Below are 144,179 nucleotides of genomic sequence, written 5' to 3'. Positions count from 1 at the left end.
AACATCTCTGATTCGAAAATTAAGAAGCAATTAGAGATATATTGTAAATAGTATAGTAAATATAATTTTAAAACTTATCTAAATCATCGATATAACGATGAAAAGTGCTAACATAGATTTCATTCTCCGGAATGAGCTCATTCCTAAATTAAAAGAGATCTACTACAGCACCACACAGCAACGAGCACGTCATCCAAGATCTATTGATGCGCTGTATAAACGTGTTGGAGATGTGCGAGATCTTCAGTAGTGGTATCCATAGGGTCACAATCAACACCAATCGTGAGTTTAAAAGCCTTCTTAGACGAGATATTATCACCATGAATAGCGAATCCAGACAATCATGCGAGGAGTACAGAACAGGTGTAAAACTACAGTTTTTAAGAGCGACAGTGGTGGCGGCGAGCTGATATTAAGAAGCTGAAAACGATAGACCTGCATTGTGAAACACTCACATCGAGACAAACTGAAAATATGTTTAAAGGGGATAAAGTGTTTGTCTATAAAAGACACCTGCAACAACTGCTCAAGCCAATGGCTTTTCAGGATCTTATGACACACACAGATATCATATTACACGTAAAATTTCTATCGGAAAATCTTTCTAAGTCGGAGCTCTTGCTGCAAAGTTTAGTTGGTGCAAAGACACAAGATGACAGGCTGTGGCCACGCTGTGATCGATCTCAATCGCATTGAAAAAAGAAGCATCGATAACTGAATCAGATTCAAATCCGCCATAGTTTCTCGTGGCAATAATTCAGCGAGATTCTTGACATCATCTGGTCGTGTATCCAACGCAGAAGATTATCAGGAGATAGGATCCACATGGGTCTCTTCCGGAGTCAACTTGACTTATGCCTTGTATGGACGGTGCTTTCTGCGCTTCGTCCTGCTGAGATCATGCCCATCGCATCGCGCATCTCACTATAAACCCTATTTCAAAACCATCCACACAGAACATATCCAGTTTTCAGCCAGAATTAAAGACGTTCTCACATTAGAGGCACTCAAGGGTTTCTTCATCAATGTCTTTGGTCTCGAGGAAAACAAATACACCGCCTAACTCTCCCTGATAGTACAAAGAGCATCACAAAGCAGTACCATCTTTCTTTACTATCAATCAAACGTCAGCAGGATCAAATAATTTAGTTGTCTGTGCCGATTACAATACACTAAGCATGATCAGAAAGCCTAATTTTGCTACAAACGTTTGCAATGTTTCTCAATGCAGAAAAAGCTGGACGAGCATCTAGCGATAGGTTATTGTACACAAACACAAGTCGTTCAGATGCCAAACGAGGGAAAAAAGTACTTTACATCTCGAAATCAACCACACAAAAAATACACAAAACGTTTCATATAGTCTTTTGTTCGGCAGCCATACTGAAAACAGTAGATAGACGTATTCCTGATTCTAGCTAACATTTTACCAAGGTGGAGCAAAAACACATCCAGCGCACTATCGGCTATAAAACGTGCTATTATGCAGATGAGCGCTTGTCATCGCCATATAGCCAACATCGGCGTGTAGAATGTGTGGTCTTGTTCTTTGAGTATCTCGAGTCTGATTAAACACGTATCATAGACATCAGACAAACTGCAACACCGCTGATTACACTCACGCCAGAACAACATCGACAACACAAGTCGGCACAGCGCTGTCGTATCAGTGAAGAGTAGTATTTCAAACCGTATGAAAAGAAAGTTAGAGACCACATCCATATCACAAGATGTTAGCGTGGTGCTGTTCACTTTCAATGCAACCTCCGTTTTAAAGATCCACAGTTCATTGCAGTAATCGCTCATAATGTACGTGGACATGATGTGCACTTTAACACTGCAGCATCAAACCATCAAATAACTTCTAAAACCGGTAGTAAATAAAATAACTTGCATCCCAATAACTTTGAAAAGTACCTATCGATCTCGATCGGACTTTTTCGATATATTGTTTCGTTTCAGTTTATGTCAGCATCGCTAGACGGACTCACTAAAAACTGCCTGCTCTTTACTCAACCAAAACAAAAAAGAAATCTGCTTCAACAAAAAGGAATTCATCCTCACTATTATTTTTACAGCTTGTCACGGTTTATGTAAACTTCTCTTATCGTTAAAGGCGCGTTTTATTCCTCACTCTACCAGAACACATCACCGACGACAACTACGACAGAACATTTGTGGTCTGGAAAACCTTTCTGGCTATTAGACTCTCGGCAATTACTACTACGTGCATCTGAAAACAGAAGTGCTATTATTAACAGACGTGTTTCAAAATTTCAGAAATATCTGCCAAAAACATTATCAGCTGGATCCTCTATGGTACTTTTCATCACCAGGTTGATCATAGGACGCTCTTCTTAAAACAAATCAGATGCAACGCACGCTTTTCATTGACCCAGACATTTTTATGCTTGCAGAGCAGACGGTGCTAGGGGGAATTTCCGTGGTCATCAAAAACATGCCATCGCCAACAACAAATACATGTACCACTACGTTCCGTCGAAGTCACCCGTGTACAGCTTTTATCTCAATTGAAACATTCTCTATGGTTGGACAATGTCATGGCCTCTTACCACTGGATATCCGGTAAACAATTTATGAAGGAACGTTCTGACGGCTACTTACATGATCTCCACGACGATTATTCCTTCTGCGCTGAACAACTCTTGGTCTCTTCAACGAGATGCTGCCTCCGGAACTTAGAGCACAAAAAATAAAAAACCGGTCTTAGAGATGCTAAGGTGAAAAACTATACCCAGTCTCATGTACATTATGCACTACCGTTTACTTGACCAGGTGCTGAAACACAGACTCGTACTTGAAAAAAGTTCAATGTGCACTCAAGTTTTATCAAGCACCGTGGATGAAAAGTTACACTGACTTCTATACCTCACAACAAAACAAAGATTACATGGACTTCGACAACGATTTCCTCAAACTCATGAACAATGGCGTCTTTGGAAAAGCCATCGTAAACACCAGAAAACTCAGAAAGATTAAAATCATTAAGGACGTACGACGGCTTGATAAAGTGGTCTCATCGGATACCTTCATGAACATTAAATCTTGAAAGAAGAGTTAGTAGCTATTGAGTCCAGAAAAACCAGGCTTAAGTTGGATAAAGCTCTTTACGTTGGATCAGCGATATCCTATCTTTCTAAAATACTTATGCTCAGTTTATATTATGGATTTATCAAGCAGACCTAAGGAGATTGCGCTAGTCTTCTCATGACTGGTACCGCTTCACCAATCTATAAGATTCAGACAGAAGCTGTTAACCAGGATATGTACGATCACCGATAGTACATATAATGTAATATTCTTTTAATTGAAATAGGTAAGTTTTTGACGGAGATCAGTGTCTTTTGTTTAATAACTCTTAACAAGTTCTCCACGTAGCTGGGCCTTGGTATTCAAAAGAACGTTGCCGTTATATACATTATATATATGTAGTAGAGCTATTTTAAGAATGTGGTATGTGTTAATGTAATCTCTTTATTTATAAGTGTGGTATTAATTAGAATAAAGGTTAGTACACACACTATTATACCAAATATGCTTACTTTCACTCGGTCCATATAGGTGACAATTGGATGTACAGATACACTATGTATGTATGTATGTATGTATGTATGTATGCATTCATCGTTCCATTTTTCTTCAAGCAGATTTATATATTTTGGAATTACTGTGAATTATTTTAAAGACCTTTGGGATTATATAATTGTGATAAATCAGGACTGTTATCATTTAAAATTATTCAAGACTTTTGGCACATCAGCGGCATATACTGTACTTTATTCGAAACACAACTGTAACCTATAACCACACTATAAATTATTTTTAACTTTTCACTTTTTATTCCATTGAAATAAATTATTTGCCGAATTTCGCAAAAACCTGTTGGCTTTCAGTCTTTTATATTACTTAGCTTAAAGGCCACAGAGTCGTTATAATATGGATAGTCACCTTGACTAATCGAATTTAAAGCATGTTTTCTGTACAAATCTCCTGCTTCAGTGTAACTTCACCGTTTATATTTACATTTTCTTCGATCAAGTTGACAAGACAACTTACACACTTTTTGCGCATATATATATATATATATATATATATATATATATATATATATATATATATATATATATACAACTCAATCTGTTAAATCTGCCATTATGCAAGTGGAATGATACTTACAAGGATAATGATTAAAATTATATTGCTACTCAGCAATCATAATGAAACTGTATTGATTCTGGTTTTTCTGGACTAAAGGAAACTTTACATCCTGATTGCGGTGTGCGGAGACCTGTTATGTATGTCAGTATATGGAAGTTACAATGGACACCGAATAAGACACTTAAATTTTGAACCAGATGATTATAATTGTGTTTTGCTTATAGCCCACTCTGACGGATGAAACTTTTAATATATTGCTATGATAGTATCTTCCACTTGTGACGTCCATAGTTAACGAAAATAAAACAAAACAAATCATAGAATTTGATTTACAAAACTGCTCTAAACAAAGCAAAAGAGCTATCTACTGAAGAAGTACCCGGAACGAAATTCAACCGTCGAATTCGTTGTTGCCACGATCGCCACCGATGAGACTAAAGGCAACACCGAAGGCGTGAACACTACTCTGAGCTGTTCGCATACGATGGTAGGTAGGCACACCGTCAAAGTTTAATGCAACCTACGTTGACTAGGGAGCAATAAGACGCAACATAGACGTTGCTGGCATGATATGCCGATGTGTTGACGGAACTGTCAGGGAGGATGTTCCTTGCCAACTTCAGCTTAAAGCTTTTTGACTACGAACCTATTCAGAAGCTAGAAGCGGTAAGGAGGAAAGTTGTGGAAATGGTTGCTATGGGCATAATCGAACCAGCATACTCTCCAGGCAGCTCCCCAGCTTTCCTGGTACAGGAGAATGATGGTACCCATCGTTTCTGCATTTATTATCGAAAGTTAAATCAGGTGACGAAATTTCAGGTTGAAATTCTACTAAAATCGAAGCACATTTTTCCCTCCGTGTCAAAAGCTAATATTTCTCCAATACGGATTTTGTCAAAGGGTTATTGGCAGATCCCTGTGAGGGAAGTGAACAGGTCCAAACTTGTTTACGCAACGCGAGACGGAACCTATCAATGGTTGATCATGCCCTTCAAAGTCCAGAACGCGCCGAATGTCTTCACGACAGTGATGCGGACGTTATTGGAGATCTTGTGCGAGAGAGGCGTATCCAACTTTATGGAGAATCTTCTGCTAGATACAAAATCGTAGAGTGTGCAACTATCCCTGTTAGCAGATGCTTTAGAGCGATTACATCAAACTGGAATGCTAAATCGGATTCCGTTCATTAGGCTGTTTAGGACATACGCTGAGTCAAGGCTCATTATCACTAGAAAGTTCTAAGGTGGAACAGCTGCTTAACGTCGCACGTCCAGCTATTAAAACCGATGTACGGTCGTTAGTAGCATTAGCCGGTTACTGCTGAAAAAACGTGGCAAATTTCAGCGAGTTTGCAGGTCCGTTGTCTGATCTTAGCATGAAGAGTGCCCTGATAAATTTTGTCGGGACGGATGAGTGTGAGCAAGACTTCCAAACCTTGAAGGATAGACTGATATCCAATGATGTTGTCCGTTTACCGGACTTGACAAAAGAAAATTCGTCCTACGATACCTTAAAGGCACCGATAATGTGGGTGAAGATTTCATGAGTAGGAGGGTTTAAAGTTGTAAAGCAGATTTATAGAATCGCTGAGTACCGAGCTGACGTGATCATGTCCAAAAATTAGTGTGTGGTCATTGGGATTTCGTTACATATATTCCGATTTTTTGCGGAAAAAAAAGATTTACTAACAAATGGTGGTTACAAATATGTTAAATATTTCGTAAAACATTATAATCTTTATAAACTATCCTTTCATGAAGGACACTTGCATGTCGTTAGATGTTCTGAGGACCTTAGTGATTTCCCTACAGTTATATTGTAGACTGAGTAGCTGATAATGCAAGTTTAAATATATCGGATGAAAAGAAACATTCAGCAAACGATCCTCATAACTGCGAATGGTATTTATGATGAGTAATTACAGTGACAATGAATACTAATTGAAGGTCATTTATTATGTATCTAGATTCTAAAGATTGTTATGTGTAGAATAGAAGCCAACAAATTTCGCTAAAGGCGGCAGATGGTCAAGAGAAGTACACATTTTAGGGGTAGATGAATCACTGCTGGATGAACATGCGTTGTGGGAAGCCGGCAAAAACAATATCCTATACATTCACGTGGGAATGGAACGCATATCTACCGTCACCCTTGTATAACCATATAGGGCCATGTAACAATTATACAAGAGAGCTGAACCAGTCGCGGCCAGAGATAACGACTTCGTCGAGGGTGACCCTGTTGGAGCCAACTATCTCACGGTTGTACCACCTAATTGCTTGCGGCGGCGACATTTAAGCGCGGCACTTAACATGTTAGACATTGACTACAATGGTATCAAATTATTCCCAGAGGCGACACGAACATACATGCGCTTTTCAATCCCGCGTCAAGCGCGTCATTGCAGAACACGTATGGAAACAAAAGAAATACAGTCGCAGATAAACAATAGTGGATGTAGTTACTTATGGGATATATGCATATGTATTTGGCTAATCAAAAATGCTTTATGTCTCTCAGTGCCACATGAATCTCATCGTTGGTGTGACCGTTAACATTAGCGTGGCTGTCGCGCCAGTGGTTAATGTGGTGACGAAGAAAGCATCACACTAGTTAGTCAAGAGAACGGCTGAACTTAATATCATGCCAAAATTGGAAACACGCACACACGCATGCACATTTGACAAAGGCGAGTTTTATGGCACTGTCAGACAACAAAGTGTCGGATGATGAATATGCGTGAATCATAGACATCTATACTAATTTAAATACAGACATCCACCTTGCCATATTGATGGTTTATCATGGGAATCGGTTTCATGTGGCAGATGAAGAATAACGCCCGTGTTGTCACGCCCGTGTTGTCAACCCAATGAGGTTAACTGTTGTTACAATCATAGGTGATTTTGATTAAAATATATTGTATGAGGTGTCTCGAAACATATGTGGATGCTGTAATTAAATGAAATTGCCGATCGGAGACTTTTGTCATAAAAGCCAAAAAATTCAAGTAGCACTCACGACTATGTTAATGGTGGAGAGAGAGAGAGAGAGAGAGAGAGAGAGAGAGAGAGAGAGAATTACTATATTGGAATAAAAATCTACCAACAATCCAAATCTCATCTGAACAATCGACATTTTAATAACTGCATGAAATCAAATGTGTTCGTTATGCAGGTTAACATAACCAGTGTATGAACTTGTTTGCAGGACGTCAGCGGTCTTCTTAAATACTCACTATTGCGGTAATAGGACCTTGTAGACTATAGCATCTACTGAATTATTTATTAAAAAAAACAATGTCCGAAGCAGTGAACATTGGCCAGTATCAACAATTTAAATTAGGACTTAACTAATTTACATTGTCACTCTAGTCTCCTGGTTAAATAGTACAATGAAGTAATACGGTTATTCGTGCATTGTTACTTTTAAAGCAGGAATATTCTTCTTTTTTTCCTACCTTAGAGCGTAAACCATTACTGGAAAATAATCGGGTATATTTGATGTAATTTTATTGTCTCCCCCTTCTTTGATATCTACAGTCATTAACAGAGCACCCTACGCGTTATATATTCATTTGCCTTCATTGCATTCACCTTTTTAAATGCACTTCTGCCAGGTACTCTAGTTGTACTTATTCGGGTCATCCCTGCCTGATGCAGTCTCACCATAAAGATGGAGAACTGACCTTACAGAGAAAATGCCTCGATAAAATATTAAAAGACTACATCTATTAAGAAGCTTCTCAGTTTTATTGCAACCATGAATTTACTGCCGAGTACGAGACACTTTCAAACTGCATGCACTAAAGAAAAGAAGCTGTCAAATCAAAGTCACAATGTAAGATATACTTTTGAGGTACGAAATTCAATCCCGTTCAAGTAATATAGCTTTTAGTGAAACACTCCATCCCGAACCCTGCTGGACTGCATGTCCATCAACTGCGTGTGGTCTATATTCATATATCGAGCCATTTACAGACGTGCTTATCTGTCGTTCTATCTACACCTCTCCCTGTTGACAGGTTTGTAATATAGCTCTTTTGTTTCTTTTTGCGTGTAAGGGTGTGTTTTATAGGCGCCCTAAGAACAAGATCTTTCTGCACATGTTAAGTTTATTTTGATAGGATGTTATTTGTCTTTCATATTTTTTTAAAATCATGTCACATGCGTCAGTAATATGTTTGTATTTGTAAGTATATATACAACATTCTGTAGCAAATACCTTCGCAGCCAATGGTAAATTTCATCCAAAAGCTTCTTGGAGATTCTTACCTTATCAAAAGATTTATTCTTTTATGTCTTTTTACCAAAGCAAATATTAGTTTAATCCTATTTATAAGCGATATTCGTTATAAAAATTCCACTAGAATGCACTAATGCTAAAGACCGCGAATGTGAAATATAGTAAACGGAGCAAGTAGAAATGAGAGATAATTACAACTGTGGAGGTGGATTCGAGGAAGAGAATGCAGTCTGAATGCTATTCTAAACGATAACTGTTATTAAAACAAATCATCCAGTTTGGAATTTATCTACATTTAATTTGTCGTGTATATGATGATAGTACTACTTTCCTGTGTGTTCCTTGTCATCAAGTTTTACCGTACTTTTACTTCATGGCTTGTTAGTACAGAGATACTAAGCGAATATGATCAGTTGTTTGTTTTGGGAAGATGTAACGTACCGTATTTATCAGAGCATGAAATTAGGAAGCCTGTGAAATACGACTGGTGGACCCAACAGGAAAGGCACTGATATATATTGTAAGTCTTTCCTCTCATACGAGAAAGAACGACAGCCCATGAGACCGACTATTTTAAATCCGAATTCACCTAAAGGTTTGTGTTCAAATAAATGACTAAAGGTAGACAACAATTGTCTTCCTCAAATAAACAGAATAGTTTTCACCGTGCTGAAGAAATGAACGAAGGCACCAATATCTTTAATATCGAAGCGAAATAGCAAGTGGAAAGATTTCTCAGAGAGAAGAGCAAGTATTCACTTTTTATTACTGGTTTTCATTACGACTCGGGTGGCACATAATTAAACGTGCCACAAAGCGTTGAATTGTTGGTCAAACGCATAAAGGAAATGTTATTTGTTGAACATGGGCTGGATGACATTTTCAATAATTCGTGTTTGGTAAACATCATATATATTTTTCAGGCAAACAATTTATCTAGTCTATTCGAGTCTAAATGTAGAATAATTAGCTTCAAGTGTAATTTCAAAACGATAGTGATATGAACACAACATGGCTGACTATCTTCTTGTTTCCTCTATGAATTGGTTAGGCCTGGTCTATTCTGTTTCATTATTTTCATCGCGGTGACCGAAAGAAAGAAATATATACAGTTTAATATAATGTAGATAAGTCAAATTAACAGAGCGAACTAAATTACAAAATAATGCTATGTATTTATTGTTATATAATGTATTCAAAGACTGGACTAGTTTGGTCTTGCTGTATGTTAATCTGACTGTTAGACAGAAATATATACAGTTTAATTGAATGTGGATAAGCCAAACTAACAGAGCGAACTCAAGATGAGTGAACCACGTTTATTTGTATATCATAGTTACAATAGGTGGTGGTACCTATTCCAAATAGTTACACTAGCAAACGATCAACGTACCAGACGGAGAAAATGTTTTGCACTGTCTTTTACATTCAAGTTGATGTTGGTTGGTTGATGGTTTCGATTTCTGCATTGGTCTTCTCGAACCAGGAAACACTCTGCACGAAATTTTATCTATGGACGAGTAAGTGAGGTCTTTTCAGAGCCATTCATAAATTACAAGATAATGCTATAAATTTATTGTTATATACTGTATTCAAAGATTGGACTATTTTGGATCTGCCTGTATGTTAATCTGACTGTTAGTCAATGTTTCACGTACCTTGTTAGGATACTATTGTTTATATATTTGTATTGAATTCTTCCTGAGTTGAAGATAACTTGATATTTTACTCAATGTTCCCTTGTTTTTGGTACTACAGTTTCATAACATATACTGTAAAGGAAAACTACTCCGTTATTAGTATTCTCTCTCACAAAAACTAACACACACACACACACACACACACACACACACACATACACACAATAAAATCTGTAACTACGCAGTTATAAAAGAGTATACCAACGTTTAGAGGTAATCAGCATTCAAGTGACGGGCAGAAAAGTAAAATATATTAACAGTATACAGAACATTAAAAGAAATTTTAAATACCAATGAAAACTATTATCATACAGGACAGAGAGCTTTCCATTTGTACTTTATCTAGATTCAAACCTTGGTCCACGGGTAACGGTACCCATTGCCTTGCCTGCATCATTTGACTATTTTCATGGCTGAGTGTTTTGACTTCTCCCATCAAGTTTCCCTTGAAGACCTGACATTGTCTACAACGTAGTGACATTTTCCATTAAAAATTAGCAGTTTTATAAATAACAATATTTTTGCGTAATTGGTCAGGTGACAGCAAGGTTTTAAAGGACAACAGGTAACAGTTATTCACTCATATGTTCAATTTAGTCTGAGGAATCAGTTACTGTTGTGCTCAGATATAATTTTTAGGAATTGTTTTCTTAATTATTCATTAGTATTACCAAGTGCTCTTTACCGGAAATATAATAGTCATTGTGCTTTTCTAATTCAACGCCACAATCGGCTAATTTCTGCTTAGTCCACAATACGAAGTTATGTTGGTCTCGCATTCGATTATGTCCCTCCTAAAAGGGATAGGTGAAATGTCTTTTTAACGAATCATATCAATTTGTTTTAATCAACTTGTTTTAAAGATGTCCAATCTTCAGCAAATATAGTCGTATTATGTTTTTGCGGATGTGATTTCAATCACAATATATGGGCATGGGTTTCAAACAAGTACGATAACACAATAAACTAAGATGACAGCGAAACCGTTGGGATAAATTCAACAGATTATAATAAACTGTTTAACTTGTATGGTATATGGCATTCAAATACATTTTGTATTTAAGCATCCTCTGGGTTAGGAACGGGATGCCCTTTAAAATCTACAAATTCAGCACTCATTGGAGTTGCCATGATAATTGTAGTACAGAAACCTATGCTTTTTAAGATAGTCACTTAACTAAATCTATGGGTTCAACGAATATGCTGAGTCCCGTTAATATATGAGAATACTGATTTTATTTCAAGCTCAATGCATGTTTGTTTTTCATAACGTCGTTCAAACATGAAGTTTAGTTTCGCAGTTGTTATAGACTTTTCAATTGCAAAAGTAAAGAGAGGTACGTAATTGTGGCGAATTTATCAACTTGTGATGTAGAGTACATTTTATGCTGTTTTAAGGCTTAAAGGAGCATTGCAATTAACGTGTTGTTAATATATTTTATGTTGGAGAATTTATCAAAGCAAATACATCGAAATTTACCACCACAAGAAGCGGTACATGATCAATATTTGGTCAATAAAAATGTCTGCAATTGTTTTACATATAGTGGTATATGTAGGACTAAGTAAGTGCCACGAGAACAACAGAAGATTTATAAGTGATGGAGGTGCATGTTTTGGTCAGATTCAGGAATACAGTTTGTTGGTCAGTCTCAAAATGTTTATACAGTTAAACCTATCTAGACAGATACCTTTATACACCATATAATGATCGTTTGGTTTCAGTGGTCACTCTGATCCCATTCGTAAATTTAATGTATAAAAATACTGCATTTTGTTGTAAGCAGCCACGTGTTGTCTAATCTAACAGTATATGCAACTTAAACTGTTGTTTAATGAGGAAGACATTTTTGTAATAAAAGTATATGTATTGAATGGAGCTGTAAACATCAATGATTTCACTTGCACTAATTGAACTCCACTCACACTGTCAGAGTAACAACTATCAGTATGTCAAATTTGAAGGCATGATTATTTTAATCAGTAGGGCCAAGGGGAAAAGATGTTCATGTACTAGATGTTGGAAAAAGCAGTTGTGTTTTTATAACAGAAATGAGTTTCCTTTTGTGCTATTGTGACGAGTATAATTCAGCCTCTATGCCTGTCTCAGATGAAAAATGTTTATTTTTTATTAAAATGATACGCCCTTTTCATTAGGGTCAGGGGTCATTCATTATTTAAACTCTTGTCTGTAGGGGCAGTTTTGGTTCTTATGGTGCTATCAATGGCCATATACGACTTATTTTAATTTCCTTATGAATAACAGGCATTTATAGGGCCAAGGGGAAGAGAAGTTCATGTACTTGATGTTGGGAAAAGCAGTTGTGTTGTCATAACAGAAATGAGAATTGCCTTTTGTGCCAGATTGTCAAGTATAATTCATTCTCTATGTGTGTGAATAGATGAAATTCAGTCTCTATGCCTGTCCTAGATGAACAATGTTCATCCTTGAGGAAAATAAGAGAATCCCTTTCCATTAGAGTCAGGGGTCATTCATTATTTAAACTCTTGTCTGTAAAGACAGTTTTGGTTCATGTGCTACTAACAACAGCCGTATATGGCTTTTTTAATTTCCTAATACATGATATGCAGCTGTAAGCTGTTAAATAGTGTATTAGTGTTTTGTCATGATGCAGGAACAAACTTGAGTGATTTCTTGTAAGAATGAGTGAAGATTTAATTTGTAGGAAGGATTTAAGTGAATAGGAAACGGTAAATTGCTTAGAATGTATGTTTGCGAGAAAGCAACATATACATGGAGTATATGAGTTTGTTGAAGCCTTCAAAAAATAAATCAATTGATAATGTTGTTGTTGTTGTTTGCTAGAATTTAAGCGGTGTGCGTCCAACTAGGGACATTTACCACTGGTTAATGCCACCACAGGTGGCTTTTTGATTACTCCTGGGGGGAGGAAAGGTGCCGCTTCCCCCAGGCTTTAATGTGTTCAGGGAACACTTATTAATTGGGCCGTCAGATCGAGACATCATTTGTGCCTGTCGGTCTGAGTGTAGGGCCTGAATTGAGTGGGATTGGACCCAGCACACACTCGGTTTTCAGTTGCAATGATAGCGATTATACTAAGGTCGCTTTATGTTTCGTGCACTGCACATTTAGATTTGGTGTCTGGCCGTGGCGAACGAGGTGAGGTTCGGGTTCGGGCGGAGGTAGCGCTGGTCTGTAGTGCTTTCGACATCCAGGTATCCGTGGTCTAAAACCGTCTCTTGAATTTGGAATAAAGATTAACTCTGTGCTGTTGTTATTATAGAGTTGTGGTTAGAGAGGGTGTGAAGAATTTAGATGGCTATGATAGTTGCCTTATGTTGGGGCAGACCCATTAAGTGTTGGGTCCTTTGTCCACCTTGCTCATGGTGGTTGATGTTGATTGGTAGGTTAGGGTTCTAGTTCCTAATTGGTGTTTTTATTTGCAGCCTTGTGCTGCCGGCCCTGATAGTCTTTGGGTTTTTAGACTACCTTATATGTAGTTAATTTGGGGTCATTGTTGTCTAGGATAAGGTTTTGTACAGCATTGTGCTGTTGGACCTGATAGTCTTTGGGTTTTGAGACTACCTTATATGTTCTAGGTTTGGGGTCCTATGGCCTAATTCGAGTTTGTTTATTGCAGCCTTGTGCTGCCGGGCCTGATAGTCTTTGGACTTGGAGACTACCTTATATAATCTAATTTTGGGTCCTGACGATAGTTATTATGAGGTTGATTCTTAGGTTGTGGAGTTGGTTATCAGACATTGTTAGTGGCTGGATGTTGTTAGGAGTGTTATGATTTAGGAGGGAATATGGCTGGGTAGGTGAGTAGAATAGAAAGAAATAAAAAATATAATTAATTTTTTTATATTATCCCCAAGTTCTAAATTTATCAGCTTAGTTTGCGTGTTTTAATGGATATTTTTGTCTCTTTCTGCGCTAAGGTCCTATGAGCTAGGGTGAAGTTTAAATTGGATATTTGTCTCTTTCTACGCTAATGTCCTATGGGTTGTTATTAATTTGATTGTTTATTCCCGGTTTAGTTGTCCTTGTCGATTACTCGTTTCTCCGTAGTGCTAGGAGAAGTTAAGGTCTTCTATTCCGGTTTTTGTTCTGGTTATCGTTTCCTATATTTCCCTAATTATGGCGTGTTTTTATTATTGGTCCTCTTTGGTTTACTCCTATTAATTAGTAAATTATCTTTTCCTACTTTTGGGAGCTACAGGTTGCTATTTATTGATTGTATTTGTCCGGCTTGATTGTCCTTGTCGATTACTCGGTTCTCCATTAGGCTTTGGAGAAGTCAAGGATTCTTAATCCGGATTTGTCCCTAGTGGGTTCCAACCTTTATAGTTTTTTATCTAGGCCTGTCTTACGTAAGAAGTTTATAATATTTTTATATGTGTTATTTGGGTTTGGGTTCGATTTCATTAGGAATTCGGGGAATGTGCTTGGGGAGCCTATTTTATTTTGTTCTGTTTGAAATATCTCCCTTTCTTTTTTGATTCTATGGCATGTATTGAAAATATGCGGTAGGTCTTCTGGGACCCGGCAATAGTAGCAATTTGGGTTATGGGGAAAGGGTCCTATGTGCTTTCCATGGCTGTTAGCCAGTTTAGTTTTCCCTGTATATATTCTATTGATTATTTTTTGGTCTTTTCCTTGGAGTGTAGGTGGTTTTCTATTTCTGCTGACTTCACTGAGGAGGTGGTATAGTTTCCTACCTTGGGGGCTGTTATTCCATTTTTCTTGCCATTTCTTGTTAATTAGTGAGGTGGCTAGGCTGTATAGCTCGTTGACGGAGTATTCCAATTGGATGTGGTTGGGTTCATTGAGTTTTTCTTTAGCTGTTTGGTCTGCTAATTCGTTGCCTGGGATATTTATGTGGGATGGTATCCACAGGAATTCTACGTGCTGTTTTTGTTTTTTTAGGCTTTTTATCGTTAGGTAGGTTTGTTTAAGGAGGTTTTCGCCATATTTGGCATTGTTATTAAGGATTGAGGAGAGGACGCTGAGTGAATCGCTTATGATAACTGTTTTAGGTATCTTGTTTGTTTCAACCCAGTTGAGTGCTTCTTTAATAGCCCAGAATTCTGCTGTGAATATTGAGCAGTGGTCGGGTAGTCTGTGTCCTATTTTGATGTTAATTTCTGGTATTACGAAGGCGGCTGCTGTTTTCGCCGGCTCTGTTGTTTTGGATCCATCAGTATTTATTTTGAGGAAGTTCGGATAGTTGATGTTAATTTCTTCCTTTACTATGGTGTGTAACTGAAGTTATTGGTCCTTCTCATTGTCATATTTGGTAAGGGAGATATTTATTTTTGGCTCTTCGGTGTTCCAAGGTTCAGTGTCGAATAGTTTGTTGGTGTCCTGTTGGAGGTTGCCTACGTGGAGTTGTTCAATGAGCTCGTGTATTAGTTTCCCTGTTGGTATTAGGTGTTGTAGTTTTGTGATAAATAGTTTGTCACAATTATTTATTGCTTTTTTGGTGGGGTGGGAGTTTGGGTGTGGTGTTAACCTAGCTGCATATTTTAGTATTAATTCTTGGCGTCGGAGGTGGAGCGGGAGTTTTCCAGTTAGCACTTGTAGTTCAGCTAGTGATGTAGATGGTAGCGGGCCAGTAATTGTAATAAGGGCTTTTCTTTGTATTTGATCTAGTTTGTTTAAATGCTGCCTGGGTGCAGAGTTGTATATTTGGCAGCCATAGTCTAGTTTGGATCTAATCAGTGCCCTGTATAGTGTTAGTAGTGTTTCTTGGTTAGATCCCCAATCAGTACCTTTGAGGTTTTTTATAAGGTTAAAAGGTCCCTGTTGCAGCTTTTTGCTTGTTCATTTATATGATGTCCCCAATTCCCAGAAATCGTGCTATTTTTTCATATTTGATTTCGTGATTTTGGATGGTTAGTTTGGGGCGATATTGTTTTATTTTACGTTTAGGGGTGAAAATTACTGCTATGGTTTTTTCGTGTGATAGTTTAAATCCCCATTTGTCAGCCCACTTTCCTATGTTATTTAAGCTGTCTTGTATATCGTTAATTAGTTTGTGGTTGGAGGGGTTTCATGCTCTCCAGATTCCACTATCATCCGCAAATTGCGATATTTCAATTAGGTTGGATGCCAGGGTCTTGTCTAGGTCGTTGATCATTAGGTTGAACTGGGTGGGACTGAGTACACTCCCCTGTGGAGTTCCGTTTTCTAGGGGATGTAACTCAGAGTGTGCGTCACCGATTCGGGCTATAATCTTGCGGTCTGTTAAGAAATTTTAAATGAACTTGTACATTCTCCCAGTTATGCCGTAGTGGTTTAATTTGGCTAATAAGCCTTTTGTCCATACTAGGTCGAATGCCTTTTCGAAGTCTATGAATACCGCTATGAGGTTTCTCTCAGATTTCTTTCTGGAGTTAAAGGCCAATTTAATTGCAGTTTCGAGTCTTATTAGTTGATCCGTAGTGGATCTTTTGTTCCTGAATCCGCATTGGTTTTCTGTTATTAGATTACTTTGTTCAAGGTGATTTTTAAGTCGGTTTGTAATTATAGTTTCCATCATTTTGCAGAGATTGTTGGTTAATGATATTGGTCTATATGAGCTGACGTTATGACGGTCTTTGGTTGGTTTTAATATAGGGATTACTACAGCTTGTTTCCATTTGTTAGGTAATTTTCCTGTTGTCCAAATTTGATTAAGTAGTTTAACTGCAGTTTGCTCTACATTTGTTGGTATGTTTTTATACATAATTAAACCTATCTGATCTTCCCCAGGTGATGTTTCCTTTTTTGCTTTTACTGCTTGGTCCCATTCATATGTTGTTATTTCTTTGTTTAGGTAAGATACTTTGGGGCCCAGGTCACTAAATAGGCGTTGGTGTGCTAGTTCTACTTTTGATCTATACTGTTGGAATGAGATGGTATGATTTTGGTCACTGCTCATTTCTGAGAAATATTTTGCTAATTGATCTGCATTTTCCTTATTGGTATTTGCCCCTATTATTTTGGGCGTAAAGTTGGTTGTTTTGCCTTTAATCGCTTTAATTCTTTCCCATACTTGTTTAGTGCTAGTTTTGATGTTTATGTTGGTACATTATTCTCTCCAGCTATTCTCTTGGCTTGTTTAATGGTTTGTTTTAGTACCTTTCTCTGTTTTTGTAGTTGTTAAAATCTAGGGAGTTGCCTGAGTGTCGAAATTTATTTAGTGCTTTTTTCTTTTCCTTGTGTGCCAGTAAGCATGTTTCATTCCACCAAGGGACAGTTTGTTTACTTGGTTTGCCGTTAGTTCTAGGTATGCTGTTGGTAGCTGCTTGTTGGATAATAGTAATTAGATTGTTGCAGTAGGTATTGACATCTTCATTCTCAATATCCTTTGTGTTTACTTTACTTAGTTGTTCCGTAAATAGTTCCCAATCTGCTTTTTTACAATTTCATCGGGGTTGGGTCAGTAGCGGGTTATATTGGTCCGTCATTTGTAGGGTGATGATCAGTGGAAAGTGGTCGCTTCCTATCGAGTCGGTCTGATCCACTCTCCATTCGGCCACCTGTGCTAAGTTTGGGGAGCATATGGTGAGGTCAAGGGCAGTTAAAGTTCCATTCTCTGGGTTAAGGCGTATTCTCGTGCCATCGTTTAAGATGGTCAGGTCGGTTTCGGCAATCCATGCCTCAACCAACCTGCCTCTTATATATGTTCGTTCACCTCCCCATAGCTCATTGTGTGCGTTAAAATCTCCACAAATGACAATCCGATCCACCCGTCTATGACTGTTAATCTGTTTATAGGTGTTGGGGTTTCATTCCTTGGTGGTGCCCCCTGGGTCGTATAGGTTATATATTTGTGTCAGTTTTCCATGTATGTATTATTAGAGATTACATTTCTATTGTTTGTGTAGTATTTAGTAGTGGGTTGATGAGGACCGGGGTTATGTTTTGTATGTTGTTACTGATATATGTTACAAGACCTCCCCCTTGTCCTTTAGTCCTATTTTGAAAGTAGCCTGGGGCATATCCTTGAATTTTTGGTAGTTGCTTAATTTTATTGGTTATTTTAGTTTCTTGGATGCAGATTATGTCAGGTTTTGTGATTAGGTTAAGAATTTTTAATCTTAGTTCATCAATATTTGCTGACAGTCCCCTAGCATTCCACTGCCAAATTGTTATGTTTTTGCTTGAGTTGGTCATGGTAATGTTGGGCATTGCCGATTGATTGATGGGTCATAGTGACCTCATTTTTGGTTCAGTATTTGATGCCATGTCTCCACTATTAAGTCTATTTTATTTTTAGATATTAGGAGGTTGTTCATCAGCAGGAGTTTGAAATGGTCAGGTAGTTTGACCATATCTGCTTGGTGTTCTAGTTAGGAATTTTCTTTGCTGCTGTTATCCCAGTCCTGTGGGGTTTGTGTGGCTCGGTCAACTGTGTATTTTATTGTTTTTGATGGATCCTGGGTTTTTGAGGAATATGTTATGATATTGGCTGTGGCTGGTTTTAATGAGGCTTTATTTAGGTGCACTTCTTTTTTTACTTTCTGATATGTGAGGTTTTTTTGTGTTCATTAGTTGGATTATCTGGTTTTCTCTTATTGTGTGTGGGCATTCTAGTGACTGTGGCATGTGGGGACCTCTGCAGTTGGCGCATTTGGGAGTTGTTAGCTTACATTGGCCCCTATGGCGCCCCCCCCCCCTCCCATTGTTTGCAGAGAGTTTGATACTTACATTTGGAGGCATAGTGACCCCAATGCTGGCAGTTGGTGCATAATCTCGGTGTATTGATATATGGTTCGATACGGCATCTTATTCCTGTAGGGGATACACGTACTGGTGATTTGAGCGGTAGTTGTGATTCCAATACTGCCTTGTTATTTTCTTTCTCTTTGTAGTTTCTGAGTTTAAATGCCCTGTTGATAGGTGTCCCTCCCTCTTTGAGTTGAGAGGTGAGTTGGTCATTATTTAGTTTTTGGAGAGTTGGCGTAAGCTTTAAGATTGCTTTGAAGTTGGTTTGGTGTGGTTGAGTTGTGGTTCGATTGGCTAGGGGTGGTGTTAATTTTGATTTTTGGGTTTTATCTGTATTTCTTGTCTGGTTGTATTTCTTGGTTTTATAATGTTTTTCAGTAAGTATTGGTATGTTATTTATGTTGGTTAGTTCTAGGAATTTTGCCATCTGGTTTTGAGTGCTGCAGTGCACTATTATGTATTCCGTTTTTGGTCGTATGATTCGGAATTGTCCTGAGTGTACCCTGTAGAGGGCCCCTACTATACTATTTGTAGTCAGGTTGAGTAAGCGTGCTGAGTGGCTTTTTATAAACAAGGTGAGTTCTTCAGGGTGAAACTTGTTTTTTGTTTTAGGTAATTTGGAGTGGGTGTGGGTTGTTTTGTCATATTGGGGGTGGGGGTTTGTTTTGAAGTTGCCATTTGTTTTCAGTGTGGTAGTTGTGGTCTAAGGTTGACATTGTCCGGGGTGGGAGTGGGAGACAAGCGCCCCAATCCTTCAAAATGCCCCATACGGCCTGCGTCTCTTACTGCCTCTGTCAACTAAAATCCAGCTCCTGGCCTTCGCGAGTGGCTTAGATTTGAAGCCCGGCAGACCATGTTTTCTACTAACAGGAGAAGGGGTGAAGGCGGCCCACTGGCGCCTTAAAACCAGTTGCTTCAGGTAGATGGGACTCGTAAACCTTGGATGGTAGCTCATCTAGGAGAAGGAAAACTCCGATTCCAAACCTCTGCTGCCTTGTGGCTATACCCACTCATGGGAAAGGCTAAGGGAGTAAACCCCGACAGAAAATCCGGAGATGGAGTCCCTAAGGCGGTATGACATTGACTTCAACGTCATTCCGGCAACTCCTGCGACGCCGTTGGTGCCAAGCTGTATCGGCATTCGTCGTTCCCTTGGGCACACCAGCTGCATGGAGAGGGGGGATCTGCTGCATGGGCAACAGCTGATTCTCCATACCACCCTGCCCAGGCTTCATAGCTCCACTGGAGAGGACACTCCAGCGTCGTCGTACGGCGTCGGCACAACACGAGAAGTAGCAGTTTACCGGTTCTAAGTCAAAGCTCGATTGGCGTAGAGCTTGGTGCCAGGGGTTACATCTGACGGTGGGAGAGATCATCAGGTCTCACTGGACAGCTACCGCCCGACTCAAGCTGGGCAGCCCCCAGTCAGTAAGGTGCTGCCCGCCATGGCCTGCCTGCTTCACTGGGTGCGTGAAGCTTAGAGAACCATCTCGACAAGTGGGCCACAAAACTCTGCACCAGGAAAGACTAAAAGAAGAAATAAAAAACTCCAACTCTTCGTTTTGCAACCTGGAACATCAGGACCATGTGTCCTGGATTGACCACTGACCTACAGCAGATCGACGATGCACGGAAGACTGCCGTCATTGACAGAGAACTCTCCCGACTGAACATCGACATTGCCTGCCTCCAGGAGACCCGACTGGCTGACAGCGCCACCATCAGGGAAGCCAATTACACATTCTTTTGGCAGGGGAAGCCCTTGGATGAACCTAGGCAGCATGGTGTAGGCTTTGCCGTCAAGAACACGCTAATCGCCTTCATTGAACCTCCATCATCAAGTACTGAGAGAATCCTTGCCCTCGGGCTGTCAACATCCTTAGGCCCGGTCAACATCTTCAGTGTGTACGCCCCAACCCTCTGCTCCACCTATGAGGAGAAAGACAAGTTTTATGAGGCTGTGGATCAGGCAATATCCAGTATCCCCAACAATGAAAGCCTTTACTTACTGGGAGACTTCAATGCTAGAGTGGGAGCTGACCATGAGGCCTGGTCCACCTGTCTCGGCTTTTACGGAAGGGGCAAGATCAACGAGAATGGTCAGCGACTGCTGGAGATGTGCTGCTCCCACAGCCTATGTGTGACCAACACTTTCTTCAAATGCAAGGAGATCCACCAGGTGTCGTGGAGACACCCACGTTCACGCCACTGGCACCAGCTAGACCTCGTCATCACCAGGCGTGCAGAACTGGCCAGTGTCCTCCTTACCCGCAGCTACCACAGTGCCGATTGTGACACGGACCATTCCATCGTGGCCATCAAGGTGCGAATATTACCCAAGAAGCTGCACCACGCCAAGAAGAAGGGTCACCCAAGTATCAACACCTGCCGTGCAAGCAACCCAGAGAAAACACAGCAGTTCATCAGCAAACTGAAGGAAGCCCTCACCAAAGTGACACCTGATGACACCATTGACTCCAAGTGGTCCCATATCCGTGACTCTGTGTGCAATTCAGCCATCACAGCTTATGGGAAGAGGGAGCGAAAGAATGTCGACTGGTATGAGGCAAACTGGGAGGAGATGGAGCCCGTGACTGAGGCAAAGAGGAAAGCCCTCCTGGCATACAAGGCTGCACCTAGCCCCAGAACACTACAAGCCCTCAGGATTGCAAGGAATAACGCCCAGAAGACCGCCCGCCGCTGTGCCAACACCTACTGGCTGAACCTTTGCAACAGTATACAGACAGCTGCTGACACCGGGGATACAAGAGGAATGTATGAAGGTATCAAAAAGGCGACAGGACCCCCCCTCAGCTACAAGACCGCCCCCCTCAAGTCTAAGACGGGAGAAGGCATCCCAGACCAGAGGAAACAACTGCATCGATGGGTTGAGCACTATCTCGAGCTATATGCAACCCAAAACAATGTCACTGGAACTGCCCTGGACGCCATTCCAGACCTGCCTGTCATGGAGGAGCTAGACACACAGCCCACCCTGGAAGAGCTCGGAAAAGCCATCGATTGGCTTGCCTGTGGGAAGACTCCTGGAAGCGACGGCATTCCGCCTGAAGTCCTCAAGAGCGGAAAACCAGCATTGCTCCAGCCCCTACACACACTCCTCTGCCTTTGCTGGGAACAGGGATACATCCCACAGGACATGCGTGACGCCAACATCGTCACTTTGTACAAAAACAAAGGAGACCGTAGCGACTGCAACAACTATCGGGGCATCTCCCTCCTCAGCATCGTCGGAAAGGCTTTCGACCGTGTTGCCTTGGCGCGCTTGCAGATCCTAGCCTCCCGCGTCTACCCAGAGTCCCAGTGTGGATTTCGAGCCGGCAGGTCAACTGTAGACATGATCTTCTCACTACGTCAGCTGCAGGAGAAGTGTCGCGAGCAGCAGATGCCCCTCTACATTGCCTTCATAGACCTGACGAAGGCGTTTGACATGGTTAGTTGGAGTGGACTCTTCAGACTCCTGCAGAAGATCGGCTGCCCCCCACGTCTGCTTGCTGTCATTATGTCGTTCCACGAGAACATGCACAGCACAGTGTGCTTCAATGGCGCAACATCTGAAGCATTCCCAGTCATTAGCGGAGTCAAACAAGGCTGTGTCCTTGCACCGACGCTCTTTGCCATCTTCTTCTCCATGCTTCTCCAGTACGCATTCAAGGACTTCAGCGAGGGAGTGTACATCCATACTAGGGCTGACGGCAAGCTGTTCAACATCGCCCGTCTCCGTGCTAAGACTAAAGTCACAGAGGTACTCATCCGTGAATTGCTCTTTGCCGACGATGCAGCCTTGACATCACACACGGAAGATGGACTTCAGCAGCTGGTATGCTGCCTCTCCCATGCATGTAAGGAATTTGGACTGACCATCAGTTTGAAGAAAACGAATGTCATGGCACAGGACACAGACTCCCCTCCCTCTGTCTCCATCGATGGGTACAATTTGGAAGTTGTCGAGAACTTCACATACCTCGGGTCTAACATCTCCAGCTCACTCTCCATTGATTTTGAGGTGAGCGGCAGGATTGCCAAGGCAGCAGCAGTGATGGCCAGACTTAACCAGAGGGTCTGGAACAACCCCAACCTCACAGAGAAGACCAAACTGCGTGTCTACCAAGCCTGCGTGCTCAGCTCACTTCTCTACAGCAGTGAAACATGGACCACCTATGCAAGACACGAGAGGTAACTCAACAGCTTGCACCTGAGATGTCTGCGGCGCATTCTGCACATCCAGTGGCAGGACAAAGTACCCAACACAGAGGTTCTAGAACGCGCCAACATGAACAGCATGTTCTCCATACTCAGCGAGAGGCGCCTTCGCTTTCTCGGCCATGTCAAGAGAATGGACCCAGGTCGCATTCTCAAGGACCTGTTATATGGGGAGTTAGCAGAAGGTGCACGATCAACTGGACGACCACATCTGCGCTACAAAGATGTTTGCAAGAAGGATATGAAGACAGCAAACATCAATGTCAACAACTGCGAGAGCTGTGCAAACAACCGTTCCAGCTGGCGTCTAGCTGTCAGGCAGGGAGTTCAAAACGCAGAGGAAAAGAGAAGAATAAAACAAGCTGAAAAGAGAGCTAAAAAGAAGGATAAGCAAAAGCGTACTTTGGAGCTACGATATCGTCTCCCGTAGACGGACGGATGCCAAAGTAGTTTGCTTATAATCAGGTGGGTTTTTGGGTGCTGTTTCTAATTTTGTCTGGTTTGGGGGATGTCTATGAGTTTTTCCTGAGCGGGTTCATTTTTGGCAATTTGGGGGTGGGTGTTTAAAAATTTTTTGTTTTTGGTTTTGGGTGAGGTTGCTTTTTTGTTTTCAAATGGGGGGGGTAGTTTTTCCCTTTTGGGATTTTGGTAGGGTTTCTTTAATTGTATTTGTTTTTCCATGTTTTAGGGGGCCTTTACCTTTGCCTTTCCGTCCCAAGTAATGTTTTCAGGTTTGGGGGTGGGGGTTGGTTCACTAGTCAACCTCCTGTGTTTATCCTTATCAGTTTGACTGTATATGAGGTCATTTTCGGTTAATGGCTTGGATGGCCCCGGGGTTTGACTGTTATGGTATTTGGTTCCACTGCTAGAGCTCTTTGTTTTATGGTCGTGTATGGTTGTTCCCTTAGGCAGTTTAGAAGTTGCGCTTTTGTCTACCTGGTTTTTCTCAGTACGTGCATGATTCAGGGAGTCCCGCCCCCTCCCCCTCCCCCCGCTGTTTGCTGCTATCCCAATTTGTCTGGACTCAGTTATGATTGATAAAGGTTTATGTTTAGGCGATAGTGCCAGTGTTAGGTAATTGGGGGTGGGTGATTCATTTGGTGAAGCTATTTGTTGTTGTTTAGCGACGGTTGCATCCAATTCTTCTTCCCCAAGTGTTTTATCGAAAAGGTTGAAAGTTATTGGCGAGTTTGGGTTCAAGTGTTTGGCCTGTTCACCAATAAGATCAAAATCTGGGGTAGAAAAAGTGAAAGGCAACTTAATAGCTCGGACTTCTTTGTTGTTTGAATTGGGCTTTAGATTCAGTTTCCTTATGTTAATTGGGGTAGTAGTGGTTTTTGTGTTTGAGTTACTGATGCTTGCCATTTGTTTACGTAGCCTATTTACCCTATAGATCTGGGCGCTTCTTTCCCTGATAGCTTTCTTGTTTAGTAGTTGGGTTGCCATTTTCCCATCTTGGGTGTTTATTAGGGGTGAGTGAATTGTTAGTGGAGATAGAAGTTGCTGTTGTTTTCCTTTTGACAGAGAAACTCACAATATTACTTGGTGCTTGTAATTGCAAGGAGTCTGTCCAGGCGTATACTAGTATGGGTCCTAGTGCCTGTTTTAAGGATAGGTGCTAACAGCTAGAATTGTTATCTGTTACTTAGAAGTAGAGTAAAGTGCAATTTGCCGTATTTATTTTCTCTGATTGAAAATCGCACCACGACTTTGGAGCTATATCGTGTACGGATTCAATCCAGGATAATCTAGTCTGAGTCCTAGAACCTGTTTAAGAAAATAGGCGGCAAATTGTGAAGTTATAGATTGTTAGGTAAGAAAACAGTTATTATCTTATGATAACAGCACAGAGTATCTTGTTGCCCGCAGGCTTAGTAAAATTCCTACCTTGCTATTATGAACTTATTGAAATATGAGGCGGTGGAAACAAAACGGCTGCTGGGCGGGCTGCTCTGCTAGGATTCCTTTGTTCTCCCTTAGAATATGGCGGCTAGTGGCTGCTGGCGGTCAGTTGTAGTTTCTCCCCAGGTGATTTTCAGTTTTTCTGCTTCCTTCCGTGGTTTTAGTAGTAAACGGCAGGATTTGGCGGTTAAAACATCTCAACATCAGAAGAAACCCAACCATCCACCTAGGCTAAGAGCGTGCCTAGGTAGGTATAGCGTTAGTCGTTCTGTCGATCTGCTCCCTTGGGCGGTCTTGAGTGGAAATCGTCTGATGTGGAGATTTGATAATGTAATGATACAATAATAACAATAACAGTAGTATAGAGTACATGGTATTCAGAAGCAAAATTGGAAAAGTGAACTTACCTGCAAAAGTCTCTTGTGTACAAAAGCCAGTTTGGCTTTCTCCCATATGTGGCCACTTATTGACCAGTTTCACTATGTGTATGCTACAAATGGGCATTGGCAAGTTTGCTACGATATGCGATGGATATCATGAAAAATGAAAACAAACCATGTGTTACGGAACTGTATAAATCTATCGTTTTATTTATATTTAATATATTTAATCGTGTTTTGTTTACAGCGCTACCCGAGGGTGATTTATGTATATCACATATTTTGAAACAGCGAGTTCAGTTCCTCCTATGCTGCACGAGCGAAGTGCTTGCGACGGGAAAACATTTCGGAATGTCTTGTCAGTGAGACATATAATAATGTTAATTACGGAATACAACACAAACGGACTACAACACAAACAGACAATTTGCCAGACAAAATGAGCCACCAATTCACCAAAAGGAACGAATACGGATTCTGATTTAAGACACAGGACTTAATATCTTACTTAATCATGAAATGGAAAGAATACGGACTTAAGAGTAAAAACAATGCTTACAATATAATTTATGGTAAAATCACAATAATGAACTACAAAATCGTATAATTAAGAAATGGATTACAAAATCGTTTGATTACGAAATGGTTACAAGTTAGGGACTACACATTGATATTTTTTATTACGGAATACAAAACAAATGCACTACACCATAAACAGGAAATTTGCCAGAATGTTTACTATTTCTCTACTAATCAAAAGCACGCAAACTCCAAACAAACATACACACTATTAGTTACATTATTTATTTATTTATTTGTACTAAATAATTATTCCCAAATCTGCCCGAATTAATTATACTTGTCTATAAATTGCTCCTGAAATATATATTTGTTACTCCAGTTTCACCAGATTTACTGTTAATTGCTATAAGTCGAATTTCCTGAATTAATACCAACATACGGTTTACAAAACATTAATCCAAATTAATAAATCTGTCAAAATAATTTTTAATTTACCGCACTGCATATACTATAGGGGCAACAAAACACATACAATCATTCAAATTTCGGCACTAGGGGGTCCTCTCTATGATGTAATATGAGAGGGACCACATCAATAAATTTAAGAACTCGCTTATGTAGATAGATGTTTGTGAAGTCTATACTAGTTTCCTATTTGTGTTATAGGACATAATTATTACACTACCACGTGTATTTGTAGTTTTGGTAACTCCGACTTTTTCGTATACTGCAATGTAGCAACAGGGAAGGCGAACATACATTTTTGCTGGAAGGTCCAGTTTTGAAAAGTAAAGCTTCCTACGAAAACGAAAAAGAATAAATAAGGTGAATAACGTCAAACCGAAGCCTCTAAATGACCGAGAGTTTCTCTAATTGGGTTAGTTTTTTATTTGTTTGTGTTTTTCAAAATTTATGTTTACCTCTCGTGACAATTATCTGTGGTCGCACCCTCTCTGCTGCTATAATGTGTAAGTAATTAAATCATTAATATATCAATAATGGACTCTTACACTGGTAGACTAGCTCGAGAAAGATTCGAAGCAATTAAGACATATCTTCCTGCTCGTGACGCTCTTAAAAAAACCTGCAAGAACGTCAAGAAGCACAAGTTGAATGTGCAGAAGAAAAAGAAGGATCTCTTAAACATTTTACAAAGGCTACTGAGCAAGTTGGGGAAATTACTGAGAGTCTTCTTCCAGCATTACAACAAACTGCTAAGCAAACTGAAAAGATAGCAAGAAGAACTAACCAGACAAAGAAGATTTTAAGAGATCTTCTAGCTGAAATGGCTGCGGCTTAACAACAACCTTCCCCTCAACTACATCCAGAACGTGAAGATGAAGAAATACCGAAGCTGCTCCTGGTGAAGAATCAGAATCTAAATCAAAAAAAGGATAGAACTAATATAAGTGAAAGATTTAATCCAGAAATTATTGATAAAATAAAAAACTTAATGACATTGAATTAGCTAAATTAGATTATAATCTTATAATTACAGACAAAAATACTTATAAACCGGGTATGAAAATATAGATACAAAAAAATGGGAAAAATGGATATATTGAGCACATAATGGTATTAGCCAGGCTACAGATAATAATCCTGAATTTATAAAAAAATGTAATTAATATAGATGAAATCGAAAGAAATATGCGAGGATTTTCAGTGCAGAAACAAACTCAGATAGCATCAAAGTTTTTAAGAAAATTTGATGGTCAACCAGGTCCTTTTACTTAGGATGTCTAAACCTGAAATTATTGAAAGATTTAAAGACCCCAATAAATTATTTGATATAGCTGCATATGGATATGACGAAAAAGAAAAATATATAATGCCTCAATTTCTTCAAAAACGAATCCCAGGAAAATATTCTAGTGAGTTATATGGAGCTTTACGTGACTCGCATACAATTAATTGGAATGACCCAAATCGAATACAATTTCAAAAAGCAATAAAAGAATATAAAGAAAAGTGAGACGAACAAAGACGACAACAAAGGGAAGAAGAAAAAGAAGATGAAAATGTTCTTACTGAACTGTTTGGAAAGCCTGAACCAAAAACCGGAAGTGGATTAGTAATATATCCTGACAGTGTTCTTGCCGATGTTGACCGACTAGAAGTCCTGTTAGGAGGAAAACGCGCAGGAAATAATTCTCCAAAAATTATTAATGAAATATCTGATATTTGTCGGAGATTGTTTACAGGCGATGTTATTGATCGTAATATTTATCATTCTCTCATTAATGAAATCGCTGATGATTATCACAGCGACTGAAATCAATTTATTAATCAACATGTAATTCAAAAATGATTATGCACGATGCTCAACGTGGGCCTGTAATACTTACGATAGTAACTCACGATTGCCTAAGTACAAAATGATTTACGGAGATGGACTTGGTGATGTTGTTCAAGGTTTATTTATGAGAACAGCTTCAAAAGGAATACCGATTACAAAACAAATAAGAATGAAAGCTATTGACGCTATTCGCGATAGAGTTATCGGTGCTGTTGGTTATGTTGCTGGTAAACCATTTTCATCAATCAAAGAAGGATTTGCTCGATTAGTACGAAGGAAAGGACAGTCAGTAAAATTTCCCAGCACTGAAGTTATGCCTGCAAACATCATTAAAATGATAAATCAAGCTGCAAATCAAAACCTAGAAGAGTTGGCTGATAATGAAAATCTAGCAAAGTTGACTAATGAAATTATGCCGACAACTGCAAGTTTTATCTCAGGAAGTGATCTTCGTGTTAGACGAAGATAATTATAATAAAATGTTTACGCGTATATCCGATCCAGCGTTTGATTTAGACGCACCAATTCTCAAAGATGAATCTGTTCGCAATTATCAATAGTATTCCTATGACGCACGTATACTAAATTAGCGTGGTCGAATAAAGCTATAAGTTCACGATACAATCAGATATGTTTTGCCTGCTGAAGCATTTATTGAAGTAGAAGGAGAGTTGGTTTGTTAACAATGGTATTATGGCGTTGGTTGATAGCGCTACATACATAATTGACGGAAGAAATATGGAAACAATTTAAAAAGACGTCGATGTTGCTACAACGATAATACATTTAGCAAGATATTCAGATAATTATACAAGATCAGCTGGTCCGTCAATGATGTTTGCCAAGGATAACACTGATCAGCCTGAAAGTGACCATTATAATATAAGATGACAAAGAAACAAATATAGGCGCTGCTGATTCTGATATTGAAAATATGATTATTAACACCAAACAAAATTATAACCTAGGATTTACTACACGTAAATCAATGTTGAAATATCAGATAAAAACCTTTTGGTGGATTGCCAGCAAATAATTCACTGGTATTTGCACACAAAAAATATGTTGAAACCCCCGATAATCAAGTTGTCGGAATTCCCACAGGTAATTATCAAATGGAACAAATCAATGATGTATTCAAGCGCAGAAACGAATCTATAAAAAAGAATCACAAATATATATCACCTTTCATGAACAAACTTTATCATCTGCGATAGCAATAAACTCTCTAGATTATGTTGTAGATTTTTATCAATCATCGATCAGAAGTGTGTTAGGGTGGCCTGAAAGAGCACCAGAGTATAAAAGCCACCAGAACCTCAACGAGATGTTTTCTCTATTAATGAAATTGTTTTTATTAATCCTCCAGATTATCGAAAAAAAGAATCTCTATTATACCGTGATCTTCAGTATCTCTGTCCTACTTCTTTAGTCAGATATGATAAAAACGATGTGTATTTTGTTAATGAAAAAATATTCAAATCATTATCGAGTAAAATTAAAGATGAATATGCAATTATATCAGCAGCACTAGAATGGTTATTTACAAAATTATATTCTGGAGTATTCTAATGACAATCTAAAAAGAAACATCGTTGAAACAATACAATCAAATTACATCAAACCTTGAGTATTTTAATTAAGCAACCGTTGATATTATGAAGAAACATACAATAAATTTATCACAAGATAATAAAATAATATATATTAAGCAACTATTTCTCAATCATTATAAAATAGCTGAAGCAGAAGTAATAACATTTATAATATCATAATTTGAAACTGGCGAACTAAAAATACGGGTAAATGATACTATCAATGAAAATGTTCCACAAATCGTTGATGCATGGAGAAAAACAACCCCATCATCAAATATTCCCAAAATAATAATGATCCGTACGGTGGCCGAAGAAATATTTCGCCAGGAATTGTAAATATAGCATCAACATTCGCAATCAATCTTGTATGTGATGCAATTGATGGCAGCTATCAAATATATCTTCAAAATACCTAGTCAGGCTCAGCAATGATATATTTTGTATACATTTACACCTCAAGTACATCCTGGATATTTGATCGTACAAGAACCAATTAATCCTGTTTATCTACGTTGTCAAAATCCCCTTTATTATTTTCATCAATAAATTTGTCATTGTTATCTGACATAAACTTTTTCAACTGTCTCACATGCGTGTTAATAATCTTTTTCGTTTCGTATTCCTAAACTAATTCTGGTCTAATTTTCTCAATCATGCTTGAGAGAGATACGAATATTTTACTTTCTGTATATTCTACAGGGGCCAAAGATTGGAACAAACATTGTTGGATGAGCTTAATAAATCTGTACTCTGCTGGTAGTGTGTATCTATCTTCAAATTTACGTGCCTCTAATAATTCAAAATCACAAATAATTTTTCAGGATCAAGTTGAATTTTTTATTTTAAAATCCCAAACAGAAATACGTATTAACACGAGATATTTTGGAAATCCCCAGGTCATTCCAGAATGTTCTGCGTCGACTATAAAAGGTACAGAATCCCCCCCCCCCCCGCAGTCAGTCTGGAACTGTGGAGTGAGCAGAGGTAAGTGAAATATGTTCTTGAACTACGTTGTGTTAATTATCACGCAGATAGTTAATTTAGGGTATATTTGTATAATTAGATAACGATAATGTCGCGGAATGTTCATTTCTTACCAAATATCATCTATCTTAACTGATACTAATCACAATACAGATGTTTAATTATTGTATATAATTAATTAGTGAATAATGACACCAAATTTTTATAAAATAAATAGTAATATATTAGTTTCAACAGATAGATATCTTAGCTTGACAGAGCTAGAACCTTCAAAAATAATGAAAAGTTACCTTTTGTTTATAAATTTTCGAAAACACCGACTTAGTAATATTTTGTGCGACAGAATGTATTGAAGCAGAATAAATATCGAAATATTTAGCAGCTGCATATGTCAGTGGAAACATTATTTCTTCACCTGTCTTTATAATTACAGATTTAACAACTTTTGCGCTTTAATCATTACAGCCAGTTTTACCGAATTTACATTTTTGACTTTGTGTGATAGTTCGCAAATTAAACAAATCATTATTTTTCTTATCTGAAGCAATGAAATCGATCACCAGACCCTTCTCGGTTACTCCGTTGAAACACTCGTATATGAATTTATGATAGTAATACGTTATATTCCCAACACAATATTTGAGATACCCTTTATTATTGACATCACCGACTTTTTTTTAGTCGACAGCTCCTGATTACACCATCACGAAGTGCATCGTAATCCTTGATGATAGGATGTTTCACATATTCTTTTTGCTCCATATATAAATATCATTTGTTGAAGTCATTATTTTGAAAATCTAACTAGATCATAGGTGGGTAAACCTTCCAGTGCAAGTGCCGCATACACAAATTTGCACCTTGTCGCGGTCTTCGTAGTTCATTAAGTAAAATAATTAATATTTGAAAAGCAAAAACAAAAGGTTTCTATAAATCACATCAAAAATAATTTTCAGTTGTTAATATGTTATTAATACTTGAAAACTTAAACTTAAACTTCAAAAGAAGCATATTTATTTGATAAACAGAGTAACATAAACATAATCAGTGCGAATAATGACTTGTTCCTAGGCCGCATGAAAACCTTGCGGGCCGCATGAAAGCCCTTGGCGGGCCACATGCGGCCCGAGGGCCGTAGTTTGCCCACCCCTGATCTAGATAGTCATCTTCATTTCTTAAAACTTTATCATTATTATTAATATTATTTTTTATCATAATATCATTTGAGGTCTCTGTATTTCTTGCCTAGACATTGCACACACAACTGCGTATTTTCTTTACTTTAAAACCACACATCAAACACTGTTTAGATCCTAAACTCCCTCTTCGTATACTTTGTAAATGATATCCGCAGAATTCGTTTACGTAAGCTTTGTTACATGGTGTTGTAGAACCTATCATAAACCATCTGCATTTATACTTTGTTTGAATATATATATATATATATATATATATATATATATATATATATATATATACATATATATATATATATATATATATATATATATATATATATATATATATATATATATATATATATATATATATATATATATATATATATATATATATACATATATACATATATACATATATATATATAATGAGAGTGAAGTTTATTAAGGAAGTAGATGATACTTGGATTTTCAGTGACATACGTGATCCTGTCCTTCATAATGAAACAATCCCCGTGATATGTAAGAATTCCAAACCAGGAATGTTGACTGGCATTGACAAACCGTATTATAAAAGAGTATATCGTGTAACCGCGGTTATTTTTTTTAATTTATCAGCTGAATAAGAAACCCAGCTTTCATGATCTAAAACCGATGAAATTTTCAAAAGTAAATAGTATAGCCGAACAATTAACGGAACATTTTCAAAAGCGATACGTGAAAATAAACTTATAGATAAGTGAAAACATAAATGAATGGGCTAAATCAATCAAGGATAAAGGAGCCACAATAAACGGTGTTGCTGAACTAGGAAAGAAATTAAAATTCTCAATAAGAGTACAAACAATAACCAGAGAGATTTTATACGAATCAAAGCATAAATCGAAAGGAGCTTCGATCGAAATTATTGATCAATATGCACTAATGCAGTATCAATATTTCCACGAAATCGAATAGTTAAATTTTATACCGGTAACATATTTGGTTTAATTAATCAGGTCAGTAAAAGTGATCCTGTATCCGTGTGGTTGTTTCAAAGCTCTTAAGATGATAGTGATATGATAAGGCCTGAAAGTATCTGCATCGGCGAAAAAAACAGATTTGATCATTTTGTAAAACCTAGTGAGATTTATCGAACTGTCTTGCGTCAAAATATACCCATGACGATGTCATACATGAAAAGTCACTCGGTAATTGTTTCATGATTCTATCACTCACGGCTCATTTTGCTAGAGGTAAAAATTCGTGGAGGCCTACAAGGTTTGATTTTCTGAATGATATAAGATAAGATCGAGTTGTGTCGAATACGGACACGGTGGGTTACGGAATGCTAGATACGATTATAGAGATCTTATTTTGGTTGGTATGATTACATGTGATCCGGGACGTTTTCTTGGATGGGAGAGTGTTCTAAGTATTTTTTTTAGCGATTTGGACATCCCACACACGAGATGACCAGAGTGTCGATACACGGACCATTAACAGATTTTGATTTGACTGGATTCTCATGTATCGAGTCATTTAAGTTTGCTGAAAATCTTCATCTGATTTGTTATGTCTGGTTTGGCAAACATTTTTCAGAAAAAATGTGGGCACCAACAGTATTTTTACGATATATGCTCGATGTAAAAATATTGATATAGTTGATTGTAAGTGAAGCAATTATATCATATCGTCCGCAGAAAACAATTTGGTTACCATAACAAAGGAATACTCGGATGATGAAAATCCTGCTATAAATAATTTTGGGAATAAAATCGCAAATTATCTCTTCAGAAAAATACTCGGTAAATTTACCCAAGGAGGATAATATGATCATAAACGACAATCTGCAATATTGAGTATGGATGATGCTGAAATAGATTGTATAGTTGCTTATACAACTAATAGAAATGCGTTTATAACTCGAGAAATAGTTTTCATCTCAAATGGAACTAAATTTGGTACATTTGTGAGTTATATTGATGGTGAGTCACCGAAGTTTACTCATTTTAGCTCCTCAGTGCTTGCGTACGTCTCGATAAATCTATTATCGATGATAAACATATTTTCTGATACCGCGGTAGAGTCGCTACGGATTCGTTTTATACCAATAGATAAATACAGGTTTGCTAGAACAGCTACATATCGGCACTTATGCATCATGGGGTGAATGGATAATAAAGCAAGAAGATATACTTAATTATTCTAAATCCGCTGACCTTGAAATTAAGGATATTTATTACCAAAAAAAAAATCAAATATCAAAATTGTCAACTGCACCATATGAATATGATCCTGTAGTTAGACATAAAACAGTGTATCTTAATGGACCCAAAGGTTCTGGTAACACAACTCGTGTGATCGAATTATTTCGGAATTTCGATACATTTGTATTAACACCAACATACAGACTAGCAAGAGAAATGAAAGAAAGAAATATTAAATCATGCACTTATCATAACTTCTTTCGATGGAAGGGGGATAAATGGACTTCTGAACGAAAGGGAGAGAAATATATTCCAAGGTCTATTGGTTGGGATGAAATATGCACCGTTTCATTAGAAACGTTAAAAATATTTCTTGATTGGTTATTGACAAAAAGTACGGCTGTGATAATGTGTGGCTATCATGGTCAACCACCGCCTTTTGTTGGATTGTCTCCACACAATAGTTAAAAGATTTTGTAGATTATTATGAAGAAATAACTGATGATCACAGAACGCTTGATCCAGAACTAAGAGAGTTTGAGAAATTAATGAGACTACAATTGAATAAAATTTAATGTGAAATAATGCGTGAAATAATTTCAGAAACTCCTATTTAACAGTTTTTGGAATTTATGGAGACCAAATGATTTGATAGTGGCAAGTAGAAAGATAGTTCGTGATACAATTCAACAGCAATTAATTATGTTACATAAAGAAAACATTTCGAATCTACCCGTACCATTGTGTTATCGACCAGCAGATTCGCGACGACAGAATATCGACGTTGATATACCAGGATCATCAGAAAAACAAAACTTGTATTAAATGATACTATTTTAGTTCCTGTCAGTGTTGTTGAGAGCGCGTTAACTTAGGAAAAAACTCTGTGGACGCTAGGATGCACAATGGCCATTCAATCATCACAAGGATTAACCATCTCTGAAAATGTTCGGATCGTCGATGATCGTATCGAATGGTCAAACTTAGTTCATCTCGCAGTGTCTCGAATCAGAAGAATCTCTCAGCTGCGTAGAATTGTCATAGACTTCACAGAAAATAATAATCTAATTCCGGAAACCATTAGTAAGAAAAAATATTTAATTATAAACAATGTGACCAAAACAAATAAGCGCGACTTTGATCTCGATGCTGAATATATATTGACATTAAAACAATGACATAATAATCATTGTGCGAGCTGTAACACAGTAATGTTGTGGCCGTATTCAAAAAATAATCCAAGACAATTTACCGTATACAGAATTAATAGCAGTCTTGGTTATACACGCCAAAATGTAATGCTGACCTGTCTTGAATGTAATCGTCTTCGAGGTGCTAGTTTACAAAAGTGAATGTGTGGGTAATTATGTGTCTTCAGGAATTAATTGTAATTATTCACGTACAAATCCACGTTAAGGAGCAGTTGAATATAACCTGTCTATTGAAGGTCTACCCGTGGATCTTACCACGGTAGATATTGTATGTGTCGTAATACTCCAAATAAGATCATTCGCTCTTTTTTAGCACCTTCAAGTTCACCGCGTTCATATAAATATCTTACAGTAACCTTACCTAATACTGGTTGTTTTGAAAATTCATGTCGTTGTATTTTTGTAATTTTTTATGTTTTTGATTTTTGTTGTTGTTGTAATTGCATTAATAGGTTTCATGGCAGTTGTTCGAGTAATTTCATTATTTAATGCAGCTATCACACTTGGAAATCTTGCAATCCATTCGCGATATCTCTTTCTTAATCATTTCCTTCTCAGATTGATACCCAAATAACCGCTCAGCAAGTGTCCGATTAAATCATTCAACAATTGTATTGCGGTATGTACTCGCCTGTTTTTGACATTATGTTTTTTCATAAGAGATGACAGTGCACCAAAAAATTCCTTACCAGGATCAACATGTAGCAAATGTGGCCATCACAAGGGTCCTCGCTGATAAATTCGTTCAAAAGCAGGTACAATTTCAGTTGCTGTTTTAGTTGATAACGTCTCTGCCTCTTTATATTTACTTGCAACGTCAAAGACTGTCAACGCTTATTTATACGTACGTGATTGACGTCTGCCAACTTTAATAGTATCGTTAGGTAAAAAATATGTCTGCTGGATGAACTTCATTAGGAGTGCTGACATCAAAATGTGCATGCTGAATTTGTTCAGGTAGTGGTAGCTAATTTGCCATATTGCCTGTCATGCTAACCAATTTGCAGCAACATAACGAGTAACATTTCTGCATAAGCTAGTTTATTAATCACTGCTCAACCAATACAATATCCTCTTGGGCTATAATAAATCGATTCCATTATTTTAATAATCGGTTGATTAATTACAGGCTCCTAATACTAGTTTACCTTTCATCGCAGGTCTTATCAACCAAGTAGCTAATGATTCTCTAAAATATTTTTTTAATGGAATTTAATGAGTGGATCAGCTTCACATCTGCAATATGTCGTTATTGTAAATCTGGATTTTTATTAGCCACATCATGAACGTGGCATGCTTGATCAATAGCATTTATTGGATACTCTCCACGTCTTAGTTGATCTCGCTTGTCAAGTCGGATATCAAGTTGAGTTCTAGGATCACAATAATTATATCCTGGAAGATGTTTATCTCCTGGGTATTTAGCTCATTGAGTTCCTGGTAATTTCCCTAATGAACCAGCGATATCACCACCGATTTTATTACTAGAAATAAATGTGTATTTGTTGTACTACATTTTTTGTTATTACTGTTGTTAATCCACTTGTGGAGGCGGATGCTCTACATCGAACACAATATAGATCCATAGTATTTATTATATTTTGTTTAACATGGATGTCATTGGTTTCTCAGAGACATGAAAGCAAGAGACAGTCAAACATATTTCAGCATTACTAAATTGTATCAGAATAACAATAATATGTCCATCTGGGTGTGGTAAAACGCAATTATTTCTTAATTTGATAATGAGATGGCTCAAGTCGGATAATTTGTATTTAGTAGCTCCGTTACCTGATGATCAGAGGAGTTATGATGTACTTAAAGATTTTAATGAAAACGCTAAATTGCTGGAAGAAGATGGTAATGATATTATTAATTTTATAATCGATATTGATGAAGCCCCATCGATAGATGACCACGATGGATTTATTAATAATCTCATAGTATACGATGATGTAATGCGCGACAAACAATCAAATCCAGCTTGAATATTTTCTCGAGGCAGAGGTACAAATACTGAAGCGATATATACAAATACCTAAAGTGATCAGAGATAACTGCCATATGTTAGTTTTCTTTAATGGAGTCGATACACATATGCTGCGAAATATTCATCAGACTTGGTGTAGTGGAGATGTGGATATGATTAGGTTCAAAAGCATCTTTTCAAAAGCACATCTGCACCACACGGATTTATGACAATCATCGATCACGATATCGTATAGGTCTTGATAAATTATTTGGTTGAGAGGGTGATTTAATTACTCATATATTTATAGCAGCAGAGGAGGTGCTACCTCAATGAAAAGGCAGGCGGGTAGACGAACGCACATAAAGATTTAGAACAACACGAACGACAACGATAAAGAAGCAAACAAACTAACACAATTCGAAAAACGGGCGGTAAGTTAGAGGCTTCGGTTTCACGTTAGTGGCCTTATTTTTGTTTTTTTTTCATATGAAGCTTAATTTTTCTAAATTGATCTTCCAGCAGAAAAGTCTGTTTGCTCTTGCATTATATTGAGTGGGCTTTTTACCTTTCTAAAGACTGTATTTCTGTTCCAGTTTTGATCCCAGTGACAATGTAGGTTGATTATTATCTTTATTTCGGACGATTTCACTAATGAATGAGACAAATAAATATTTATAAATTGATTTTGAATCCAATCGGCTAGGTTTATTAACACTTGATTTTACATCTTTGATCCAATATTGTTAAAGTGATTATATTCTCAAAATCTGAGATAAATTTGATAAAAAGGAAGAACCGTATATATATATATATATATATATATATATATATATATATATATATATATATATATATATATATATATATATATATATATATATTATTAGATCTTGTTACAAATCTGAAGTCCTTTTTAGACCGCACAGGTGGACTAATGGTTTGAGTGTCCTCCTCGGATGCAGGAGGTCTCGGGATCGAACCCAGTCTAATCATACCAAAGACTTATAAAAATGGTACTAACAGCTGTCTCGCTAGGCACTCAGCATTAAGAGCTTAGTGTTAGAACTGGTCCGCCTGGTATCATGGTAAAGTGACTGGGTGATACCTGATGCTACATGTCTGTGACATGATGCCCCAGTAGTAGACATCTCTATAAACTGCCACACTGCAGACATCGTAGCGATATGACTGAACTTTTGATAGCTATGTTAAAAATAGACACACAACGTAGTCTTTTCTGTTCTGAGGTCTGGATTATATGACTACCATAACAAAGCAAGAGTAAGGTCACCATACTGAAGTCACTTCTCCCTCTGAAAAGCACGTGGTCTGAGTTGATAGACAATTTCCTATATATTCTGTATTTCAACTCTGAATGTCTGAAAACATGCATGTATGCCTGTAAATGCGTGACTAGAAAAATAATAAAGAAAGGAATTGTTCAGTGTGTCATGCTTGATGATTTAATCGTGTATTATGTCCATGTGATTGATTTGTGACACTCAGAATATTGAGGACATTTTTATACGGCTTGTTAAAAGAAATTACTTAATGCAGGAGAAGTAGATGGATATAGTAGATATATTGGATAAATCCAGTAAGGACAATATTACAGTATAGCTAAATGTATGCATCGCATAGTGGTATTGATGACAAAAATGGTAATATTTATTTATTTTATTCTAAAGCTGTAAACATCTGCATTATAAGCATACAGTGAAAAAAATAATATAGACATGGACACTCCCAAAACATGTAAAAATAACATTGAGAATGATGACAATTATTTTTCATCATGGCAATTGTCTCTTGTTCACTTGCATAAGTGATAATTTTACTAGCACATTTACACAATGAGCAATGCATAAATCCCTTACTATTCTGAATATACCAAACCTTTTTCGTCATTCATCCCAAATTAAGACGTGGGGGGGGAATAACTTCCTTAATTGGATCGAAGAATCAGCAAACTTGTCCTTTTCATGTCCGTACATCTCTGCTCTACCTCAACCTCACAGTTGATGTCAGAATTATTTGAAAATGAAAACAGATTTATGTGGTACAGGGTGGCATAGAACAGAAATCCTAAATATTATGAAAATAAAGCTTATTACTTTGTCATCAAAGGGAGTCTAAAGCGCTCACCGTTACTGTTCACTGCCGTCTCACCTCTGTCATCATGTGTTTGAGTCTTGGGCTCTGCCAATGTGGGTACTGAGAAGCGTTAAACCCTACACCAACATTTTCAGCAAAGAGACTATATTGGACAGCATATATTTTGTTGCATATAGTAAACATTTTAGCTAACCTCGCTTTTAAATTAAGCAAGTTTGTGATATAGTCATGTATCCATCATGTTTTCTAACGAGCTTTGTCGGCTTCAATTGCAAACGTTAAGTGACTTAACAAAAATAGAACTTGCCTAAGTTGACAGAAAATGTGGCATGAAAGGTTTCAGCTGTGTACAAATGATGTACATCTAATCTAAAAAAGTCGCCGATACTAAAAACGCAGTAAAAGAATTGAAATGAGTTTTTCGCGAAATGTGTACAACAGAACGTCAACAGATTTGACAGAAAGCATGCTGCCCTAATGCCTTTAAAAATTAGCTGATTATGCACCAAATATGGCAGCTGTGTCTGAAAATAGAACCACGTAGAAATAACTTCTCAAAAGGTACTCATCATAATTTGACTTGATCTGCATGAGTTCTTCTTGGCATGGAGACCTTTAAGGTATACCATTCAGATGGTGGCTATCCGCAATGAAATCTAGTAAAAAGTACTAGGCACAAGAAACCTGTACCCATTTTTTTTAAAAGGAAGAAAACATTACCATAATTTAACCAAATTTGTCAGAAAACATCCTCTAATTTAAGTTCACTGTTTCTAAAAATATTTTAATGTTTGTAAAAATGATGCCAATCTGCCACTGAATATCGATTGTGGTACAAAATTTATGAAGAGAAAAAAATTACACGACCTCTCATAATCGCTAAACGTAACTAAGCCAAATTTGCCCAAAACATCCTGAAACGATGAGGCGATCTCTGAGACCTTCAGACTTGATAACTTGTGTGAAGATGAGAATCTTTCAACTTGCCTACGTCTGTATCAAAAGGTCATCTAAATTACAAAAAGGAGAATTGTATTGTATTCAACGAAATAGCCATCCAGACCATTCATAAACCTGTAAAAGGCTTGAATACAGATGTCACTGCCAATCACGTTTTCGTATGTATTCTTTAATGACTGGCTCACAAAGTGTTTCCCATGAAATGGCTGGCAGCTTTGTATAAAAAAGTAGACAAAAATTACTTGTATTTTCGAACGCTCTTTTGGCCTAAGTGAATAGAGCAGCCTCCTCGGGTGAGGGAGTTCACCAGTTCAAACCCCAGTTGAGTCATGTCAAAGAATAATAAAAATCGTACTATCAGCTGCCTTTCTAGACGCTCGGCATTGAGTGTAGTGTTAGGACTGGTCGACCTGGTGTCAGGACAATATGACTGGATGGGACATGATTCTAGATGTATGTGGTACGATGCCCAAGTGATAGACATCACTATGAACTACCACACTGCAGGCATAGTAGCAATATGACTGAAAAATTGTTAAAGCTACATTAAGATTCCAAATCACAAACACACACGCTTGCATTTTCTGTTAGACATTTGAATATACACATATCAAATATATCACTCACAAATATTTTTTTTGTGTAACGATCAATTTGTTATGTGTACCTAGATAGGGTGTTTGTGACCTTTTATGTGTATAGATTGTACGGGTCATTTAGTAGACAGCATATTAAATAACTAATTTTGTCCTTTGTGGGTTTGAGTTTTATGATACGGTCATATTATTTGATTACCATAATATTGTGAATTTTGACCTTGGAAGCTGTAGAAGTAATCTTGCTGATACATTTGATGGGATTTGAGTTCTGGTCATTGGTCCCCACCCAAGGAAATTCTGTCTGACCTGATTTATGATTGGCTATTTGTTAAAGGACCAAACCTTTAAGTAAAAAAGGTTATTTGTTAAATTGTTACAAAATTTGTTGGTTATCACACTTTTCTTTCACTTAGTTTAAGACTATAGAATCGTATCAATACGTCTGGATTAGTATTTCTTTAAAATATTTCAGAGATGTTACAGTTACTTTCTAAATTTAAATTCGAGAACCTTAGCTTGTATCCAACCCAGGAGGGGTTAAAACCTTTAGAAACAAATAGATGGAATTAGAGTTAAGAAAGTTTCAGATTTAGATTAAACAAATGTCTAAATGCAGAGAGAGAGAGAGAGAGAGAGAGAGAGAGAAGCAGATACGAGTTTAAAAGAAATGCAAAAAAAAAATGTCAAAATTGACAAAAGATATTTCAATGGCACTGTCAAACAACGAAGTGTCCAATGATGAATATGATTGAATATAGACATCTATCATAAGTTAAATACGGACATCCACGACGGCATGGTGACGATTAATCATGGGAATCGGTTTAATGTGGCAGATAAACAATAACGTGTTTTGGAGGTTGTCATGCAACAACTACGGTTTGTTTAAACAAATTCTGTGAGGTGTCTCGAGATATAGTGGATGGTGTAATTAAATAAAATTGTCGATCGGAGACGTTTCGGAGATCGAGACGAGAATTCAATTTGCAATTGCGCCACAGTTAATGGTGGCCGACCATAACCTGCTTTTCTCTAGTAGTGTCATAATCTTCTCAAACAGCCAGATTGTATACCAGTCAGATTTATCAGCCAGTTAACATTTTATCTGAAGGAATTGCCTTCTAAATAGCCCAGTGCTGGCACGGAAATTATAACCCAACTGGTCAAAGGCTGCAACTACTTTGTGGGAACGTCAATGTGTGAAATACTTGCCGCGAGTGACAGAAACAACAGTGGGCATGAAAGGGAAATATGGACCTAAACAAGTTGAGAGAGAGAGAGAGAGATTCGGATTTTGATTCGGGCTTTTTAAACTTATTTTTAACAATGTGTTCAGTCATATCGCTAGGATGTCTGCAATGTGACAGTTTATAGCGATGTCTAGCTCTAAGGCATCATACAGCAAACGTGTATCATGATGTCCCACCCAGTCACATTATCCTGACACCAGACCGACCAGTCCTAGCACTAACCTCCTAATGCTGACTTGGCCGGGAATCGAACCCACGACCTCCCGCTTCCGAGGCGGACGCTCTTACCACTAGGCCACCCGAGCGGTGGTTGAGAGAGAGAGAGAGAGAGAGAGAGAGAGAGGGTATGGATGTATCACTTTGAAATAGAAATCTACCAACATAATGCAAATGTCATCTGCTCAAAGGAAATTTTAATAACTGCATGAAATTTAGTTTTTTTATGCAGGGAAAGAGACGTTGTATAATGTAGCATCTACTGAATTATTTACGGACACTGTTTGACCATTTGAAGTATCACAACATTAAATTAGAACTGAACTATTGTAGACTGTTAATCTAGTCTCCTTGTTTTATCTTGCAATGAGGTAGAAAAGTTACTTATAAAGCGTTATTCTTCATTTTTCCTATCACAGAGCGTAAACCGTTACAATAAATAACTAGGTATAGTTGATGTAACGTTATTTTAACCCCTTCATTGAGTCTAGGCCTGTTACTGAGCACCCTATGTATTACGTACCAACTGCCTTCATTGTATTCACGTTGTCAATGATGTTCTATCAGGTAGTCTAGTTGCAATTATTCTGGTCATCCATGCCTGATATAATCTCACATCAAAGACGAAGAACTGACCTTACAGAGAAAATGCCCCGATAAAATATTAAAAGAGTATGTCTGCTAAGAAGCTTCACCGTTTTTATTGCATACATTTATTTACTGTCGTGTACGAGAAACTTTCAAATTGCACGCGGTAAAGAAAAGTGAACTTTCAAACCAAAGCCACAAAGTAAGATTTCAGATCCATCATCTTCTGGTGGCCTCAATCCGCACTATCTAATTAGCCATCAACTAAGGTACTTATATGTCATTCTATCTACATATCTCTCTATTTACCGTTTTGTAATAAAGCTCTTTGTTTTCTTTTGGGGGGATGGGGGTGAAAGGCTATGTTTTATGGTGGGCTAAATGTGTAATATAAGACCAAGGTCTGCGAACGTGAAATAATGAAAACGGAACAAGAAAAAATAAGAGATAATTACAACTGAAGAGGAGCATTCGAGGAAGAGAATGCAGTCTGAATCCTAATCTAAACGATAACTGTTTTTCAACCAAATCATCCAGTTGGGTGTTTATCTACATTTGATTTATCACGTATATCATGATAATACCACTTTCCTGAGTGTTCCTTGTCAACAAGTTTTACCGTATTTTTACTTCGTGGCTTGTTAGAACAATGAGATACCAAATAAATATGATGAATTGTTTGTTTTGTGAAGAAAATAGAAAATGCAATGGTTTTTGTCTTAATTCTTAGATTTTTTCTTAATAAGGTAATTTGGAGATAATGTGCCGTGTTTATCAGAGTGTGCAATTAGGAAGCCTGTGAAATACGACTGTTGGAGCAAACAGGTAAGACCCATATATATATATATATATATATATATATATATATATATATATATATATATATATATATATATATATATATATATATATATTGTAAATCCTTCCTCTCATGCGAGTAAAAAAGACAGCCAATGAGACTGATTATTTTAAATCCGAATTTATATAAAGGTTTGTGTTTCAATAAATCAATAAAAGTAGAAGAAAAAACGTATTGTTCAAATGAACAGAATATGTTTCGTCGCTGAAGAAATGGAAGAAGGCACCTACATTTTTAATATCAAAGCGAAATAGCAAGTAGAGACATTTCCCAGAGAGAAGATTCACATTTTATTATTGGTTTATTTTTTTATTACGAATCCGGTGGTACATAATTAAACATGACACAAAGCGTCTAATTGTTGGTCAAAAGCACAAAGGAAATGCTTATATAGAACATGCGCTGGATGATACTTTATAATCATTCGCGTTTCGTAAACAGGATATATATATATATATATATATATATATATATATATATATATATATATATATATATATATATATATATTAAGGCAAACGATATATCTAGCAGATTCGGGGCTATATGCAGAATAATTAGCTTGAAGTGTCAATTCAAAACGGTAGTGATATCAACACAACATGGCTTAGTGTCTACTTGTTTAATATCTAAATTGGTTTGATCTGGTCTGTTTATTTTCATTAATTAGATCGCGGTGACCGAAAGAAAGATAGAAATGTATACATTTTAATAGAATCACTAGCAATCGATCAAAGTACCAGACGGAGTGAATGTTTTTCACTGTCTTTACATTTAAAGTGTCGTTGGCCAGTTAGATAATCATTCATGGATTCCATTTCATCAGTTGTCTTTTGGGACCAGGGAACCCTCTGTACGAAATCACAGCTATGGACGGTCATGTGAGTTCTGTTCAAAACAATTCCTAAATTATAAAATAAAGCTATATTAATTACTATAGACTGTATCCATCCATTGATCTATATGTATCTGTCAGTGTGTTTTTCTGACTGTCAGTCAAGCTTGTTATTTATTTCTTTGTTACCGTTCATTAAGACTTACGTACACACTTTTCTATGTTCCTTGTAAGAATAATATTGGCTGTATGTGTGCATTGCATTATTCCTGATTTTAAGGCAACGTTGATATGCAGATACTGTTTTCGATGTTCCCATGCTTTTTCTACAAGAATTTCATAAAGTATACTGTTAGTGAAAACTACTCATTGTAAGAATTCTCTCTCTCTCTCTCACACACACACACACACACACACACGCACGCACACACTCAAGACAGCGCGTTACTATGCAGTTATATAAGATCTTACCAACGCTTCGAGATAATCAGCGTTCAAGTGACGGACAGAAAATAAAATATATTAATGTCATACAGGATAGGGAATCTTTAATTCGTACTTTATAGACATTCAAAGCCTGGTCCACCGGTAACGGTACCCATTGCCTTGCCTGCACGCGCCATCTCCTTAAGCTATATTGGTATAGAGATATTCGTGTGTTCAGACACAACTAAAGTAACTTCTTGCTGCTCAATGATCCATAATCGATTGTTGTTTAAAGCCGGTATATCTCACACAAGAATTCAGAGAGTATGTAATTTTGTTGTAACAAGTTTACTACTAGAACCAAAGACTGAATTCAAGAAAATGTACACACATGTACGTGTTATGTATATAGTCATGCATATTTTATTTATATTTGTTCAAGACTGAATGTAGAGCTTTAGCCTATCTGAATATTTTCATGGCTGTGTTGTGTCTTCCTGATTGTTTCAATCAGGTTTGCTTTGAAGGCCTGACCTTGTCTTCGACATATTGTCTTTTCCATTAAAAATTAGCAGTTTTATACATGAAAATATTATTGTGTAATGTATGTTTATAAAGGACAATAGGTAAACAGTTATTTATTCCTGATTAACATCTTGTCTTTGGAATGATTTACTGTTGTGATCATATATAATTTGAGGGGAATTATTTATTCAAATTTTTCATTGGAATTACAAAGTACTCTTTAAATATTTGGACTATATCAACCTTTGGGATTATTAAGGAATCATTCAAAGACATCACTGAATATATCATTGTGCTACATCTCGAAATGCAATATTATTGGAAGTCATTCGGAACAATCTATTCTACTGGACTTGTATTAGATGAATTGTAATTATTTCGAATTTGATGCACAGTACTGTAAGTTTCTCTTAAATTTTGTAACATTAATAACTAATGCTTTTTGAATTTGACTTAACTTAATGGCAGTTTCCTCCTTTCGTTTACACAGTGTAAGACCATAAAGTCTTAACAAGATGAGTGTTTGTGTTATTGTGTCTGGGTGTGTATAATTAGGACCAATATTTCTTTCGAGTTTGCGGTCGTTACGAGATTTCTGAGGTAGCAGACAAGAAAATTCAATACACGAGGATTACTCAGATCCTGTAGTAATACGGTAGAGCAAGCTAGACTTTTTGCTTTTTGAAGTTAAATTTCTTACCAGAAAGAAAATACTCAGTCTTCATTTCAAATTTAACGCCACAATCCTCTGCTTTCAGCGGAGTCATCAGTATGAAGTTATCGTTGTCATGAAATCCAGGAAATCCGTTCTGATAATAGAGAGGCGAACTGTCTATTGAAAGAAGCATTTAACAAAATATTTCCAGTGAGTCTAACAAAATAAAGAGTGCGAAGTTCAATCCAATGACATATTTTAATCGGTAAATCTTTCTTGAAGGCAAATAAGTTTTTAGTATTTCCAAACTGGGATTTATAAAAAAATTATATTATAGATACCCATGAAAAAACTGAATTAAGTAAATATGTGTCGGTATTTGAACACATGGTCTATGATTTAACTAATGTTGAAAGCTTATTAGTAGGCATTTAGTAAGCATATTGTTTTATTTTACAGTATAGAGCTGATTCTTCTCATGTGTGATATCTATGTATGTTCATGGCAATTGATTATAAATACGTGTTTTACGTATTCTATATTCTAATTAATGACCTTATGTTAGACAGCTACACATTGCACATATGGAATTTACTAATGGTTGACTTTGACATGATGACGAAAGAAAAGATAAAAGACATATTTAGTTAGGATAACGAGAGGAAAGAAAAAATACATATTAGGTTGCTATAAATGTCTCTGTACACGCCGCATGAATATCAGAATATGTTCTCTTACTGCGAATCATAAAGACGTCCAATTACAAAATAAGGTTGCAAATTAAAGAGGCTTAAATAGATGACAAACTTCAGCACATATGAAAGTCTCCTGTTTTGTTCTTGTTCTATCGGTGACTTCATTGAAAATATACCGGCATGTGTACATGATAGATAAGATAGTATAAGAACTGAAGACAAGGGATGATTGAGGAACAGACCAACACAATTTTATCAGAGTTAAAAGGCTCAAAACAACAAAGATTGTTCAAGAAGCAATGAAATAATTTAAAAAGATATTTCGCTTTTCTTGAAATATGTAAGTTCTGAATATTAAGTGTCTGCTGCCAAAAGACATACCTGCTTCACTGAGAGAAATGCCCGGATTTTTGTAGAATAAATCAATACTTAATTACGATGAATCAGTGCAAGTCTTTTACCATATCAACCCCTTGGGTATATTTGATTTATGCTGCAATAATGTATTCAACCACTACATCAATCTACTTTGAAACAAACTGTGCAAAACAATATCACATTCTGCACAGAAAATGATATTTTCATATTACACTGGAAGAGTATAATTGATTTGTTTCTCGATATGCAAATAGTAAACGAAAAGGATAAAATTTTACGAAAGTGGAAGATATATGGTAGACAAAGTCACCAAAACTCAGATGAACTTTATCAACATATTTGCAGAATGTTTGATTCAATGAAATCTGCAGACTATTATCAGACCAATAGTAGCAATGGTAAAACTCCGATACAGGAAACTAAATTAACACTTTTAATAAGTACTTGCATCAAAGGTCCTTTCATTTTTCATTTTAAATGTTCGTAGGTGGTTGCACAACATCATGGAAAGTGTTCCGAGCTTGCTAAAATAACTAATTGATATTTCTTCCGCCATACGCTGTCTCCGATTACGAAAATTATTGTTAGAAATTGCGCTCAGAAAATACAGCGTAAATGTTGGGATTCTTTCGAAAGTTTATCATATGTTGATTTATCTACTTACATTGTAAACGGTATTCAAATACATATTGTATGTATTGAAGTATGCATCTTCCTCTTTAGAAACGGTGAATCCTGCTGCATCTGCATACAGTCCCGCACTCAATGGAGTTCCCATGATCACTGCAGTACAGAAACAAATGTTTTTAATATATTAACGAAGCTCAACAGTAAGGGTCCAACAAATGTGTTCAGCCGCGTATGTATATGAGAATGAATATTCCATTTCCTGCTCAGTGCATGTTTATTTCCCATAACATTGTTGTTCAAAGTAATAAAGTTAGTTTCACGTTTTTGTTAGACTTTTCATTTTAGAAAGTAAAAATGATACTTTTTAATGACAACTGTCATCAACTTGTGATGTAGAGCGTATTTTATGCTGTTTTTAACGCTTAAAGGAGCATAACGATTAAAGTGTTATTAATTTATTATATCTTAGAGAATTTAACAAAGTAAATAATTATAATAAATATAATTTGTAGATATGAGATCTAATATTTGACTTCAAATTATTGGATGGTTAATTGGGGGAATAATTCCAAGTGACTACTCCAAAGTGATGAAACTTTGTGTTGTTTACTAGAACACGTCCTACCATCGTATCTAAATTACCATTGAAAACTCCATTTTGTCACATTGGCCATAGTAATTATAAAGTCAAACAACTTGAGTGTCATTGTTTCTTTTGCCCCCTCTCGTGCAAACCTCTGTCGAGAATGTAAAATATGAAGGGGAAAAGAATTAGGAGATCCAGCAAGAGCCTTAAATCATTCTTACTTCGGGCCAACTGTTGCACCAATGTGATTAAATGCTAGAAATCAAGATTCCCAACAAATCAATTTAGAAAGTGCATTAAAAAGTTATTAATACAAGAAGCGGTATATGAGCAATAATTGGGCAATACAAAACTTCTGTAATTGTTGTACACATAGTGGTATATGTATGACTATTAAGTGCCATACGAATAACAGAATCTTTAGAAGTGATGGTGGTATTAGAAGCAACAGCAGTTGTAAAAAAGTATTAAAGGTTGTATTTTTATATTTTATTCTTTACCACTAACATCACCTCATCCACCATCATACTCATTAAAATTATTCACATTCGCCTTGCTCTTCCTTTTTGTTTGAATGCACGAATATTAATAATTTACTAATAATACCAACATGTTTGGCGTGTGCAAATGGCAGCCTTCATTGAGAGCGGATCACCGCATTCGCATTCATAAGTTGCAGAAATTACATGGATAGCCACCACCAGTACCAACAGAGATTGCATGAACATTACTGGTCTCTCCATGACACATCAACCTGAAGAAAACAAAAGATCTGATCATGTCTTAATATAGTGACAATTACAGTTTGCTAAAGCCGTGCATCACGCGCACATACATACATATCTTTATATGAACACGTGTAACATGGCTATAATCCTTCGTATTATCCCGTAGGTCACAACCCAAGTAACTGAAACTAAAATTAGAAAAACACAAAGCTGAAATATTGCTAATAAAATCCACTAAAATATGTGGTGAGGAAAAAAAACAACACTGTTTGCAGTGTTGGAATAAATTAGTTGTCTATTTACTTTTCCGCCTCCCCATTGAAATTAAAGTACATGTAGCTTATACGATTTTAAATAGTGAGCCTCGTGTGATAATTATCGAATGTGCTGACTCATAAAAAACATTGATTACTTAGCCATTTGACAGAAATACAAAGTGAATTATTTCAAAAATAAAAACCCAGTTTACCGTCGGTCGCACACAGAACTTTTCGAATATCTGTTAAGTTTATGATAAGATCAGCGAGGCTTCTTGATGTTGATATCTGCCGAAGAAACTATTCTGTTGGCTTATATAGTCCACACCACTTGAAAATGAACTGTATGCTAAAGGTAAAATAATAGAATTTCTATGTGATCTTTTGTTAATTATGGCATAATGTTTATATAAATACTCTAGTTGGATTGAAGTCTGCCACAACTAAGTGTTGAATAACTGGTTAAGCAAGATATTATTTAAAGTTTTAACAGCTGTTTATATTCTAATTATCCAAGGTGGAGAAAAAGCACGAGACAACCATCTGTTGCAAAGTTATACAACTATTGGAATATGCTGGATTCAAAATACCGCGGGATATAGAATATATCGAGATGTATACAGGTCTTATCGCTATGTTCTTTTATCTCGTATATATTAGACGCGGATTTCGAGGGCCACATCAGCAAAGACAACTTATTAATTTAATCAGCTATTTAAACAATTTCAGTCAATCTACAATAATTAAAGTAAGTTTTTCGTTGGGACTATCAAAAATTACATACATACATACATACATACATACATACATACATACATACATACATACATACATACATACATACGTACGTACGTACGTACGTACATACATACTCATTTTGTATTGATCGTTTGTCGCGTCTTATTTGTGTCAACTATATGAATGAAGATTTAAAGTACGCTCCACGTTTGATACCTTAGATTGTAAACCGATTGAGTTTTCAGTTGATATCGTTTACCAAAAAATATTTATATAAGTATCAAGAAATAAATAAAAACATTTTGAACATTATTTTTTGGAAAAGGATCTTTTACAAAAAGTGCTTTTGGTTTGCTTACTAAGTTTATAAGACAGTTCGGGTCGGAAATTAAAACATTTGCAGCTAAAATCCATATGGAAAAATCATTAAGAAGGCATTAGCTTCAGAGTAAGGTATGCGATTCCAAACTCAAATGTGAAAAGAGGCAAATGACAATGGAAAGAGATCAGGAAGAAAAGGAAATGCAATTTAAATGAAAAGAATTAGAACTGGCAAGAGGAAAGAAGCTCGAAATTTATGCAGAAGTTTAGAATGTATAGGTTACTGCATTTGTATGGGAAAATATGAACGAGTTTTCAGATGGAATACTGCACGAACTTGTGAGTGCAGTATATCCTTCCGACAAAACGAGTTCATATTTTCCCATACAAATGCAGTAACCTTTTATTATATGCTCATTTTTTTTATTCTACCTAAGGTTTAATTATGTAAACAAAATACACTGCAAGAAACAACGTAAATGAATGAATGCCTATTCCAAACTAAATACACAAGCGCAGACTTGACATTACAAAATGACATCATTAATAATGCGCACATAGCTCCGCCCAGATAAATTTGAACTTAGTCGCGCGGTCGACATAACTTTCGAAAGAAAATGGCGTGTCTAGTTAAAATAGAAATTTGCAGTCATATTGTGAATAAATGCGCATTGCAACAACTTTTCCATTTGATCTGGAATGAATATATTTTGGCATTTTGTTTCGATTCGACGAAAGTCTGTGATTTTGGACTGGATTCATCTGTGCAAATTATACATGAAACAACATCGGATTGAAGTGGTGCGGGAGAAGCGTGTTTACGTCTGCAAATGTGTTTCTGTTTCTGTCATTGAATGTTTGAAGTCATAACGTGGGAAAAATGTGAAGTCTTTCAATTGCAATTTTCAAAAAGACGCTATGGAATTTAATGTTTATTTCATTTTGAGTGCAGTAAGGAGGATGCAGTTGCACTTATCATCGAAATTACAGCACACTTTCGAAATGTGTAATCGAGATTGAAAATCTATAACGTGGCTCATGTAATTCGGATTTGCAGAATTAAGAAAAAGCATTTTGAGGAAATTCAAGATGTAAAACTGTAAGTATATTTTATTATGCCATTCTCATCACCAGATAAAGAAGACAGTATATGCCTTGTCACTTGTATGTTATTTGTAAGGACACAATCGTCCGTCTTTTATATAACGTAGCTAGCCTAAATCCGTAACATTGTATCAACGCGGAATGTGCAAAAACAGTTGGGGGGGTTTTGCAGTCCACGAAACATGTTTTAGTTCATTCAGAAACAAATTTAAATAACCACAACGTAAAGAGCCTCTTACGCGAGTGTATATGATTTGTTTACAAATCAAAAGTGTTGGTGTCTGCGTCATTGTTTGTTTACAACAGAAAGTAGTTCCTTCATTCACGTGAATGCTATATGTGTATTGTCGCGCGCGTTCAGTATCGGGGAATATTGAACGATTCTGACAATGTAAAGTAAACGGGGACAAAATGAGCATATAATAATTGATGTTACTAGAAATATCAGCTAAGTACCCCATTTCAAAGAGAGAAAAAGAAGACTAATATTTTCCTCTGTGTGAGAAAATTGCTGTAACATTTAAATGACCAACAGAGCATTGGATTTTGTTATTACAAGGTGTACTTATTGGTAAAGCTCACGAAGTCTACACTTCACCGCCGGCTCAACAAAATGCTAATTATTTCGTTGATAAGGAATTATCCTGAAAGTAGTATGGGTCGGTAACTGAGGCATATAGACAAATGTTTAGGAACATCAATAAGTTGGCATTGTTGTGAATTCTTTTAGAGATTTGTATTATATGATTGTGAAACATTACGACTTTAAGTACATGAACAATATTCCAAGTTAGTGGCTCATTAGCACTTTCAAGGTTGGAATGCGTTCAGAATACGACCTAAATTCGTCCGTAATACGTTGTGCTTTAGGACTCAAGTCCGCTTACAAACAGGTGAAATAACGTTTTTATTTTCCATTTCTTTTACTCAGATTGAATGTTATATACATTACATAACTATAGTATTTTATTTGACAAAATCGGCGATGATTAACATCAATCTACCCATCCATCCATCCATACAAACATACTTAAATGTAAATACATACATACGTACCTACTGGGACTTCCAGTTTTACAAAACGATAGGGTATCGTTGTGCACATAGAAAGGAAATCCGAGTACATGAATAAATAAAGTGATTTTTACAATTCCGTGAAAAATTAGACATATAGACATTTTCAATATATTTACATTTTCTACAACAACTTGCACAATTGTATTAAATGCTTTAGCAACAAAGAAAGCAATCAGAAGATTATTCAAATTGCACATTAACAATACAGAAATACGTTCGCAATAAAAGAATAAAGCTGTCATAAACACCTTTTCGGCAAAATTAACAAGCAAACAAACTATACAAAGCACACGGCATGCATACCATATACAGCACTAATTTAATAACAATAGTAAATACAATTAAATTATTGCAAGCAATGCAAAAAACAACAACAAGCAAAACGGCAAAGTATTCACAATAAAATAAAGTAGGCAAAGGTATTACGAGTCGCATGGCAAAAGCATAACAATACTATGACATGGCAAAACGACCTAAAGATAAACTAGCATATATATGTCAATAGCACAAATAACGGGGTCTCAATTTGATGCACAATTTTAAATTTAAGAAAAATGTCATAATCTGTTAACGATCTTTTATATTTAAATTTATTAGGCAATATTATATTTTTTACTGTTTTGGATTGGATACCTGGTAAATTTGATTATTGTTGTTTCTTGAAATGAATTTGGAAACTGATTTAGAGTGACGTAGGGCGCCTTAAGCAGGATGAAATAGAGCAAAGTTTTCTATAAGCCAAGGCAAGTGATTAACATGTTTCACAATATATTTAAACTATTGTCTCCCCTTTCCTACAAAGAAAGAGGAGACATAAGGTCTGAATATATCATATTTACGTTTGGCATTTTATTCATCTGCTATGATGAATCGCATAGATATAATATTTATGTTAACTGCATTGTTAATGTATGTACCTTCCTCTATTATATTACCAGTCACTGCCTTAGATCTATACAAAATCCAATTAGCTTTCTTGTAAAAAGCTGATATTTCATATTCTAAGAACACAAAACAACAATCACCATAAAATATATCCCTTTATGGAGGTAAAATGAAATCTGTTGTTTTAAATATATTGTTAATTTCTTAAATAGAGTGCATTCTAGGAATATCATTAAATTAAAACATTCATATATTTTTGCCGATGCAAAGGAGAAATTCAAGGCTTTGCTCGTGAGTTGTATATTTTATGAATATAAGGAAGTAGAGTTGAATCTGTGATGTTTTATGTTTACTTGACAAATATTAGACAACGCTCTGTGTCCAACTATCTTTGGCGTCCTTCCTTGTCGCATGTTTATGACCTTGGTAGTTTTACAAAGGACAACACCAGTTTCCATACTACCCAACAACTGAATTTTGTTATAACGTGTGCTGGACGAGGGGCTTTAGTAGGAGTTTTGTCTTCATTCACAAACCACATGTCATGTACTCTCTGCTTGTTGATACCCACGATCTATCTCTAGAACTTCCTTTACCACTTATTTACAACTCTTCCAATAATCATCTTGTCTCAACCCATACAACAGAAGATTGTATTTTCTTCAATTCTTTTCCATGAGAAGAATTTTTCTCTCCAGGACTTTAATGGACTCTTTTATTGTCTAATTCAGGGTCTAGAGCTCATGCCTGCTATAATTCTGCAATCTCTCTCTCTCTCTCTCTCTCTCTCTCTCTCTCTCTTCGCTAAATTTAAGGATCTCCTCAATATCATTAATTTTTTAAGTTTCACTGCTTTTAGTCTTCTCCTTAGCAGACCGAAGCTCTCGTCTTAATTTGTCTACACCACTTCTTATCTCATTCAGATTTTAATCTATTTTTCTGTCCATAACCCGATATCATTCGTCTGTTCTCTTATCACGTTCATCTAACATTTTCTGTAGTAACAATTTATCAACGGACATTTCCGTGTCCGTTTCATGCACCCATTAGACACACCCGTTCTATTTATCAGTGTCAGTACAGCTCCGGGTCTGTTTCTCTTTAACTGTAGTTTGGTGTGCTTAAGTTTCAACCGGACGGACATTCACAGGAATGGATATAAGGGTACTCCTCAAAATAGGGTTGGATTCCATCTTCCAGGAAAGTAAATAAGTTTCTTCATAAACGGAGGGTGGAGGGGTTATAATAGGGACAATTTCACGCAGAATTGCATTCCGTACACTTCCATACATTTCGTTGCAATAGTTTACTTATACCATTTTCGAACCCATTAACAGCTTGCTTTTTAATATACACTGAGGTCCAGTAACGCTCTTCTCTTACTAGATAAATTACCAGGTGTGCCAAACACAACTGATTCCCGCCATGGCAAAACTGGAAGTCCCAGTAGGAATATATGTATGTATATATATTTAAGTATGATTGTATGGATGGATGGATAGGTATATAGATATGAAGGTGACATTTGGATGTACAGATACACTATGTATGTATGTATGTATGTATGTATGTATGTATGTATGTATAGTCCCAACGAAAAACTTATTTAATTATTGTAGATTGACTGAAATGTATTAAATAGCAAATTAAATTAGTAAGTTTTATTTGCTGATTGGACCCTCGAAATCCAGATCTAATATCTACGAGATAAAATAACACGGAGATATATTGTCTTTCCCGCGGTATTTTCAATCCAGCATATTCCAATAATTGTGAAATGTTACTTTAAGAAAGGATAGGGGATACAAAGTTTTTGATCCTTTATTTAAGTAAAAACAAACGCAACAAACTCCAACAACAAAAATATCAAACCTTATTCAATGAGGCGAATTAAGAATTTCAATATGATCTTTATTCAAACATTTCATTTGTCATGAAAAACATTCATACCCTCAGAAGACATGGATTTTAACTACGGTATTGTGATTTATACTCTTCATCTGTCCCAAGGTCAAACATTTCATTTAAAGGCAAAATAGGTTTTAAACAGTGTTCCCCATAGTTTAACTTTTACAAATTATTTATATTTCACATTTTTAATATAATCTTTACAAATTTAATATACTCTTTAGAAGATACACGCAAAATAGACTAAATACTTCTGTTATGCGAAATATTATGTACTAAAAGTTAAACGTATCAATTGCAGTCACCTTTGGAGAAAATGATAAAACTGGTATCAACAACCTGGTGGCGTTGGGATGCAAGCTCTTATTTCAATCTTGTTTTAAGGACAAGTGTAACGCGTCAAATATTATTATTTTTGTTATTATTATTATTATTACCTCTTGCGATTTTAGTCAACTTTTCAAGAAAACAAGAAAAAGTAGTCTATTCTCTTAAAATAGTACGGTATCCTGCCCACATTAATCTATCCAATACGTTAAATCGCCATTGACTCAACCAAAAAGTGATCATAGCTTTCTTTTCTTTTACATAATACTATTTTTAATACTAGTCGAAAGAGTTGTATAACTTTGCAACAGATGGCTGTCTCATGATTTTACTCCACCTTGGATAATTAGAATATAAACAGCTGTTAAAACTTGAAATAATATCATGTTTAACCAGTTATTCAACACTCAGCGGTGGCAGGCGTCAATCCAACTAGAGTAAGTATGTAAACATTATGCCATAATTAACAAAAGATCCACATAGAAATTCTATTATTTCACCTTTAGACTAAATTTCACTTTCACGTGGTGTGGACTATATAATCCAGTAGAATAGTTTCTTCGGCAAGTATCAACATCGAAACGCCTCGCTGATCTTATCATAGCCTAAACAGATATTCGAAAACTTCTGTGTGCGACCGACGGTAAACTTCGATTTTATTTCTGAACTAATCTACTTTGTATTTCTGTCAAATGGCTAAGTAATCAATGTTTTTTATGAGTCAGCACATTCTATAATTATCACACGAGGCTCACTATTTAAAATCGTATAAGCTACATGTACTTTAATTTCAATGGGGAGGTGGAAAAGTAAATGCGCAACTAATTTATTCCAACACTGCAAACATTGTTTCTTTTTCCTCACCACATATTTTAGTGGATTTTATCAGCAATATTTCAGCTTTGTGTTTTTCTAACTTTAGTTTCAGTTACTTGGGTTGTGACCTACAGGATGATACGAAGGATTATAGCCATGTTACACGTGTTCATATAAAGATACGTATGTATGTGCGCGTGATGCACGGCTTTAGCAAACTGTAATTGTCACTATATTAAGATACGATCAGATCTTTTGTTTTCTTCAGGTTGTTGTATCATGGAGAGACCAGTAATGGTCATGCAATCTCTGTTGGTACTGGTGGTGGCTATCCATGTAATTTCTGCAACTTACGAATGCGAATGCGGTGATCCGCTCACAATGAAGGCTGCCATTTGCACACGCCAAACATGTTGGTAATATTAGTAAATTATTAATATTCGTGCATTCAAACAAAAAGGAAGAGCAAGGCGAATGTGAATAATTTTAATGAGTATGATGGTGGATGAGGTGATGTTAGTGGTAAAGAATAAAATATAAAAATACAACCTTTAATACTTTTTTACAACTGCTGTTGCTTCTAATACCACCATCACTTCTAAAGATTCTGTTATTCGTATGGCACTTATTAGTCATATATATACCACTATGTGTACAATAATTACAGAAGTTTTGTATTGCCCAAATATTAATTATATACAGCTTCTAGTGTTGGTAAATTTCAATGTAGTTGCTGATTTGTTGGGAATCTTGATTTCTAGAATTTAATCATTTTGGTGCAACAGTTGGCACGAATTTGGAAAGATATAAGGCTCTTGCTGGATCTCCTAATTCTTTTCCCATTCATATTATACATTTTCGACAGATGTTTGCACGAGAGGGGGCAAAAGAAACAATGACACTCAAGTGTTTGACTTTATAATTACTATGGCTAGTGGCCAAGTGGTTAGAGCATCCGCCTCGAGACGCGGAAGGTAGGATTCCATACCCCGGCCGAGTCGTACCAAAGTCTTATAAAATATATCGTTCTAACAGCGTCCTCGCTAGGCGCTCAGCATTAAGAGGTTAGTGTTATTACTGGTCGGACTGGTGTCAGGACAATGTGACTGGGTGGGACATCATAGTACATATAATTGCGGCATGATGCCACAGTGATAGACATCAACATAAACTGCCACACTGCAGGCATATGATGTGACTGAAATTTTTTAAAGGTTTCTTTAAAAATCAAATCACACACACACACTCTCTCTCTCTCTGCATTTAGACATTTGTTTTATCTGAAACTGAAACTTTCTTATCTCTAATTCCATCTATTCTTTTCTAAAGAGTTTAATCCCTCCTGGGTTGGTTACAAACCGAAGTTATCGACTTTAAGTGATATTGGGACAGCTTGTTGGTTTCACTTAAAATTTCTCAAATATGTTAAATTGAAATAGCAGGGGCTAAAACAAAATTTAAACAAACTGAATTTATTTTTTAAAAGTAACTGTAACTGCTTTGAAATATTAGAAAGAAATTCAAATCCAGACGGGCGCCCAATTTTCTTTATAACCAAGACATTTTGCAACAATTCAGAAAATAACCTTTTTATCCTAAAATTTTTGGTCCATTAACAACCAGCCAATCAGAAATCAGGTCAGCCATAATTTTCTTGTGGAGGGGAGGACCAATGACCTGAACTCAAATCCCATCAAATTTATCAACAAGATGACTTCTACACCTTCCATGGTCAAAATCCACAATATCATGTTTGTCAAACAAAATGAACATAAAACATAAACCCACAAAGGACAAAATTAGAAATTTAATATGTTGTCTACTAGATGACACTTACAATCTATGCTCATAAACGTTAACACAAACACAATATCTAGATTTACATAACGAATTGATCTTTACACAAAAATATATTTGTGGGTGATCTATTTGAAATGTTTATATTCAAATGTCTAACTGCAAATGCAAACTTTTTTTTTTTGTGATTTGGATTCTTAATTTAGCTTTAACAATTTTTCAGTCATATTGCTACTATGCCTGCATTGTTGCAGTTTATAGTGATGTCTATCACTGGGGCATTATATCACATACATCTAGAATCATGTCACATCCAGTCATATTATCCTGACACCAGGTCGACCAGTCCTAAAACTACACTTTTAATGCTGAGCGCCTAGACAGGCAGCTGCTAGTGCCATTTTTATTATTCTTTGATACGACTCAACTGGTGCTCGACCTTGCGAACTCCTTCATGCGAGGCGGACGCTCTATCAACTTAGGCCACCAGACCATTCGAAAATGCCATTATTATTTTTTTTACTTTCTATATAAAATTGAGGGCCATTTAATTGCAATTTTTCACATAAACAATAGATTTAAGATCATCTTGGAAATATTTGTGGAAAAGTACTGGAATAAAAGTCATCAGAATGGTATCTGGTGATGCCCATTACCACTGGCATCACATAATTAACTATGGTTCTTGGAGTGTGTCTGCTTGCCATAGCGAATGGCATTGCCCAAAGAACGCTAGGAGAAAACTTCTGTAGGGACTTGGCCATGTTTGTGGGGAACACTTTGGGAGCCAGTCATTGAAACAATACATAGAAAAGACCCTCCAACGGAAACGTGATTGGCAGTGACATCTGTATTCAAGCGTTTTACGGCTTTATAAATAGTCTGGATGGCTACTTCATTGACCACAATACAATTCTCTTTTTTGTAATTTAAATGTCCTTTTGCTACAGACGTAGGCAAGTTGTCAGATTATTTTCTTCACACAAATTATCAAGTATGAAGGTCTTTGTGGTTGCTTCATCATTTCAGGATGCTTTGGGCAAATTTTATTCTCTTTATAATTTTAGTAACCCAATCCATATTCAGTGGCAGATTGGCATCATTTTTTCAAACTTTAAAAGATTTTTGTATAAACAGTGAACGTAAATTAGAGGATGTTTCATGACAAATTTGGTTAAATTCTGGTAATGTTTTCTTTTTGTTTCTTTAAAAAATGGTTACAGATTTTGCTATGCCTAGTAATGGTTGCTAGATTTCATTGCGGATAGACACCTTCTGAATGGTATACCTTAAAGGCCTGCATGCCAAGTAGAGTTCAGTCAAATCAAGTCGAAGTATGTTGGTTCTATTTTCAGACACAGCTGCCATATTTGATGCAACATCAGCATATTTTTGTTAAAGCCTTTAGGGCAGCATGCTTACTGTCAAATCTGTTGACGTTCTGTTGAGCACATTTCGCGAAAACCTCATTTCGAATAGTTTATCTGCTTTTAGTAATGGTGACTGTTTTAGAGTAGGTGTACATCATTTGTACACAAAAGAAAACTTTAATGCCACATGTTCTGTCAAATCATGCAAATTCTGTTTTAGTTAAGTCACTTAACGTTTTAAATTGAAGTCGACAAACCTCGTTAAAAACCACGACGGATACATGACCATATTACAAACTCGCTTAGCCTTACAACTAGGTTAGCAAAAATGTTTACTATATGCAACAAAATATATGCTGTCCAATATAGTATGTTTGCTGACAAAGATGTTGTTGTAGGGTTTAACGCCATTTTTCAGCACAAGATATGCTATACATGGAGGACATTATTAATGGTGGATAAAGAACCTGGGTAAAACCCCGGAAATAACTACTAACCCACGAGAAGCTACTGGTAAATTTTCTCAGTACCCACTTTGACCGAGCCCGAAACTCGAACCTATGATGGCAATGGTGAGACGGTAGTCAACCGTAACGGTGAGCGCTTTAGACTCCTCCTGCTGACAAAGTAATAAACTTTATTTCTATATTATTTAGGATTTCTGTTATATGCCTGCAACGCTTTACCACATAAATCTGTTTTCATTTTCAAATACTTTTAACTTTGATTATGGGTTTGAGGTAGAGCAGAGATGCACGGACATGAAAAGGACCAGTTCACATGTATCATCAATCCAATTAAGTTATTCCCCCCACGTCTTAATTTGGGATGAATGACGAAAAAGGTTTGGTATATTCAGAATAGTAAGGGATTTATGCATTGCTCATTGTGTAAATGTGCTAGTAAAATTATCACTTATGCAAGTGAACAAGAGACAATTGCCATGATGAAAAATAATTGTCATCATTCTCAATGTTATTTTTACATGTTTTGGGGGTATTCATGTCTTTATTATTTTTTTCACAGTATGATTATATTGCAGATGTTTACAGATTTAGAATAAATGAAATAAATATTAACCTTGTCATCATCAATACAAATATTTGCATAATTTCAGCTGTACTGTTATATTGTCCTTTCCGGATTTATCCAATATATGTATTATTTCCATCTACTTCTCCTGCATCAGTACTTTCCTTTAACAAGCCTTATAACAATGTCGTCAATATTCTGAGTGTGACAAATGAATCACATGGACATAATACATTATTAAATCATCAAGCATACATACTGAACAATTCCTTTCTTTATTATTTTTCTAGTCACGCATTTACAGGCATACATGCATGCATTCAAGCATTCAAAGTTGAAATACAGAATATATAGGAAATTGTCTATCAACTCAGACCACGTGATTTTCAGAGGGAGAAGTGACTTCAGTAGGCTGACCTTACTCTTGCATTGTTAAGGTAGTCATATAATCCAAAATTCAGAACAGAAAAATGATTACGGTGTGTGTCTATTTTTAACATAGCTATCAAACGTTCAGTCATATCGCTACGATGTCTGCTGTTTGATAGTTTATAGAGATGTTTACTACTGGGGTATCATTTCAAAGACATGTAGCATCATGTATTACCCAGTCACGTTACCCTGATACTAGACGGACCAGTCCTAACACTAAGCTCTTAATGCTGAGTGCCTACCGAGGCAGCTGTTAGTACCATTTTTATAAGTCTTTGTTATGATTAGGCCGGGGTTCGAACCCGCGACCTCCCGCATCTGAGGCGGACGCTCTAACCACTAGGCCACCAGATCGGTTTAGAAAGGAGTACAAATTTGTAACAAGCTCTACTAATCTGATTCAAGGTCACCTTAGTAATATATATGGCTCTTCATTTTTATCAAATTTATCTCAGCTTTTGATAATATAATCCATTTAACAATATTGAATCAAAGATGTAAACTCTAGTGTTAATAAGCCTAGCCAATTGGATTCAGAATCAATTTATATACATGTGTTGATCTCAACCATTGGTGAACTCGTCCGACATAAAGACAATAATCAACCTATATTGTCACTTCGATCAAAACTAGGCGACCAGAAATAGTCTTTAGAAAGGTAAAAAGCCTACCCAATCTTGGTGTTAATATGCAAAAATCTTACTCATAATAATACTAAATATTAGTGATCTCGATTAAAGGCATCTAACTATAAATTCTAATCAGAATCAGATCAGAAATACGGTCTCCATGGCGATAACAAGCTCAACCAATTATATGCTTCAAAGGAATTTCTGTCATTTTTCAGACTTTAATTTTGGAACACTCATTAATGAAATTAGCACTTGAATATGAACGTGTAGAATTGAAAACACGTTTTGAACATACGTAGATCCCGAAAAATGACATGGCCCAAATGGTTCTCTCCATGGAGAAACCTGCATCAAGAAATGTAAGTTTAATCATGAACATTCTGAAATTTAAAGCTATGAATATCTGTCATGATTTTCCGTAAATTTACTATACCTATTCACCATAGGTCCTGTATCACTCCTCATAATATAGTCACTTTGGACGGGTTGGAATGCCAGTAGTCACGTCTGGATAGCTATTACACGTCAATACCGAAAACACTTAATGTTCTTAATAGTATAGGTTCAAGAAAACGTGTAAAATTCCCAAAAAATTCAACTTGGTCAAATTTCACAACATTAAACAGCACAAACTAAATAAAACATCAGCTCTCAGTGTAACAAGATAACTGGGTTGGGGTCGGATCATAACAAAGATCACCAATGATGGTAACAAAAATACAATGTTTATATATGTATGATTCAATGGAAAAGATTATGTTCAATTCGTACGCATATACTATACAAATGTACGAGAATTAACATATTATGCACGAATCTGATAATGTAATGCAATGTAAATGAAATGTGAATTGATACGCAAGAAACGAACTTTAAATAGTACAGAGATTTACGATTCAAAGTGATGTCACATAATGAAATCAAATGATTTACATAGACATAGACAATTTTCAAAACAAATAACAATAAATTATATGGTTCAATGAAATATGATATGCTTTACTCAAATAATGAAATGCATGAGTTTTTCATTAAAATAATGAAATGCGAAATATCTTCTCAATCCGAAACATTATGTCAGGAGGTTGAGGAGCCACCACCAATAGTCCGCCCCTACTTGTCTGCCTAAAGATCCGTACAATAAATTGTTGTCTGCAAACTCGTTGGTCCAGAAGCCCTGGTTCTTCACCAATAAACAACTCTAATCTTCTTCCGACCAACGCCCTCTCCGACGGCAACAAACTGGATATAACAGAACCCAAATTATCCCTTGATAAACAACGCCTACAATCCAGTGCATATATGGAGATTAGGCGTATCACTCCGTCACTCTCCCAACACAACACTTGACTATCAATCCATCATCCATCAGTCAATCACTGGTTAAGTCAACTCACCAGTCAATCAGTGGTAGAAAATTCCACCAGTCAATCAAGCAGTTAGTCAGCTGAAAATATATTCAAATATGTGCATTAGAAATGACACGAGCATACATAAAAACTCTTAATGACGTTATGGACTGTAAACTTGAGTTAATTCTTTTAAACTCTTTATTTTATGGGGACAACTCTCCAACGCGATAGGCAGGTTAAGAAGTGAACCTGTGTCCAATACAAATCGTATAGTTCTTAACGTCCCTTAATAAAGGCAATAACATTGCAAATAAAAATCGTTCTGTTAAATCACATGCAAATACATTAGGAAATAGTCTATAACATTGCATAATACGAAATAAGTCAGAGTTAATAAAAATACAAAATAAATATGGTAGTACAATAATTATATCATATAACACAAATAGGAAACTAGTATATAATTCGCAAACATCTACAACTAGAGATAAGCGAGTATTTTAATTTATTGGTGTGGTCCCTCTCAGATTCAATCATAGAGAGAACCCCATAGTGCCGAAATTTGAATGAATGTTTGTGGTTAGTAGAAAAACAGTAAAAAGTTTGGCAAATTGCCTGTTTGTGGTGTAGTCCATTTGTTTTGTATTCCGTAATCAAGAATGTCCATTTGTAGTCCCTAACTTGTAGCCATCTTGTAATCAAACGATTTTGCAATCCATTTCGTAATCATACGATTTTGTAGTTCGTTATTGCACATTTTCCATAAATTCTACTGTAAGTATTTTTTGACTCTGTCCGTATCCGTTCCATTTCATGATTAAGTAAAGCATTAAGACCGTTGTCTTAAATCAGAATCCGTATTCGTTCCTTTTGGTGAATTGGTTGTTCATTTGTTTCTGGCAAATTGCCTGTTTGTGATGTAGTACATTTGTGTTATATCATGTAATCAACAATGAGTAGACCGCTCACTGACAAGACATTCCGTAATATTTTCCCATCGTAAGCATTTCCTTCGTGCAGCATAGGAAGAACCGAACTCGCTGTTTCAAAATAATATGCGATATACATAAATCACCCGCGGGTAACGCTGTAAACAAAACACGAAACACGATTATTTATATAAAATATAATTAAAAAGATAAATTTATACATTCCATAACACTCGGTTTGTTTTCATTTTGCGTGATATGTATCGTATATCGCAGCGAACTTGCCAATGCCCATTTGTAGCGTACACATAGTGAAACTGGTCAATAAGTGGCCACATATGGGAGAAAGCCAAAATGGCTTTTGTACACGGGAGACTTTTGTAGGTAAGTTCACTTTTCCAATTTTGCTTCTGAATACCATGCACCCAATACCATTGTTATTGTTATTATTTTATTATTACATTATCAATTTATTTATTTATTGAATGCTTCAACAAACTCATATAATACATGTATATGTTGCTTTCTCGCAAATGTACATTCCAAGCAAGTTACTGTATTCTATTAACTTGAATTCTTCCAAATTAAATGTTGACACATTCTTACAAGAAATCACTTAAGTTTCTTCCTGCATCATTACAAAACACTAATTTACTACTACGTAACAGCTTACAGATGCCTGTCATTAATAAGGAAATTAAAATAAGTCGTATATGGCTTTTGTTAATAACACATGAACCAAAACTGCCCTTACAAACAAGGGTTTAAATGCTGAATGACCCCTGACCCTAATACAAAGAGCGTATCTCATTTTCCTCAAAGATGAACAGTTTTATTCTAGACAGGCATAGAGGCTGAATTATACAAGTCACACTGGCACAAAAGGAAACTCTCATTTCTGTTATGACAAAACTACTTTCTCCAACATCTAGTACATGAATTGCTTTTCCCCTTGGCCCTGCTAATTAAATCACGCCTTCAAATTTGACATACTGATAATTATTAAACTAACAGTGTGAGTGGAGTTCAATTAGTGCAAGTGAAATCATACATGTTTACATATCGATTCACTTGATATACTTTTATTACAACAATGTCTTCATCATTAAACAAGAGTTTAAGATGCATATACGGACAGATCACTGTCTATATACTGTTAGATAATAAAACACCTGACTGCTTACCACAGAAAGCATGTGACCATTATATACAAGATGTTTTATGTATAAAATTTGCTGGGGGAGATCAGAATGGCCACTGAAACTAGGCGGCCATTATATGTGGTGCATAAAAGTAACCGTCTGGACAGGTTTAACTGTATAAAAAGTTTGAGACTGACCAACAAACAGTATCCCTGAATCTGACCAAAACATGCAATGTTTTGATATGCATTAGGGTATTTAATACCACCATCACTTGTAAAGCTTCTGTTGCTCTCGTGGCAGCACTTACTTGTCCAACATCTACCACTATTTGTGCAACACTTACAGACATTGTTTTGACTAAATATTGATCATATACCGCTTTTTGTATTGGTAAATTTCAATGTATTTTCTGATTTGTTGGGAATCTTGATTTCTAGCATTTAATCATACCGATCCATCAGGGGGCACAATGATGTAATGGTCTAAGGCTCTCGCCGGACCTCCTAGTTCTTTTCCCCTTGATATTATGCATTCTCAGCAGAGGTCTGCAGCTCTCAATGTCAATTTAGATACTTTGGTAAGACGTGGTCTAGAAACAATACAAATTGTCATCATTTGGGGTAGTCACTTGCAAATATTCAAATCTCCCCCAATTAGATATGTCATAATTTGAAGGTGGAAATTAGATATCATATCTACGAATTGTAGTTATTTATTACTTCGATAAATTCTCCAATATAAAATATATTAATAACACGTAAATTACTATGCTCCTTTAAGTCTTAAAAACAGCATAAAATATACTCTACATCACAAGCAGATAATTTCGTCACAAATACGTAACTCTCTTTACTTTTGCAATTGAAAAAGTCTATAAAAACTGCGAACTAAATTTCATGTTTTGAACGACAATGTTATGAAAAACAAACCTACATTGGGCTTGAAATGAATGATTCTCATACACAAACAGGACTCGGCACATTTGTTTATCCTTACAGTTGAGTTTCATGACTATATTAAAAACATAAGTTTCTGTACTAAATGATCACGGCAACTCCAATGAGTGCTGAATTTGTAGATTCAAAAGGGCATCCCGTTGTTAACCCAGGGGATGCTTTCTTCACTAAATACAAAATGTAATTGAATGTCATGTACCATGTAAGTTATCGTACTTATTTGGTACACATGCCCATATATTGATTGAAATCACAAGCGCAAAACATAATATGATTATATTTGCTGAAGATTGTAATATATTTAAACCTCTTAAATTTGCGCCCTGATTTCGTAATTGGATGTTTTTATGATCCACACAAAGAGACCATACTTTGTAATTCACGCATCGTTGTAGAGAGGCATTTATAGTTGACCAAAATGTATATATCGTTCCTTTCGTCACCCTATCAATATTAAGCCACCAACAAAGTCCATATGTAACATGTGTAGATGTCTAAAATTATGACATAAACTGGACTATGGAATTCACAGGACACATATTGCTAATCGATTACCATGAATGTACACTGTTACCACACATTAAAAGTTACAGCTCTACATTAGTATAAAAACAGCATGCCTACTGGATGCCTACTAAGAGACTTTAAATAGTAACAAATCAATATAGATTAATATTCAATCAATCCAGTTTTATCATTGGCAGATATAACCGAATCGATTTCCTCCAAGAAAGAGCTATTAATTAAAATGTGTCATCGGATTGAAATTCACAGTCTTTATTTGGTTAGACTCAGACTAAAACAAATTGATATGATTCTTTATAAAAGCATTTCACCTATCCGTTTTCAGAAGGGACATAATCGAATGGGGGACCAACATAACTTCGTATTGTTGACTAAGCCGAAATTAGCGGATTGTGGCGCTGAATTAGAAATGCACACTGACTATTATATTTCTGGTAAAGAGCACTTGGTAATTCTAATGAATAATTAAGAAAAACCATTCCTACTAAATTATATATGTGCACAACAGTAACTGATTCCTCAGACTAAATTGAAAATATGAATGAATAACTGTTACCTATTGTTCTTTAAAACCATGCTGTCACCTGACCAATTACGCAAAAATATTGTCATATATAAAACTGCTAATTTATAATGAAAAAAGGCACTTCATGGTAGACAATGTCGGGTCTTCAAAGCAAACCTGTTTGGAACAATCAGGAAGGCACAACACAGCCATACAAATACTTAGATAAGCTAAAACTCTACATTCAATCATGAACAAATGTCAAGCTCATATAAATAGAATATGCATGACTATATACATAACACGTACACGTGTGTATATTTTCTTGAATTCAGTCGTTGGTTTTAGTAGTAACCTTGTTACGACAGAATTACATAATCTCTGAATTCTTGTGTGAGATATACTTGCTTAAAACGACAATTGATTATGGATCATTCAGCAGCAAGACATTACTTTAGTTGTATCTGCAACGCACAAATGACTATATAAATATAGCCTAAGGAAATGGTACGTGCAGGCAAGGCAATGGGTACCGTTACCCTACCCGTGGACTAAGTTTTGAATCTAGATAAAGTACGAATTGAAAACTCTCTGTCCTGTATGAAAACGTTTTCATTGGTATTTCAAACTTCTCTTAATGTTATGTATATTATTAATATATTTTATTTTTCTGCCCGTCACTTGAACGCTGATTACCTCGAAACGTTGGTAAATTCTTCTATAAACTGCGTAGTAACAGATTGTCTTCTGTGTGTGTGTGTGTGTGTGTGTGTGTGTGTGTGTGTTTGCGTGTGTGAGAGAGAAAGAGAGAGAGAAAGAATACTAATAATAAACTAATTTTCACTAGCAGTATATGTTATGACATTTTAGTACCAACCACAAGGACCATTGATAAAAATATCAAAGTTATCATAACATCAGGAAGAATTCAGTGCAAACATATAAGCCATATTATCTTAACAAGGTACGTTACAAACTGTGTGCTTAAAAACTTGAAGAACAGTAACAAAGAAATAAATAAAACAATTGACTAACAGTCAGATTAGCACACAGACAGATCAAAATAGTCCAATCTTTGAATACATTATATAACAATACATATAATTTAGGAATGGCTCTGAAAAGAACTCACTCGTCCATAGATGTAATTTCGTACAGAGTGTTTCCTGGTTCGAGAAGACCAATTCATAAATCGAAACCATAAATGATCTTCTAACTCACCAACATCAACTTGAAAGTAAAAGACCGTCCAGATATTTTCTCCGTCTGGTATGTTGATCGTTTGCCAGTGTAACTATTTGGAATAGTTACTACTACCTATCAAATTATCTATGATATACAAATAACAGTCTTTGACTCAATTTGAGTTGGCTCTGTTAATTTTACTTATCTAGATTCTATTAAACTGTATATATTTCTTTCTTTCTTTCGGTCACCGGGATGAAAATAATGAAATAGAATAGACCAGGCCTAACCAATTCAGATAGGAAACAAGCAGATAGTCGGCCATGTTGTGTTCATATCACTATCGTTTTGAAATTACACTTGAAGCTAATTATTCTACATATAGACCCGAATAGACTAGATAAATTGTTTGCCTAAAAGTATTTATCCTGTCTACGAAATATGAATGATTGTAAAATGTCCTCCAACCCATGTTCTGCATTAGCATTTCCCTTATGTTGTTGACCAACAATTAGACGCTTTGTGTCATGTTTAATTATGTGCCACCCGAGTCGTAATGAAAACCACTAATAATTAGTGAATCCTTGTTCTTCTGGAAAATGTTTCCACTTGCTATTTTGCTTTGATATTAAAGATATTGGAGCCTTCATTCATTTCTTCAGCACGGTGAAAACAGTTCTGTTTATTTAGCCATACAATTGTTGTCTACTTTTAGTCGTTTATTTGAACTTTAGGTGAATTCGGATTCAAAATAATATGTCTCACTGGCTGTCGTTCTTTCTCGTATGAGAGGAAAGACTTACAATATATATCAGGGCCTTTCCTGTTTGGTTCAACAGTCATATTTCACAGGCTTCCTAATTTCACGCTCTGATAAACACGGCACATTACCTCTTCACAAAACAATCAACTCATCATAACAGTGATTGTTACAACAGTTAACCTCACTGGGATGACAACACGGGCGTGAAAACACGTTAGTTACACTGTATCTGCCGCATTAAACCGATTCCCACGATTAACCGTCACCATGGCAATGAAGATGTCTGTATTGAAATATATATGTCTATCATTCACGCATATTCTTCATCCGACACTTTGTTGTCTGACATTGCCATTGAAATCTCTTTTGTCAAATGTGCAAGCGTGTGTGCGTGTTGACGATTTTTGGCATGATATTAAGTTGGGCCGTTTACTTGACTAACTATCGTGGCACTTTCTTCGTGACCACATTAACCACTGCCGCGACAGCCGCTCTAATGTTAACGGTCACGACAACGATGCGATTTATTATATACGTGGCGCTGAGAGACGCAAAGCATTTTTGATCAGCCACATACATATGTATATATTCTATAAGTAACTCCATTCACAATTATTTACCTCCGATTGTATTTCTTTTGTTTCCATACGTGTTCTTCAATGATGCGCTTGACGCGGGATTGAAAAGCGCATAATTGTTCATGTCGCCTATGGGAATAATTTGATATCATTCTGGCCAATGTTTACAACTTTAAGTGCCGCGCTTAAACATCACCGCCACAAGCAATTGCGGGGTACAACCCTAGAATCGTTGGCTCCAACAGGGTTACCTGACACGATTTCGTGATCTCTGGCCGCGACTGGTTCATCTCTCTTGCATAATTAAATAGAATACTGTTTCTGCCGGCTTCCCACAACGCATATTCATCCAGCAGAGATTCATCTACCCATATAATGTTTGCTTCTCTTGACCATCTACCGCCTTTACCCAAATTTACTGGTGTATATCTGCACATAACAACCTTTAGAATCTAGCTACATAATACATTACCTTCAATTAGTATTCATTGTCACTGTAATTACTCATCATAAATACCATTCGTAGGCATCCGGATCGTCTGCAAAAAGTTTGTTTTCACCCGATATATTTAAACTTGCACCATCAGCTACTCATTCTACAACATAACTGTAGGGACATCACTAGGTTCCTCAGAACATGTGATAGCATAAAAATGTCCTTCGTGAAAGGATAGTTTCTAAGATTACAATATTTTACGAAATATTTAACATATTTGTAATCATCATTTGCTAGTAAATCATTTTGTTTCGCCCAGAATCAGACAGATCTTTATTCAGTTAAAATGCTTTAATTAGTCTCTTTTATGATTTCCAGTTAGAATCTTATATACATACATACATAAACACACACACATACACACACACACACACACACACATATATATATATATATATATATATATATATATATATATATATATATATATATATATATATATATATATATATATATATATATATATATCGAAATCTCAATCAATCAATCAATCCTCTCTTCGCCGTCTGGGGCTTGAGGCAACAGAAAGGGAGCACCATTTTGGTCTGTCGGCTGCTGTTATGGGGGCGTTCTGCAGGGTGAGGCCTCTGGTCTTGAGTTCTCGCTCCACGGTTCGGCGCCAGGTCTCTTTGGGTCTGTCATCTCCATCGACGAGTTGCAATGGTCTCAGCGATTGTGCTTGCGCCCGCTCTGTGCCGGAGTTACTAGCTCGAGATCATGTTTGGCCAGAAGATCCTCATGATCCGTCGCAGACACTTGGTCTGGAAGACTTCGAGCTTGCGTTCTATGTTAGCAGTGGTCTTCGAACACTCTGACCCGTACAAAAGGACGCTCAGCACGTTGCTCTTGAAGATACGTATCTTCGTGTGGGCGCTGAGGTTTGTTGTCCTCCAGATTGGCTTCAGCATTGCGAAGGCCTAGTTGACATTGCTGATTCTTGTGGTGACTTCCCTTGTGCAACCTCCATTCGTGACAAACTTGCTGTCCAGGTACGTGAATTCGTCTACTTCTTGCAGAGGCTGGTCGTTGATGGTGATTGGGTCGCCCACTCTAGTGTTCTTCCTCAAGACTTGTGTCTTCCCTATGTTGACTCGAAGTCCTATGGTGCTTGCTGTCTGTACCAACTGTTGTGTCTTCTGCTGGATATCCTGGTGTCTGCTTGCCAGCAACCCGATGTCGTCGGCATAATCCAGGTCATCCAGCATTGAGGTCAGCGTCCACTGTAATACTTGCCTCCTGTCCTCTGTGGTGCGGCGCATGATTTAGTCAATGGTCAATGAGAAGAGGATCGGCGAGAAAATGCATCCTTGTTTCACTCCAGTTTCCACCTTGAATTGTTCAGTGAGTAGGTTGTTGTGGATGACTGTGCACTCAAAGTTCTCGTACAGGAACCTGATGACGTTGACAAGTTTCTGTGGGATGCCGCAGTGTCCTAGGATCTTCCACAGAGAGGCTCGGTGCAGGCTGTCCAAGGCCTTCTCAAAGTCCATAAAGACCACATAAAGGTATTCATTCCACTCATGGGACTGCTCAAGGATCTGTCTCAGAACGAAGATGTGGTCGATGCAGGATTTGCCCTTCCTAAAGCCTGCCTGTTCCTGGCGTAGGATGCCGTCCACAGCTGTTGTGATGCGTTGGAGAATGATGCGACTGAAAATCTTACTGGAGATGGATAGTAAGGTGATTCCTCGCCAGTTGTTGCAGTTCCCCAGATCTCCTTTCTTGGGAAGTTTGACGATGATTCCTGTTTTCCAGTCATTCAGTGCTTCTTCACTATCCCAGATCTTTTGGAGACTCTGGCAAAGAAACTGCGGTGTCTTTGTGTCTTCTGCCTTCAGCATCTCGGGACATATTCCATCATCGCCAGGTGCCTTCCCATTCTTCAGCTTGTGGATGGCCTGCTTGACCTCCTCAACAGTGATGTCGTCGCAGTTGATGTCAAGGTCCTCCTCTGCTTCAGGAATGTCAGCGAGTACTGGTGGGTCTGGGTGATTCAGTATGGACTCAAGGTGTTGCTTCCATCTCTTCAGCCTCTGCTCCTCCACTGTGACATGAGTTCCATCTTCGTCTCTCGCTGGAAGGTCGTGGTGCTGGCTGTAGTCGCCCTTCAGCTTCTTGGTGTTCTGGTACACCGTCTTCATGTCTTTCTGTTCTGCTGCTCTGCTACCTCCGCCTCCTTTGCCAGTCTCTCTGTGTATTCTCTCCTGTCTCTCCTTGCTGATTTCTTCACCGACTTGTCTTTTCCTCTATACTCCTTCGAAATTCTCTCTTTCAGTCTTGGTGACTTGGAGTCCAAAAGTCGCTTTTTGATCTGTCTTCTCTCGTATATGCGAGTCCACGTGTCTCCTGATATCCACTCTGTCTTCTTACTATTCCTATAACCTAAAACTACTTCTCCTGCTTCCTTCATTACTCTTTTGAAATTGTCGATGGTCAGCGCTGTCTCATCTTCTAGAACACTAAACCTATTCCTTAGGGCCAGGGTAAACTCTTCCTTCACTTTTGGATCTTTCAGCTTGGCCACATCAAAGCGCTGATTCCTGGAAACCCCTATCCTAACTTTCCTAAGCTTCAAAGTCACCTTGGCCACCAGAAGACTATGGTCGCTGCCGATGTCAGCGTGCCGCATCACTCGCACCTCCTGCAGGGAGTGTTTCCATCGGCCGTTGATGATGATGTGGTCGATCTGGTTCTGAGTTCTGCTGTCTGGTGAAGTCCATGTGAGCTTTTGGATGTCCTTGTGCTCGAACAGGGTCCCTCCTATGACCAAGTCATTCTCTTCACAAAAGTTGACCAGTCTTTCCCCGTTGTCGGTCATCACACCTACTCCATGGCGACCCATGGTCCTCTCTCTGTCTTTATTGTCGCAGCCGACCCTTGCGTTGAAGTCGCCAAGTAGCAACAGCACGTCATGTCGAGGGACGTCCTCTAAAACGGTTTGAAGAGCGTCGTAGAAAGTGTCTTTGTCCTCTTCTTCCGCGTCGTCTATTGGTGCATAGTCCGCAACAACAGACAGCTTGGCGTACTTGGAGTTCATCCTGACGTACAGCAGGCGCTCGTTCACTGGCTTCCACTGCAGAACGGTATTGGTCTTGTTCTTGCTGATAATGATGGCGACCCCCTCCCGGTGGTCATTGTCCTTCCTTCCGAACCAGATGATGACTTCTCCGGTGTTCAACTTCTGCTTACCGGCACCAGTCCATCGTGCTTCTGTTACACCCATGAGGGTCAAGTTGTAGTGATTCAACTTGCTCACTGCTTGTACCAGTTTTCCAGTCTGGTTGAGCGTTCGCACGTTCCAGCATCCAACTCTGATCCATGCTTTTGGCCTCAGGAGTTCTGCTATCGAGATGGGGACGTCCTTGAGGTTTTGTTCTCCATCCGTCATAGAGCCAGTTGCCTGGTCTGCTTCGCTCCCAGAGCCCGTTGTCGTTTGTTCCCTTGTTATCGTTTCCTTAGCAAGAGTTGTTTTAACGGGGTGGGGTTGCTAGCCTTACGCCCAACCCTCCTCCTTTTTCAGCCGGGCTTGGGACCGTCCTTGGCGGATTTCGAAATCTCAATGCCCACACACTAATTTCGGACATAAACACATCAGCTCGGTACTCAAAGATTCTATAAAACTGCTTCAACACTTTTGACACTCCTACTCATGAAATCTGCACCTACATTCTAGTTGCCTTTAAGGTACCTTAGAACGCATTTTCTTTGGTCCAGTCCGGTAAACGGACAACAGCATTGGATGTCAGTCTATTCTTCAAGGTTAGGAAGTCATGATCAGTCTCATCTGTCCCGACAACATTTCTCGGGGATCTCTTCTTGCTTAGATCAGACAACGGTCCTGCTAACTCGCTGAAAGTTCTTCCGACCGTAACCGGCTAATCACAGAAACGACCGTACATCGGTTTTAGTAGCGGGACGTACGGCGTTACGCAGCCGTTCCACCTTAGAACTTTCTGGTGATAATATGCCTTGACTCAGCCTATGTCCTAAATAGCTTAATGAACGGAATCCGATCTGGCATTCCAGTTTGATTTAATCGCTCTAAAGCATGTGATAACAGGGATAGTTGCAACTCTACGTTTTCTATCTAGCAGAAGATTCGCCATAATGTTGGATACGCCTCTATCGCGCAAGGGTTCCAATAACTTCCACATCATTGTCGCGAAGACCCTCTGCGCGTTCTGGAAGGCACAATCAAGCATTGTTTAGACCTGTCCTCTTTCCTCACAGGGATCTGCCAATAACCGTTCGAGAAATGCATCTTGGGGAAATATTTCGCTTTAGACACGGAGGCAAACATTTACTCCGATTTTGGTAGAATTTCAACCTCAGATTTCGTGGCCTGATTTAACTTTCGATGATACACGCAGAAACGATAGGTACCATCATTTTCCTGTACCAGGACAGCTCAGGAACTGTATGGAAAACCTGATGGTTTGATTATGCCCATAGCAATCATTTCCTCAACACCCTCCTTACCGCTTCTTACTCCTAGCTTCGCGTATGGAAGAGGGTGAGATGTGCGATGAATAGGCTCGTCGCTAAACAGCTTCAAGCTGAATTCGACGAGGTACATCCTGCTTGGCAGTTCCTTCAACACATCGACATGTCATGCCAGCAACGTCTTTGCTGCGTCTAATTTCTCCCTAGTCAACGTAGGGTTGCATTAAACGTTCGACGGTGTCTCTACATTCTTATGCGAACAGCTCAGAGTATTGTTCACGCCTTCCGTGTTGCCTTTGGTCTCATCAATGGCGATCTTGTCAACAACGAATTCGGCGTTTGACTTTCGTTCACGGTACTTCTTCAGTAGATAGTTTTCTTGCTTTGTTTAGAGCAGAGTTGTAAATCTAAATTCTATGATTTGTTTTGTTTTATTTTCGTTAATTATGTACGTCACAAATGAAAGATAATATCATGACAATGTATTAAAAGTGTCATCCGTCAGAATGGGCTATAAGCAAACAAACATATAATCGTCTGGTTCAGAAAGTAAGTGTCTTATTCGGTGTATGTTGCAAAGTTTCCTTTAGTCTAGAAGCACCAGAATCAAAACAGTTTATTTATGATTGCTGAGTACCAATATAATTTTAATCATTATTGTAAATAGAGACAGTGGCGTTTCACTGAAAGAGAAGATTTGTACAGAAAACCTGTTGGAAATGAGATTAGTCAAGTCGAATATCCACATTGTAAAGACTCTGTGCTGTTAAATTAAGTAATAAAAAATAGTGGAAGCCAGCAGGTTTTTGCGAAATTCAACGAATATTTATTTCCATAGAATGCAAAGTGAAACATAAAAAATAATTTGCAGTGTGGTTATGTGTTCAAGTGGTGTTTCGAATGAAGTACAGTCTATTGCTCTGATGTGTCAAAAGTCTTGAATAGTTTGAAATGATAACAGTCCTGATTTATCACAATGATATAATCCAAAATTCACAGCAATTCCAAAAAAAAAAAAAATCCGCTTGAAGAAAAACGGAACAATGAATGCATATATCTATACATTCATTCTTTCATACACGCATACATACATACATACATACATACATACATACATACATACATACATACATACATACATACATACATACATAGTGTATCTGTACATCCAAGTGTCACCTATATGGACCAAGTGAAAGTGAGCATATTTGGTATAATAATGTGTGTACTAACTTTTATTCAGAATTCATTTTTATTCATCTAATTAATACCGTAATTACAAACAAAAGGATTACTTTAACACAGATTACATGCTTAAAATAGCACTACTACTTAATGTAAAAAAATGATAAAATTCCAGGTAACTTAAAAGGTGTGTTGCAAAAACACAACTTTCCACCCCATAAAGTATTGTCATCTGAGCATACATAGAGAATTAAATTCCCAGATTTCAAAGTGGCTTCGACGTTTTCGAATTATATACATAGCGCACAGAAATAAAATATAGATGTTCGAACAACTGCGGCTGTTCCGATAGACGCTCTCGACTCCATGTAACCATAACATTAGTTAGGTAGCACATCTCGGAAGAAGAAATGTTATTTGTGGGACGAGATTAGTTGAATCAAGACGACAGTGAAAAAAGAATAGAAGACAGTAAAAAATATATAATGGAGCTAGACGTTTCCATCCTATATGGAATATAGCTTAAACCTATTTTATACGGAGAAAGAGCGTCTCAAAACCATTATACAAATTATGTGTTGTTAATAATCTCCAGTACTTGGTACCATAATTACCAGTCAATGTTTGCAGCAAATTTAAATCACAATGATATTTTGATTTAATGATGCATTCAAAAATAATGAATGAAGTTACCATTACTTGATATAAACGTGGAATGCGAAAGTGTAAATATATACATCATCGTTCGCATCTTTTACCGAGTTTATGAATTCAGTGCATGCTATCTACGTAACAAAAAAAAAACTATTTCTAATGTCATTTATATTGGTGAATCCAGAGGAGTGTTACTGTTGAACTACAATTAATTTACATTTCTCAACATATTTTGCTGCGCATTGTTTGGGGTGTACTTTCATTCAGCTGGGTACGTACTTCATGAATTTGTCTTAGTTTATATTTCTTATTATGTTCTTATCAGGTACCACATAAAATCAAGGGCCTGTATCACCATTATTTAACATAATCATTCAGCTACCACATACCGTCATTGACCTATAAAACCATTGCTTAGCATAGTTATTTAGGTACCACATAACATCAAGGACCTATACAACCTTTGCTTAACCTAGTTATTTAAGTCATCTTATCGGAGGTCTGTCATTTCAAGCTTGTGTGCTCTTGAAAAGAGGAAAGTTTTGTTTTGCACGATTATTTCCATGTAGAACAGTGATGCTGTCCAATAACGTAATATAAATAATAAAATACAGTACCATCAAATAATCATCCGAAGTGAAGACATCAAATGTTCTTGTTTGCCAACATTACTAGGCGGAATATCTAGGAATATATGTAGCAGGGTTATCACAAATGTCATGAAATATTTTATAGTTTTATAGACAATTGACACACTTCAAAAGTGTTTTCTTCCAGTTATAAAGTTGGAAGGAGAACAGTTAGTGTTATATTGAAATATAAATGTATCTAAATTTGTTTCATGTTTCTTATTTCATCAGATTTAAATCTGTTTCTTATAGGATGTGCTTTGTCAACAAATCAAGTACATTTCTTAAACTTGTGCATCTCTCTTCGTTAAACAAGTATGTCTTAAACTTGTACGTATCCCTTCGTCAATCACGTGTGTCTTAAACTCGTGCATCTCCCTTCGTTAATCAAGTATATGCCTTAAACTTGTGGATCGCCTTCGTTAATCAAGAATATGCCTTAAATTTATGGATCTTCGTTAATCAAGTATATTTCTTTAACTTGTGTATCTCCATTCGTTAGTCAAGTACATGTCTTAAACTTGTGGATCGCCCTTCGTTAATCAAGTATATGTTTTAAACTGGTGCATCTCCCTTCTCTAATCAAGTATATTTCTTTAACATGCGCATCTCCCTCCTTTTCGAAGTCCGCGTAATCTTTGTCTCGTTGTGAAGTATAAAAGTTGCGTAATTTTTCATCCACGGAGATAGATAAAATTTGAGTACACAATGAACATTTTCAAACACGAGTCTGTGTTTCAGCACCTGATCTAGTAAGCGGTAGTACATAATGAACATGAGACTGGGTATATGTTTTTCACCTCTTATGTCAATTGTTTAGGCTCGAATAAACAGTAACACAAGAAAGAGTGAAGACAACAAGCTTTGAAAATCTAATAATTTATTTCCCTGGAAAAGTTCTGTAAAAATGACAAAAATATGAACATACGGTTTTATAGAATTAAATCCAAAAATATTCCAAAAATAATCCGAGAATAAGATTTTTAACAAAATGTTCTACTGATTTCACGTTCGAATCCCGACGAAGAATACAAGATGGAAGACGACGACGGATTCTGCAATCTGTAGTTTTGAAGTCTACAGTTCCTTGTAGAAACAAGAATTATCGCCCCGGTTTCAGATAGCTAAAATTTTTTATTTTTTTAAATGTCCTTGTTCCAGAATATTACATGAGCAAACGCATTTTCGGGAAACATAACAGAATTAACCCTTTTGAATCCAAGTAATTTGAAATAATTCCAAACCAATTAATTTGAAACAACTCCAAACAACACAACATACAACTAACAGTTTATCAGCCCATCTTCTACTGATATTAATTCTCCAAAGCATGAGTTATATGGGTTTCTAACACGTAAACAAGGGTAAGACAATCTTTCTTCTAGAAGTTTATAGAAGCAAGTACTTGTTACAGATCACGTTTATCCAGCGTGACCCTGACGAAAACAAATCATTGTTACTCTAAGAAATAAAAAATTAAAAAAATTGTTTATATCTTACAAAGTCCCATCATGACCTTGGAAACAACCAATCATTGTAAAATAAAAAAGAACTTGCTTACGAAGGTTGCTAAAAATTCTGAAACAAGGTCAAGATTTAAATCAACACCTGGTCTTTATAAACTAACAGTCAAGGTCAGACTATTTTCTTAAAATAAGTATCATCTCTAGTGAATAAATTTACATTACAGTATCATGTGATGAAAAAATATATAAAATGACAAACTATTAAATAGAAATAAATATATATTAAATCAGATATAATTAAATCAGATATGCTAACACAACTTAGCATCATCAAGACCAAATGTTTCTTTTTGTATTTTAAGTTCGGGATGGACCATCCCAGTGGGGACCAAGAGTTGTTCAGCGCAGAAGGAATAATCGATTTGGTGATCATGTAAGTGTTAAGGATAGGTCAAGTCGACTTCGACGAAATAGCCAACGTCGCATACATTGCCGTCCGAGAGTTCCTGCATAAACTGTTCACCGGATATCCAGTGGGAAGAGTTTGTGACATAACCCAACCATAGAGAATGTTTCGATCGAGATCTTAGAGGCGCATGTATTTGTTGTTGGCGACGGCATGTTTTTTGGTTGCGACGGAAATTCCCCCTAGCACCATCTGCTCTGTAAACATAAACATGTCTGGGTCAGTGAAAAGCGTGCGTTGCATCTAACTTGTTTTAAGAACAGCGTTCAACCTGGTGATGAAAAGTACCACAGAAGATCCAGTTGATAATGACTGTGGCAGATATTTTTGAAATTTTGAAACAAGTATGCTAATAATAGCACGTCCGTTTTCAGATGCACATAGTAGTAATCACTGAGAGTCTGACAGCCAAAACGGTTTTCCAGACCGCGAGTGCTCTGTCGTACTTGTCGTCGGTGATATGTTCTAGGTAGAGTGAGGAATAAAACACGTCTTTACCGATAATAGAAGTTTTCTCAATCCGTGACCAGCTGCAGATAGACTCGTGAGAATAAATTCCTTTTTGTTGGAGCAGATGAATTATTTTTGTTGAGTAAAGAGTCGGCAGTTTTTAGTGACTCCATCTAGCGATGCTGACATAAACTGAAAATAATCAATAAATCGAAAAAGTCCGACCGAGAACAATATATACTTTTCAAAGATAAGGCGGATGCATGTGATTTTATTTCCTACCGATTTTAGAAGTTCTTTGATGGTTAGTACCATTTTTTGCACAACCCTCTTAAGTGTATATTACAACATATGTACGGTTGTCTTCACGCTATTCAGAACATTATCTGTGATATATAAAGTTTGAGTAGCCTCAATCTAACGTATGTTATTAGGTTTAATTCAAAACATGACCGAAATGTTTTTAATTTTGTCAATTTTTGGGGGGAGGGGTTGAAAACTAAAAGGAAAAGTATTCAATTGCTTGTTTTAGTTGCAGTTGGTTTGTATACCTATTTGTAATTACAACAGTGTAATATAGGTACTCTAAAATTAGAATTAATTACATTGTTTCTTTCCTGCCGTGTTCACTTTGAACTCGTCCAGACAAAATACACGGTGTAACGACCAAGAAGGGCACATAAACCTTAGAACATTTTGCTGAATGCACGGTAACGATATAACTAATTTGAATGGCTGTTTTATCACGAGCAAAAATGTAACAAACAATCCAAAACTTGTTTTTGAGAATATTGAACTTAAATATGTGGATTCTCATCGACATCTAGGATTAATACTTTCATCAAGTACCAACCTTGTCAGGTTGATAATATTTTAAAAGCAGCATCATGTCGAATAGCTAATCAACGAAACTAAACTAAAAACTAAGTAGGCACATTTTATCAAAACTGTATATAACTTATATCAGGCTTATAGCTTAGAGTAAATATTTACTTCTTTGAGGAATTCTGTAATGCAAGTGAATACACTCCAGCCCAGTTAATATACGTTGTCGTGTTCCACAGGGGTCTGTTCTTGGACCAGTTCTCTTCATTGTATACACTCAGCCGCTCTCAAGTGTCTCAACAATTGCAAGCTGACGATACCCAAATATACAAATCTAGCCACCCAACTGAAGTTCATGCTGCCAACCAAGGTGCAGAGATGTGCATTTCTGATGTGAAATCATGGATGACATGTAACAAGTGCAGATGAATGATGATAAAACTGAGGCCATTCTGATCACAACATAAAGACTTTCTCAGTCGCATCCTTTACCTCAAGCAATAAATATCAGTAACGCCAACATAAAATTCACACAATCAGTACGAAACCTAGGTGTCACTCTGGACAGTTCTCACACGTTGCACCAACATATCATGAACATATACAAGGCTACATATCTTGAGCTGAGACACATCAGCTACATTCGTAAATATCTTTCAGTTGATGCCACTAAAATACTTGTATGTTCATTAGTACTTTCAAGACTGGACTATTTTAACTCAATTACGTCTGGTTCATCTCAATATCTACTTCAGAAACTTCAAAAAGTTCAAAACAGAGCTGCTCGGACCATACTTAGAGTACCACGATCAGAGCACACCTCCCCGCTGCTCTGTACCCTACACTGGCAATCCATTCGATCCAGAATCAATCAAACACAAAATTTGTTCTCTGTGCTACGTTTCAGTGACGGACTCCAGTCCAACATACCTATCCGACCTCACCCATGTGTACACACCAGCAAGATACTTACGCTCCTCTTATGACAATCGTATACTCATTATTCCCACTAAGAAAACGAAGTCATATGGACAAAGTTCTTTTGCATACCAGAGCCCAGCAACGTGGAATGAATTGACCACTGAACTTAGACACAAAGACACAGTGATCCATTCATAAGTGCTCTTAAAACGTACTTATTTCGACTGCAAGAACAAACTTAAAGACCCAATAATGTTCCCTACCTTAGATATTTTGAGCATGTTGTTTATGTTTTTTAATTTCATGGTGTTTGTTTTTGTAATAATATCATTGTATGTTTTTCTAAGTTGTCTAATGTTGTAAAGCGCTTAGATTTTCTAAAGGTGAGGCGCAATACAAATTCCTCATTAATATTATTATTATTATTATTATTATTTTGTTGCATCCAAATACTCTTTCATGTCACGCACATTGCAGTACTGACCGCGCGTAGGTTACAGATTATGGAGCTAGGTTAGAACTTTGGCGGAGGCAATCTGTGTGGTTTTTCTCTGGAAGAAGTACTGCGATAGGTCTGGAGCCACGTTGAGCACTTACAGCAGTTTCTTCTGCATCCATGTCATAAATGTATCCCAACCTATTTTAGTGTTTTATGCTGTCATCAGACCCCGTTTGCTGCCTCTTTCCTTTCGATCTTTTGTTTTACTGTTTGGTGATTTTAGCAGAGGGATATTATTGAAACCTGTTTGGGTATATACCGTGTTTTTCTGTGGTTGGTAATGCGGTGTGTTAGAGCTTGATGGTGACTCGGGTGGGTTTGTCTCAGTTTGCGCGTCCTTCGCTGTTTCGGGATTGATTGATTGATTGATTGATTGATTGATTGATTGATTGATTGATTGACTGATTGATTGATTGATTGATTGATTGGTTGGTTGATTGATTGATTGATGATTGTATATTTACGGCGCACCAGTACTGTTAGGCCATTTAGCGCCGTACAAAACTTTATATATATGTTCATGTAAAAATTATAAAAGGTTTCATATCGACCATCGATATCAAAACTAAATAGTTGAAAGTAAAACGATAAGATGGTAAGGATAATATAAAAAGCTTCCAGATCAACGGGGAAATTCAAACAATGTAAATTGTATATGCTAATAAAGACAGATGAAAAGCTATTGAAAATAAGGGACAGCATATACATTACATACAAATGCTCAAGGTGATGGCATAAAAGTTTTACCTTAGAGTAAAGGTTTACTTCTTTCAAGAATTCTATAATACAAGTGATGTTTATTGTATCAAAATGTCCTTCATGACATGTACATTGTAATACTAGTCACGCGTAAGTTGGAGGTAGAAACACTATATCATAAACTGCTTCACAGTGAATGGTTCATTGTATGTACAACAGTGTCTACGTTACATAAGAGTACTCAGAGTGATAGCAAAATGTTATATGTTAGAACATATATTTACTTCTTTCGTGAATTTTAAAGTGCAAAAGACGTTGATTGTATAAAAAAAAATTGTTTTATGTTCTCAACGTTGTAGCAACGATTATGTGAAGGTTAAAAATCGAAACAATATATCATAAAGTATTCAATAGTAAATGGCTCATTGCAAAAAACGCACTCAGGTGGATCTACGCCTTTTAGAACGTATTATTGGGTTATATAAGTATCACCATTTCTAAATCTTCCTATGCCTACCTTGTCCCAATGGATTGTTCTGTAGGAATGAGCCCATGAAATTTGTTATTTACTGCATCCTTCCATGATGTCTGCCACGTAATACGTAACGACATTTTGATACTTGGTTTGCAATCAGTGTATAGTATTTGAAAATCAGATGGATCTAGGAATAGGGTCATTTTAGAAGCGCGATCTGCTTTATCATTACCTTTAATACCAACATGACTGGGTAACCAACAGTATACACAATTTTGGGAGGAAGAAGGCCAATGTTCTAGTGTCATTTTGATCCCACTGGGCTTGTTATCCACAACATCATTTCATGATACCTGCCAAGCACCAAATAAAGCTTTTTTGACACTTGGCTTACAGATGAATATGTATTGAAAATAAGGAACGGTATATACATGACATGAAAATGCTCAAAGTGATGCCATAACAATTATAGCTTAGAATAAATGTTTACTTCTTTCAGGAATTCTGTAATACAAGTGATGTTTATTGTATCAAAAAGTTCCATCATGTCATGCAACACCCTATCATAAAGTGCTTAACAGTGAATGGTTCATTCCAAGAAACGCACTCTGGTGGGTCTTCGCCTTTTAGCATGTGGAAGTAGGTTTTATACGTATGACCAATTCGAATTATTGCAATGACTACCTCCTCCCAACGGATGGATCTGTAATAAGGAGTCCATTCTCCTAGTGTTGGCTTGTTGGCGTGAATTTTATTACTCACAGCAACATTTCACGATGCCTGCCACTTCTTACATAAAGACGCTTTGATGCTAGGTTTAAAATCAGTACACGGTATTTTAAAATTAGTCCTTGGGATAGGGACATTTAGCAACGTGATTTACATTCTCATTATCTTTAATACCAATCTGGCTAGGTAACCAACAGTATACAATATTGTGGGAGGTACTCAGCTTAGTATGTTTGATGAGAATATTGGTTAACAATGGGTTCTCAAGTTTTCTATTGTGTAGTGACTGAAGCACTGATAGTGAGTCAGAGAAGATGATGCTGTTTAGAATACGCTTGTTATTGATCTATTGCAGAGCAACGTATATTGCTCTGATTTCGACTAAAAAAATTGATGTACTATTTTCTAAGCGAATTTGTGTTGTGTGTTTTCCACTAACAAAGGCTAAGGCAGCCTTTTTCTCATCCTTTGATCCGACAGTATAAATTTTTGTATAGTTTTTAAGTTCGGTGAAGAGTTCATGATAAGAGCTGTGGAAGATGAAAGAGTTTGTCTCAGATTTTTTCCATCGTGGAGCGTAAAAAGTACTTTTGACTGTTTAAGTAGCCAGGGAGGTTTTTCGAAGACAAACTTTTTCTGAATTTTAGAAGGATCAATTTTGTTAAAGTCAAAGCAAGATGATATTCTAATGCCAATGGAAGGAATTGCGTTTGGTTAATTTCGTATAAGGTTTTGTATTTCGGTTGACAAATGGCCGAAAAAGCAGGGTTCAGAGGGTTTGAGCTTAATTTTAGAGTATACTGTGCTGACAGCATTTCCCTACGATATGATAAATGTGGTTCGTTCGCTTCATCGAGAAGGCTTTCACACGGGGATGTCCTAAATGCTCCCAGAGCGAGTCTTATTCCGTGATGATGAATTGGGTAAAGCGTCTTCAAATATGACCTCCTAGCTGAACCATAAATAACGCAACCATTGTCCGGTTTGGAGAGAATAAACATTCTATATAAACTGAGGATGACGTTTCTATCAGCACCCCAGTCAGTGTGTGCTACTACTTTAAGTAGATCTAGAGATTTCCAGCACTGAGCTTTGACGGTCTTTAGGTGTGGAATAAAAATCAGTTTTCCGTCGAAGATAATACCTAAAGACTTTGTTTCCTCAACAACTGGAATAGGTGATCCGTCCAGCGTGAGTTTAGGTTCATCATAATGTCTTCGTAAGTGATAGAAATGCATACATACCGTTTTTGATTTCGAGAATTTGAAACCGTTGGTAATGGCCAAATCTTGAATCTTGCTGATATTTTGTTGTAGCTGTCTTTCAATGTTATGCATGTGACTTGATCGATAACATATTAGAAAATCATGAAAATATAAGGAGCAATCCACACCAGGAGCTAAACACTTGGTGGTGCTATTGATTTTGATGTTGAAAAGCGTCATAGATAAAATACTGCCCTGGGGCACATCCATCTCTTGCTTGTGCGTATCTGAGAGGGTAGAGCCCACTCGTACCTTGAATTCTCTGTAGGGAAAGTTTGATATGAAATAGGGCAGACGTCCTTTCAGACCCAGATCGTGCGCATCATTTAGTATCCCGTACTTCCATGTCGAGTCATAGGCCTTTTCTAAATGAAAGACAAAAGCTACTAAATGTTCCTTCTTGGCAAATGCGTCGCAAATACATGTTTCCAGTCCAACCAGACGATCATTGGTGCTACGGTCATAATAAAATCCACTTTACAGAGGAGACATTCAATTGTTAGTTTCCAAGTACCATACAAGCCGAGAATTGATCATTCGTTCTACTGTTTTGCACACACAGGTTGTCATTGCAATGGGTCGATAGTTGGTAGGATCTGCGCTGTCTTTATCTGGTTTGGGAACTGGTATCACTGTAGCGTCTTTCCAAATCGTAGGTACATTACCAGTAATCGATTAACAATTGAAGATTTTCAAAAGAGATGTTATAAAAGATTCTGGAAGGTGTTTCAAAAACTGATAATGTATTTCGTCAGGCTCAGCGGATGTATCATGGACCTTGTCTAAAACCTCCATAAGCTCCAATAGTGAGAACAGTTGGTTATAATTTTCCGAGCTGTTGGATGTGAATTTTCAACGTGACTTTTTTTGATTTTTTAATACTCGGAAGGAACTGAATAATTAGATGATGAGGAATTTTTAGAGAAACTGTCAGCAAGAATATTTGCTATGTCATATTTTGAACTAAAATTGTTATCGTTCAGTTTCAGATGTCGGAGAGAATTGTGTTTTCTCTTTCCATTTATTTTGTGGATAGTGTCCCTTACTTTCTTAAAAGAAAAACGAGAGTTTAAAGAAGAAACATATTTATTCCATGATGCTCGTTTACTTTCTTTCATTGTGCGTGGAGCTCTGGCCCGGAGAATACGATATTTACTTAAATTTTCTGGCGTCGGACAAATGTTAAATTTTTACAATGCTTCTTGTCGAATGGCTTCCTTCTATTCCTTAGTGACCCAATGTTTTGGGGTTCTTTTCCTGTTCAGTGAGGACTTGGAAATGGATTCTACTGCAATCTCGATTAAAATAAAAGTAAAATCCTGAATAGGGTCATTAACGTTGAAAACCGTATAATCATTCAGTCTAGTTTTACCGAGTGTTTCAAACTTGGCCCAGTCGGACTTGTATACATTCCATTGTGGAATTGCAACATTAATAGTAGAGTTAATATTTTCAAGGGAGATTGGAAAATGATCACTGATGTGAAGGTCATCAGAGACCTTCCATTCATAATCCAAAAGCAACGAAGTAGAACAAATTGTCAAATTGATACACGTTTATGTACCCGTTCCTGTGTGTAAATATGTCGGTGATTTGGTGTTATATAGACACAAGTCGTGTCTGAAATGAAGACTTATATTTTGTGGCCTCTGTCACTTTTGTGATTTGATCCCCATAAAATGTCATGGACATTAAAATCCCCGAGTAACATAATGGGCGCGGCAGGTTGTTGAACAAGATTGTTTAATTCGTTTGGTACTAGGGTGGTGGTCGGTGGTATGTAAATAGAACATAAGGTAATCGCTGGATGTAGAGTGACACTTACAGCAATGGCTTGCCAATTTGTGTTTAAGGGGATGACGCTATGTGAGGCTCTATTATTCACAACAACAGAAGATCCTCCTGAGGCCATGTCAACATTTTGAAAGTAGGTGTTAAACAGGGAGTAGTTTTTACGTGTGATGTTATCCGTATCTTTCAAAAATGTTTTCTGAAGACACAGTACTGCAGGATTATGTTCTTTTTAAAGCCGGAGAATATCATTGTAGATGTCTTTATGTCCTCGAGAGTTCCATTGTATGATGATATTCTTCGTTATAAGTTTAAATTGAAGATAGTGGAGCTAGGTTAGACCATTCGCTGAATCAGACTGTGTGGTTATTTCTCTGGAGGAAGTACGGGGGTGAATTTTTGTTGGTAGGTTTGGACCTACCTTGAGAACATGGAGCAGTTTCTTCTGCATCCATGCTTTCAATGTCTGCAAACCTGTTATAGAGTCTGATGGAGTCATCTGACCCCTGTTGTGCCTGACTTCCTTGATATTTGTTTTTTAGTCTTTGGTCATTTCGGCTGTGGGGTATTATTGAAAGTTGTTTGAGTAGATGCCGTGCTTTTCTGTTTTTGGTAATGGGGGGTATTAGAGCGTGATGTTGAATCGTGTGGATCTGTCTGTGTTTGAGCGTCGTTTGTTGTTTTGGGATTGTTCTTCACTACAGTGGAGAAGGATGGGCCAGGATGGGATGTTTTGGCCTGTACAAATTTTCTGGCCTCTGGATAGGGAATGTTAGATGTGTACTTTGAGCAACGGTCTTCGTGATGGCCATATTTCAGTCACTTATGGCATCAATGGGGGTTCGGTATGTATATCTAGACCTTTACTTGCAAAAAGCCGACTTTGACCACACTGGGTACTGTTGGTTTACTGAAGGTAATTATAGTTGTGTTGGTGTCCTTCAGATTGTTACTACGTTTAATACGTATTCTACCGACCACAGTGAAACCTTCGTTTTTCATTCCTTCAATGATATCTGTGTCGCTGACTCCAACTAATTCAAGACACGAAATTACGCCTTTCGACGTATTGAGTGTTGTGTGAAGGAAGGAGGTCACTGGAAAGTTTTCATTTACTTGATATTTTCTGTTTAACCTCGTCGATCACACTCAACAAGAACGCAACACGATTTCAATTTTTAACACTTTTTGGTGTTTCAATCGATCCCGTTATTGTCATTTGAATCACAAAGGGAGAGAGTGCGGAAAGCGGTTTTGAGATATCTTTAGATTGTATAACCATGAAGCGTGGAAATGACTCCACACTACATGTTTCGTCATCCGAGTCAGATACAGTTTTTGTACGTTTGTTTTGATTTTTGTATTTTCCATGTTGGTTTATTTTAAATTCAGCACCCGTGCTACCCGCCCACCAGGGAGCCCAACAATGGGACATTTTTCAAGTGCCAGGTTTACACAGTATCTATGCTCAGTCGGTCAAAATTACCTCTAGACTGACCCGTTAAGCCACAGCCTTCTAGGAAGTCTTCTAAGACTTGGGAAAGGGAAAGTTAAAGGGATAGAATGTAGGGGCAACGGTGGTATCAAGAGAGATACAAAGAGAAAGATTAAAAACGTGAGTGAGTCAATAAAGACTAATTAGGGCTCGGCGTGACCAACCAATTTGTCGAGACCGGGCCCATCCCGACAACCCGTCTAGAAGAAGTAGAGGCCAAAGCAGTTTCTTGCATCGGAAGGCCTCTGCTGAACTACTAGGATCCTTTCCTCCCCCCGACACGGAACGCAACCCAACGGCAAACAGGTTGCCTCTACTTAGTCGCCTCTTACGACACGTAGTGAGTACACGTCGGGCCCATTCTTCAAGCCCGGAATCGCAAGGGGACTGTTTGTAGCGAATAAACTTTATTTCTATCTAAATTGAGGATGCCTTTTCTATTCGCACCCTAGTCAGTGTGCGCTAATACTTTAAGTAAATCTAGAGATTTCAAGGATTTAGCTTTAAACTTCTTTATGTGCCGAATAAAGGTCAGTTGTCTGTCGAAGAGAAAGCCTAAAAACTTTACGTGTTTAAAAAACTGGTAATCTGTTTCGCCTGTCGCAGAGAATATATCATGGGCCTTGTTCAAAGATTCCATATGGTCCAAGTGGGAAAAAAGGTTTGTTTTAAGTTTCTGATTTATTTGATATGAATTGTAAATGTATCATCTCTTTTTGACGTTTCCGCTTTCGAGACTATTGACGAATTAGCAGATGATGAAGTTTTGGAGAAAAAAAAAAAACACTTCAGCAAGTGCATTTGCTATGTTATGTCTAGAATTGAAACTTTTACTGTTTCATTTTAGATGGCGAAAGGAGTTGCTCTTTCTCTTACCATTTATTTTGCTGATTGTGTCTCATACTGTCTTTATAGACGAACGAAAGTTTAAAGAAAAATATACTTTTCTATTCATTCTCTCTTATATTCTCTAATTGTGCGGCATGTGTTAACCCTCTTTCATTGATTTGCATATTTTCTCTGACAATGCAAAGTAGAAATACTAAATGATGTATTTACAGCGGAGTAAACTTTGAGATTGTATAAAAGAAATGTTCGCTTTATGGGAAACAACCGTACAACTGTTGTTACTTTTGTTTAAAGCTTTTCCAGTTTACTCCCCTTACTTAAGCATATTCAGATAGGAATATGCACAAGGATACATTTGAGCTCCTAATAATGAAACCAATTCTAGGTGTTAATGAAATTAAGAAAAAAATACAAAAAAAAGGATTCTGAAATAGAACAAAAAAATTATTCGAAATAGTTGATCCCTTTCTTCAGAATAAAAGTCATTCCTCAATTAAAGTAGACTTAACTTCTTTGCTGACAACCAACGGCTAGAAGAGCTGGCTGAATTGGCTGGTATTAGGATGTACGTGAAACATATTTCACTGAAACCGAAAAACTCGAATTCGAACTGCATATGTCCTCGCTAGTCTCCACTCTGATAGCCGAAATTTTTTTAAAGTAAAATATGAAGGTTTTGAAGATGCATCATCACCTTAGCATGGACACTGCGAAGAACTCGATGAGATTCTATAGATTAAACAAGTTGGTGAGAAAGAAATTTAAAGTTGATGCAGTAGAGGAACAGGTAGACCAGACACATCGGCAAAATAGGAAGCTGAGAGAGACATGCACAACGAGCTGCAGCAGCTAATACAGCTATAAACGACACGGAATAAGCGTAACAATGTCACTAAGGCATTACAATTATTTAGTAGTTTGGTATCTGGATAGAGATCCTATATATTTAACAGGGCGCCGAAAAGGCGTTCTTTCATTTCAGTTCTTGACGATGACAACATGTGTATGCCAAGGGCTATTTTTCGTCATTTGTGTGCTTATGAAATCATCAATCTACAATGTAAAGTACTAACTTCATTAATCAACAATATAAAGTACTAACTTGGAATGAACCTCAAGCTCCGGCGATTCAGCACGTTTTGCCCCCAAACCGGGTATCCGAGTGATACTATCGTATACTCCTAGATGAAAGCAGAAACGAACAAAGATAACTAGCTACTTTTATATGTATTATGGCTGGAAAACCAAGTAAGATAGTTTAAACAGGTCATGTTTGATGCGCACCAAATTGTAAGCCTCTGCTACTCTACGTGAAAGACTAGTTCATGTATACGTTTATTTTTGGGAACAAAATAATCCTCAAATTAAAGAAGTATATTGGTTGGTTTGGCATATAACTCACATGTAAATTTAAAACTACATTAGTTCATTTCTCGTTGCGCTAAATTTTGGCGCCTTGTCCATATGTTCAATTGTTTGGCAACATGAATGTAGGTTATGTCCACTTCAACTACTTTGTATCGTGAAGATGAAATTCCCTTGTGCATAAAACTTTGCCATAATGAAAGCTTGAACGCCTTTAACAGCAAGCACTATGTTTAATCAGGCGTCAACATATACATTTAATAATTATACATGATAAATTGTGGCGTCCCGAAAGGCTCTGAAGCGGACGTTATCTAATATTACAATTAACTAACAACCGCTCCGGTGGCCTAGTGGTCAGAGCGTCGGCCTCGGAAACAGGAGGTCGTGGGTTCGATCCCCGGCCGAGTCATACCGAAGACTTAACAAAACTGGTACTAACAGCTGCCTCGCTAGGCGCTCAGCATTAAGAGGTTAGTGTTAGGACTGGTCGGCCTGGTGTCAGGATAATGTGACTGGGTGGGACATCATGCTACACGTCTGCGGCATGTTGCCCCGGAGACTATAAACTGCCACACTGCAGACATTGTAGCAACATGACTGAAAAAGTGTTAAAGCTACGTAAAATAAGTCACCACACACACATTAACTAACAAAGAACATACATTCCACATTCTTCAAACTAGAGGGATGACATTTCCACTGTCTGACGCTATTTTATCATTTATATGTGCTGAACGTGGTTTCAAAATCGAAGGTTTGATTATAACAATATTTAGAACACGATTTTGCAATATCATTGTTGGAAAACAAATTATGCACATGTGTTAATATGTCTTTAAAATGTTTAACGACTTCTAAATTGTTCCTCATTCGCAGCACGATTCCATATATACATTACTATATACATAAATATTATCATGAACTGACTGTCACATACCGTCCTTAGTCCGTAATGTTTGAAAATACTGTATTACTCTAAGATATTAGAATACTTTTAAAATTGTTTTATATGTCTGTTGAAATATGTTGTAAAGATAACAGACTTTCATACACCTATCAATCCATGTCCGTTGCAATATGTTATAAAGATAACAGACCTTCATATACCTATCAATCCATGTCCGTTGCAATATGTTGTAAAGATAACAGACCTTCATATACCTATCAATCCATGTCCGTTGCAATATGTTGTAAAGATAACAGACCTTCATATACCTATCAATCCATGTCCGTTGCAATATGTTGTAAAGATAACAGACCTTCATATACCTATCAATCCATGTCCGTTGCAATATGTTGTAAAGATAACAGACCTTCATATACCTATCAATCCATGTCCGTTGCAATATGTTGTGAAGATAACAGACCTTCATATACCTATCAATCCATATCCGTTGCAATATGTTGTAAAGATAACAGACCTTCATATACCTATCAATCCATGTCCGTTGCAATATGTTGTAAAGTTAATAGACCTTCATATACCTATCAATCCATGTCCGTTGCAATATGTTATAAAGTTAACAGACCTTCATATACCTATCAATCCATGTCCGTTGCAATATGTTGTAAAGATAACAGACTTTCATACACCTATCAATCCATGGCCGTTGCAATATGTTGTGAAGATAACAGACCTTCATATACCTATCAATCCATGTATGTTGCAATATGTTGTAAAGATAACAGACCTTCATATACCTATCAATCCATTTTCATTAATTGTAAGAATTTAAATGTACTTTTTGATTTTTCTTCAGATTATATATTGCGACTGAACATATGTTCATTAAATATTGTATATCTGGGCAGCCGTACAAAGTCTCAAGTAATTGGGTCATTTTAATCTCATGTGAATTGAGCATTATCAAGACTTGTGCCAATTTTAAGAGGTCAGTGTTCTGGTTGTAGCTTGGTGAGAGTCAATACAGATTCGACTATCTACGGCCTTGCAGGATATACGCTGAACAGGTAGAGAGGCATGCTGAAGTAATTTCAGGTACCGTTATGAATTACTATAGTTTAGTAACTACTGATATGAATGACTGGTTTCGAAGGTCATTATCATCAAACACATTTAAGCCATCTTCTTGTACCTTGATCGTTCAGTTTTAAGTCTCAAAAACAAGAAGAACTATTGGTCATGGATTACGCTTTGCATCTGTTCGGAAATCGGTTCATGCATCTCCAACAAAAATGTGTACTATTGAACAGCAGTGATCTGAAGATAATTTGCTCTTAAGTGTAATAGTGGACAGATAGAAAGAAGCAGCATAATTACGTATCTTATTTCAAGACTTCTATCGAATTGAAGCTCAACAGGTTTCAAAACGACAGCTCCCCAAGCAGCAGGGGGGGCGAATCGGACATTTTGTCCAATCGTTATTTTGCTTAATTATTACTTTCTGCACTCAACGATCTAGTGTCGTCAGCGCCTGGTAAAAAAAAAACGACGTCGTCGTTGGGGGATCGTCCAAACTTCATTTGGTTTAATTAACACCTTCTGCGCGTCGATCCCAGCGTCGTCAGCGTCCGGTAAGCACAGCGACGACCGCGTCGATGTCATTGCCCCCCCTGCTGCTATGATCTTACAAACAGAGTGATCACTAACTCCTCCTCTTGTAGGTCAATTAGGTTATTTGACTGATCGGTAATTCTAAAATTAATTCTCGTTAAAAACCGATCATGGCATCGCATATAGACCGGATTAATTGGACTCTCAACGATTAAAAATCCCGGGGGGGCTGTTGGTGAAAACGAATAAAGGATATACCCCTGTTGAGCCTGATTTGATTGCTTGGTATCCACCTGGTAACTCCCTTCGATAACATCACACACCAGATTGATTGCTATCACCGATGCAATATTTACGTTGTATGGAGCAATATGCCTACCACCATCTCCGTTATCGTATCTGAGGATAGTTGATGGGGGTGCGTCCGCGGGTGGATTCTTAGGCCATCCTAGTATGGTTCTTATTGAACTGTTATAAATATCAACCATATACCCCGGTGTGCTTATTTCAATCGTCGACGATAACGTCGGTTCATGAACCGTAATAGCGATTTTTGATTCCTTTCCTGTGATCGATTTTATCCTGCGTTGAAATTCCTTATTGATTTGTTCTATTTGGTATGACCCAGTTGGTATTGTAACCTCATTCCAGTCTGGGGTCCCATCGGGCTTATTTGTCCATGCAAAAACCAGCGAGTTATTAGGTTGTTGTCCGTTAAATGCGTCCGCTCGGATATTAGGCCAACTGTGATATACTCGCAATTTTGCCAGCGCTATTTCCTTCACTGGAACCGGCGACGGGAAGTTCACATTGAATTCTGGCTTCGTTGACGTTATCGATATCATATTTGTTTGTACCGGAGTGGTGTTCTCCGCGATCCGCTGAAGTAATTGAGACCCTTCGGGGTTCAGCGACATTATTATTATTCGTTGTTTTTAGTGTCTAATTTCAACAACCAGGTGGTTCCGGCTTCCAGTTGAAAATCCTCGATTTTTGACATCGCGGAGCTATACAACTGGACCATCGTGGAGAATTCAACATCGGATATGAACAAATTATCAATCGATAACGAGATCAACCCGGATAATTTCGAGTACGCGTCGGATACTATTTGATGTTTTACTGTATACTCGTCGAGTTTTTTCTGAAAACACGATGATATCTTCCTAGTGATTGCGTTGGCAACTGCAGCAATTGTTGTCATCGCGGAGATAGCGATTGGAACAGCGATCGGGGCTATCGTGGTCACCGTGGATAAAATAACACCGGTACCGGCTACTATACCCGACACCGAGTACACGACCGCGTCGATGGTGGTTATTTTTCTGCGGTATTTTTTTATTTTTGCGCGGTATTGTTCGGAAAGCGTTTTCAAATTCGCGGAGAATTCTTTTGCGGTATCGAATCGATATTGATGTGACGTCGGTGATACCTCTGATTCAATTACCCTGGTGGTCATTTTTATTTTAAAAGAGCTAGTGTTTTTAATTAATTAGATTCGCTACAAATTCCACATACCATGTGATGTTTGTCCTAAATAGACTGCTATCAACGGCCTTAATTATAAACCGTTCAATTGTATCCTTGTCAATGATTGTTGACACTGTATTGTTAAACCCAGATGAACTCGACGATGATATACTAAACTGCATCGCCGAAATCAATGTCAATCGATAAATGCCCTTAACAGTTGCGGTGATATTTACTGTATTCTGTGTAGGAGTCCAATCGAATGATCCATGCCGAATTGTGTATACTGTGTTGATGATGTTCTCATGAGGGATTTTTATTTTTTCGAATTGCTCTGCTACTCTCGGTAGTCCGTCTTTAATCGCTTCAACATCAGTTCTGATTGTTCCTATTTCCTGTGTATGCCCGTCTATACTTTTTTTGTTCGCTGCAACCCTAGTAACGAGTATATCTATTTCCTGTATATGCGCGTCCACATCTTTTTTGTTCGCTGCAACCTTAGTAATGACTGTATCTATTTCCTGTGTATGCGCGTCTATATTCCTTTTGTTCGCTGCAACCTTAGTAATGATTGTTTCTATTTCCCCTGTATGCGCGTCTATATTTCTTTTGTTCGCTGCAACATCAGTTTTGACTGTTTCTATTCTCCATCCATGCGCGTCTATATTATTCTTGTTCGCCACAATATCAGTTTTGATTGTTTCTATTTCCCCTGTATGCGCGTCTATATTTCTTTTGTTCGCTGCAACATCAGTTTTGACTGTTTCTATTCTCCATCCATGCGCGTCTATATTATTCTTGTTCGCCACAATATCAGTTTTGATCGTTCCTATTCTCTGTTCATGCACGTCTATACTTTTTTTGTTCGCTACAATATCAGTTTTGATCGTTCCTATTTCCCCTCCATACGCGTCTATATTCCTCTTGTTCGCTGCAACATCAGTTTTGATCGTTCCTATTTCCCCTGTATGCGCGTCTATATTCCTCTTGTTCGCTGCAACATCAGTTTTGATCGTTCCTATTTCCCCTGTATGCGCGTCTATATTCCTCTTGTTCGTTGCAACATCATCTTTGACTGTTTTTATTTCCTGTCCATTCGCGTCTATATTCCTCTTGTTCGCTGCAACATCATCTTTGACTGTTTTTATTTCCTGTCCATACGCAGTGATATCATTTATAGTTGTTGTAATCTCATCCAGCTTGATATTTTTTTTACCAAAGAATTTATCAAAGTTGTTATCGATCCTGTTAACATTTTTTCGTAACGTGTAAAATTGGCCCGACAGCGTTGTAAACTCCGAAATAGTAGTTTTTATCCCCGCAAGATTCGGTTCGGTTACCGTCGGAGTCCCGAAAAAACTAGCGGTAGTGAGTTGTATATCGGTGATAGATTTTTTCACCTGCGCGTCAAGTTCGGTCACCGATTTATCCAACCTTGTAAAACCGTCTCGGATTAATGTTATTGTCGATATATGTTCACCTGGTTTGAGTCGTCCGTCGCCGGTATACAACGCGATAGCGTTCTCGGCGGCATCACGCTGTCGTATTAAAACGTCATCCAGCGACACATTACTGGATTTCAATTTACCCTGGCGGTCCTGAAATACGACTATTTCACCTGGGTCAACACTGGTTAAATTCAACGTATCAGCGATTTCATCCTCGATTAGTTTTTTTTATGTCATCGGTGGCGGGCGTTTCCGTGGGCTTTTTCAGCGCCGAAACCGGTCGTCCCCAAATATCAATCATCGTTATTGTAAAAAAAAACGGCGTTTCTAATTAACCCGCCGGGCCTCTACGACCCCACTAGTGTATTCGTTTACAACCACATGAGGTGGTTTTCGCGATGATGAAATCGCCGCGAGTACGTTCAATACCTCACGGCCGCATATCTGCGGGTCGCTTAACTGCTGTGTTGGCAGCGTGGAATAAAAAACCCTGGCTGAACACGTCCGGATATACCGCATGAACTCGTTCGGCGGGGCTAACCCGTATGAATCAAAATAGACGATCGCACGCGGATCAATCGCGTATGCAACCCAATGAGTTCCCGCTCCGGAGGACCCATCGAGGTTAATTATGCCGGTTTCAATATTCCTTGGTGCCGCCGGTAATTGATCCCTCATAAAAACACCCCTGAAGTTTTTTATCGCTAGCGCGTTTGCGGCGTCTATTAAATCAAAATTAGACATGGGAGTCAATGACTCCTGAGTCAATAAACGGTTCCCGGTAGTCTTAGACCCTTTCCCGAGTACCATGAATACGGGGTTCCCGGTAGTCTTAGACCCTTTCCGGCCACGGATCGTTTTTTTTTATAGCCTTTCCCGGTTGCTTTCTTCAATGCCATCCCCGCCGCGGTACCAACGGCCCCTAACGCAGCCGCCTTAGCCACTGCTGGGGCCGCCGCGGCAATCAATGCCGGAATCGCGGCTAACAACGGAAATATCCCACCGGTCTTTTCCATGTCTTTGATCGCTGCGGCCGAGAAATCTATTTGAACACCCTTTTTATTCTTCATCGCATTATTGAAATGTTTTATTTGACGCGCCGTCAACGATATCTTATGATTACCACCTGCCATCTGTGACGGCTTCAGCGTTATTGTGGTCCCGCATTGTTTAGCCGACTTTGATCGTAATTTCTTGACTTGACCATCAGTCAACTCTACACTGACGACATTATACGACATTTTATTGTAAACGCGTTTGTGCTTTCAATTACATGTTTTCCACTGGTGCATCAATGATTCTCATTCGTCCACCAACACCTTCCAACAGCATTGATTTATCGCTGAGAATGACAGCAACCGCTCTATATTCGGCAATACCACCAGGACGTTGCACACGAGCTCGGAAGTGTATATCAACGACGGATTGTCTCGTTAAATCGAGATGTTCCAACGAAAAATAATAAATCGGATACAGGTTTTTAAAATCAAGTTGTGATATTTGCAAACCAGTGTCGACGTTTTGATCACGACCCATATATGACAGCAATCGATGATACACACGTGCGATATGGTTGTCACCGTAATTGAGTTGTATATCCTCGGATGGTTCCTGCTGTCCGTTTATTCTCAACGAGACCTCATTGACACCGATTTGATCAAATATCATATGGCTGCGTTCTTGGGAGCCTAATCGCGCCTTATTCTGTAGCGCTACAAATATATGACGCGGGGCTGAAACACCCTGTTTGGATGCCAGGTGCCATGTAAATATACCATCCATATTATCCTCTTTAGCATCAGTGGTTACTGTGAGCCAACTCAACAGTGATTTACCACCTGTCTCCATGAATGAGAGTAATCGCTGTTCTGCGGTGATTGATGGGGTCATTACTGGCATCCACAATACTATATTCTTTATATTGACCTTACCGTCGGCAACACCAGCATCATGCCAGATTGCATCATTATCATTGCCCTTTCGCACGAGTACTACTGTATGCTTAGCCCCATAGATGACTTTTCTGACGTTTCTGCAGAATCCGAATATATGATGCAGTGGAATCGCGCATGAAAACTGTCGGCGTTGTCCTTGCAACATCCCTACTCGTGTTGCAAACCCTAGATTGTAATTAGTAATAACATTTATGACATCGAAGCTCCCAGCTGGTCTTACATACCCGGCCGGTGCTGGATCAACCGCGGTGGCATGTGTTGCCTTTACCCTAGAAAACTGATTGTGTTCAGCGTTATCGGTAGTATCCTTCGCAAACATCATAGACGGACCAGCCGACCTTGTATAATCATCTGAGTATCTCGCTAGCCCGATTATCGTCGTTGCAACATCAACATCGCGTTCTATTGATTCAATTTCTCGCCCGTCAATGAGATATTTTGCGCTCTCAAATAACGCCATTACGCCGTTGTTGACAAAACCAACTCGGATAGCCGGGTTGTTGTCGTATGGTGCATTATCGGCAGCATTTGTCACGAGTTCCCCCTCAATTTCGATAAACGCTTCACATGGCAGAAAGTATCTACTGGTATCTTGGACTTGAAGTTCAATTCGCGATCGTAGATTCGGTTGCGTTGCATAATAAGAATAATATTGATAATCACGGACAGAATCATCCCTGCGCACTGGGGCATCCATATCAAACGCGGGATCAGCGGTTCGCGCAAACATTTCTATTATTTATCATGTTGATATTTTCAATTGCGATTTTTTCGTCGTAGACCACTTCCCGCTATCGCGTTCATGAGCGCGTTAGTGGATGTCTCAGCCGCCAACGACTCTAGTTTTTCTTCCACGGCGTTATTTATTACTTTACTGACATTTGCAGGCATCACCGTCGTTGATGGCATCACCGGTGGTTTCTGTTTTTTTCTTGAAAATCTCTTGGATTTCACCAACGACATTAGTTTGTCCCGCGCGGCTGAAAGCGCCTTTCCGGCAACGTCTCCAATAGCACTAATACCCTTATCACGAATAACATCAATAGCCTTCATTCCTAATTGTTTGGCTAACGGCGCTACTTTTGGAGCCATTCTTGTAAATAACCCCGCAATGGTGCTACCGAGACCATCTCCATAGTACGCGCGGTAAACAGGCAATCGCGAGTTTACCACGTAGACGAGTACTGGTTTATCGTGGTTGTAGTGTATGATCATCTTTATTATAAAAACACCGGTTTTTCAATTAGTGATTGTGATCACCCCCCCCCCCACCGCCGTGTGGAAAACCGGAATAAATTTTATCAAAATTTCCTGGGGTTTTTGCCCTCGATAAAAATCCGGTTTTTTTCCGGATTTTTCTTGATTTTTGGTCATTTTTGGTCGTTTTTTGTTGCCTATAGTGGTTTTTTTTCGATTTTTCAGCAAAAACATCGATTTTCTCTAAATGATTTCCTGGGGTTTTTGCCCTCAAAAACCAACCAAAAACGGTCAAAAAACAGTCAAAAAACGGCCAAAAACGGTCAAAAAACGGCCAAAAACGGTCAAAAAACGACCAAAAACGGCCAAAAACGGTCAAAAACGGTCAAAAACGGTCAGAATTAACAAAAACGATAATTTTTTTAATCATCCACGAGTTCGTCTATGAGCGTTCGATACGCACTAACGTCCATGATACCGCCCGTAAATAACCGCTTGCAAATATCAGCGGCCTCATTGATTATTTCCGGAGAGTTATTTCCGGCTCGTTTTCCTCCGATTAGTACCTCTAGCCGTGATATATCACTGAGAACACTGTTAGGACAGGTAACGCCGTAGGATTCTTTGCCAACAGAGTATCCTTTTCCTTTTTTTTTGTTTTGCCCTTTTTTCAACTTCCTTGTGGAATGCGTCGTAATCGGGGCCATCACCACGTAGTAATACTTTTTCATGTTTACTCGCTAAATACACTATTCTTGTCCAATCCCTTAACGACTTTATATTTTTCTCGTAACCGCTATTGATATGCTCCTTATCTCGTATGCTCTTAGCAAAATTGTTGGCGGTAAAATCAATTAATTCTTCCCTGCTCCTGCTGCTGAGGGCTCTAATTTGATCTATTGTGCTCTTCTTGAGTATATTCCCCCTTTTCTCTTTTTTTTCCGGTGTTTCTTCCGATGTTTCTTCCGGTATTTCTTCTTCTGGTTCTCTTGCGGTGGCGCCTGGTTCTTCCTCGTCGGCCATTGTAACATAAGGTTCTTGTGGTTCGGTTATAGCGAGTGGTGGTGGCCTCCGTGTTGCAGCAGCCGCTAGTGTTTCTAAAGACCTTTTTGTTTGTTTTGTCTCCGCCGCTATCTTTTCAAGCGCATCGAGGACGGGTACAGTTGCCGCCGTAACATCTTTGGTCGCTTTAGTTACCGGGGCAAAGAGTTGTTCGCTTCCAACAGTAAAATCGGTTTGTAGTTGTTGCCGCGTTTGAAGTTGCTCTCGGACCCTGTCTCGTAACGGTATGAACTTTTTAAGCGCCGCTAGCCGCTCTCTGGCTAGCCGAGTAGTAAGTGATTCGCCTACCATTATTGCAATTGCGAAGCAATTTCTAATTTCCCGCCGAGTGTACCATCGGGGGCTCCACGGAGTTTTCGTCTATAATCCTTCTAATGTTTTTGATCTTGCTAGAAATCTCCCGGCGTCGTTCATAAACACGTCCGAGTTTTTTTCGTATTATTTCAACGGCGGTAAATAGTCCAATGAATGCATTTGCGTCATTGTGGTACAAGTTTTCATTGATCGTATGTTGTAATCGTTTTATAAAAAAATACTCGCGGGCCAGGGTAAAACGCCCCCGTTTCGATTGTTCGTTAATAATTTCATAATCGGATAATATTTTTTCACTGTCGAGACCATCAGATAATTCAATTCCTTGATTTTTTAATTTTGAAATCTCGGCTAATATATTATTGATGTCTTCGATATTCATTATTCTTATAAAACATCTTGTTTTTAAATAAAAAAAAAATGAAACCCCCGTGTATCAATTCCGAAGGTGTTTAATAATTCGTTAGACGTGACCTCGTCAGCGCCATAGGCGCCGGTGACCTTGTCACTCGCTGATTTCTGTTATATATGAAAATCGAATTCTATGCCCGGTCTTTTTTGAGATCGCTGAATTCTGTATTCCTTCTGCAACAAATCGTATCGAGGCTCCACAAATGTCAAAATATTTTCCTGCCTCATTCATCGACTGAAATATTTTTTCCTCGTGAGTTGTTGTATCAAATGACTTTACGGGTTTTGCTTTCTTTGAGTATTTACCAGTTTCGCCTTTTTTGGTATTCTGACTTTGCGAGATAGCTTGCAAGTTTGTAAGAGAATTATCAGTCTTATTATTATTAATATGATCAATCACAAGCCCATTTTCGATTAATCCGTTGAATGCTTCAAATACAATCCTGTGAACATAATAGTTTTTTCCTCCTGCAGTAAATTGCAAGTATCCCTGATTACTTACGGTGCCAACTGGTTTCTTCAGTTTGCGGTTTCTAACAACGCCGTCGCAAGATGCTTCGTAATTAACGAGCACAGGATGCGGCTGAAATTCTTGGTTCATTTGTATAATAATACTACTTGTCTAATTTATTATTTGGTTTAATTATAAATCTTTCAACGTAGTCCTGGGGGGTTTTGATGACGAAGTCTGCGGTGGGGTCAATGACGGCGTTTTTAATTCGCTTGTCATAATAGCGTTTTAGTTCCCTGTATCGCTTTCCGCCACAACTGATACACAACTGCGATTTTCCTCTTACACCGACGTGACAAACCAAGCACGGGAGGGGGCCAAGAGAACCATTACGAACGCTTTGTAAATGGTACCCGCAGAATTCACCTCTACATGATTTATTGCACGGGGTTGTCGACCCAATCATCAACCATTTGCAGTGATTCATTATACTATATTCTTTCATTTAAATACTTGTTTTAATTATATGGATGAGTTCGAGAGATTAGCAGCAATTAAGCCCTGGAAAAATATTAAGTTCAATCTCGATAGAGTCCTCAAGGACGCACCAAAAGCGTTAATAAACGATAGAACCCTGTTGAGTAAAATACGCGATTGTATCGATGAATTCAAGCGTGATGGTGCATCTCATAGTTGGTCAACATTTCGAATTGATGGTGTTGTTGATGCTACCATGAACGACAACCGCGCAGCAACGATAATATCACAACTTGACGGTAAAAGGTATTTCTTCAGAGTAAAATTCATTGTCCGGGTGGAATCAGGTGATTGGATCATACGTGATAAATTTGAACCAGTTCTCAGCGATAAGAAAACAGTCATTGTTAGCCGCGACTCCAAGCCGGGGCTGTTAACCGGAATTGACAGACCATACTATGAACGAGCGTATCCTGAAACAGCAGTTGTTTATGGAATATACCCGTTAAATAAGAAACCTGATATCGGAAAACTGAAACCAATGAAACAGTCAACGGGGATAAATTGTGTAGCAGAACGAGTAATAGAGCATTTTACAAATGCATGTCGAGGAAACAAATTGACTGATTTACGACGTAGCAAAATCAACCAGTGGGAACTAACCGTAAAAGAGCGTGGAGCAACCATCAGCGACATAGCGAGATTAGAAACATCGCTGAGATTTCCAATAACCGTTACAACGATAACCGGTGAAGTATTATACGAATCGAAGTACAAATCGAAGGGAGCCCCAATCAAAATTATTGATCATAACGAACACGCATGGACGCCCGCGATCACAATATTTCCACGGGATAGAACAGTAAAGTATATCCCGGGGGAATTCCTGGAAGAGAACGGTTTTCTCGCGGAGAGGAAACTATTTGATGCTATTGCCTACTTGTGTAAAAACGACCCTGTATCAGTGTGGTTACTTCGCAGCGCTGATACTTTTGATCAGTTTGTAAGACCAAACGGTGAATTATACCGCACTGAAGCATTTCACAGCAGGATGAAAAAAACCGCCATAGAATTTGAGGAGCATGATGAACAACTGCTAACAAATTGTTTTACGATTCCATCGGTTGCGGCTCATGTTGCAGCGAGGAAAAATGCGTGGAGCCCAACGCGCAAGGAATTTCTACCGGATGTACAATCCAGTTGTTTGGAGTATTATCACGGTGGACTATGGAACACTGAATACAACCGCGACGCTATGATTTCCGTTGATATAGTTGCCTGTTATCCAGCGAGTTTTCTCGGGTATGGATCCGCCGCTGAGTATTTCAAACGATTTGGACACCCCAGACATGAAATGACTCGTGTTGCTATTAATGGACCACTGCCTGATTTTGATTTAACCGGATTCGCTCGCGTAGTATCATTTGAGTTCGCGGCAGGACTTCATCGCTGTTGCTATATTTGGATCGGTAGACACATGGCTGAAAAAAAGTGGCTGCCAATAGCGCTGCTACGGTATATGATTGATTGTAGCATGCTAGTTTCGTTGATTGTCAGTGACGCGATTATATCATACCGGGCGCAGACTGAAGTCTGGTTACCAGAACCAGAGCGTCTGGATAGCATAATTGACGAGTCCAGAAAAAACATTGATGCCGACGAGGAATATATCGTCGAATGGTCCAGGAGGATATTCAACCAACGAAACCACGAGGCAAAAGATCTCGGTAGAAGAATAATCGGTAAGTTCACACAAGGTGGAAAAAACCACGATTACAAACGATATTGCTCACGGCTGATTATAGATGACGCAGAATATGATTTCGTAATCAGGGACGCAGTGGCAAAAAATATATACGTGAACTGCGAAACAGCTTTCTTGTCCAATGGAACGAGGTTGGGTACAGTTGTTACCTACAGCGATGGAGACAGCCCGGCGTATCCACATTTGAGGGCGTCTATGCTGGGTTATGCCGCTATTAATTTATTCTCAATGATAAATAGATTTCCTGACACCGCGGTTAGAGTAGCCGTTGATTCGTTTTATGTTGACGTAGCGTATAAGGAAAACGTAGCCGGGTTTACTAGTCCGGACGAGAGTTGGGGTACATGGAGAATTAAAAATGAAATACGACGCGATTATTCCCCGTCAGCAGATGTCACCGTTGAGAACAACTACTTACGCGGTGATAAATTATCAGAATGGTCTAATGCACCACCGTGTTCTGATCCAATTTGTAGACACAAGACGGTTTATTTAAGCGGCTGTGGCGGGTCAGGAAAGACGACTCGGGCAATTGAATTATTTCGTACGCGGGCAAGTATAATCGTGCTTACACCGACCCATAGACTAGCGCGAGAGATAAAACAACGAAATGTTGACGCCGTTACTTATCACAGCTTTTTTCGATACAGCGGCGGTGAGTGGACTCCTGATCGAATGGGTGAAAAATTTATTCCCGACATTATCATCTGGGATGAGATATGTACTGTTTCGTTAGATACTTTACAAATGTTTCTTGAGTGGTTGCTGCGCGCGAATACAGCGGTAATCATGTGTGGAGACCATGGCCAACCACCACCATTTGTCGGCGAGGGTCCACATGATTGGTTGAGCGGGTTCGTGGACTATTATGAAGAAACCGATACTGATTACCGAGCACTTGATGAACAACTGCGCGAGGTTAAAAAACTAATCAGATTACAGCCGGATAGAGTTCAGTGTGAAATAATCCGCGAGGTGATTCCGGAAACGCCGTTGAATGAATTCTGGGAAACATGGAGACCAAACGATTTGATTGTAGCGAGTAGAAAGATAGTCAGAGACACACTTCAGCGGAAGTTGTTTACGTTGCATAAGGAAAAGTTTCCAACGCGTCCAGTGCCGTTATGTTATAGACCCGCGGACACACGGCGGCAGAACATTGAAGTTGAAATTCCAGCCCCGACAGCGTCAGGGACAAAAAAACAAATTCTCGTGCTGAATGATATTGTGCTCGTTGATATCAGCGTCGTCGAGGACGCGCTACGTGCTAATAAATCCCCGTGGACGCTAGGATACGCAACAACAATACATTCCTCACAGGGACTAACCATCACGGACACAATTGTTTGGATAGTTGATAATCGCATCGAATGGTCGAATCTAGTCTATCTTGCAGTGTCCAGAGTACGAAGGATAAATCAGCTTCGAAGAATTGTTATTGACGAAGCCACCGACGAAGCCGGCGACAAAGTCACCATCGATGCAAGCGTCATTGATAGAAAACTCTCGGGTTACCGCCAACAGGATAAAAAAAAACAGCGGCGTTTTGATATTGATGCCGAATTAATAATCTCGCTACGACAACAACAGAATAATCACTGCGCGAGTTGCAATTGTATAATGAGTTGGCGTTATTCGGATAAAGACACTCGCCAATTTACCGTGGATAGGATCGATAACAGTCTCGGTCATGTCAAAAACAATGTGAGGTTGACCTGTCTTGAGTGCAATAGACGCAACGGCGCTAGTTAAGACCACGTGGGGGTAATTGAGTATCGTTAGGTATCACTTGTAGTTGCTCGCGTGTAAATCCGCGCTGAGGAGCAGTTGAATCCAGTCTGTAGATCGGTGGTCTACCAGTTGATCGTGTTATCGTTGATATGTTATGTGTGGTAACACTCCAAATAGGATCGGTAGCCCTTTTTTTACCGCCTTCAAGCTCTCCTGGTTCATATAGATATCTAACAGTGACATCGCCGAGAATCGGCTTGGAAACGCTATCTATTTTTGATCTTCCGGGTATATACTCGTATTTAATCGCGTCCCTGGGCTTCATGTTGATTGCTCGGGTAATCTCGTTATTTAACGCTGCAATTACGCCTGGCAACCTTTTGACCCATTCACGAGATCGTTTTTCTTGGATGAATTCCTTCGCGTATTGATATCCAAATAACCGTTCAGCGACAGTCCGATTGAATCGTTCAACAATTGCCTGATCACGATGTAGCGCAGTATGACCTCGTCGTATCGCGACGCTATGATGTTTCAGCGTTGATAAAACAGCGCCGCGAAATTCACTACCGGGATCAACTTGTAATAGATTTGGCCAGCGCAGAGGGCCTCTTCGATAAATTCTTTCAAACGCAGCGGCTACTTCAGTTGCCGACTTTGTTTTTAACGGCTCCGCTTGTTTATATCGACTCGCAACATCAACTACGGTTAGCGCGTATTTGTAACCGTTGTCATGCGGCAAAAATAGTATATCAGCCTGATGAACTTCATTAGGTACGCTGACATCAAAGCGCGAGAAGTTGATTTGTTTAGGCGGTGGTAGATAGATTTGCCATATAGCCTGTTTGGATAACCAATTAGCCGCAGTGGTCTTTGTTACCTTTGCAGCGCTTGCAAGCTTACCAATTGCGGCCTTCCCCTTCCAGTATCCTCTCGGAGAATAATAGATGGATTCCATGTTGTTATTATAAACGCTATCGTTTTCAATTACCAGCGCGAGAAGCTCCGCTTCCAATCATTAATTTACCTTTCATAGCCGATTTTACCAACCATGAGGCCAATTTTTCTTTGACGGATTTATCAGGAATAGCATTTAATGCGTGAATTAATTTTACATCCGCGATATGACGCTGTTGCAGATCGCTACTTTTGTAAGCAACATCATGAGCATGACACGCCTTATCGATAGCGTTTATTGGATACTCACCGGGTTTGGGCTGATTTTGATCATCGAGTCTAATATCTAATCGTGTTCCGGGGCCACAGTAGTTATATCCTGGGAGGTGTTTTTCTCCTGGATACTTTGCCCACGGTGTTCCGGGGAGTTTTGCCAATTTGGCTGCGATGTCACCTCCTCGCTTTTTTTTAAAACATCTCCGGGTCTAATAGAAATAAATCTAAATTTCTTTGTACCGCATTGTACACACTTGCCAGTAAGGGCCGATCTGTTATTTCTTGTTGTAGCGGTTGTCATATCATTTGTGCCAGTACGTACTCTACACTTCACACAATATAGATCCATAATTTATGTATAGAGATATGAATATAATTGATTTTTCGGCGACTAAAACAAGAGAACCAGTTAAGCATGTTGCAGCGTTACCAAACTCGATCCGGATGATTATCATCGGACCATCTGGATCCGGCAAGACGCAATTGTTACTCAATTTAATAATGAGATGGATGAAGTGGGATAAGTTGTATTTGGTTGCTCCTAGCGTAGATGATCAACGATGCTACGAGGTGTTGAAAGATTTCAACGAGAATGCATCAGCGATCGCTAAAAAAAATGTTATTGAGTTTATCACGGATATCAATGATGCACCGGGTATTGATGATATTGATGGCGACGTTAACAATCTAGTCGTGTACGATGATGTTATGTTAGACAATCAAAAAAACCCAGCTAGGATATTTTCCAGAGGCAGGCATAAAAACACTGACGTAATATATGTCACTCAACGATACACTCAGATTCCAAAAGTAATTAGAGACAACTGTAATATTCTTGCTGTGTTCAACGGCGTTGATACACACACGCTACGAAATATTTGGCAGACATGGTGCGGCGGTGACATGGACTTTAATGTTTTTCGAAACTTTTTTAGTCATGCTCAGTCGACCCCACATGGATTTGTAACGATAAATTTACATGATCCTCGGACACGATATCGTATCGGACTTGACCAAATATTCGGTTAGTTGTAAATAATTTTCATTGTAAATAACCACTTAGCAGCAGGGGGGGCAATGACATCGACGCGGTCGTCGCTGTGCTTACCGGACGCTGACGACGCTGGGATCGACGCGCAGAAGGTGTTAATTAAACCAAATGACGTTTGGACGATCCCCCAACGACGACGTCGTTTTTTTTTTACCAGGCGCTGACGACACTTGATCGTTGAGTGCAGAAAGTAATAATTAAGCAAAATAACGATTGGACAAAATGTCCGATTCGCCCCCCCCTGCTGCTCCCCAACGTTCTGTCAATACATTCAATCGGTAACGAACAAGTCTCGTAAAACCTGGCTGGCAAGAAGGAACAAAGATCGCTAAAAGGAATAAAGATGGCATAAAAGAATGAAAATAAAATTTCTTTACATGATATAAAAGCTAAGGTATTTTTCTCAATAACGCGAATTTTATTTTATCTGCACTCAGTACCCTTTCCAGACATGATCATTAAATATAATTAAAAGTACCCAATTTGTTTCACACGAAGTATTATGTACTTTTAGCTACATATAATGACGATGACCCAAACATTCACTGAGTTACAGATAGTGTCAAATTCGCTATGCTGTGTGGAATTAAATTATAATAACTTTAACTTTCTTAAATATTAAAGGTATTAATATGCTATTTCAGATAACAAGCAATATGAAAATTGCATCATTAATGCTAAAATGCTTTTCCGGTTGTGTTTTTTTTTTGGGGGGGGGGGGGAGGGGGAAGAGAGATACAGAGAGAAGGATTCATATGTATTCCATCGCATTTTTCTTGTTGCACCTCTTGATCAAAATAAACTATGGTCCGATATATGAGGGGGGGGGGTGAGCGAGGGAGAGAGAAAGTTCAGCTCTTAGTGGGGGTTTTTATAACCTTATTGCCCCCGTGTCGCTGAAGTTTTCGTCAAAGAGAGAAAACATCAATAAATTAAAAAGTAAATGTAAACTATGCAAATACATACCATACTGCTTCAGGGTTTAAATACTCACAATAGTTATATTCATATAGTCTCCATTACGGTAAATCCAAAATTGACAGTTTGGAATGCCAATTTTTTTTTTTTTTTGAAGTATAACGACCTCTCCATTCCCAACAAATAAGATTTTGTTTAAAGTGCATGTGTCATGCTCATGCTAGATGTACTTTAAATTGCTGTCGGTTCCGTCGGCAAGTTTAAAAATATCACTGGCTGAGAATGTTACCCTAGTAGCAGCCTGACATTTGCTTTCATGATATGGTGTGGTATTCATAATACCCATGGTTTGCCTCATTTTCTGTTGGTAGCTTTGCTAATCTGATCTGAACTGCCGATTCTTGACCTCAAACAGGTGTTAGTTCGGAATGACTGAATACAGCAATAGCATATTTAATTAGTATGTAAATGCTACTACAAAGCCACGTGATTCTTTTAATAATGGAAGATGCAACAAGCACTAGAAGAAATTGTTTGCATATTAGCATTAATTGATAATGAAATATGGTACTGCACTTGTACAGTAAGATTAGTCGTCAGGTAAGTAAACAATACAGACATCTCTCTGTCTGTATGTCTGTCTGCCTATCTCTCTCTCTCTCTCTCTCTCTCTCTCTCTCTCTCTCTCAATGGAGCATACATTTCATTTGATCATTAGGTGCAAGAAGAAAATTGTGATGGAATATATCTCTGTCATGATTGTTCATCTTCTAACTTGAAATTTCTAACGCACATATATGTAGTCAAATTTAAACAACGTATATTACAAACGATGTACATTACTAGTGCATGCTGCTTTATCGGAATTACATCTGAGCTATGTTAATTTTTAATACTTTCGATCATGTAATTGTTTAAAATACTCAGTGTGGGATACTATAATGTTTCATACACAATCTTTTCAACAAAATGAAATACTTCTTACACATTATTTTTCGTACTCTTGGAGAATTATTTTCCATACGAAAATTGCGATAATGCGATTCGGATGACATAATCCATATATAAGTCAATGCGGTGTACAAGACGGAGCTAAGATTTTCTGGTCATAAAGTATCGTCTTATAGGCTGGAAAATACGGTATATCAAATGATGCTGTTATTTACAAAAACAATTAAGATTGTTACGACCCTATGGTCATAAACTAAGTAGCAGAAAGAAGCAGAACCAATATCCTTTGTAAAACTTAACAAGTAATTAAATTATCAATTGTACAAAGTTAAAATGTGAGAGGATTTAACACTAGTATGATGTAAATCAAAAATATTCATGAAAGAGTTATATTAAAATCCAAAAGAATGAAAAGTTCCGTATAAACTTTAGCTACGAGAATATACTGGTTCGCCAAGAATCGTGACATTTTCAAAATGGTGTTGTCAAAAAAAAAATTTAATATATCAAACGAGTTCCAGAAGTATATTATAATGCAAAACTGAGCACTTTCTATTTCCACTGAACAGTCCGACAAATGATTTACCTCTAATATCTGAGCACAATATAAAACGCGTCTGAAGACTTGGTGTTACACAGAAACATCCAAAATATGAATGAAATTTGATTGCTTAGTTCTCTCCTTCTATACATCTTCAAGAGTCTATTATTACTATAATAATTCGCAATGTACTCCACGTAAGAGATCGTACAACTCAATCTATTTCAAAATACTTATGCATGTGACTTAACTCATCCAATAAGAGTTAACTTAATTCTTCTAAAATACCACCTGACTGATCAGTCCAATGGTAAAGAGACGTAAACATGTTTAATAATAATTATATTGTTAGTAACCGTCGAGACGTACGTAAGCATCTATATATAGATCTAACAGAATGTTGCGACCTTTAAGATTTTACAATAGAGCCTATGCACGTACGTCACCAACTAAAGATAATAAAATGAATGTCCTCTGACGACACAAAAATTCAAAATATATGTGAATATATGAATATGTGATAAACGTTTAGTACATTATATTTATTTAAAGATTATTTTTGTATATACAAATATGTGTTGTCCTATCTGATGAATGAATGTCATATCTGATGAATGAAGAAAGTAATCTGCTGGATAGATTTTAAATATCATGTTATTTATTTTTTAAGAGGTTAAAGAACCATGAATATTGCGAAACTGGTCATCTCCATCATCAGTATGCTCTTCCATTATTGTTCTGATGTGGTCAGATCCAGATCCGATCCGGTTGTAATGACAACATGTGGCCCCGTGGCTGGGCTAAACGATGGGGGTGCCTTCTCATTTCGTGGAGTTCCATATGCTTTGCCTCCTGTCGGAAACCTACGCTGGAAACCTCCAACGCCTCTCAATAAATCTCAGGGGACTTGTTGGTCTGGAGTTTACCAAGCCAAAACATTCGGAAACACTTGTTTCCAGCGCGACCCTTATAATTCATCTCTTTACATGGGAAGTGAGGACTGTCTATATCTAAACGTCTACACACCCTCCATCAACCGTTCAACCAAACTGCCAGTCATGGTATGGGTGCATGGCGGAAGTCTCCAGGTATGACAATTAAAAAAAATGCTTCACAATTAAAGAAAGCCTTTTCTTCACCATTACTACTGAGAGAGAGAGAGAGAGAGAGAGAGAGAGGGAGAGGGAGAGAGAGAATGTGTATTCTTTCAAATTGTCTCGCACGCATATGTATTTGCATTTACATCTGTATCCTATGTCTTCTTAAAGATAAATCACGTTATTGTTTATGCCATCATATAGTGCAACTCACAATGACTAGAGAACAGGAGAGCAGCTTTGTATGCTTCATAAATAAATCAGATTTCTATTTTATCTAGGATATTAACCAGTCCTCAAATTCAAAGATTTGCAAGGATTTCAGATTAGAAGGAACATTTTAAAATGACGAAATTTATTGCTTTTAAGATTTCAATCATGTCCTTTAAATGGCTGTAATTTGTGTAATAACAAATATAGCTTTTATTCAGTAACCCGCTCGTGATAGTGACTTGGTGTGTTGTAACTGCATCTTGTTTACCGTTGCGTCTCAATTAGTTAGGGGACAGAATCCTGGCACTGAGCGGCGGCAGGTGATTGCCATACGAATGAATCATGCTACTTTGGTCTCAACTTCAGCTAGAAGGCTGAATAGACTGACCAAGCCTGTTCAATCGGCTAGTCCTGCCAAATTTCAGATGCCATGCTGCAGACATTCGATATCGCTATCCCCAATTCATGTTTCGAGACCGGTGGGAAGTACAAAGTGACAAGTATTTTAGTATGTAACTACTGGAAAAACAATCAAATATTTACCAAAATGTCAGACTTGATCGCGAAAGGACAAGTATAATATGTCCAATGACTCCTTGGGGTCAACTGTTCTGGACATTGGTTGATTCTGCATCATTAAAGGGACTGAAGCGCTAATTTTGTTACCATAAAACATAATGCAAACACATTAAAATATAAAAATAATTTCTGCTTAAGATTGGCATGGAAAGAAAACATGCCTCTATAAAAAAGTGATAGAACGTTTTCCGCCTTGAAAAATAAGTGTTTCGAATCACGTTCTTGAGTATCGTGCAGCTAGAGCTGGGGTAATTGCTGAGGAGTTCACAGGCTATTTTTTCAGTAGGAAATGTTATACTGGATGCGAAAATAAAAGTATAAATTTTGTTGTTAACGGTAGTTTAGGATTAAGTTTATGAAATGTACAGTAGTTTTCCGAGCAACAGAGTGGTTCGCAAACTATAATATGTATACTGGTCCGATACCTTAATCCAAACAATCAGAACAAAACGCAAATGAACCATTACATTTCTGGATAGTTGAAAGCACGTCAGGGCTTGTCTGAAAAGTCAAAGGTGTAAATAAACATTGCTCGAGTAAATTACTTGCATATAGTTTCAAAGCTGACCATGGCAATCTGCGATGTTTGCAACGATTTGGGGAGATATCTATCAAGATATTCCCTTATAATGCTCTGAACGCCTCTAGATGACTCGTACAATATGGCTACAGGGAGATGAGATGCTCAAAAATCTCTGATCTCACAAAGTCTCTCAGGCGAAAAGAATCAACATTCGCTATAACGCTAAGCAGTTTTCCACAAGCATTTCTAACATTTTCCTTCGCCAAGTTACTTTCTTCAATCATAACCAGGTTCATAAATACAACCAATGACTTTTCATTCACTGGCCGTTAAGGTAAGGGGAAACCAGTCTGCCCCAGATGAAGGCAGAACTGTCAGAATAGATCGCCCTGTGTAGCGAACTTATCAGAGATAATTTCTCTGAAACTATAGTCATCCTTAAGAGGAAACGAGATATGGAGAGCCAAGAGAAACACATCAGTTTCCCCGAGGCCAGGAAATTTGTGGAAGCCACAACTCCGATTTACATAGCCAGCAAATTATACACAGGTGGGCTATAATGGAGAAGAAAAAATCCAGAAATAACGCATGGACTAGGGAGAAGGCAAATAGAAAGCCAGCCAAACAGATAGCATACAGGAAAGCCACTGCTACAAACAAAAATCCCAGTCTAAACCAGTCCACAATATGTGCTTTATACCACAGGTTATATAAACACTAGTAAGATACGCACCTCTACGACAGAGAAACCGGTTGGATGCGAGCCAGAAAAATATCAACAAACCACTGTGGCCAGAGAATAGGCACGCTTTTCACCGAAATATAATGAATTAAGGAATCAACATGACGTCCTAAAGGAATTAATGGCCCTATCAAACTGTTTAAAAATTTTGTAATCGGATCGTATGAACACTATAATGTCACCATGCCGGGAAAGATCCCCAGACGTCAGGTACTTCCACTTAAATGAAATATTGGTGAAAAAAGTATTTATCAACAACAAAAACATGACCCAATAGTTTTTAACTTTAGAAGACCTAAACGACAAAGCTAAATTTAGGCATTTCTTGGACTAAAAACGTTTTAATAAATACTGATAAAATAGCTGACTGAGTGACAATCATAATATATTTAAAAAACCAGCAAAAAATGGCAGTACTACTTTTGAGGTCGTGACATTAAATTGCAAGCTATAGCATTCTTGTACTTTTAAACACAACTAGTACAGTTTTCTTATAATATCTCCCTCCGATCAATCAACCTGTCGTGTCTATGTTACTGAACAGTTACCAACAACTTTTGTATACTAGGCGACTTTCAATGTCACCATGCACATTGGGAATGTAATTTTACGATCGAGCGAGGGACGAAAATTGACAACTTTGTTTCAAAACTTTGCCTGTTGAATGTGAAGTCGTATTCCTGTCAGTATCTTAGATCTGGCCATCTGTATACCATCAATTTTACTTGACTTCTCTTTTGAGGCTTGTGTGACTACTTCCAATATACTCAAGTGATGTTGTTAAGCCTCAATTGCTAGAACAGAGATGAAAACTGAACATGGCAGACTGGGAAATGTTTCCATCCCTCTGCGAATGGAATTTGACAAGTGGTCGTTTTGACGAAGTATAGGCTCCAATGCACCTATTTCATCAAGATAATGCAAGATGTTAATTGAGAATACAATAACAAAACCTTTGGCGATTCCGAAACGTGACAACAAAACATGGTTTGATGAAATATGCAAGAATGCAAATATGGAGCAAAAAAAGTTCGTAACCATTTCAATTCCATCCCAAGAAATGAAACTCAGAATCAAAGCTGTATATCCAAAGATAAACCTAGTCGTACCATTATAGAGAGAGAGAGCAAGAGGACACGTGTAGATCATGTCTCTAGGTTAATGTAACTCGTTCCTGAATAATGAAATGAATGTGGCATGAGAAACTTTAGCAAAATAGCTGTTTAATCAACCATTTAAAGAAATGGTCAAAACTGTACCTGACATCTCATATACACAGCCCAAAATATCTCTAAAATCTATTCCAAAGAGACTTGTTAGAAAACTTCCGCCGTGATAATAAATCTTGAAGCAAAGGTTCCACTCAAAATTTAAATCCGTTAGCGCCAAAGCTTTCAATAAACCGTTCACTTTTGGAGATCCACACGAATATAATGATCAAGCCTATGACACTTCCGCAGGACAATAGGGTGTTTAATGTCAACTTATAAACTTAACTGATATGTTTCTCCATACACTTCTAAGCATTTTCAAACAAAATTGGAAATATTACTCCTTCCAGCTGTCTTTACGGGAAGCAAAAGTAATACCAAATACTTAAGCATGCTAAGGACAATATCAATCCTACCAAATATTGACCCATATTAATAACCAGCTGTATTTCCAAAACAAGATATTAGTATTGGATATGAAAGCCAGATAAAACTTTTAGACTATTTTGGCAGACAAGAAACATTTGCTAGAGAAGCTTTCAAAACATACCTATCTAACTATGGCAAGGCCCACCTACCTTGCTTCATCTAAAGGTGTTTAAAAAATAGCACAGTTATGGTCAGATTATTTAGTATCTCTTCTGATAGCTATCCTCAGGAAATGGGTGCATCTCATGGCATCATATTGTTAATCACCCTATTCATCTTCAACATTAATGTGAGATGAAATGCCTTAATCCAGGAACTGACTGCTCACTATATATAAATGAGCTTTTGATCTGACATAAAAACATGCATACTACTAGTTAAGTTCAGAAATGGGCAAACATGAATAAATTGGTTCATATGTTTAAAATGTAACCATTGTGTTATCTTTCGCCTATTAGATCGTATTAGTAATGCCTGATATGCCTATTGACGGTTTATATATTCCTTTTATGAAAGAGAACAACATTGTTGAGCTTATTTATGACAGTAAACTAACTTTTCTTTCATAGTTTACATTCCTCGCAACAATTTAACAAATCAGAATTTAATAAAAATCGTGGCAGACGAAAAGAGGCTGCCGATCGGAAGGTCTTGCCGTGGATATAAAGGTCATTAGTAAGGTGTAAACTTCCCTTTGAATCGATACTGTATAGACCAGCCTGTAAATTTGACATGCAGATGTTTGATCCAATAAAAAATCTGAGAACAGGATTTAGTCTGTGCATTGCAACTAGAATTTCCCATTCAGACTGCCTCTATGTTGAAACAACTGGACCATCGCTTTATCTCAGACGAACGAAAATATCTCTTTTGTAGAAAAAAGATCCTTGTATAGTAACCATACAAACGGTTTGGATACAAAATTGGAAATGCTGCTGTAACACATCATGACACCATCACCAGCCGTTTACCCCAAAAAGCCTCCATTATTACTGCAGAAATTAAACCTATATTCAAAGCTTTATTCTACACTGCAACCATTCATAAATAAATTTAATCTTATTTCCGAATCCCGTTTCTCACTGAAAGGCTGCAGAATCTTGTGTGTGGCAATCCACTAATACCCAAGATAATACGTAAACATGATGTCCGTATGCAATCTGCGGAAACATTCAGTAGGCCGCCAAGTAAAACAGTTATAAGGGGTACTGAAAGAACTCATCTAGCAGTCAAAGCTGCGCTCTATGTATCTGCTTGTGACTTGGATTTGTAACGGCGCTTTAACAATTGTTCAGTCATGTTGCTACGATGTCTGCAGTGATGGTTTATAGTGATATCTAGCACTGGGGCATCATGCCGCAAACATGTAGCTTCATTTTCCATCCGTTAACGTTATACTGACACCAGGCCTAACTGTCATAACACTAACAAATTAATACTGGGGGCCAAGCATGGCAGCTGCTAGTACCATTTTATACAAATCGTAGGTATCACTCGGCCAGGGTTTGAACCCGCGACCTCTCGCATCCCAGGTGGACGCTTTAACCACTAGGCCACCGGAGCGGTCTCATATATTGTATAAATCTGCACGTTCGTAAATACGTGGTAAAATATATGGAATTGGAAACTCCACACAGTTAGGAATATAACATCCACTAATGGAAATTTGTATCCTTGGTTGAGACCTAATCAAAGCGTTGAGGTGCTGCTGTGCAGATCTGCTATCGGAGACGCCTGACTCGTGCATACCCCCTGAAGGGTCCACCTATAGCACTGTACATACAATGTTAGTGACCACTGACCATGGATCACATTCTTGTCGAGTGTTATATCGTGTGAGACAGGCATATTTTCACGCAAAGTGCACGAAGAAATTGAAGGATGAAACACGTTCCCCTCAGAGAAAAGTATGGACACTTTATGGAATGGAATTTATGACAAAATGCTGATCATAGAGTTTATATGTTGTTATTTTCTCCTATATTTTATATAGATTTTACAGTCTTTTAATGTCTTCACGTTTGATATTTTAACTGGCTCTTCATGTTTACACTAATTCGACCGAGTTTAGTATCCTTATATAGTGTGCAATTAATTTTTACATTTTCGATCCGTACATTTATTGCCAACACATAATTACTATTGTGCTGAGGTGCCTTTCAACTCTTCTTCTACTACTACTGCTACTACTACTACTACTACTACTACTACTACTAAACGTGAGTATTTAATGATGATCTTTTGATTTGACATATATCAGTTATTAATGGAGGCTGGTTGTTTGATAACCAATGTGTTGATTTTCAAACAAAATTTTGCATCATTTTCATATTAATATGCTACTTGTGGGGAAGAATGAAATTCTTTGCCAAATCTGCAAAGAAATTTGGTATTAAGGTGTTTACATTTTATATATTTTATATATTTTGAAGAAGAAACAAATACATTCTGGGGCCGTACAAATATTTCAAATTCGAACGTCTCCGACATGTACCATAAATATTAGCCTTTTAAAATAACCGGCTCTTAAATTAATTTCACACTTATAAAGAAACGATAACTGCTGATTAATATTCAGATAATCCTTTCAGATGTCAAACGCTAACTGGCCTACGTATAGCCCGACATCAAAGCTTGCCAATGAGACCAACATCGTATATGTAGGAATGAATTATAGGCTTCATGCTTTCGGGTTCATGGCTTTGAAAGAACTTGCCGATGTCTCTCCAACTAGAACATCTGGAAACTATGGACTGATGGACGTTATCCTGGCACTGAAGTGGGTTCAGGAAAATATACAACAATTCGGAGGAGATCCCTCTAATGTAAGTTCATCTCTGAAAGGGAGAAAACAATTTCCACTACAAACAGTAATAACCTATAATACATCGAACTACTGATTTATTACTTTTTCAACATATCCACTAATCTTTTATATAATTAAAATTCAAAGTATATTAACCTGAATATAAAAAATGTCGAAAACATTTAATGCATTATTTAATGACGAGTGATATGGTTCCTTTTCAAAATCTTTGTTTCGTCCGGATGTATGTACTGTAGATGGATATAAACTTTGAAATATGACTTAGTGGGAACCAATTTGGTACGAATGAGCAGGTGATTGAGTCACTGATTGTGAAGTTTATTGCGCACCATCTCAGTAAAGCTATATACGCCATATCGAAAAAGGTTCTACGATAAAATAGTATGAGGAATTGAAGTTTCCTTTTGAATTTAGCTCATTTATGATGCATCGTTAAGTTGGTTTTAAGTCAAACCATCGCACGGATGCAAAACAACTTCACTACCGTCAATGTAGAACAAGATTTTTGTCGTAGTTTGGAAACAAGTAAGTAGGAATAAAATGATAGAAAATGGACTTTTTTATGCTTTATGATATAGCCTTTAACGTTATAGCTTCTCAACGTCCGCAGAAGAAATTGATGTTATTGGGGTTTTCACCTACGATGTTCAAATAAATGGCCATGTTGCTTATACGTCTTCTAGATCAGAACAAATTCAAATTATATTCAATGACTTCGGTGTCAGGTTTTCGTGATACTCTGCTCCGTACTTTGCAGTGAGATCCTGCAGTTGTGATCGTTATTTACGACTGTAAATTTTGTTTCATCTTAACATTAGAACGCGGTCCAAGATCAAGATTTTCTAAGTTTAGTAAGTTTAGTAAGTACTTGACGCACTTAGTACTTTATATATATATATATATATATATATATATATATATATATATATATATATATATATATATATATATATATATATATATACTGTATTAATTTGCGTACCACGTTCTACATAAAAGTATTCCCATGACAGGACGACCGACTTAAAATCGCAGGTCATTTGGAACATAAGTTTTTCTCACGGTTTCACGAGATGAGCAGACCGTATTCTCTGTTGCTAAACTGCGCTAAAGCAGTGTACGTATTTTGGATTTAAAGGCACGTCAGCAAAATGCTGATTACATAATGTTTATTAGAAGTTGATATCACGAAAGAAAAAAATTACCAAATATATTTAAAAAAATAAACTGCTCCAAATAAACGTAGGACATCATCATACAAGACAGAGATAAATAATGTCAAACTCTTTAAATGGCACCTACAGCAACAAAGGCAGCAAATACAAAATCCTTAGAATGTTGGTTCAAAACATGGCATATGAACCGAGTTCATTTAAAAATTAAAGGTTTTATATGGTGATACATCACAAACCAACACGAATATCTCATAGGGTTGAGATATCACAAATATCTCATAGGGTTGAGATATCACAAATATCTCATAGGGTTGAGATATCACAAATATCTCATTGGGTTGAGATATCACAAATATCTGATAGGGTTGAGATATCACAAATATCTGATAGGGTTGAGATATCACAAATATCTCATTGGGTTGAGTATTATTACTTAACACACACATACACACGTACACACAATCGTAATAAAGAGATCTGCGTCATCATGATTAAGATGTAGCCGGCTGCAATGATAAGGTTTTTATTTCGAATGTTTTTCACCTGTTTTCCTCTGCCTTTTTTTGAACTTTGTTTTGATCCATTTATTGTTGGCGTTCAGTATTAAACAAACTCTTTGATCTATAGTAGATCAAAAAAGTTGTCAACATGCAATGTGTAGTCAGTGCATGATATAACGCTTTTCATTATGCTGGTTTCGTTTGCTGCTGAGTAAAGTGACTGATAATATGGTACCCCGAGAACCATCTCCAAAATATAACTTTGACAAAGGTGATGCCATCTTTGTTCTTAAGTTTTCTTAAGTCTACTGCCTTTTTAGAAACCTGGAGATACAGTTTGTTGGGCGGCCCATTAGACCTACGAAGAATAGAACATTCATTTGCACTTCAGTTTGGTGCCATATGATATCTTCAAATCGAATATGTCGGCAATTCGATGCTCGTTCTTTACGAAAGCTTCGCTAATAAATATTTCAAGTCTAACAGGATAGTCTACTGTGCTTCTCAATTGTCTCTATCCACAATGAAAGTCAGGGAAATAAAACCCTTTGAAATAAACTCAAACACGAACAAATACAATAATGATTGAAGGGAATTATGTTAATGATCTGCAAAATAAAAAACAAGCTAAAGGTAAATTATATAACAAACATAAAATATAAAATGAAATGTTTATTTTTTATATAAAATGCATCTACCAAACACAAATCCGGTTTTACGTCTTCACAGAGAATGATGTTTAAAATCTGAACAAATAAAGCAAACTGTTGGGCTTATGGCATTTTAAGTATCCAACTTTATATAACATAATTATTGATCATTTGGCAGGTTACACTATTTGGTCAGAGTTCTGGCGGTTCGATTATGTTTGCTCTTCTGGCGTCACCTCTGTGCCAAGGACTCTTCCAGAAAGCCTGGCTTTTAAGTGCGTCACCAGTTCTCAATAAAACGGCTGCAGAAGCGTTTAAAGACAACGAGATCTTTATGAAAAACACTGGATGTTCCGATGTAAACTGTCTGTATTTGCTGACGGCCGAAGCAGTTACAAGAGCTGTGCCCTGGGACGTGTACCCGTATTGGGCCATGAGCGACCAAGGTGATCTACCCACAAACGGGCACTTCGACGGTGCCATACTTATTGTTGATGGTGAGCCGTTCACTTTCCAAATCTCTTGTTTATTAATATTTGTAATTTGGGAAGTCCTATTGCAGTAGACAGTGTAAAGTCCGTTTGATTCAAATTAAAGCATTGTTCAGGTTTATTTTCAAAACATGGTCTCTAAGACAAACGAGCCATACCAGCATTACTACCGGCATGTTAGTATATCAATTTGTATTCTTTATGTCATTTATCCAAAACATGGATTCATTATGCCGTATGTATGTATGTATGTGTATATATATATATATATATATATATATATATATATATATATATATATATATATATATATATATATATATATACTCTTTGTCAACGTACATTAAGTCCACTTGTTTCGAAAGCCACTGGTGACATATTCATACAGCAGAATGGACTGATGACGTTTAAATGGTAAACGAGTAAAGTATACATAATAATAAAAGAGGTAAAATTGCACATAACAAAAATAAAAGTTTCAAATAATAATATTACTTGGTGAAGTTAAAATTGTATCCTTTATGTAAAGAACCATAGTATTCGCACACAAGCAAACTCATCATCAAGTAGACTAAAAAAGGAGCAAAAACCCTCGGGAATGAGAGTGAGGGTAGATTATTTACATACGACGCAACCTAAGCCATGACCATAAATCTGATGCAACCTCTCCATAAAATCCCTTTCAGGTGAAGGAATGTTAACAATTGTATGGGTCTTGACCTGTACAAGATCCATGTCAGCTGTGTCCGAGAGTGGAGGTGTCCTATTTTTTCACAGAACATTATGAGACAAATTAGATATATAAGTGACACAGATTAAAACGTTTGATTTGATATCTGAAGAAAAAAAAACGTTTTACAGCATAATGTAAATTTAAAAGAACCAAAGAACTCTGTGGTGTCAAATCGTTACTTGATTGAGTGGATTTCTGGGAATAAGGTATTTGTTGTGCCTGCGCAGACGTGAATCAAGCATAATCGAATGATAAGGACATAGTCGATATACATTATTTACCTTTACGGTGTATTTGGACTTCAAACTATCTCTACTTGTTATTGGCGACTCCAAAATGATACCAATTATAACATGCCAAATTAGCAGCCAGTAGTATCTTTTGCCTGAACAACGGCTGGCAATGAAAAGAAAAAACAGTCTAAATGCATGACAGGGTGATCGAAGCAAATAACGAGCTTTTATTGTACAGTGACTGCTTGAGTAGGAAATTACATTTAGATCTCATGCTGTGCGCTATTCTGTGACTTACATATTAATCATAAAATGTTCCAAAGTCTGCTGATTCCTGGCAAAGTATCATGGCAAAGTAATCAGGAATCGCGGTATATCTTCGACTTTTTCAGACTATTTTATTCATCAATAATAATACAAGTACATCTTTGTTTTAAATTCCAGGTGTCGTTTTGAAGCAACCGCCATTCGAAGCATGGAAAATGGGTATAAAAGTGGATGTTCCATGCTTAATAGGTAACTGAATATATACAGGCGACTTTCAGAGTTTAATATCTTTGACATCTGTTTTCAACTGGGCCTTTAATATATCAACCGTGATAATATGGTATGTTTTATTTTGGCTCTCAGTATTGTACTCGATGAAAGTAATTTAAAAAAAAAAACAAAAGCAATAGATTCATCAAAAGATTGTCTCGAGGATGGTTTCCCGCCCCACTGTTAACTATATAAGGTGAATAATAATAATAATAATAATAATAATAATAGAATTCTCGAAATTATATGCAAATGTTTCGCTATATCATAGCGTAACAGGTATTGATTTTGCCTTACACATTTTGTTCATCTTTTGTATCATTAGATTCCTAAGACGTAATAGAAACAAAATAATGTTATTCAAAAACAAATCACTACACTGAGTAAACAATCGAGTAAACCGAGCAAAAATTCATCATCATTCATCATCATCATTAGTCTCATGACCTAGTGTGGTCGTTGAGGCACTGTGCTGCAAAAATTACGGCCATAAAAACGCCATTATAATTCCTCACTTACACTCATAGTTCCATGATAAAAAATATTAGATTTGTATCTTCCGCAAGCGTAATTTCTTGCGATTATATGATATTAATTTATTCTGGACGTTTGAGCATGTATTCCTTGTTGTTACAGGAACGTTGGCCAATGAAAACGACTACGATCCCGGTCCGCTGGATCTAAAGGAGTGGGATTGGAACAAGTACAGGGATTATGTCGGTTCAAAGCTGTCGACGTTTGGGGGTCATGTCGTCACGTCTGCGCTATCTTTATATCCAACTGGCTTTATTACTCCCGAATACCAATTTACAAGTATGGTCAGCGACCTCAGGGTTAATTGTCCAAACGACGTTATGACGTCAGTAGCTCGTAAATATTTTAGGGAACCAGTCTATAGATATGTCGTGACGTCATGGCCTTCTCAACCCGTGCATGCCGTTGGCCTGCCATTTGCAGCATCCTATTCTTTTCATATGTGGGACGTATTTGCCTTTTTCGGATCAATTGATCAGTATATAAACCCAATGAAGGAATCGGATAGAGAGTGGCAGAATAATGTTAGGAAAGAAGTACTATCCTTTGTTCATAGAGGGCACCCTGCTACTCCAATATGGAATGCAAATGTAACAGCAATTTTATCACAAAATACTAATATTACAATTACCTTCCATCCCGATCAGTGTACATTCTGGAATGAAGCTGGGTTCTTTGCGTACGGATGGATTAACTAAATTATAGATGGATAAATGAACCAAGTTGTTGGCATTGTCATCACATCTTGGACTTGTAACTCTGCACCTATTTTTTTCTCTCTATATAACAAGAGCTTAAACGCGATCCCATGGTCTACAATATTCGCAGTGCATGATGTATGTGTTTTACGGCACAAAATGTATATGTTGTACAAAGTAAACTTAAAGTTCGCAAAATATGAAACTCATGTTAGCAAGACTAACGCTTTCAAATGAATGTACACTTTTCATACATGAAGATAAAATATAAAACGTAAATATATGAAAATTATTTTTAATGTGTGTAAATGAACAGGAAAGGTTAATACATGTAACATTATTAAATCATCATGAAATTTGTTTTTGGCGTTAACGGCATTATATTAAACAGTCCAAGATTTTCTCATGTAGTACGTCGTCATATAAATCTTTTAAACGAAATCACATCAAAGTACTGCCTCACGCCGTCTTAATCGACATTCCAGTCGAGGTCCAGGCAGACATATGCCTCCGATAAGCGATCGGCACAATGAACTCTTCCGTGCGATTTGTTCTATACGAGGGAAGACAGTATATAGAATCTTCGATTTGGAGATGAGTAATACTTTCATTTTGGAAAGGTAACCCGAAAAGATGATAAAAATTAGCTTTTTGAGATTTATCAATTTACAACATGGAGATGTCTGTTTAATCTCAACTAATCATATTAAATAATTTCATCCGGGCGTGGACTCAGCTGGCACATCGCCGGACTTGTAGTCTAAGACACTGTTTCCTCGGTATGAGATAACTAATAGTATGATAGACGTAAAACGAAAGAAAAAAAATAAATAAAGGTTAATAAAAGAAAGAACAAATCCCAAGCAAATGATTCATCCAGACATAGCATCTTTGCTCGGGGAGTAACTGCCATGACAGTACTTCGACTATGACCATAGGAATGTATATAAGACATGCTTCCAAGCAATGGCAGCATCATTTTTTCATTATCTGTGAACAATATAATCAATGGAGTCTGTGATATTTGAAAAGGGGGTGAAAATGTTCAGCAGGAATAAGTCATATGTTCTTTACGGTTGATCAAATTATTATCGGGGAGGGGGCAGAGTTCGTCGCTCAAGTTGTTAGTCTTTGCTAAAAACGAAATTCCAGTTGGTAAAATTTATATGCTAACGATGGACAAAAAGTATTAACATACATGTATTAGAGTATCTAGGATATGTTGTTGTTATCATCCTTGACATGATTTTGTAGAAAGAACTCACTTTACAGGTTAGAATGATTCCTGCATATATTAAAAGCGTACAAAAACGGAGATTCCTAATTTTCAATTTCTTTTTGATAACCAATCGAAACCTTGATCTTAATTCACTCATGTGGATTTTACAACCAATCAAAATCTATGGACCATCTGTTTAAGTCAATCACAAAGATTATACAGATGATTGATTGATTGATTGGTGTTTTCACAGTGCACCAGCACTGTTAGGTTAATTAGCGCCATAAAATGGTTAACAGTGAATTGCAAGAAACGCACTCTGGTGGGTCTTCGCCTTTTAGTATGTGGTGTGGGTTATATACGCATAATCAATTCAAATTGTTGCAATGACTATCTCCTCCCTACGCATGGTTCTGTAGAAAGGAGTCTATTCACATATGATTGTTTTGGAGTTATTGTTCACTACAGTGGAGAAGGATGGGCCAGGAAGGTATGTTTTTGCCTGTACAAGTTTTCTGGCCTCTGGATAGGGAATGTTACATGTGTACTTTAACCTCTGTATTTCCGTTTCCTGTTTCTAGGTATCACAATTCTTGGAATTGGCGTGATGCTCCTTTCCACAGTTGACACAATGCGGAGTTGCACGACAATCAGATTCCTGATGAGAATGATCTCCGCATCAAACACATATTTTGGCGTTTTGAGCATGGGTCTACATGATGGCCATATTTCGGACACATAGCATCGAAGGAGGTTCGTAAAGTATATCTCGTCCTTCACTTGCAAAAACCCAACTTTGATCACTCTGGATGCTGTTGTTTTGTTGAAGGTGACTACAGTGGTGTTGGTGTCCTGCAGATAGTTATTACGTTTAATACGTGTTCTTCAGACTGCAATGAAACTTTCATTTTCATTCCTTCAATGATATCTGTGTCGCTGACTCCAGCCAAGTCACGACTGCGAATCACGTCATTGGAAGTATTGTTGTTGTTGTTGTGGGGTTTAACGCCATTTTTCAGCACACGATAGGCTATGCATGGCGGCCAGTATTAATGGTGGAGGAAGAACCCGGGAAAACCCCGGAAAGAACCACCGACCCACGAGATCATTGGAAGTATTGAGTGTTGTGTGAGCGAATGAGGTCATGGAATATTCAAGAAAGTTTTCATTTTCATCATATTTTCTGTTGACCTCGCCGCTCACACTCAACAAGAAGGTAACCCTGTTTCAACTTTTTAACATTTGTCGGTGTGTCGATCGAACCTGTTATCGTCTTTTCAATCACAAAGGGAGAGAGTGCGGAAAGCGGTTTTGAGGCATATTTAGGTTGGGAATGACTCCACACTACATGGTTCGTAATCCAAGTCAGATATGTTTTCGTTGGTTTGTTTTGATTTGTTCGGAATTATCCAAGTTTTTTGTTTAAAATTCAGCACACGTGCTCCACGCCCATCATAGACCCCATCAAGGGTACACTTTCCACGTGTGCCAGGGATACACAGATGCTATACTCAGTAGGCAAAAGCACCTCCTAATTCGTCCCGTAAGATATGCTCAGTCGGTAAAATTACCTCCCGATTGACCCGTTAAGCAGCCGCCTTCTTTGAAGTCTTCTAAAGACTTGGGAAATTGATAGTTAAATGGATAGTCTGTGTGGGGCAACGGTGGTATCAAGAGAGATACATGGAGAAAGATAAAGAAAGATAGCGAGTAAAATAAGACTCCCTAGGGCTCATTGTGAACAGCCGATTTGTTTTGACCGGACCCATTCCGACCACCCGTATAGAATTAGAGGTCTACGCAGTGTATTGGAAGGCGTCTGCTCAACTACCAGGATCCCTTCATCCCCCGACACGGAATGAGACGCACAGCAAATAGGTTGTCCCTACTTAGTCGATCTTACGACACGTAGTGAGGACAATTCGGACCAATTCTACAACCCGGACCGACAGGGCTTCTGAATTATTCCTTTTTGAGTTTTAATGTTCGAGTGGTTTCTGAATAATTAGACGTTGAGGTATGTTGTGAGAAAATATCTGCAAGTATATTGTTGATGTCATGTTTGGAATTAAAATTGTTATTATTTGGTTTAAGATGTCCGAAAGAATTGTTTTCCTTATCCATTTATTTTGCAATTTGTGTCCCATGCTTTCTTTATGGAGAAACGAGAGTTTAAAGTGGAAACATAAATTTTAATGACGCTCTTTAATTTTCTTTGATGGTGCTGCGAGCTATAGGCTGGAAAATATGGTATTTACTTAAGTATTCAGGAGTCGGATAATTATCAGATTTTCTCAGTGCTTCTCAGTGTATTCTTATAGCTTCTTTACATTTTATAGTGAAGCAAGTTGTTAGGGTTTTTTAGAGTTCGGTAAAGAATGGGGAATGCATTCCTCTGAAATGTCGATTACAATAGATGTAATATGTTGAATAGGGTCATTAATGTTTAAAACAGCATCCCTCTCAAGGCTAGTTTTCAATGTACTTCAAACTTGGCCCATTTGGCCTTGTTTAAATTTCAGTGTAGAACTGCATCATCAGTTTTAGAGTTAATATTCGTAAGAGTGATTGGAAAGTGTTTACTGCTGTGAAGATCATCAGTGACCTAACACATAGCCCAACAGCGGCGAAGAACAAATTGTCAAAATAATACACATGTATTTACAAATTCCTGGTTTGGTGTTATAGAGACACAAAACTTGTCTAGAAATGAAATCTTCTACCTTTTTGCCTGTCTCTTATGAGTAGTGAATGGGGATACCCGAAGGTTTATGGGACTTGAATGTTAAAATAGTGCGTTTGTACCCTGGGGTCTATGGGAATTTAACATGGGTGGTATACTCTAGGGTCCATGGCAATTTAACATAGGAAATGTTTAGCTACAATGCAATGCGACTGTCTAGGGTCAATATGAATTGGATAAGTGTAGCGTCACATGTTTGACAATGGGGAAAAAATGGCAACAATGTTGCATGGGGCTGACCTCATTCGGGCGGAACAGTGCTGCAAGGGTCTGATCTGAATACGCGCTACTCTATGGACAAAAATAGACATATAGACAGAGAGCCATGATTAGAGACATGATTAGAGCCATAGACAGAGATATAAACATACATAGATATATCTACATAAATCTATTTAAACAAACAACTATACAACCGATCAAAGCACATTAGGCAAGAGAGAATTTATATTTTTTCGAATCAATTTAGTTGAGTCGCCCATATTTTTTTAATTTATTTATTTATTTATTTTTTAATTTTTTTTTTTAAAACACCGCTCAGTTAACATTTGAAACATCGAACAGGTCTTCTTCTCCTCCTCTTCGTCTGATATCTGGACCGTAGATTAAGACCACCTTAAGACAGCCTTGCCTCTCCACATATACTCTTCGTTTCCAGAGGGTCGTCTCTGTAATCTTGGTAATAACCCTTAATGATCTGACATACATGTGATAGTCCGGGTAAAACACCATCGACGATAGGAGGGTAGACGATTCTAAGTTCGTCCACATCTTGTGACTAGAACAGGTGAACAGAATGAGATGAACCGCGGTTATTTACTGACCCTGACTGTCATACACCCTCAAACAACCAATTTTGTCCATCGACAATACTCGGTCAAAGCCCTACGCAGGTTACAATACTTATCCGACAAGTAAGACAAATGGATGAAACAATGCGGAAACGGAGGAGGTGAAAAGACCATCGAAACGTATTCGGTGGATGGCTGGGACTTAGAGAACCATAAGCTCGTGTACGAGTTTAACGGCTGCATGGAAGACTTGGACGAGACCACTTGTCAGCGAGCTTAAAGTTAGAACAGCAAGGATACGAAACCGTCGAACTGTGGGAAAATGAGTACGATCACCGTTTGAAAACGGATCCCGAATTTAAGCGTGTGGTGGAAATTTACAAGTTGGTTGACCATGTGAACCCGAGGGACAGTTTGTATGGTGGACGGACAAAAGCCACCTCTTTGCTGTACCACGCGGGCAAAGAGAAAGGAGAAGAAATGAAATATCTGGACGTGTGTTCGTTGTATCCTTACGGTGCAAATATTGTCACTTTCTTGCAGAGGATCGACAACTGCTGACGGAAGACATCGACGAGGACAACATTCGACAATACAAAAGATTGATTCAATTAAAATTGTCTGGCCTCCCACGGACTTGTACCTTCCCGTTTTACCTCACCATCTTCAAAGATAACTGATGTTTCTATTGTGTCGTACTTGTGCTGAAACGTGTAACCAAGACCAACATTGTCAGCAAAACTAGGAATAACCCCCTCCTCTTGACAGGGATGTGGTTCAGCGTGGAATCGTTTAATGCTCTGGACCTGGGATACCAATTTCTGAAGTGTACGAAATGTACTACTTTCCCAACAAAGAACAAAACAAAAGGGAAGGCATTTTCGCAGACTACGTAGATGCCTTTTTAAAAATGAAACAAGAAGTCACCGGCTATCCTTCCAACTGCCACACTTTCGAAGACAAAGAGAAATTCAAAGAGAAATACTTTGAGCAGGTGGGCATCACCTTAGATCACATCGAGAAAAACGAAGGAAGGTGATCGTTTGCCAAAGTGATGATAAATTGTTTCAGGGGGAAAATGGCACAACGACCGGGTTTACCCATGACGGACTATTTGACTATTTGATAGAACCTTTCCACTACTTTCAGATGAATCACGACAGAAATGAAATACACGAAAAACGTGGACGTCATTTGTGAAGACTTGATCTTAGTCAATTACGAAGAGGAAATGGACTTTGTTCAGGCCGACGAATTTGAAAAATTCACCAATACGGCCTAAGTGACAGCCCATACTCGTTTAAAATTGTACGAAGACTTACACCAGTTAGAAGATCGTGTGCTGTAACTTGACAGTGATAGTTGCATCTACATCGATGTCTTGGTCACCGTCACACTGACAGTGAAGGAGATAGTTTAGGAGCATGGACGGACGAGCACCTGAACGACAAGATTCTAAGTTTTGCTAGTGGCGGTCCTAAATAGTATGGCTACAAATACCGGGAGCAACAAGAAATGCACATCGAGTGTAAAGTTAAAGGATTTAATCGACATTATCGCACCAGTCAAGTAATGAACTTTGGGGTATTGAAAGAAGCCTTGCAATCTGGAGAGGATCAACATTTTAATGTGACCACCTACGATCCGCACAAAATTTTAGGTTTAGCCACACACCAAATTGTCGGCCCATGGAAAAACTGTACTAAATCGTGTACCAGAAGCGAGTGCGACTTTCCAACCACTTCACTTTTCCTTATGGACACGTCGATATTGGTCAGCTTATAAATAGGGAAAGCGATTCAGCACATAATCACGGGGACTTCGCTATGACTACTACTACTGCTGCTGCAACACCTACCATGAAAAGTGATGCTCTAAAAGCTCATTTATGAGGTCTGTTCTTTTTCTTCTGGGCAAGTTTGGGTCGGGGAGAGGTCTTTTTCTTGGGGATGACTATTAGACATTGGGATCCCATTTTAAGTGGGAGCGTATGCTGACAACTCCTAGAGAACCGCTACCTCCGGGTTTCATAATGGTTTGCATTCTGGTTTGATAAAGGTCGTGGCACGGCAGCACGGTACCAACTTCATGAACCAGACATATGTTTAGCTAAGTGTCGTGTAGACACAAAAGATTTCTCCTTCTCTTTCCGAAGACGCAGGCCCTATCATGTGGGAAAGCCTGCCGCCAGACGGAGACGCAATTATATACCATAAAAGATTGCCATAACTCCCCGTCCACAAAAACAGCCGTTTTCAGGGCTAACAAATACCCTAGAAAAGACATACTAATTCATTTGTCAAACATTTGTGGATTTCTGGTTGCGTTTGTCTCTATGTTAAAACACTGAAATGTGTATTTAAACACTTCGTTCTTTGTTATAAGTCAAACAATATAAGTGTGTCTCTAAACACTTCGTTTCCGTAGCTTGAGAATAGTCTTTCTTTAACGTAATGATTTTAGGCAAACTAGTGAGGGTTTCTTTAAGATCCGTGCTTATACGTTTTTGTTATATTGGTCTTGTGAGTTTTGGTGACAGGGAATGTTTTCATTCACGTCCGATCTTTACACATAGAACCGAAAGCGTTCGTCAGTCTGGCTACCCAGCGTTGACATATTAACTGCCAAAAGAATGAATAAAAGTATTGCAAAACTGGAGGAACTCCAAATGCATCTGGAGTGTACCAGGCACATTTTGGACGAGCTGGCAATGGAGGTCATGACTGAACCTGCTAGATAGAGGAGGATGAAGAGGGGAAAAAAAGAAAAAAGAAGAGGAAAAGAAGAGAGGGGTCCTGCCTCACCTCATGCTAAGTCCACTTTGTGAGGTCAAGCCTGAGGTGAGGACACCTCTACGACCAGTACCAGTACTACAACCACGACCACTACTGCATCCTCTACTAGCACCACAGCCAGTACCAGTACAGATGCGTGTGCAGGAGATAAGGAGGCCACAGCATCCACGAGTGTGGAATAGAAGAAAACAGGAGGACGTCTTCACTATCCCTGAAAAGGAAGACATGGAAATTGAAACCAGTTGACCAACCTCTGTATCACCAGCCACAACCATAAATTGGGAGCAGGACTAGTGCCGGCGATGTGTCTGTGGTGCCAGGTCTGGCTTGATTGATTTTTTGATTATATGTTTACGGCGCACCAGCACTCTTATGCTATTTAGCGCCATACAAAAGGTTATATATGTGAACATTTAAAAGTGGTCAAAGGTTTCGTATCGACCAGCGATATGAAACCAATGAGTTGAAGGCAAAACGACAAGACGATAACGGTAATAAATAAAGCTTTCCAATCAACGGGGAGTGGAAATGGTGTATCTTAATGAAGACACATGAAAAGGTGTTGAATGTAAAGGACTGTTTATACATTACTTAAAACTTCTCAACATGATGGCATAAAAGTTATAGTTTAGAATAAACATTTACTTCTTTCAGGAATTGTATAATACAAGTCACGTACACTGCACCAAAACGTTCCTTCATGTCAAGCACATTGTAATATTGATCGACCGTACTCTAACATAACGTGCTTAACAGTTAATGGTTCATTGCAAGAAACGCACTATGGTGGGCCTTCGCTTTTCAGTATGTGAGAGTGGATTATATACGTTTGACTAATTCTAATTCTTGCAATGACTACCTCCTCCATACGCATGGTTCTGTAGAAAGGAGTCCATTCAGATAGGGTTGACTTCATGGCGTGAAGTTTATTATTCACTGCATCATTCCATGATGCTGCCATTTCTGACATAAAGACTCTTTGATACTAGGTTTAAAATCAGTATACGGTATTTTAAAATCAGATGGTTCTTGTGATAGGGTCATTTCAGTAGCGCGATCTGCTTTTTGATTACTTTTAATACCAATATGGCTAGAAAATCAACAATATGCTATAGTGTGTGAGCTACTCAGTTCAGTATTTGTGACGAGAATATTGGTTAATAATGGGTTCTCCAGCTTTCTATTGTGAAGTGACTGAAGTACTGATAGTGAGTCAGAAAAGATGATGATGTTTAAAATACATGTACCTTTGTTTTCGGCATATTGATTAGCAAGGTCTATTGCTGTTTTCGGCTGAAAAACATTGATGTACTAGTTGATGTACAACACTGGTTAATAATGGGTTCTCCAGTTTTCTTTTATGTAGTGACTGAAGTACTATTAGTGAGTCACAGAAGATGATGATGTTTAAAATACGTTTGTTTTTGCAATATATGGAAGAGCACGGTCTATTGCTCTGATTTCGGCTGAGAAAAAAATTGATGTACCGTTTGGTAAGCGAACTTGTGGTGTATGTTTTCCACTAACGAAGGATGTGGCAGTCTTTTCCTCATCCTTTGATCCGTCGATATAAATTCGTGTATAGTTTTAAAATTCGGTGAGGAGATCATGATAAGAGTTGTGGAAGATGGAATGGTTTGTCTCAGATTGTTTTTTCCATCGTGAAACGTAAACGGTATTTTTGGTTCTTTAAGTAGCCATGGAGGTGTTTCGGATACAAACGTTTTCTGAATTTTAAAAATATCAATTTTGTTACTGTTAAGACTGGATGATATTCTAATGCCAAAGGAAGGTATGACATTTGGTTTATTTTCGTATAAGTGTTTGCATTTGGGTTAGAAAATGTCAGAAAAAGCAATGGTTCAGGGGCTTTGATTTTAATTTGAGAGCATACTGTGCGGAGAGCATTTCTCTACGATGTATTAAATGTGGTTCGTTCGCTTCAGCGAGAAGGCTTTCACACGGGGATGTCTTAAATGCTCCCAGAGCGAGTCTTATTCCTTGATGATGAATTGGGTCCAGCGTCTTAAAATATGACTTCCTAGCTGAACTATAAACAAAGCAACTATAGTCCAACTTGGAGCGGATAAACGTTATATATAAACTTAGGATGACTTCTCTATCAGCGGCCTAGTCAGTGTGTGCTACTATTTTGAGTAGATCTAGAGATTTCAAGCATTTAGCTTTCAAGTTCTTTAGGTTTGGAATAAAATATAAAAGTCAGTTTTCTGTCGAAGATAATATCTAAAACTTTGCTTCCTCAACAACTGGAATAGGCGTACCGTCCAACGTGAGTTTAGGTTCATCATAATGTCTTCGCGACTGACAGAAATGCATGCTTACCGTTTTTTATTTCAAGAATTTAAACCCGTTAGTACTGGCTCAATTTTGTATCTTGTTGATATTTTGTTGTAGTTGTCTTTCAATTTTATGCATGTCATTTGATCGATAACATATTAGAACATCATCGACATATAACGAGCAGTCCACACCAGGATCCAAACACTTGGTGATGCTATTAATTTTGATGTTGAAAAGCGTCAGATATGAAATACTACTCTAGGGCACACCCATCTCTTGCTCGTTCAGATCTGAGAGGGTAGAGCCAACTCGTACCTTGAATGCTCTGTCTAAGAGAAAGTTTGATATGAAAGTGGGCAGAAAGCCTTTTAGACCCAGATCGTGCAGATCATTTAGTATCCCGAACATCCAGGTCGTGTCATAGGCCTTTTCTAAATCAAAGAAAACCGCTACTAAATGATCCGAGAGTAGTGGGGTTCTATTTAATGATACTTGCATCTTGTATCTCTGGAATATTTTTTTATGGTTAATGGTACTGCAAAAGTAACTTTTAGAATGACTTGTCTCCTCCTTATTTTGAGTTTTAATATGCGAATAATTATCACGTAATTGGTGGATTATTACTTTGTTTTGCTTTGAGTTTAGAAGCAACAAACTTTCAAAAAATACTTTTTAAAAGATTTAGTCACATTCACCGTTTTTGTTTTAGAGATTATCTAAATAACTTTGTTCCTAATTTTTGTTTTTATCTGAAATGATGCTGCACACTGACACGTTTATGTTTCATTCACGGTCAATTTTATATCATAAATAATCTTGGTTGCAAAGTTCATTATTGGATATGAGCCTGCGGTTTTTTTATAGAAAAAAAAATATTTAAAAAATATGGTAATAAACTAAATATCAAACTCAACTATTAGTTTTGATATTCTGTAAATTTCACTAGAATCACAGAACTTTAGGAATTTTACATGCCGGTTTACAAAACTGCAGGGGACCCCGAATGGCCGAGTGGTCTAAAGCGCTCTCCGTCACAGATCACTGCCATCTCACCTCTGTCTGCGTGGGTTCGAGTCTTGGTCTTGGCCAATGTGGATATGCGAGAAAACTTGCCGGTAGCTTCTCGTGGGTAGGTGGTTCTTTCCGGGGTTTCCCCGGTTCTTCCTCCACCATTAATACTGACCGCCATGTATAGCCTAACTTGTGCTGAAAAATGCAACCTTATAACAACAACAATAACAACAACACCAACAACAAAACTACAGTGGTGCAGATCGGACTTCTCCAAACCTTGCGTATCAGAATCACATGGGACAGCTACATCCTCCACCTGGCGACTGATTACATTGACATGTAGGGGGGACAATCTTGCAGTTGTTATGAGCTAGTTGCTTCCCTTGATAGGATATTTGAGACGAATGAAAATATAACGTCAACCGAAACACTCGTATCGGTTTGGACGAGCACGGGCATAAGTGGACTAGGGATAGTTCAGCTACCACATAACTGCATTTAACGCTTTACTGAATGGAGAAATAAATATAAATAAACTGGGTCATGGGTGTAATTTGCATATTCGTATTGTCACATAGTTCTCTTGCTTGCTTTCCTATGCTAGACAAAAAGGAATATTCTGATACATGATATATTGGTCGGTTGTCTGATTTCTGCGTTGAATAAAATATTTGGTTGGACGTATCTAGTTTGTGTAGTATGTGTAATGGAAAGCAAACTCCTTCAATAATTGAAGAACATTTTTCAGATAATGATTTTTCTTCTTAAATAATTTACGTATGCATATAATAAATATAGCAGGGTGAATAAAGTGTTTGACACACATTCGTTTCCAACTTTGAATTTTTAAAACCCCAAAACTTATTTAGATTTGAGACTTTGAACTTAGACTTGAGTTTCATTGGACTAACCAGTCATTTTCAGCCATATTTTAATAAACCGATCCCGTTACCTAAGTGGTTAGAGCACCCACCTCGGATGCAGGAGTTCGCTGGTTCGAACCCAGACCAAAGACTTCTAAAAATGGTACTAGCATCTGCCACGCTTTGTGCTCAGCATTAGGAGGTTAGTGTTAGGACTGATTGGCCTGGTGTCAGGATAATGTGACTGAGCGGGACATCATGCTACATGTCTGCAGCATGATGATCCATTGCTAGACATCACTTTATACTGTCACAGTGCAGACATCGTAGAGATATGCCTGAAAATTGTTAATGCTACGTTTTTAAAAAAATCGAAATGACACATCACACATTGCCTTTTAAAATGACTGAACACGGCATACATATCAGAATATCTATAGTGATTTGTATTCATTAAAGTCATCGAGATTATGCGACACGGACTGCTTAACAATTCCTTTTACTTAAAACCAGAAGCTATACTATTCGTCTTACTTTGTCCATAGAAGTCGACTTTTTAAATAGCGTTACTTGTTCAGGACACACAGTCCTAATTATATGGAAAAATGTGAAGCAGCCTGAAAATAGGTGAACATAAAATATAGTATATATGGGTTTGGCTGACCAAGGTTGGTAAACAATGTAAGTTATGTTTTAGGAAAAAGAGTCTTTTGAGAGCTTGTTTTAGTTGGAAGTGAAAAAAATAGAGACATCGCTTTACTGCTGGAATTTCAGTCCTTTAACATTCTTGAGTTTGGAACAGTCATTACTAAAATTAGCACCTGACTCTTTGGTGCGGAATTGAGAGCAAATGTTTCAAACACATGCAGGTCCAGAAAATGCCGCGGCTCATATCCTTTCCTCAACACAGAAGCTGACAGTCAGTTTCATCTATACTGATAAATATAGGTCTGATCATGAGCACTCAAAAATTTTAAGTTATTGCATTTTTAATGGCATTGTGTTTGCATATAAGTTTACTGTGGGAACTGAATAGTACCTTCAGTCCTTCCAATGCCTAGCAAATAACATTCATGGCAGAGTACTGTCCCTTGGTTAAGAAAAATCCCAGGTGTATCTAATTTTAGCCAGGACGCATTAACCAGAAATTGTGGAACAGGTAAACAAAGCCATAAACGAGAGATCATATTGATATCAGAACCAGTCCAAAGAGCATGCTGCACACGTCATTGTGTATGTTTTCCTTTGACGTTATACTCTCATTATTGATCCTATTGTAAGGCTACTAACCAGACAACTTGTGTACATGAGAAGAAGCTCGTGTGTATTAAAGCAGATCGGTTGACTATCTCAGTTTAAAGCAAAGGACAAAAGTAAGCGATAAAGGTGGAATACTGTTTACTGTTGGAAGGTCGCGTATAGGTTGTCTATTCACTAGACATCTTTGAAAGGAGTGTGTGTGTGTGTGTGATTAGGTAGCTTTAACAATTTTTCAGCTATATCGCTACGTCTGCAGTGTGGCAGTTTATAGTGATGTCTAACGCTGGGGCATCATGCTGTAAACATGTAGCATGATGTCTCAACTAGTCACATTATCCGGACACCAGGCCGAACAGTCTTAACACTAACCTCTTATAGCTGAGCGCCTAGCGAGGCAGCTGTTAATACCTTTTTCGTAAAGTCTTTGGTATGACTCGGTCAGGGTTCGAACCCACGACCTCCCGCTTTTGAGGCAGACGCTCTAACCACTAGTCCACCGGAGTTTAAAAGGATATAGCATGTATATTTAATCTGTAAACAAAGATGGTCCTCAGGAAGGGCCTTAATTTCCAACCTAAACTAAATATCAAGTTGGTTAACATCTCCTGTAGTATACAGTTTTCTCGATACAAACCGCTATTTAGTTCCGTAAGCCAAACTAAGTTCCATAATTTTGCTGTGTCATATTCATTGTATCTCCGGGTGGAGAATCTGACACTCTAATGAGATGCTGTGGCTCTCTGTTCGAGTTTTTAACTTTAAAATAAATCGTTGCTCCACATCAGAAGGAAACGAAACATTTGTGAGAGGATCGTGTACATCAATCTTAGTTGTGATGACCACCGCCACCCCGTACCATTTCATTCTGTACAGAGTCACATCGTCTTGATCCGACTGTTTATCCTACAGGATCTCTTATTCCGCGATATAGGTCTGGTTTAATTATCCTGGTTATTTCAGTTAACTATAAAATGCGATATAGTCTTGACTGATTTAATCGCGGTGATTTCAACTGACTCTGATATAGTCCGAATTTCCTCCTACCCTTGCCATTTAATTTTTATATTTGGATTGTCCAAATGTCAAACATAGGATACTATATAAGAAGGATAATGCATGCTTTGCAACGTGTACATCACACGTCACGAATATATCTAAATAATATCCTAATAAATCTGTTATCACGGCTTGGCTTTTATGTGATTTCATTATGCCAAGGAAATGCTTATTCCTTGTCTCGGGAAGAAGTGGACTATCTCGTGGCTCTCGCATTAAGGTGTCTCTAGCTAGGAATTAGGTCTAACAGTGACGCTTCATCAGCAAGGTTGAAACTGTGTGTACTAGGAACCATGTTAGAGTATTATGATTTGACAGTTGATGTTGTTGTATGGTTTAACACCATTTTTCAGCACACGATAGCTATATATGGCGGCCAGTATTAATGGTGGAGGAAGAACCCGGGAAAACCCCAGAAAGAACCACCGAGCCACGAGAAGCTACTGGCAAGCTTTCTCACATACCCATATTGGCTGAATCCGAGACTAGAACCCACGCAGACAGAGGTGAGATGGCAGTGATCCGTAACGGAGAGCGCTTTAGACCACTCTGTCACTCGGGCCCCCATGATTTGACAGAGTTTAGTCTACAACTAGTCCTACATAAAAGACGTATCACATTTTGATTTTGTTGAGGTGCTATGTCTTACTATCCAAATAACGGCCTTGTATAGTGTGTTCCGATGTCGTTGACATCGGAATGAGTAATCAAAGTTTCAGGAACATCTCACACATTTGGCAGCCTATATCGACATTTTTCCACTAATTTATGTGTAATTAATATACTTACTGTGCTGTCTTTATCCTGGTGTAATGAAAATATGACAGTAGCAAATGGATGCATTTTCACGTTCCGTTGACATACATTTGAATTTGTTGCAATGCGACGGTAGTCGAGGTATGCCGAAGTAAGTTTAAGTAGGTTGATGTTTAGGATATGTTTCTTGAACGAAACGAAACTTTGCTTACAGTTCAAATAAACATAATATATTTTTTATTCGTTTCGTTAAAAAATAATGTTTCAACTTTATCCGATTTCGGCATTCTCGGCTTTCATCGCTTTCCAGCCAGATGAAAAGTAGGCCAAAGAAACTTGAAAACGGGTGCATTTCTTTTGTGAGAATTTGAATTTATTAGAGAAAAGGCATCATAGTAAGTACAGTCTGACTAAAACAATATAACTTTACTTTGTAGAAAAGCGTCATTATTTTAGTTGTCAGTTGTGTGAAATATTCCAGAAAATTTTAATTTCGTAACGATGTTAGTCGACATCAAAAACACACTACACAGCGCCATTAGTTAGGCTGTAAGACCCTGACGCCCACAACATAAATATCAGCGTCGGGTCTTACAGGTAGGACTAAGTCTACAACATATTAGCGATCATAAGATGCGAACGTTTTGCATGTGTGCATCAGACACAAACATATCTTGGTATGTACCTCGTTGTAGTTTGGATTTATTTCTAAATCACTGTCGTACATAGAGACACAGTATTGAGCAGGTCCTGCTAAAGCACATGTAATTCACTACCTTCCGTCAGATATCTCCATTTCCCCCACTACCTTGCGGATGGAGATGTTCAGGTCCATTGGCACACCCTTGGTCGAATTGGATAAAGAGAGACATTTTTGGTACGAGTGGGCCGTTGTCGATTCTTTTATGTGTCTGTACTTCTTTAATATCTGAATTTCTCCAGGTTTGGAAAAAAGACACATCAACAGGCTGTCATAGTCAGCATAATAAATGTGATCAAGACAGAGCCAAAGATCCAACTAAATCTCTTTCGAGAGGCTCATGACAGAAATGCATTCGTTATGTTCTACCAATCTCTGGCAATTCGTCCACATCACAACACTGCCAAGTTCCACCTGGCAGTTCTTTATCGCAAGTACCATGCAGCTAGAGAAAGACGTGGCAGAAAGTGAATTAGGCTGAACTGATATTCAGCATAAACCTCATATATATATATATATATATATATATATATATATATATATATATATATATATATATATATATATATATATATGTATATATATATATATATATATATATATATATATATATATATATATAGACAATGAACTTCATCTACAGCTCTGCTCTTTTTGTCTTCTCTGTATCTATGATCACATCATCAGCAATAAATGCAGTAAAACCCAATCACAAAAACAATGAATATGTGTGCAAGCTTGACTTTGTCCTTACATTGTTGGTAAAAGCCATTGTATAAATTGTCTTGATTTTTATCAAGTTTTGTATAAATTTCCATTGGTTGAAGGCGAGACTCGAACCCATCCAGACAGTGGTAAGATGGCAGTGATTCGTAACGGTGGGCACCTTAGACCCCTCGGTCACTCGGGGCCCCTTCATCTCTTGGTTAAAACTCTAATATTTATTGTGCTAAAAAGCAAAATGAATACGCCATTTTACTGCTCTGGTGGCCTATTGGTTAGAGCGTCCGCCTCAAAAGCGGGAGGTCGTGGGTTCGAAACCTGGCCGAGTCATACCAAAGACTTACAAAAATGGTACTAACAGCTGCCTCACTTGGCTCTCAGCATTAAGAGGTTAGTGTTAGGACGGATCGGCCTGGTGTCAGGATAATGTGACTGGGTGGGACATCATGCTACATGTCTGCGACATGATGTCCCAGTGCCAGACATGACTATAAACTGCCACACTGCAGACATCGTAGCGATATGACTGAATTTTTTTTTAAAGCTACGTTAAAAATCTTGATCACACACACACACACACACCATTTTATTATATATCTGGTGATAAATCATGCAAGTTTGTGCGAAGGAAACGCCGGTGCCTGTGCATAGCGCGACTATTCTATATAAGATTAGAGACTGTAATTCTTATTCTAGCACGTGACTAATCTAATTATTCAAACATTGTTTTTGTCTAAATACGTACACTTAAGAAGAGTATATTCTTATCTAATTCTAATGAGTAAACAACGCGTTGATTTCTTACCACAGAATAAATGAACAACAATCATCGTGTATCCTAGTGACGGTCTGGAATGTTCAAGCTAGTATTTGCGCATAATCCTAAAGTTGTTTTAAATGGCATTATTCTGCCTCAGACACTGTCAGTAATTTTATTTTCAACAGATGTGATGGAAAATAGCAGAATCCATGCCTGTCAACCTATACATGTTGTGTAGTTTCTGTGTGCTATAAAACGGTGGATTGTTTGGTGTCTTTTCACTCAAACGACACAGAATACTCATATACAATTGATGCACTGTGTTACTACAACAAGAACATTGATTTAGGGTCTGTTTTGTTTGCTTTTATTTGTATTGGTTTTGAAAGAACCTTTAATACATTATTCATTATATCATGAAATAATCAAGTGACCTCAGTACCTTTTCTCAAGGCCACACTACGGCAGATAATCTGTGCTGGACAGGGCTGGCATCGAACCAGCGACCCTTGATACTCTACCAACTGATCTACCGCGGCTTTCGATTCAGAACAAGTCTACATTTTATAAGAGATGCAATAGTAATGGAATTTTCTTTTTTAATAATGTAGACATGCGTATTGTTGTAGCCATATCTCTCAGATGCTCTAAATATAAGTAGCTGGAAAAGCAAATGTTAAGGAACAGTCTGCCGGACTGACGAATAGATGGTATCACGGTACCAATTGTTTTTCCATATACCTCAATGCTAATGTTTTGTGAAATAAATATACTTTCTGTCCTACTTGGGCATGCATGTCACACGCTGTCATATAGAACAATGCTAGATTGTCAATTTGACAATGACATAACCAGGTACTCCATTGCATTTAAGAGAGATAACTCTACTGGAACTAGACAGGGGTAAGAGTTATCTAGTCACAACAAGCACATTTTCAGTCATGTGTACCATATTTTAAAAAAATCATAAAAAATACAAAATATGATCTAGATAGAAATTAACACAAACTCACATGTTGCCAAGAGGCTCAACTTTTTTTAAGCCAAACAGAAAGTACAAGTCTTACATAATGCACCAATCACAGCTAGTTTTGTTCTTTAATTCTGAATACAATGTTCCATACACCTTAAGCTCCGCCCACCTGGACTTGCGCAATTGGTACCGTTATACCAGATGGATGGAGAACGCCGTAACAAAATGCACGTAACCTGAGATGGGCATTAACAAACAGAAAAGCGCCTGCTGTATCCGCAGTAATCAGTTAGTAGAATATAGCTAATATGCACTTAAGCTAGAAAAAGCCATGCTAAGCTCTGAGTCAAAAGGTCAAAGATCAAGGTCACAATAACTGAAAGAAGAACAATAATTTTGGCACAATAATTCGAGATTTCTGTCATTAACAGATAGCACACCTGATTTGGACATGGACAAAAGAATGCCCCTTCAATTGTAAGGTTATGAAATCAATGGTTAAGGTTTTTCACGCTGCTGCTAAAACAAAATGTAGTTTCTGCACAAAGATATTATTTATCAATCAAATAACTTTCACCTAAGTCTGTAGACGACTTAAAATTATAGTAAGAAGCAAGCATATTAAGTCTCAGTCAACTGGTAAATGATCAAGGTCATAATGATTTTTAAAATATTTTGGTTTGGATAAGTTTACTTCTCGGCCAGTGGTACTCACAGCTGTCTCGCTTGACGTTCATCATTATGGGGTTAGTGTTATGACTGATCGGCCTGGTGTCAGGATAATGTGACTGGGTGGGACATCATGCAATATGTTTGCGGCATGATGGCTCAGTGCTAGACATCACTATAAATATACTGGGGTCTACAGTTCAGAGACCACTGTAGCTGTTTAATCTGAAAGCTAAATAACGATGTCCGCACATAGAGATAATTTCCTGAAAGCATAAATTGACCAAAGATCGAAGTCATTGAGACTCGATGGACCATGGTCGCCAGAGTCAATCGTGCCCTAATTTTACCTAAATAATGGACTGTTAATCACAGGACGGTCGTATATTGTGTCGATCGCGATACTCTTGTTAATCCGGGAAAAAAATTGCTTACCAAGAGGCTCACCTTTCGTTTATAAATTCTTCGCTGCAGAAACTTTCAACCGGATTTTCTGCCATATAGCAAAATCATAAAACTGTTAGCAAATTTGCTACTTGATATATTTCATTTCAATTCATATGTCTAAATGATGAAGTTTCATGAACCAGAAAGAGGTCATCCTTTGCTTGTGCGCTGAGTAATTAATGATAAATTTCATGAACCAGACCGTGTCATCCTTTGCTTGTACGCTGAGTAATTAATGATAAATTTCATGAACCAGACAGTGTCATCCTTTGCTTGTACGCTGAGTAATACATGTTCAAGTTTAATGAACGAGACAGTGGCATCCTTTGCTTGTACGCTGAGTAATTAATGATAAATTTCATGAACCAGACAGTGGCATCCTTTGCTTGCACGCTGAGTAATTAATGATACATTTCATGAATCAGACATTGTCATCCTTTGCTTGTACGCTGAGTAATTAATGATAAATTTCATGAACCAGACAGTGTCATCCTTTGCTTGTACGCTGAGTAATTAATGATAAATTTCATGAACGAGACAGTGTCATCCTTTGTTTGTGCGCTAAGTAATACATGATCAAGTTTCATGAACGAGACAGTGGCATCCTTTGCTTGTACGCTGAGTAATACATGATCAAGTTACATGAACGAGACAGTGTCATCCTTTGTTTGTGCGCTGAGTAATAAATGCTGAACTTAATTTGGGCTCTTTAGGATACGATTATGGAGAGGCATGCCATCTCTGATCATTGGCACATCACTCTTGGTTCGGAAAGACAGTCACAATGTAAGAGCAGGGACGTCTTTATCGTAAATTTCCGTGTCTGTACATTATAGGGATGAAATAATGTTGGGCCTGATAAACTGATTACTTAATTTGGAGTTGCTAAAGCACCAGCGCACATACCACATATCTCGATGCTTAAACAAAGGCTTTAGATGAAAGAAAAATGTTGGTTTACACCATCAAAAAATTAAACAAGAACTTACTTAATTAGAACCTTACTCAGTATCGTCAAACATATTCAAAAAACAAAATCTACGACAATAAACCCACGACCTTTTTAACTCGCATTTGCGGATTCGTGTCAGAATTAACTCACTTATTCCATGTAACGAAATGTTTACTTTTATTTTCTCTCGATTTTAAAGACAAGTACACATGTCCTCAACACTTAACTCATAAAGCTTTTCTTAAAGGTAGATGTTATTTTCTACAGCTAAAAGAACCATTCAAATACGATTTTCTCTAATCTCCCAAACAGCCAAGAAAATAATTAAAGTAATATTTTCCTCATTGTCAGGCAGACTAATACTTCACTTAAATTAATGAGCCAAATAGGTTCGATAATGGAATCTCCCTCCTGTAGTAGAAACTCTTCATCTCTCTGTTTTCTTTAGATTATTTCATAAATGTCTTAGACAAATTCCATTTCTTGATAAATAAATGTTTGGTGGAAAAACCTCAAATATCATAAGTTAAATGAGAATTTTTTCTTTGCTAATTCAGTTGTATTATTAGTTTTAATAATAATAATAACAATAATAATAATAATAATTTGGAAACTGAAAACCTAATTTTGACTTTATTTAATTACGGAAAGAATAAGACGAATGATAATAAAGTAACATCCAAAATGAAGTCTCCATACCAATATGTTGGCAAGAAATATCAATATTCCTGATTTTTAAGAATTAAGTTCGTACGATTTACAACAGGGAGAAAGGGAGAACCAACTTTTATTTTGATTTTTGACCTCAATTTTGAATCCATGAGCCAGATAAGTGTTTGCCAGTTTATATTGTGGATTGGTAAAATCAAAACACAATCTAAATAAAGCCCTGAAT

At 37.6% G+C, this 144,179-nt stretch overlaps 3 protein-coding genes and 1 pseudogene across 3 annotated transcripts; 1 reads left to right on the top strand and 3 right to left on the bottom strand.

The window, feature by feature from the left end:
* Positions 1 to 44,383: 44,383 nt before the first annotated feature.
* LOC149779065 (uncharacterized) lies at positions 44,384 to 50,007 on the bottom strand. Its single transcript, XM_089938544.1, has 5 exons — positions 49,793 to 50,007; positions 49,206 to 49,349; positions 48,044 to 48,162; positions 46,352 to 46,460; positions 44,384 to 44,769 (listed from the first exon to the last, which is right to left on the bottom strand). Exons 2-5 carry the CDS (start codon positions 49,336 to 49,338, stop codon positions 44,597 to 44,599), a joined length of 534 nt encoding a protein of 177 aa, XP_089794670.1. The 5' UTR covers positions 49,339 to 49,349; positions 49,793 to 50,007; the 3' UTR covers positions 44,384 to 44,596.
* Positions 47,252 to 47,315, bottom strand: LOC149779066 (small nucleolar RNA SNORD36; annotated as a pseudogene).
* A 22,583-nt stretch (positions 50,008 to 72,590) lies between the features above and the next one.
* On the bottom strand, positions 72,591 to 73,841 carry LOC149779064 (protein CFDP2-like). Its single transcript, XM_089938391.1, has one exon. It carries the CDS (start codon positions 73,839 to 73,841, stop codon positions 72,591 to 72,593), a length of 1,251 nt encoding a protein of 416 aa, XP_089794517.1.
* An 18,713-nt stretch (positions 73,842 to 92,554) lies between these two features.
* Positions 92,555 to 123,665, top strand: LOC149779063 (uncharacterized). The gene is made up of 6 exons (XM_089938543.1): positions 92,555 to 92,661; positions 110,761 to 111,178; positions 117,476 to 117,709; positions 120,215 to 120,533; positions 121,938 to 122,009; positions 122,667 to 123,665. Exons 2-6 carry the CDS (start codon positions 110,774 to 110,776, stop codon positions 123,260 to 123,262), a joined length of 1,626 nt encoding a protein of 541 aa, XP_089794669.1. The 5' UTR covers positions 92,555 to 92,661; positions 110,761 to 110,773; the 3' UTR covers positions 123,263 to 123,665.
* The last annotated feature ends 20,514 nt before the right edge of the window (positions 123,666 to 144,179 follow it).

The sequence above is a fragment of the Sinohyriopsis cumingii genome, chromosome 17 (assembly GCF_028554795.1).
Source record: "Sinohyriopsis cumingii isolate HCF-2022 chromosome 17, ASM2855479v2, whole genome shotgun sequence".
NCBI lineage: Eukaryota > Metazoa > Mollusca > Bivalvia > Unionida > Unionidae > Sinohyriopsis > Sinohyriopsis cumingii.
This window is presented reverse-complemented; position numbering and strand designations above follow the sequence as displayed.

What these genes read in the sequence shown, in the direction of transcription:
- LOC149779065 (XM_089938544.1), bottom strand. Translation starts at nt 49,338, where the DNA reads ATGGAGAGACCAGTAATGTTCATGCAATCTCTGTTGGTACTGGTGGTG. An exon ending in CATTTGCACACGCCAAACAT is followed by an intron (nt 48,163 to 49,205) that starts GTTGGTATTATT and finishes TCTGTACTGCAG; the next exon opens with TGATCATGGGAACTCCATTG. An exon ending in ATTTGAATACCGTTTACAAT is followed by an intron (nt 46,461 to 48,043) that starts GTAAGTAGATAA and finishes CTCTATTATCAG; the next exon opens with AACGGATTTCCTGGATTTCA.
- LOC149779064 (XM_089938391.1), bottom strand. Translation starts at nt 73,841, where the DNA reads ATGACGGATGGAGAACAAAACCTCAAGGACGTCCCCATCTCGATAGCA.
- LOC149779063 (XM_089938543.1), top strand. Translation starts at nt 110,774, where the DNA reads ATGAATATTGCGAAACTGGTCATCTCCATCATCAGTATGCTCTTCCAT. An exon ending in TGCATGGCGGAAGTCTCCAG is followed by an intron (nt 111,179 to 117,475) that starts GTATGACAATTA and finishes TAATCCTTTCAG; the next exon opens with ATGTCAAACGCTAACTGGCC. An exon ending in TGCCATACTTATTGTTGATG is followed by an intron (nt 120,534 to 121,937) that starts GTGAGCCGTTCA and finishes TTTAAATTCCAG; the next exon opens with GTGTCGTTTTGAAGCAACCG.